General features: G+C 42.8%; 1 protein-coding gene across 15 annotated transcripts; it reads left to right on the top strand.

Moving 5' to 3' along the window:
* Positions 1 to 1236: 1236 nt before the first annotated feature.
* On the top strand, positions 1237 to 91754 carry dysf (dysferlin, limb girdle muscular dystrophy 2B (autosomal recessive)). Of its 15 annotated transcripts, none has more exons than XM_072718616.1 (57): positions 1237 to 2045; positions 11713 to 11768; positions 15641 to 15732; positions 17998 to 18103; positions 20265 to 20379; positions 20859 to 21070; positions 21880 to 22008; positions 22175 to 22237; positions 22890 to 22940; positions 23144 to 23174; positions 24266 to 24381; positions 27748 to 27874; positions 28862 to 28965; positions 29091 to 29159; positions 29237 to 29280; positions 29472 to 29554; positions 31565 to 31597; positions 32759 to 32874; positions 33085 to 33198; positions 33899 to 34076; positions 34737 to 34861; positions 34976 to 35082; positions 35235 to 35433; positions 37450 to 37596; positions 37830 to 37961; positions 38255 to 38421; positions 38560 to 38674; positions 39380 to 39485; positions 40768 to 40910; positions 42694 to 42867; positions 44343 to 44430; positions 45465 to 45542; positions 50431 to 50612; positions 51255 to 51395; positions 52094 to 52123; positions 53780 to 53815; positions 54135 to 54176; positions 57410 to 57511; positions 57877 to 58038; positions 59326 to 59491; positions 60768 to 60841; positions 71453 to 71512; positions 79093 to 79191; positions 79767 to 79895; positions 80003 to 80158; positions 80455 to 80546; positions 81229 to 81399; positions 81523 to 81665; positions 83718 to 83857; positions 84529 to 84617; positions 84721 to 84816; positions 84935 to 85076; positions 85214 to 85313; positions 86638 to 86810; positions 87576 to 87685; positions 87802 to 87949; positions 89423 to 91754. In XM_072718616.1, exons 1-57 carry the CDS (start codon positions 1958 to 1960, stop codon positions 89474 to 89476), a joined length of 6345 nt encoding a protein of 2114 aa, XP_072574717.1. In that variant the 5' UTR covers positions 1237 to 1957; the 3' UTR covers positions 89477 to 91754. The 15 variants fall into 15 exon arrangements, with proteins under 15 accessions (XP_072574717.1, XP_072574725.1, XP_072574727.1 ...); XM_072718624.1 differs by having other exon boundaries at positions 1238 to 2045; positions 35238 to 35433; XM_072718615.1 differs by lacking the exon at positions 1237 to 2045 and adding an exon at positions 5783 to 6047 and having other exon boundaries at positions 32762 to 32874.
* The last annotated feature ends 13129 nt before the right edge of the window (positions 91755 to 104883 follow it).

Here is a 104883-nt window from a genome sequence, read left to right as displayed (position 1 = left end):
CCTTTCCTTCTGTAATCCTGCTTTACAGTTTCTCCTGCTAAACTGCCGATTTTCAGTATCCACTCTAATGAATGTGAGGATCTCCCTGTCATTGTATCATAGGGAACCCGCACTCCCTCCGCTCAGGAAAATCTCTGGGCAGATATGATAGTCAGGAGTAGAGTCTGCTCATCCACTCGTCCGTTCCAGGGTTCCCTGTATACTTTGCTTTTCTATACTCGTCACCACCAGCAGCGAGTTTCACCACACTGGGGATAATGGTTTCAGGTGTTATTTATAGGACTCACTGGAAAACGGCAGCTCCGATTGAAGTGAACCTGCATAGAGACAGATACCCGGCGTGTGACTCAGCAGACACACGTGGTAGATAATTGCTCAGTGGGGTTCTTCAGTCATTAACCCTATCAGTAACTCCATTCTCTCCACAGTTCTTGGCGGTATTTTTTAATCCTTTTTAAAATATCAGCATTTTTCTTTTTAAATATATGTGTAATTTTCTTTATATGTATAAATCCTCCGTTTTCTCATCCAACACCAGTCAGTCATCCAGGTTTAACGTATCACTCTGGTTGCTGCCATATTAAAGGGGGGGGGTATCTACTATCATTTATAAAAAATTTGATGGTAATTTTAAAATCTAAGGCATGCGGCCAAGTATACAGGAAGATACTTTCTCAGTGGTGTTGATATTGGCCAGTGTAGCAGGCACTGTATTTGACCTTGCGTAAACATTTTTGGGCTCATTCCTTCCCCTGGCTGTGTCCCCCCTGCTGCCTGAGAAGTTCAAGACTTTGAACCGTGTTTAGAGAATGGATGTATGTCTTAATTTATAATACCGGTTTCTTTTTTTCCTTTCTACAATGAAAGACCAATATTGTACCTTCTGTGTGATTTGCCTGTCAGAATTATGCACTTGACATGTCTAGAGATCTGATTACCGTTCGCCGTTCACCTCGTAGCATCCTGGGGAGTCACTGCGGCAGTTGGAGTCCCCCCAAGCAGGAATGCTTTCGTTTGTTTCCTATCCGGTCTCTAACGATAGGTGATGAAGTGTGACAGGAGATAAAGGGGAGAGTAAGTGGCGGCTGCTCATTCTGGGGTCTTTGTTATTCAGGAAGGCTCACCGAATGCCAGCAAGCGAAATATATTCATCTAAAATGTATTCGTCTAATTCTAGTTTGATGGTATCAGTGCACAGAATGAAACCAGAACACAAAATGTTGTGTTCTAGTCATAGCTTTTCCTACTGTGTACGAAAGAAAATTACTGTGGATATGGTCTTTTGCATGTTCATTTGCAGTATTAGAAATCAAATACATCCTTAGACTAAAGAAAATGTAACCGTTTACAAAAATGTATGTATATAATTATACCTAAAGCAATATGAAAGGTTTTCAGAACACCTGTGAGCTTACTAGAACCTTCTGGAGATTATACAGCATTATGTACAATGACAATGACTTGTGTAAGACTGTCCAAGCGCTGTGTAAACAATGAATGATTCATCAGCTAATATTTGAAGTAAATCAACTGAATTTGCATTGAAACATGCATACAGTACATTATGGTAATATTAATTTCAATATATTCTTTTTTTGAGTATCTGCCTGACTACGTCAATTGAAGACCCTCCTGAGTAGCTATGGAGGGAACATGCTGCTGGCCCTTTAAGAGCAGCCCTGTCTGATTGAAAGGACAGTGTGTGTGTCTGCATAAGCCAGCCAGTCTGAGCGCAGAGACGGCAGAGGCCCCATACCCCACGCTCATTCTCCAGCAGGACTGCGTGCTCATTCTCTCCCACGGTACTCTGTGAAAAGGGTAGGGGGATAAGTCACACTGAAGTTTTTAAGGGATTTCTATGGGCTTGGGAAGCCCCATCTCCCCACGAGGTCATCCCCTAACACTCAGGAGTGGGAACTAGCTGCAGGAGGTACCGGAGTCTGCCCCAACCATCCCGATGCTGCGGGTCTTCGTCCGGCACGCTCAGTGCGTGTTCACGCCAGATGAGGACGTCAGCGATGCCTACTGCTCCATCACCTTCCAAGGTAGGGGCCTAGATGGGCGCGAGGAACCTGCACGTAGGGGCCCCCAGCCGTCCAGCTTAACGGGGAGACCCCCTCACTGCCTGCCTCCCGCTCACCAGCTGTTCAGACTATTAATGGCTTTCCCAGTCAGCCCCCTATTTCTGCAGTGCTTCCCGTCTTTCCTCCCTGGGGGGCAAGTGGGTGTGGAGGGAGTCCGGTTGCAGTGATTCAGAGGTTACATGCAGCGATTGGGGCATTCCCTAATTAAACATCACACTTTCATGCACTTTCATGTCATAATGAGCTGAAAAGGGCAGATTTTATTGTCTGTGAGTTGTCTGTTATGTTGATGCTGCTACTTGTTATTGATAGGATACATATTGTATCTGGTAAGAATTTCATTAAACTTCAGTTTTCAATAAAGCAGTATTATTGCTTTTTACATACTGTAACAATGATTTTACAAGGATTGTTACAGTACATTTTTTATGTCTTTATGTCTGCCGTATGGTGCCCAAGCTTACATCATTTACAATTTGCGTCGTCATTAAAAAAATGCTAGACCTTTGCTTGTGGTAGTATTTTTACACTATAACTCTCTAAGCATAAATTCATTCTGCGTTAAGCAAGCCAGTTCTGGCTACAGTATAGGTGTATTTTATGAATACATTCATATTAGTAAAAAATGCAATTCATTACGGCAGTAGAATATAACATGTACCTTGGGGCATTTACTGTTAATCAGCACTTTGTTACTTTGAGTTGCTCACATGACATTGTTGCTGTATGCGCTTCGTCACGCTTACGAGCAAATCCTGCGTCCAGTGGGCTTCCGCTAGCCATGATTGCTGTTCCTGTGATGATGCTGCCGGCAGGATAGATTGTGCTCTTCAGAGATTTTGGTAATGACTGCAGTGGGGTGACGTTACCAGGGGTAACACAGGGCCTTTGCGGAGGAAGCTGAATGAAGACCTTTTAAGCTTAGTCACAAGACAGGAGAGGAAGATCAGGTTCAGTAAGTCAGGGCTGTAACCGTAAGCTGGACTGCAGGGAGCGGTCGATTCATCCAGCCCCTGCTGCTGATCCGCTTACATCTCGTCCCAGCATTCCTCAGCAGGAGGCACAGTGCAGCTTCTTATGGGCACATTACGCCTTTTGATCTAAAGATGTCTCTGGTGTGGATCTTGCCCTTATATGGAGGGTTCCTCAGTCATCCGTAGTGTAAGTTTTCACTCTGGAAAGAGAAAGAAAGTCATCTTATTTTCCATTTCACTATTGTGGCACTTTGTTATTGTTTTTACAGTCGTGCAGTAACCATCACGGCATTCCTGGAGTTTCTATTACAGGTGACGGGTCCAGCCTGTAATTATAGACCAATTTTAAGCACAAATAAGTCATGAGGGCTTTTCTGAATTACTAAAACATAACCAGAAAATCTAATATAATATAATAACATTTTTTCAAATTAATTCACAAAAATCAAATATTTGACTCAAAACTATTTGAACTTCTGTCAAAGGCAATCACTGCTTTTAGGTGACTTACAAAGCCAGTCAAAATATAACACATTTTGAGCCTTCGTTACGCCCTAGAGCTAAAAAAATTAAAACACTGCTAGTCATAGCTTTTCCTACTGTGTACGAAAGAAAATTACTGTGGATATGGTCTTTTGCATGTTCATTTGCAGTATTAGAAATCAATTACATCCTTAGACTAAAGAAAATGTAACTGTTTACAAAAATGTATGTATATAATTATATGAAAGGTTTTCAGCATTCAACATTCCAAAAATATTACTGTATACTATAATGATAAAATAGTTCTGAGACTATTAATTTTGGCAGATGAGTGACAGGGTTTGAGAACGTGTACGGTTTTCTGTTTACGGTTTTGAGCAAAGGATGGAAGGTCTAAGGAACTGTGCTTTAGCAATTCAGGAAAACTGTCATACAGAAGCCCAAGGAGCTACACTATAAGGTCAAAAGTGTGTGGACACCCCTATTAATTAATGGAATTGGCTAAGAAAGCCACACCCTTATGCATATAACCAAACAATCCCCTAGCAACAATCAGCAGCTGCAGAATAACTGCTTATACAGAAGAGGTCACTGACTATCCGCTTGGCACCATCATTGATGGTCCAACAAGACGTCCAACAAGTCAGTTCATCATATTCATACTCTGCTAAAGCCACCCTGGTCAGCCGCAAGTCACGTGATAGTGAAGGTCAACGCGACTGGGGGCTGGTTTAACTGAAGTGTTAAGCGGCATACATCCACAGAAAGGGACCTGATCAGCCAACATGAATATCCAACCTGAATGGCAGGAAATCTCACCAGAAATCTTCCAACATCTTATGGACAGCCTTCCTAGAAGAGTGAAGGATATTATAGCAGGAAAGTGTGCCCATCTTCATATCCGTACCTTTGGGTTTGGAATGAGATGTGGTCACCAGCTTCTCCAACATACCTTATATGTAAGTGTGTGTGTGTCTAATTTTCACAAGGGAGGAATCATGATATTTTCAGAAAACCAGGATGTCATTACCTTGAAAATTATTTGCTTATTATTGTTTTTATACAATATATAAAGGCAAATGCAAGTGTTTTAACAAGGAAACCTGCTAACGGTGTTAGATTCTGGCCATCCAGAACTGGGGAATTAGGTGAAGAGCAGCAAGTCTACTAACTGGTGCAGTGATGTTTAATTTCAGCATGAGTGTAATGAAATAAATAAAAAGCTTAGCGGAAACTGCAATCACTTTTCTGGTCAAAAAAGGAAATAATCTTCTATTATGTGCTTTTCTGCAGTTTATTCATTTCTCCTTTTTGACTGATTTGGCTCTAAATAAACACCATCTATGCCTGGCTTGACGGTCCTAAATTTTGGATTATTTTTCACCTTTTACTTGAACTACTTCAATTTCCATTCTTTGTTATTAGATTTCATATGTAGTGATATACTGCAATCATATCAACTAAATAACACTGATCATTATGTTCATGTAATATCCATTCAAAACCCCTTTCCACAGAAAGATGCTACTTAATAAAATATGGCTAAATCCCTGCATTTTAATTTCAATGCCGTTTTCCTTCATTTTGTAACAGTGGGTGGCGCTATTTAACTTGGAAATTTACTATGCCAGTGATTAGCTATAATTAAGGATTATTAAGACATAAAATACTTACCATGCTTAACAATAAGAATTCTATTACTGATCCCGTTGATGTTTCCTCAGACTGAAAAGGCTGTCTAGGTCACGAGGAAGAGTACCGGAGGATTTAAAAATGGAAATAGAGCTACAGTGTTAACCTTAGACTTTGTAACAAATCCAGGTGTTGGTTTTTTTGCATTGCACTCTGCCATAGGCTGTCTCTAACATTACGGTGAGATGTCACTATCCAGTTCTGGGCTGTAAAGCCAAACTCTTGCTGCTCTTCACCTAATTCCCCAGCTCCAGTCCTGGATGGCCAGAATCTAACACCGTTTGCAGGTTTCCTTGTTAGAAACACACCTACTAAACCTGGTAATTAGTTGATTAAGATGTGTTTGAGCAGGACAAAATATGCACTCTAGGACCTGAATTGGGGAACCCTGGGCTAATTCTTAGCTAAATTTAATTCATTTCACTTTGTCAGGAGATATGGTGCAACAAGTCGCTTGAGCACAGCAGCAAAGCATAAGAGCAGGAAATGTCCATACTTCCTCCAGAGGCGTGCCACTTGGCAGTGTGTGTGCTGCCGTCGGCACTGCTCCATGGATCATAGGCTGCTGTGAGCACAGTGAAGGCAGACTGTGGACCTCTTGCTGGTCTGCTGTGCGGGCCGGCTGACACATAGACACACAGCTTTTCCTCCCGGCCATGTGTGGAACGTCTGCGGTGTGATACAGGCACTGAGTGCTTAGTCCCAGGTCCTGAGGGAAAAATGTTGCGTTGTATTCTTCAGCGGGCCAACAACTTGCCCAATCTGGAAAGGGGCGAGCGGCACAGTGACCCGCTGGCCAGCGTTACGTTCCGAGGTAAGGGCTGAGTTTGTTGTGGGTGCTGGGGGGGGTCAGGACTCACAGCCCCATAGCTGCTGCTGGATGTAATACCTTGTTCATAGAGAAGATGGATAGGTGAGGGTTATCTCTAACATGGTTGGAGATAGCTACAGCTGAATGAGCTACCTGTTGTATTGGGTTCTTGTTATTAATAACTTTCTGCCGCTTTTCCTCGTGTTCAGAGATGGACAGTCATTAAAGTGTCCTTTAGTGCATTTATGTTCTGAAATTACACAAACACTATGTACTCCCTGTGATGGTTTTTGTGAAATAACATCAGTACATAAATTGGGTTAAATGATGAAAAGAGGAATATGGTTAACTCTGTATCAAACATCAATCATTAGTCAGATTTCCTATCAGAATAAGTTAAAGCATACCTGTCCAAACTGACTGTGATGATTGATACCCCACATGAAATTAAATGTAGAGATGAATTGATGAGGAAGCTGATATGAAGCTTTATTTGTCATTTGTACTAGAACAGGTTCACTGCCTTGTGTTTTTTCACATATCCAACCTTGATCTCTTTTGTGAAGGCGGGAGGCTTACAAACACACACAGAGGTACAGTTCAGAGACTTGCTTCATGTACCTCATTTATTGGGATCCCGTTTATTATTTTCCTTAGAGTGACGCACAGTTGTCCCTGTTGGAGGAAGGAAGGGGAGCTTGAATGACAATTATGTCTCAGTGGCTAGTGTAAGACATTCTTGTTTTCCATTGTCGCGATGCATGCTGTTCTGGTGAATAAGTGTTCAGCCTCTTCACGGGGTGAGTGACAGTTCCTGCCATTGTCTGCACTTCCTGTTTCATCCCACAGAAACTCAAGACAGATGGCTGTCCATGCTAACTTGCTAGCTTTAAGAAAGATATGCAATACTTCGTCCTTCAGTTTATTAAACATGCATGGAGCCCCTAAGAGGATATGAAGAGAGAAAAATAAAGAAATAAATATATATATATACACACACACAAACACACACACACACACACACATATATATATATATATATATATATATATATATATATATATATATATATATATATATATATATATGAGAGAGAGAGAGAGACTTTCAGATTATGTATTTTTATACGTATTTATTAATAAATTTACCAACAGTCTATTGCTTAAAAGCATGCTTTACTGGACATGTCTGTGTCCCAGGCAACACATAAAAATGCTAGCCCTTCCCTCTGCTGCAAGTTGCTTTGGATAAAAGAGTCAAGTATGATAAAGCAATGATAAAATATATATTTTTCAATGAGAATAAATTCTAAGGTGGCATGGGGAGGTACCTGAACTTAGGATGAACATGCAGATTCTACTCAAACAGCAGGGGGCAGAAATCACATGCCCAGCCCTGCACATGTGAGCAAACACTAGTAGTCATTGCAACACTCTGCTGTCCTTTAAAATAAACCTAAAGAAACACAACTGATAATTAGACCAACATGACGAGACAGCTGGGTAAAAAGTATTACCTCTGTTAATTGTTGGCACATTAACACATTTCTTAAAATCAAAATCATGCAACAACTGCATTGCCTTAAAACCTGAATAACTGCTGATGTATAATGAGAGGACGGAAGCGAGATAATTCTAAGTGGCGGCACCATGGGGCCTGAAAGTCAGTGCAAGATATTCAGATCCAAGGATACTGTAGCATGGAATACTCAGCAGCTCTCTTAGTTCACCTTGGCAAGGCCTCTGTTTCTATAAAAGCAAGACTGTTAACACTATACTTGGTGGGGCACAAATACTTAGCAATAACTCAGTTACCACTGAAGTACAAATCATGAACAAATATAGTCGCTTCTTGACATAAAACATGCATCATGATTTATTAATGATGAACAACTATCAGTATTTAATTTGTGTTATTCATGACTGGTTCCTTCAGTAGTTCACAAAGGTTTATAGAATTAACAGATATACTGTACTAACAAATATAGCTGTTTGAGATAAAGCATGTCACGATCCATTAGTGATGAATTAACACACTACGGTGATTTAAAACATCCTGCTTCAAATGCAACCGATAACGTGTGTCTTATCTGAAAAAATGTTTCATTTTCATCATAGAAGCATTATGTAAATAAAAAAATGTGCATGGTTTAAATTATACTGTGACACAAATTTTAGACCATACTGCCTAGCCCCAAGATGGTGCCTATGCTTCACATTTTATAGTATGCTGTGTTATGTAGACTCAAACATTAGTCTGATTCTGATCTTGACTTGGTCTCACCCTGCCTTGGTCTTGGTCTTGTCTCTGTCTCGCCCTGCCTTGGTCTTGGTCTTGTCTCTGTCTCGCCCTGCCTTGGTCTTGGTCTTGTCTTGGTCTCAATGCTTCTGGTCTTGGTAATGACTTAGTCTCGCTTTAGATGATCTTGACTACATCACTTTCTAATCAAGAATTAGATTAAAAGTTTGATGTGAGGTGATACTGGTTCATTGCAGGGTACATACACACACATGGGTAATTTAGAGACAGAAAAAACTTTTTTGCTGATGGGAAGAAACATACACAAACATATAATCAAGGAATAATATCAGGTTAAAAACAACAAGGAGATAGCTATGTGTTTCATTGTGGTTCCTACCCAGGCCACATGCATATTATGTAAGGGATAAACCACAACATGGTGTGCAGTTACACGAAAATAATCAACGACAACTTGGTGTAATGCAGCAAAGTGTTATAATAATAATAGATACTTTATTGTCCCTGTAGGGGAATTGTTTTTACACCTGCCTCTGCTTGCTTTTTGTGGAGTAAGTTGTCTGCAAAGGGCAGCCACCCATAGTGGCGCCCAGGGAGCTGGGGGTTAAGGGCCTTGCTCAAGGACCTTCAGATGTGCTGAGGCTGGGTTTGAACCGGCGACCTTCTGATTACAGCTACACGCTGCCCCTTGATTATACCACAGTTTAACAAACAAAAAATAATAGAATCAACTTGAACTTATAGTTAATTTTTCATAAATTATTTCAATTAGCATTTAATAATGTTCCAATGTGGTCTTATAAAAGTAGTCCCTATAAGGATAGAGCGCCTGGTCAGGCTACACACTGGAAGCGGCGTGTTACTATAGAAACAGTCAACAGACAGGCACTCGCATTTTGAAAGCCAAGGAAAATTATGCTCATGGGAATGACTGCTTATTTATTTATTGAACATTAAAACACATTAATACAGAAGTGTTATTAGGCTGCTGAACCGCCCGTGTAGTCAACACTCATGTGACATCTCTGAACCAATAAGAAAATAGTATTTACCAAAACCATGGTATAAATTGTAATAATGTATCTTTGCGTTGAAATAATTTTTATTGATTTATTTAAATATACATAAGTGGTGTACTGCATGACATCAAGGGTTTAATAGCCGTATTTTGCCAGTACTGTGGGAATGTTTTCTGTTTTGGTCAGTCTAGGCAGATGTTAGAGAAATTATCCATCCTGCCTCTGTCTTGCTTAGTTCGCTCACTCCCTCTAAGAGTGCAGAGGATGTGTTTACAATATAGCATGTTTGTGTGTGTGTGTGTGTGTGAGAGAGAGAGAGAGAGAGCAGCCCGAGACACTTAAAAGTGGCATTTCCTTTCAACAGAATCAGATTCCATTACCATTTATAGAAATCAGGGCAGCAAACTGCAATGAGGAGTTTAGGGAAAAGAAATGTTTTATGAAAGCAGGGCAGAGGAATGGCTAGAAGCTTGTGTGCTAAGATGACTAAGATCTGTGCTATTTCAATAACCATAATGTGGTACTGGGGTGTTGTTAGGCCTGTTCTAGGGGGGCCTTAAGAAAGATATTGCTTTAGCTCCCCTAAAATGTTTTTTTCCCCTCCAGATAAATGTGTATCTATTGGCTTAAGTCATGAATAGTTTGCAATCCCCCCCCCCCCCAGTAAAGAACCAGCCTCCCTATCCATTCATCCATTCATCCAATCTTTAACCCCCCCCCCCCCCCCGATGTGGTATATTTTACATTTTAGCAGGTATGAAGACTGGGAATAGTACTGAAGTGATGAGAACCCCTTTATAGCCAGTAAAACACACTGGTCCTTCTCACGGCATTCTGCACTTCACAGAATGCTGTTAAAAGTTCCAATGATCGGTGCTTGGAAAACTTTGACTTCTGCCTTTGATTTCTTAATTTAGCTGTGATTGTGAATGCTGCCAACTCAGTGTCTGGCTAAAGCTATACATAGACATCCAACACTTTTCATGGAGATGTCAGCATTATTTTGAGGTTGATAACTTGGTCTATGCTCCTGCTTCTGGTAACTTCTTTTAGGCATTATTAATCAAGCGCTTTATTCTGAGCTGTGATCCTTTCCAGCTCTTTCCTCTTCACTCCTTTGGGAGAAGTTAAAGTTTTGGAAAAGCCTGCTTATTTTTGGCCAGTAAATTTGGGCACAGCTTGTTTGTCCTGTGTTGGAAAAGCTGAAAACAGGAAGATAAACAGCTGCTTCCTTATGCCTGGATTGGGATTGACTGGCAGGGGTGGTGGTATCCAGCAAGTGGGTGTGGCTTTGATATATAATTGTGTTTTCCACCAAAGGGGCACTTTGTATACCTGGAAGTCCATGTCAACGGAAGTGAATCTCATTTTCGGTGAAGGATGTGTTTACCATTGGCTAATTTTCGGTTTTTGTGTCAAGAGAACTTGCTTGCTGAAAATATCGCTTATCTTGCTGTATAGACAGAGACACCCTATCAGTTCCCTATGGACTGCTGTTTGACTTCTTAGGATTCTGCATCAGAAATATACCCGTAAAAAGACATTATGATCTACTCTTCAACCGGTAATTCACAAAGGATTATGTATCTGTCACATAGCAGGAAAGTTTCATGTCACCCACCCTTCAGACTAGCTTCCAGTTCTCACGGGATAAAAATATACTTCTGATAATTGTGTGTGTCTGTGTGTGTGTATAAATATATTTTTACTACTGCCCTGGTGATATTGTGGTGAAGGCCTGTATCTGTGTAATCCGACAGTTCCTGTGAGATTGTGATAGAAGGGGTGGGGGTTAAGCTCAGCTCTATTGTAAAAAATGTTTTATTTTGGTCATTGACTTCCTTTCTGTCATAGACCATATATTTAGACCATATTCCTTTGTAGAGTAACTATACAGCTATTCTATTTTTTTGTCCAAACCATTTTAGTTTTCAGTTGTTCATGAGTCTAGATGTGCTTCTGTATCAGGAAATCATTCCTTTATAAGGTAAATTAAAAATCTATATCTGCAGCTGCACCATTATCCACTGTCTTTTGCACTTGAAAACCCTGTTACTTAGTAACTTTTATATTTGCTTTGACAATATAGTACAATAGTAGCCAAAATTGTGGAAACACTTCCAATTTTTATAGGTTTCAGAACTTTTCAACTCTTGCTCCTCTTATTTATTTAATTGTCCAATTTCACTGGATGATTAAATAAAAATCGGAAGTATTTCCACAATTTTGGCCACTATTGTACTATATTGTAAAAGCAATACACTGTATGTATGAAAAGATGTATAAAAGTTACTAATCTGTAATGTGTTGTGAAGAGCTCATACAGTAATTTAAAAATAGTTATATAGTGTTGCCATGCCATCAAAATATAACTGTGTCTCTTTCTCTAGGGTCTAAAAAGAAGACAAAGGTTATCAAGAATAACTTGAACCCAGTATGGAATGAAGTAAGTTTCAAGTTAAACAGTCTGAAAATGTTTTGACATTTTTATAAAAGAATCCCTAGATGCGTGTTTCAAATAAATGTCAAATTAAAGTTCCTGTACCCTTGTTCTCTGGCTTACAGCTTTGTATTGCTTGCTTGGTTTATTTTCAATCAGGTTCATGCACACAAGCACATTTCAGGGCGGTATGCAGAATGTCATCAAGTGTTTCTCAATAGTAATTGTGCCTTATGACAAGAATTTCTCCTAGAAATTAATCAAGTTTATTGTATATAAAATACAGCAGATGCCCCTGGCTCTTTGTGGAGTTTCAAGTACAATCCACCGCTTTCTAAAGTGTCTCATTTTTTGTTTATATTTTTGAAATACCATTTATTTCATAGAGTTTCCAGTGTGTCAAAAATGATGTGCATCCTGTGTGGAGGGTCTCTCTGTGTTGCCTCATAGAGTACGAGGACATGACCTTAACTGGTGTGTGTGCGTGTGTGTGTGTGTGTGTGTGTGTGCTACATTACACTAGCATCCTGTCCAGGGTGTACCCTGCCCTGTGCTTCCTGGGTTAGGTTCCAGTTTTCCAGTTCTTGGAAAGTAATAAATTAAACATTACTTTTCATGTTTAAATTTTTTCGGGAATCAGTTTTTGCTACTTTTATTGCAACAATTACAACATAACATTTATTTGTTTGTTGTGGTTAATGCAGTCACCTCACACCACTGCATACCACAACTTCACGTGTGTGGAGTTTGCATGTTCTCCCCGTGTTCTTGTGGGGTTTCTCTGGGTACTCCAGTTTCTCTCCACAGTCCAAAAACATGCTGAGGTGAATTGGAGATACCAAATTTTGCATGTGTGTGTGCCCAGTGATGGTGTGTCTTGTCTGAGGTCTGTGTGCCCCGTGATGGTGTGTCTTGTCTGAGGTCTGTGTGCCCAGTGATGGTGTGTCTTGTCTGAGGTGCGTGTGCCCAGTGATGGTGTGTCTTGTCAGTGGTGCGTGTGCCCCGTGATGGTGTGTCTTGTCAGTGGTGCGTGTGCCCCGTGATGGTGTGTCTTGTTAGAGGTCTGTGTGCCCCGTGATGGTGTGTCTTGTCTGAGGTCTGTGTGCCCCGTGATGGTGTGTCTTGTCTGAGGTCTGTGTGCCCCGTGATGGTGTGTCTTGTCAGTGGTGCGTGTGCCCCGTGATGGTGTGTCTTGTCAATGGTGCGTGTGCCCCGTGATGGTGTGTCTTGTCTGAGGTCTGTGTGCCCCGTGATGGTGTGTCTTCACAGAGGTCTGTGTGCCCCGTGATGGTGTGTCTTGTCAATGGTGCGTGTGCCCCGTGATGGTGTGTCTTGTCTGAGGTCTGTGTGCCCCGTGATGGTGTGTCTTGTCTGAGGTCTGTGTGCCCCGTGATGGTGTGTCTTGTCTGAGGTCTGTGTGCCCCGTGATGGTGTGTCTTGTCTGAGGTCTGTGTGCCCCGTGATGGTGTGTCTTGTCAGTGGTGCGTGTGCCCCGTGATGGTGTGTCTTGTCAATGGTGCGTGTGCCCCGTGATGGTGTGTCTTGTTAGAGGTCTGTGTGCCCCGTGATGGTGTGTCTTGTCTGAGGTCTGTGTGCCCCGTGATGGTGTGTCTTGTCTGAGGTCTGTGTGCCCCGTGATGGTGTGTCTTCTCAGAGGTCTGTGTGCCCCGTGATGGTGTGTCTTGTCTGAGGTCTGTGTGCCCAGTGATGGTGTGTCTTGTCAGTGGTGCGTGTGCCCCGTGATGGTGTGTCTTGTCAATGGTGCGTGTGCCCCGTGATGGTGTGTCTTGTCTGAGGTCTGTGTGCCCCGTGATGGTGTGTCTTCACAGAGGTCTGTGTGCCCCGTGATGGTGTGTCTTGTCAATGGTGCGTGTGCCCCGTGATGGTGTGTCTTGTCTGAGGTCTGTGTGCCCCGTGATGGTGTGTCTTGTCTGAGGTCTGTGTGCCCCGTGATGGTGTGTCTTGTCTGAGGTCTGTGTGCCCCGTGATGGTGTGTCTTGTCTGAGGTCTGTGTGCCCCGTGATGGTGTGTCTTGTCAGTGGTGCGTGTGCCCCGTGATGGTGTGTCTTGTCAATGGTGCGTGTGCCCCGTGATGGTGTGTCTTGTTAGAGGTCTGTGTGCCCCGTGATGGTGTGTCTTGTCTGAGGTCTGTGTGCCCCGTGATGGTGTGTCTTGTCTGAGGTCTGTGTGCCCCGTGATGGTGTGTCTTCTCAGAGGTCTGTGTGCCCCGTGATGGTGTGTCTTGTCAATGGTGCGTGTGCCCCGTGATGGTGTGTCTTGTCTGAGGTCTGTGTGCCCCGTGATGGTGTGTCTTCTCAGAGGTCTGTGTGCCCCGTGATGGTGTGTCTTGTCAATGGTGCGTGTGCCCCGTGATGGTGTGTCTTGTCTGAGGTCTGTGTGCCCCGTGATGGTGTGTCTTGTCAATGGTGCGTGTGCCCCGTGATGGTGTGTCTTGTCTGAGGTCTGTGTGCCCCGTGATGGTGTGTCTTCTCAGAGGTCTGTGTGCCCCGTGATGGTGTGTCTTGTCAGTGGTGTGTGTGCACCGTGATGGCGTGTCTTGTCAGAGGTCTGTGTGCCCCGTGATGGTGTGTCTTCTCAGAGGTCTGTGTGCCCCGTGATGGTGTGTCTTGTCAGTGGTGTGTGTGCACCGTGATGGCGTGTCTTGTCAGAGGTCTGTGTGCCCCGTGATGGCGTGTCTTGTCAGAGGTCTGTGTGCCCCGTAATGGTGTGTCTTGTCAGAGGTCTGTGTGCGCCCTGATGGTATGTCTTGTCAGTGGTGCATGTGCCCCGTGATGGTGTGTCTTGTTAGAGGTCTGTGTGCCCCGTGATGGTGTGTCTTGTCAGTGGTGCGTGTGCCCCGTGATGGTGTGTCTTGTCAGTGGTGCGTGTGCCCCGTGATGGTGTGTCTTGTCAGTGGTCTGTGTGTCCCGCGATGGTGTGTCTTGTCAGTGGTGCGTCTGCCCCGTGATGGTGTGTCTTGTCAGTGGTCTGTGTGTCCCGCGATGGTGTGTCTTGTCAGTGGTGCGTCTGCCCCGTGATGGTGTGTCTTGTCAGTGGTCTGTGTGTCCCGCGATGGTGTGTCTTGTCAGTGGTGCGTGTGCCCCGTGATGGTGTGTCTTGTCAGTGGTCTGTGTGCCCCACGATGGTGTGTCTTGTTAGAGGTCTGTGTGCCCCGTGATGGTGTGTCTTGTCAGTGGTGCGTGTGCCCCGTGATGGTGTGTCTTGTCAGTGGTGCGTGTGCCCCGTGATGGTATGTCTTGTCAGTGGTGCATGTGCCCCGTGATGGTGTGTCTTGTCTGAGGTCTGTGTGCCCCGTGATGGTGTGTCTTGTCAGAGGTGCGTGTGCCCCGTGATGGTGTGTCTTGTCTGAGGTCTGTGTGCCCCGTGATGGTGTGTCTTGTCTGAGGTCTGTGTGCCCCGTGATGGTGTGTCTTGTCTGAGGTCTGTGTGCCCCGTGATGGTGTGTCTTGTCTGAGGTCTGTGTGCCCCGTGATGGTGTGTCTTGTCTGAGGTCTGTGTGCCCCGTGATGGTGTGTCTTGTCTGAGGTCTGTGTGCCCCGTGATGGTGTGTCTTGTCTGAGGTCTGTGTGCCCCGTGATGGTGTGTCTTGTCTGAGGTCTGTGTGCCCCGTGATGGTGTGTCTTGTCTGAGGTCTGTGTGCCCCGTGATGGTCTACTATATTTTATATTCTTCTGAAAATGTAATATTCAGACAAAACAAACAAGCAAAACAATGACAATAATTTGTATGTTTCTTGAACCAGTTGAACTGTTTGCAGTTACATTAATTATCATTACATATGCAAATTAATGAAATATAGCACAGTCAATCGAAATAGATTGAAATTGCAGTCTTAACCCCCCTGCTCTGTCTCTCAGGAATTTGAGTGGGACCTCAAGGGCAAACCTTTGGACCCAGGCTCAGAGCTCCATGTGGTGGTCAAGGATCGCGAGAAAATGGGCAGAAACAGGTTTGTCTTACGGGCTTTGGGACATATTCCCATCTGAGTATGTATGGAACACAGGGGGATGTTACTGTTTCAGGAAAGGGGTGAATCGGGGGAACTTTCTCATCTACTCCCATGTTACTCGTTGTATAGAGCATATTTGCCAAGTATGTTTGAGAAGCTCCTGATCTCATGATTTTGGGCTTAAAGAGCAAAATGATTCAGGCTTGTTTTCATGTTACTTTTCACATAAAGCAAACAGTTGGTCAGATTACATGAGGCACATATTAATTTCCCATATATTTTGCTCATTTCACAGGAAGGGTTATGATTTTTCTATGAATGTGTACATATTAATGAAAGTGGATATTAAGAGATGTTAAGAGAATTGGAGGACATATATGTGCCTATTAATGCTCTTCAATGAATTCTGTGCCCTTATTGGGAAAACAGTTGTGGAAAAATGTGGTATGTGGCTTTTGCAGAATGCTGTTGTGGGTTAAGCACTGTGAAATTAAATAAAACATTGTGATTCTTCATTCCGATAAAGTTAATTACTCCAGGAAAGAAGGTAAGAAAGTCTCTGTTGTGGAATGGATACTGAATATAAAAACCAGAATGAATCATGATGCACAGCTGGGAGTTTTTGCTTTTGTTAAAACTATTTTTGAATTCTTCAAAATATTCCAAAATATTCACAATTCTTATAATTTTACAAGGTAATCTAGAAGTGTTGCAGGTACAGGTAATTCCCAGGTAAATGAGATCCGTTCCATAAGTCTGGCTTTAATTAGAATTTGTCGGTAAGTCTCTACATAATAAATAATAATAATAATAATAATAATAATAATAATAATAATAATAATAAAAGCAAAAGTAACTACATACGGTACTGTATTGAACCTTGAGCTGACGACCCCTGAAGCCGCATTTTTATGAGTGTCACAAAGTAGTGCTTGCGTTCGTTATTATGAACATTTGTATCCCCCCCCTCCCCCAAATTTTTAATATGATAAATAATGCCTTTCTGGAGGCAACTTTAGCTTTAAGGACCATAGAAGTAGGGAAACCCATTATCTCATTTGAGCATCACGTAATGGAAAAAATAGGAGCCAGACTAAATATGATCCTGTAATTAAACTTAAATTTAGAATGAGTTATTAGCTTGATGCTAATGCAAGATATGCTTATACAGTAAGTTGGAAATGTTAAGTTTGAAGTGTTTAAAGATATTTATAAGGTACAATCTCATACTTTTCTTGTTATTCTTATCACTGTGCTCTTTACATTAAGCAGCATTTGTTTGTGACCACACCGATTTCTGTATTCTCGTTATAGCTTAACACATTCACCTAAGGTCCACTACAGGCTTAAATCCACCATGCAACAAGCCATGGAGTGCAGTTAGCCTTTGCATTCATTTATTTGCATCTCTCTCTCCTTGGTGGGACTGGCAACAGATCTCAACTTTAAAACCGAATATAAGGCTTATACTCATGCGTGAGGCAGCACTTGCCAGCCTGCATATGAATACTTCCTGCTACTCTGACTGCTAAACAGAACCACAAGAACAACATGATACACAGAGAGGCTCCTTCAGCCTCCATAAATAAAAAACTGGAAGAGGGAGAGTGAGAGAGAAAAACGTGAATGTGCCAGTTTGGAAGACAGACTTCTGCTTCACTATTAATCAATGTTTTATATGTTCCTATGGAGATCTACAATCCAAATGTTGAGCTGGGGGTTACAGCACGGTTAGGAATCCAGGCAAAATGTCACACTGGACAAAGCATCATCTCTTTGTGTTTTGTCCAACTTGGTCTGTCTCACTCTGCGTTAGTCAGCACCTCGTACCTGTTAACTCTCTGAGTTCATCAGTCCTGTTCTGAACTAGCTTGCGCATTTGAAGTGTCTATTGGATGCAGGGGTAATGCTAGGGTTTTTTAGGTGGCGGTATAAGAGGGGGCATAATTCATACATGGGGGGCAACTTTATCATTAGCCAATGATATCTTTTGAATCAGTGCGTGAGAAGGGAGGAGACACTTTGGCAGCCAATCAGCTTTCAGCTGGGTCCAGTTCCTCTGATTCACCTCTCCTATATATGCTCTTGATAGGTTTATGATAATTATACATATCAGGATTATTGTTTTTCTGTGTCTTTGTTTGCATTTGCCTGGGCCTTGTGAGAGGTGCTCTCCTGCAAAGTGAGTGAGCGGTCAGATCTTAGCCCTGCGTCCCTCTACTCCAGTCCTGACCACGTCATGCTCCTGCCTGTTTCCCCAAACAGATTCCTGGGGGAGACCTGGGTGGCTCTGCGGGAAATCCTCAGCTCCCCAAATCTGGCAGACTCCTTTACTGTCTCTTTGCAGGATGCCAAGAGGAACAACACTGGGGTGAGTCCCCGTCTGGGTCACATGACAACTCTGATCATGCTATTGAATTCTAGAAACGGTCACCAAATGAAGTCTTAGTCTAGGCCTATAAGATACACAGTTGATGGCTCTTCCACACTCTGGCCTTAACTAGCTGGGCACACAAACAAAGGCACAATTCACAGATTTTAACCCACGTATAAGGGAACATTCCCAGAACGTTAGCTAACGTTATGTGAAGGTCCTCTCAAAGTAACATTTGTACTGTAATATTAATGGAACATTATTTCCACATGTTATAGTGTAACAAAGGTTCTGTTAGTGTTACCACAATAACATTATTGCCTGAACTTCCTTTTAATGTAATTAATGTAGAAAAAGTTTGTTTATAATAAAATGAATGTTTTATAAAAATGCTGTATATTTGTATACTGTGAAAACACCAGCCAGGCCCTAAACCCATGACCTTAGAGGTACAATGCCACAGTGCTACCTGTTCCTCTATCATGCCCATAATTTGTTTATGTATTATTATTCTAGTAGCAATAGCAGTAGTAGTTGTAGTAGTGTGATTACATTCTGGAAAGATCAGGAAGACTGGACACTTTGAACACTTCTATACCTTCATCGCAACATTCAGTAAACATAAGGGAAATTATAACTTATACACTGCGCTATAGAATCTTCTGGAAATATTTTTTGCGGTGTTCCTGTTTGTGGCTAATAATGCATAATTTTATACAAATTTTGATGGTTTTGCACATTTAAGCCTTATTTGCACAGGCTTCATGCATTGAACATCAATCACAGAGACATCAGGTGATTAACACTGTTTAGTCGATTTGTATGCCAGGGCGTCAGTGGACCAGGGCTCATTTTCGCCTGGTGTGAGATATTTTATGAATATTAAATACTAGTTTGTTTGATAGTTGTTCCATTCAGTAAAACGGCCTCTTCCTGCCAGTGCATGAGAAAACAATCTCTGGCACGCCGTCCCACCACCTTTACGGCTTACACAAGAGCCCTGCTGTAAACACCTCATTCTTCAATGGCAATCGTGGAACTATGAGGCTCTCTTCCTGTTCCTTCTCTGAGAACAAGCCTGTTTTTGGGGCTGTCCCATGGTTTCCTTCAATTGTTCCCCAGACACTGGGTATCAGCTGGGCAGGAGGTGGGTGGGTTAGGTGCCAATGCAATGCTTGTTCCCTCCACCCTCATAGAGCGTGAGGCGAGGGGTAACTCCCAAATGGATATTCTCCATCCTGCCTTCCAGCAGTAGGATGGAGTCTCAGTGTACAGCTATGACTCTGTCACCAGGTGCATCTCATCACCCTGATTCCTGCTACCTTTAGGTGTTACTCCCTGACGTTCAGAATGACATGGACAAATGCCATAGAACAATTTGTGTTAATTCCAGTAATTGACCTCGTGCTCCAGGAACCCTCACCAACACTGGTCCATATAAAAGTCACTACATGCTACTTGCAGAGCTCCTCACATTGGACAACTTTTGCAATTTTTCTACCTTCAGTAAAATGTAGATCTGCCAGAAGGTTCAGATCCGCCTTTGCATCACTCGTACAACGAGCCACGGCATCCACTTAGCCTTCGCAGTCATTGTGGTAACAGGACTCTAAAAGGGAATGTCACTCATCAGTGTCGGAGCACATCCCAGCTGAAACATGAAAGCTTTCTGCTGCTATAAATGCTAAACAGATCCACAAATACAATGTCATACACACAGCCTCCTTCTTCTTTAGCCTCAATAAAGAGAAAATTGGAAGGCGGAGGCAGTGAGAAAAAAATAATGAATGCACCCATTTGGAAGATAGACGTATGTCTCACTATTAATTAACATTTTATGCATTTCCATGGAGATGCACCGTCCAAGTGGATATGGAATGTTGAGAAGTGGGTCGGAGTGGAGTCCATACAAGACGTAACATTGAACAGAGCTCATTTCGTGTTGTTTAGCATCCTCTGTCTCACTCTCTGTAAGTCAGCACCTCAGTGTGTACATGTTAAACGAAGTAGAATCTATTGTAGCTAAACTGTAGTCCCTAAATGCGAAACACGGACCAAGGTAGAAATGTGAATGGGTTAAACCGGAAACTTGATGTTTGTATGACTAATGTACTGTATGTTCCTCTGATTTCTTGAACATCCCCCCCTCCCCCCATAGGCCACACTGTCCCTGCATGTCTCCTATATAGCTCCCCCAGGCATGGCACCTATTTTCCAGCCCCTTCCTCAACCAGAGCCCCAGCATGTTCCTCAGGAGCTGGACACCGTCACAGGTAGGATAGTTGTGTAACCTTTGTCATTCTGAGCTGTACTAGTGGTCATGAAGGGGATTGCAGTGTGATAAAACCACAGCAGTCTGGGCACACAGTGGCATTGTGCAAACAATTACAACATTCAGCGCTGAAGTCTGTGTTTGTGCCAGACACATTCTGTGCATTTTCCGTTGCACTGTGGAATGACACAATAGTCAAACAGTGGTTTGGTACACTGTTTGCTGGTTAAAGTCACACAAATAAATTCTTGTTACATTAGAGATAGAGAATATGTCATTTTAAATATATAGGTAAGACAATAAAGGGCTTTGTTTTCTTCTGAAGGAATCACATCTGCAGTTCTAGACAGTGCTAAAGATGTTTCTGCTTTCTCTGTAGGGTTTCTCTTCTCTGTATGCTCTCCCTCTCTTTGGCGCCCATCTTCGTGGTGTGAGCTCTTCCGCATCCTGTCGCTTCCCTCACCTTTCTCTGCCTTGCAGTGTTTTCCATGGACACCATCGGGGAGGAAGACACAGAGAGCATGATCACCATGGAAACCACTGAGGACCCGGAGCCCGTGACAGGACCCCAGGGACCGGAGGCACCCACTTCCCCACCGAAGAAGACCCCCCCGAATATGTACCAGGGCATGAAAAAGAAGAAGCGTCAGCCAAACAGACCTCTGTTACCTAACAGACCCCAGGACCTACAGGTGTGTATTCATGTCACAGGAATGCATTTTGAACAGAAATTTGGACAAATTCATCTACCTACAAATTACACAAGCTTTAGCACATATTTCCACCAGGGTTTCATATGTGTAGATTTTGCATGTTCTTCCCGTGTCGTCATGCAGTTTCCTCCAGGTTCTCCGGTTTCCCCCCACAGTCCCAAAACATGCTGAGGTTAATTGGAGTTACCAAATTGCCAGTAGGTGTGCATGTGTGAGTGAATGGTGTGTGAGTGTGAGTGAATGGTGTGTGAGTGTGAGTGAATGGTGTGTGTGTGTGAGTGAATGGTGTGTGAGTGTGAGTGAATGGTGTGTGTGTGTGAGTGAATGGTGTGTGAGTGAATGGTGTGTGAGTGTGAGTGAATGGTGTGTGAGCCCTGTGATGGGTTGGCGCCCCAATCTGGGTTGTTCCCTGCCTTGTGCCCGTAGCCCCCGGGATCAGCTCCAGACCCCCTGCAACCCTGAATAGGAGAAGCGGTTACAGAAAATGGATGCACGGATACATTTCGCCTATAATATTTCATACGTGTGGCTGACCTGCAAAGTGATTCTTCAAAATGATTTGATTGTTTCAATGAAGAGAAAAAAATTAACTTCAGCAAAAAATATAATCTGAGTTTGCATGTAAAATGTTATTTAGCACCATCTTGAGGTGATATCATATAAACACAATCATTTCCAGACAATTTATGTTTACATACATGTTGCAGGTTTTATTTTGTATGCATATGACATTTAATATTACTATTGTAACTGGAACTTTTTTCAGAATAAATTTTGAATGATTTCAGGCACGGGTGAGGATCATAGAAGCAAGACAGCTGCCAGGAGTCAACATAAAACCAGTCGTCAAGGTGACTATTGCAGGAAAAACAAAGACAACCCGGATTCAAAAAGGCAACAGTCCCTATTTTGATGAGGTAAACAACAATAGTCGATACACCAGTTGCATTGCATTGAATTACAAGTTTAAGAAATATATGTATTTTACAAATGTACTCACAACCATAGTATTCATGCTGCAGTTTCTGTTTTGCATTCTTGCTGTGCTGCAGTAATTGATGGTGATGCTTTGTGATGTTTCAGACCTTCTTCTTTAACTTCTTTGAGAGTCCCTCAGAGCTTTTTGATGAAACCGTCTTTATCACAGTAAGTCTGTCAGTTCCCCGTCTTTATATATATATAAAGATATATTATATATATATGTGTGTGTGCCAGTTTTTTAAAATGAAATAAACCACTTAACACAAACTTCCTGCTGAGACCCTAACTAAATGTTTTGATATTAGCTTAGAATTCCAGGATAAAGTCATAACCTACACTCTCACGTTGTCTACAAACAGTATAGAATATTATTGTTCTTTATTATAAATATTTCATCATAATATTGTCCCATGTTAGTATAAAATTGATGCACGCATTAATTCGATCGAAGAAATAAAAAGGTGTAATGACTTCAAAATTAATGCAATGCATTAGCGTGATAAATGTCCCAGAACTAATAATCGTTTTTACAGAACTCATAGAAGGACATTTAGAAATTACCACAGAATCAGTCAAACTAGATAGAAAGTAAAGCAAAAAACAGTAGCCTAGCATACACAGACAACAAATGAAAAAAAAGATTATTCGCTGTTTTATTTAAATACTGATCTTGTGCCATGAATAACTTATCAGTTCTATAAGTAGGAACATCATGCTTAGAGTGTGTAGCTTGATGGTTAAGGGAAGGTTCTCCAGAAGCCTGAGAGCTGTGTTCCACACTAGCAGCCTACTGACTGCTTCCCTCCTTTACTCTTAGGTGTTTAACTCCAAGTCCCTTCGCACTGATTCTGTGATTGGAGAATTTAAGGTAACATCGTCCCATTGTGAACTGGAGGTTTGACCAGCATTTGTCTTCCTTTTGTAGTAAAGCTGTCCTCCCAGTCCATATGACGTGCTTATCGTTATGATCCAGAACTTGTGTGGTCATTACCTTTCATGATTAGTACAGGTCTGGTGAAGCATATGTTTTGCATGGAAGGATATTAATCATTTGCTGTTATTCATCTACAGCTTGATGTGGGAACAATATACACAGAAAACAGTAAGCCACTCATTTTTAAAAAAATATATAAAATTAGATCATAAAAACAAACCAACAAGTGATTTTGAGTCTTATTTTGATCAGATACTTTATTGGACTAATTATTATTTTCACAGGCTGCTCAGTATCTTTACAGACTAGGCTAAAATGTTAATGCTGTGTATGTCACGTTTCACAGCATTTCACTGTGAATTGTCTTTCATTGACCTCTGTGGTGGATAATGTATTATTGTTTATTGTCTTTTGCTGGTTTTAAGTTCTAAATAAGCATGTCTGCCACATGAATACAAAAATTGCCATATGAATATGAAAATATTCTATAGTGATATGGAAACACAGCACGTAAATAAGATTAGAAATCTAGCAAAAACTATCATGAATACATGCAAGCAGCATGGTGTTTAGCACTGCTTCACCCTCGTGTAGAGTGATCACCTTCTGTGTGCTTTAGGACATGCTGATCACCTTCTGTGTGCCTTAGGGCACCCTCATGTAGACTGATCACCTTCTGCGTGCCTTAGGACACCCTCATGTAGAGTGATCACCTTCTGTGTGCGTTTGGACATGCTGATCACCTTCTGCGTGCCTTAGGACACCCTCATGTAGATTGATCACCTTCTGTGTGCGTTAGGACATGCTGATCACCTTCTGTGTGCCTTAGGGCACCCTCATGTAGAGTGATCACCTTCTGTGTGCCTTAGAACAACCTCATGTAGAATGATCACCTTCTGTGTGCCTTAGGACATGCTGATCACCTTCTGTGTGCCTTAGGGCACCCTCATGTAGAGTGATCACCTTCTGTGTGCCTTAGGACATGCTGATCACCTTCTGTGTGCCTTAGGGCACCCTCATGTAGACTGATCACCTTCTGCGTGCCTTAGGACACCCTCATGTAGAGTGATCACCTTCTGTGTGCGTTTGGACATGCTGATCACCTTCTGCGTGCCTTAGGACACCCTCATGTAGATTGATCACCTTCTGTGTGCGTTAGGACATGCTGATCACCTTCTGTGTGCCTTAGGGCACCCTCATGTAGAGTGATCACCTTCTGTGTGCCTTAGGACATGCTGATCACCTTCTGTGTGCCTTAGGACATGCTTTCCTCAGGAAGTGGCTGCTGCTTTCTGACCCGGAAGACTTCTCTGCCGGGGCCAAAGGCTACCTGAAGGTCAGCCTGTATGTGCTAGCGGCTGGTGACGAGGCTCCGGTGAGTCTGCCTAGGGCCACACGGGAACTCTAGACAAGTTTGCCATAAAAGAAATGAAAAACATTTTTTCTAAGGGGCCATTATATAATTCAGTGTATTTTTATATAGCACCTTTAATGTGCCATACCTGTATAATATATGTAATGTGCGCATTAAGGTGTAATACAGTCTGACGTCATTTATACACAATAATTTGAAAACTGGGAAAAGGAGAGAGAGAGAGAGAGATGGCAAAGGAAGAGAGGAAGCAGTAACTCCCATGTTGGGATAAAAAAAAAAAAACTCTGGGGGTTCAAGGTCAACTGGCTGTCTAGCCACCCCCCAGGGCAGGCTAACGTTATAGAAAACGTAGGTATAACACAGCCATCAAGGGCAGGCTAACGTTATAGAAAACGTAGGTATAACACAGCCATCAAGGGCAGGCTAACGTTATAGAAAACGTAGATATAACACAGCCATCAAGGACAGGCTAACGTTACAGAAAACGTAGGTATAACACAGCCATCAAGGGCAGGCTAACGTTACAGAAAACGTAGGTATAACACAGCCATCAAGGGCAGGCTAACGTTACAGAAAACGTAGGTATAACACAGCCATCAAGGGCAGGCTAACGTTACAGAAAACGTAGGTATAACACAGCCATCAAGGGCAGGCTAACGTTACAGAAAACGTAGGTATAACACAGCCATCAAGGGCAGACTAACGTTACAGAAAACGTAGGTATAACACAGCCATCAAGGGCAGGCTAACGTTATAGAAAACGTAGGTATAACACAGCCATCAAGGGCAGGCTAACGTTACAGAAAACGTAGGTATAACACAGCCATCAAGGGCAGGCTAACGTTACAGAAAACGTAGGTATAACACAGCCATCAAGGGCAGGCTAACGTTACAGAAAACGTAGGTATAACACAGCCATCAAGGGCAGGCTAACGTTACAGAAAACGTAGGTATAACACAGCCATCAAGGGCAGGCTAACGTTACAGAAAACGTAGATATAACACAGCCATCAAGGACAGGCTAACGTTACAGAAAACGTAGGTATAACACAGCCATCAAGGGCAGGCTAACGTTACAGAAAACGTAGGTATAACACAGCCATCAAGGGCAGGCTAACGTTATAGAAAACGTAGGTATAACACAGCCATCAAGGGCAGGCTAACGTTACAGAAAACGTAGGTATAACACAGCCATCAAGGGCAGGCTAACGTTACAGAAAACGTAGGTATAACACAGCCATCAAGGGCAGGCTAACGTTATAGAAAACGTAGGTATAACACAGCCATCAAGGGCAGGCTAACGTTATAGAAAACGTAGGTATAACACAGCCATCAAGGGCAGGCTAACGTTATAGAAAACGTAGATATAACACAGCCATCAAGGACAGGCTAACGTTATAGAAAACGTAGGTATAACACAGCCATCAAGGGCAGGCTAACGTTATAGAAAACGTAGGTATAACACAGCCATCAAGGGCAGGCTAACGTTATAGAAAACGTAGGTATAACACAGCCATCAAGGGCAGGCTAACGTTACAGAAAACGTAGGTATAACACAGCCATCAAGGGCAGGCTAACGTTACAGAAAACGTAGGTATAACACAGCCATCAAGGGCAGGCTAACGTTACAGAAAACGTAGGTATAACACAGCCATCAAGGGCAGGCTAACGTTATAGAAAACGTAGGTATAACACAGCCATCAAGGGCAGGCTAACGTTATAGAAAACGTAGGTATAACACAGCCATCAAGGGCAGGCTAACGTTATAGAAAACGTAGGTATAACACAGCCATCAAGGGCAGGCTAACGTTATAGAAAACGTAGGTATAACACAGCCATCAAGGGCAGGCTAACGTTATAGAAAACGTAGGTATAACACAGCCATCAAGGGCAGGCTAACGTTATAGAAAACGTAGGTATAACACAGCCATCAAGGGCAGGCTAACGTTATAGAAAACGTAGGTATAACACAGCCATCAAGGACAGGCTAACGTTATAGAAAACGTAGGTATAACACAGCCATCAAGGGCAGGCTAACGTTATAGAAAACGTAGGTATAACACAGCCATCAAGGGCAGGCTAACGTTATAGAAAACGTAGGTATAACACAGCCATCAAGGGCAGGCTAACGTTACAGAAAACGTAGGTATAACACAGCCATCAAGGGCAGGCTAACGTTACAGAAAACGTAGGTATAACACAGCCATCAAGGGCAGGCTAACGTTACAGAAAACGTAGGTATAACACAGCCATCAAGGGCAGGCTAACGTTATAGAAAACGTAGGTATAACACAGCCATCAAGGGCAGGCTAACGTTACAGAAAACGTAGGTATAACACAGCCATCAAGGGCAGGCTAACGTTACAGAAAACGTAGGTATAACACAGCCATCAAGGGCAGGCTAACGTTATAGAAAACGTAGGTATAACACAGCCATCAAGGGCAGGCTAACGTTATAGAAAACGTAGGTATAACACAGCCATCAAGGGCAGGCTAACGTTATAGAAAACGTAGATATAACACAGCCATCAAGGGCAGGCTAACGTTATAGAAAACGTAGGTATAACACAGCCATCAAGGGCAGGCTAACGTTATAGAAAACGTAGGTATAACACAGCCATCAAGGGCAGGCTAACGTTATAGAAAACGTAGATATAACACAGCCATCAAGGACAGGCTAACGTTATAGAAAACGTAGATATAACACAGCCATCAAGGACAGGCTAACGTTATAGAAAACGTAGGTATAACACAGCCATCAAGGGCAGGCTAACGTTATAGAAAACGTAGGTATAACACAGCCATCAAGGACAGGCTAACGTTATAGAAAACGTAGGTATAACACAGCCATCAAGGACAGGCTAACGTTATAGAAAACGTAGATATAACACAGCCATCAAGGACAGGCTAACGTTATAGAAAACGTAGATATAACACAGCCATCAAGGACAGGCTAACGTTATAGAAAACGTAGATATAACACAGCCATCAAGGGCAGGCTAACATTATAGAAAACGTAGATATAACACAGCCATCAAGGACAGGCTAACGTTATAGAAAACGTAGGTATAACACAGCCATCAAGGACAGGCTAACGTTATAGAAAACGTAGGTATAACACAGCCATCAAGGGCAGGCTAACGTTATAGAAAACGTAGATATAACACAGCCATCAAGGGCAGGCTAACGTTATAGAAAACGTAGGTATAACACAGCCATCAAGGGCAGGCTAACGTTACAGAAAACGTAGGTATAACACAGCCATCAAGGGCAGGCTAACGTTATAGAAAACGTAGGTATAACACAGCCATCAAGGACAGGCTATATGGCATGAGGACTTGTGATAATATGATGGTTATATTTCAGGTGGACAAGAAAGAGGGAGCAGAAGAGAAGGAAGACATTGAGGGAAACCTGCTGCGACCTGCAGGGCTTTCCTTGAGGGGGGCCATATTCACCCTGAAGGTCTTCCGGGCAGAGGACCTGCCTCAGAGTGAGTTTGGAGATCCCTCTCAGGTTACGTGATGACTTTTATGTACACAGCTCTAACAGGCTCTGTATATACAATGTGTAAGTTTGAGGACATTTTGTGGAATGCTAGGATTCTGGAATCCTCTCGAGCTGCAAACAATAGTTCTGCAACTTAGCTGTGCCCTGCTGCGTGAAAGAAATTTATAACAGATGAATATTTCATTTCATATGCTACTAACTCACTTGAGCTGTATCTATCCCAGGGACAATGCTAGAATACACCCTAGATGGGATGTCAGTCCTTTGCTGGGCACAAACATGCACATACATGCACAGTCTTCAAATGTTCTTTAAATGTGTTTCAATGTCCCTTGAGGATTGTATTGTTTTCCCCACAGGTGAAGGGAAAAGTATCTAACATTTTATGTGGATATGCAGTACTAGTCAAAAGGTTGGACACACCTACCCAAAAGAAAGGTTTATTTGTAATATTTTATGTATTTTATGCATAATATAATAATTATAAAGTTGTCAAAACTATTAAAAAACATATATGGAATTATGCACTCACCAAAAAGTATTAAACAAACAAAAAAATATTTTGGGGGAAGCATCTCTGTGGGTCAGGACTCAGAAGGTTACTGCTTCAAATCCCTGGGTTGGCAGAGCGATTCCATCATTGCACCCTTGAGCAAGGCCCTTAACCCCAACTGCTCCAGGGATTGGCTGCTCCTACTGTCTCCTCTATTCCACTTTCATGAGGTGGCCTCCTGAGATGCTGTTCCAGCTGTCCTGAAGGAGGTCCCACATATATGCTGAGCACTGATTGGCCGCTTTTCCTTCACTCTCTGGTCAAACTCCCCCAAAACCATCTCTGCTGTGTTTGGTCAGGTGTCCAGGTCATGTGATGTGGCACTATCACTCTCGTTTGTAGGCAGCTTGGCGTGTCCAAATTTTTGACTGGCAGCGTATGCTTTGGTGGCACTATCTCCTCTTTTTCTCTCCATAGTGGATGATGCTTTCATAGATGGTGTGAAGCAGATTCTGGGTTTTGAGAGTAACAAGAAGAATTTGGTGGATCCCCTGGTGGAAGTTACCTTTGCAGGCAAAATGGTATGGATATGAGTCACTGGATTCCATTGCATACACATACGCATCAGCACATGGGGAAGCAAAGAGAGATTCCTGAGTGTGGCGCTGCTGTGGACATGAGTGCTTGTCCATGCTAATCTCTGCAGATCAGCACTAAGATTCTGGAGAAGAATGCTAACCCCCAGTGGAATCAAAGCCTGACTATCCCCATCAGGGTAAGCATGCAATAGATCACAGCCTTGCTCGTGGATCTTCTTCATGCTCTGATGTTGCCACTATTCATTCCCTTTAGTTTCCCTCCATGTGTGAGAAGATGAGAATCCGAGTCATGGACTGGTGAGTCCACATACCCACTATATTGCAATCCGGGTGCCGATTCAGGTTTTATTAAGCCTATCGGTTTAGATTCGGCCACACACCACAGGTAAACCTAAATGCAATTCATCCAAAAAAATACAGTTTGAACTGTGCTGCTAGTGTCTTCGGCTCAGGTAGTGACTCTCCTGAGCGCAATTCCTCTCTCACAGGGACAGAGCCAGTCACAACGATGTCATTGGCACCACTCACCTGTGCATGTCCCGGATCTCTGCCCCTGGCGGGGAGATTGAAGGTAGGGCGATAAGATGGATCGAGAAAAGGCATGACAAAGGAATGTCCTTATAAGCAGAGTGCCGGGTAGGTAGAGGATGAGGCGCTGGGATAAGGAGAGTGATGCTGTGGTACTAGGACAGGGATGGGCAATCTTATCCGCAAAGGGCCGGTGTGTATGCAGGTTTTTGGGATAACCTGTAGGTCAGCTGTTCAAACCCAGGTGCGAGGATTCTTCAGCCAACCAGTCCTCTAATTAGTGACCTAATTAGGGAGTTGCAGCGAAAACCTGCATACACACCGGCCCTTTGCGGATAAGATTGCCCACCCCTGTACTAGGATGACTGATAGAACAAAGGGCTGCGAAGTGAGGTACTGCAAAGTGCTACAGATATATTTGTACTGGGTGTAACAGAATGCAACATATTAATCCGGTTATTAATAGGGGGTGTGTAGAAGAAATTGATATTGATACAGTTAGACAATTTTTTGCATGTTACTTTGTGTTCTGTGTGTGTTTAGTGATTAGGTGTGGGTTTGTATTTGCCAGTGACCTCTTTAAAGGGGACCTGTTATGCTCATTTTCACTGTTCATTATTTTATATTTGCGGTCTTCTACAATAGACTTTTATGCTTCAGTTTTCCAAAAACACATACTTTTTCTCAGTCTGTACATCTCAATTCACCCTCTGTCTGAAACAGTGTCTTATAGTTTTAAGCCCCACCTCCGATGTGCTATGAGGTGACCTCACCATGTCACAGAAGAAGGGCTGCAATTCCAAGGAAGCATTTCAGGCAGATTAGGGAAAAGTGGTTTCTGTGAGTTACTCACATTCCCAGAGTTACTCCCTTTGGCGTGTATTTTGGGCCTTAAGTCTTTGCAGACTTTTTACTTCATGAAGCTATATAACACATTAAAGGAAAGCAAAAACTGTACAAGCATAATAGGAGCCCTTTAAAGAATCTTATGTATCCTGCTGAAATACCAGTGTGCACTGAACTTCTGATTGGCCTCATTACTGGCGTGGGGTTGTGGAAGAAAAATCCATGATTATGCAAATCCAATGCAGATTCAATCAGTAATTAATAATGAGACTTATGATAACACTGTTGATTCAAAGATGATGATTGTAATGATTAATTTTTGCCTTGAAACATTTAATATACTAAACATATAATGCAAGCTTGCTTAAGTAATAGGTTTTCGTTATTGTAGGTAAGAGGAACTGACATATTTTGGTATGGTAGCTTATTCTGCAAAAAAGGGCAAGGTACAGACCTGATCCGGGAAGTACGGCTGCTGCAGAAAACATTTATAAGAAATGTGTGTATTTTATGGGTCAGGATTATGTGGAAAGAGAACTAAGGAACGTATGGGGAAGTGAGATGAACTTGTTTGAGCAGGGTGATGTAATCACAAGAGCCATCATGAAAAACTCAACCCTGCCTTTACCTGATAAAAGGTCCAGTTTAACAGAAGTAGCTGGTGTCTACAGATATCTGACCCCTCCCTGAACTGTCTGTAAACTGTCGCGCTTTTGGCTATAAAAGATGTATGCACAATTTCTTGATATTGATGTTTTATTATTTTTATTGTTTCGTAAATTTCAGGAATACGGCTCTGCATATTACTGACTTAAAATAACAAATCCAAAAACAAAAATCAGCTCAGAGCCTTAAAGTTTTCCTTTTGTTATTTTGGCGTAGTGCATTCAGGTGGCAATATTAAATTCCAGCATCTATTTTTAGAGAAGAGCGCAGCTGTATGACAATGACTGTGTGACTTTGTGTGGCGGTCATGCACTGGGACTGAATAGCACCACTGTGTGGAAGGAATGCGGTGACACTAACAGCTCACTTAAAAGATTGTGCTCTAACCTTGGCTGCTGTCAGAAAAAGAATGGATCCCCACTTCAAAGGCATGGTCTTCTCTTGATAGTGTTCATCGTTAAGCATGGGATTTCGGTCTGGCCATCTTATCAGGCTTCAAACAGTGTTCTAATGAATTTCCATCGTTTCTTCATGCATCCAGATGACTTGCCACCGGGGAGCCACACAGCCAGCTGTACGTTGGGTATCCTGCTTCTCTCCTGAGACATTCAAGTGCACTTTGCGTAGCTTCAATAGTTCAATAGTACAAAAGTGATTGTGCTACTCTGCTGGTATTTTCATTTTTTTAATTTGCATTGTATCTCGGGAACTTTAATATATTTTGTCTGATTGCCTATTACTCCATGGATAATAGTGTAATCGGGTTGGACATCATAGCTTAAGTCCTTCTCCCTCTGTCATTTCCTTTAGCTTATAAAGTTTTTTGTAGGTATCTGCTGATTTTGATATAATTATGCGTTGAATTTCATAGAAAAATCATTACCTTGCTGCTGTTCTTTATTTGTGGGGGATCAGCTGTTTTTTTGGCTGCCCAGTGTCCTGTATGCTACCCTCAGCTCTATTTCTTGCACTTGTCAAATGTGGCAACATCTCGTGATATTTCAGATAGCTCTCTTTATGAAATCTTTGGAAGCAGTGATCCATCTTACTGATTCATACATCCCGATATAATTACTGTCATACAAGAGCAAGACTAACAAACACCCATAATTAGCATCTGTTGGGTCAATGACAGTGCTCAGAGGAACAAGTGGGTTTCCGTCGGAACCTGTGAGTGGGTGTGGATGTCTGTGTTTCACAAGGGGGTGATGGTTACTACAAGCCTACTGCATTGTCAGGATCTCACCAGCAGGTGGCAGTGCTCCCTGATGCTTGGCGTTTCTTGAGTCGTGCATAAATAAGCAAAGCCCTGTTACTAAGCTGCCCATCTGTCACAGACCTGTGACTGTGTCATATTATCAAGGGTTTGGATCAGGTGCTACTGTCTACTCAGGACCATAAAAAAGGCCATAGCTTTCTTTTCCTCTACATCAGAGTTTACAGATATGTTATGTCTAATAGTTTGGTGTCTGTGGAATTCTTTATGCAGTATGTTAGGTGTGGGGTGCAATAATTTATACATAATGTATATAATACACTTTGACAAAAGCCAAGCAGAGATCACAGGAACAGTAAATCATGTGACTTCGCAGACATGGGTAAATCATGTGACATGCTAGACCGGAATAAGATGTTTTTCTGCCACTTCCTCAGTCGAACTTGGTTTTGTCATCCTGACAAAGGTTCATCACCCATCTTTTCCCTTTTCATACCCAACCTCTCCCCTTTCTTGCAGTAGACGATAGCCTCGGCTTTCTCCCTACATTTGGGCCCTGCTTCGTCAACCTCTACGGGAGCCCTAGAGAGTTCAGTTCCTTCTCCGACCCCTATGAGGCCTTGAACCTAGGAAAGGTTTGTGCCTCTGCATAAATAATGTCTTTTATGAGTGGGCTTTTTTCAGGATTTCAACACTGACTGTAGTGTTTCTATGTAATTATGATCCATCATACTTTTAGTCCAATCGTATATATATCAGCTCCAACAAATCGTTAAAAAATACAAACTAAGTTACACCCTAAAATGCAATTGCTTTGCTCTTTATCGGTGACATGGTGTTGGCAGAGTGAGGGGGTATCCTACCGCGGGAGGGTTCTCCTGGAGCTCAACACCAAGCTAGTGGAGCGGGTTGAACAGAAGGTGGAGGATATCCATTCAGATGACCTCCTGGTGGTGGAGGTGAGTCCAGTTGGGTGCTGACGTTGCACATGATGTTGTAAGACGTATTATATCCTAATATGCTTTGGGTTTAGAAGTTTAAGGGGGTCGCATGGTAGATCGTGGGTATAACTCTCTGTGGTTTTCTTATGTTCTTCCCATGTTGTGTGGGTTTTCTCTGGTCTCCACCCACAGTTAAAAGACATGCACTTAGGCAAGTTGATGTTCCTAAATTCTGCATGTGCACCCTGTGATGAACTGGTATCTCATCCAGAGTGTGCTCTGCCTTATGTTCAGCGCTGCCTGGGATTGGCTACAGGTCCACTGTGACCCCGTACAGCAGTGTTTCCCAATCCGGCCCTTGCGGACCCACAGACAGTTCACGATTTCGCTCCTGGCACAGTCTTCTCCAGTGGCTCCATCCGGCAGTGACAGGGAGCAAAAATATGGACTGTCTGACAGGGAGCTTTGAGGGAGCAAAAAAGTAGACCAGCTATGGGTCCCTTAGGACCGGATTGGGAAACATTGCTGTACAGGATATGTTGTTATAATGTTATTTGCTCCTTTTTTAATGACATGCATGCACTTCTTATATCTTCTATCTTAACCTATACTACATAACGTACACAGTACCTATGGGAAAGGTCTGAATCGGTCTGAGTATGACGTATCGTCATCCGAAATGAAGAATGGCAAGTCTGCAATATTCTGTCTTCTGTAGAAATTTATGCGTAAGCGGAAGTACTGCCTGTTCGCGGCCTTCTACTCGGCGACCATGCTGCAGGACGTGGACGATGCCATTCAGTTTGAGGTCAGCATCGGTAACTACGGCAACAAGTTTGACTGTACGTGCCTCCCGCTGGCTTCCACCACGCAGTACAGCCGGGCCGTCTTTGACGGTGAGAGACACGCCAACACCGGCCTCCGCCTTCTGTTATACTCCCAGTACTCTCAAGGTCTAACTGGCGTAAATGTCACTGCATTATTCATCAGTTACGTTTCAAAATATGAGACACTGATTTACCTGAGCAAATTACAACTCAAATTAATCACTTGTTAATATTATTATTAATTTTTATGACATTAAGCATAAGGGTCTTGTGTGACTTTGAAAGTCGGTTAAAATTATGACCCTAATTATCTTATTTTCTTGTATCTGTGTTCCTTTGTTTGCTGTAGTTTTGGTAATAGTTTTGGTGTAGTTTAGTTCTGGGAAAATGTATTTTATTGAATCCCATTGTACATTTTTTTAAATCTTCCTGTTTTACTTTAAGTATGTTATGCTGGACTACATCAATTTCCTGATAGAACTATTCCTCTTAGTTCTACCTCACCCACTGTATACAGTACCCATAATGCCCCGCAGAAAATATGAATGCTATGATGGTTGTGTTCAAAGTCACATGGATGGACAGACAGGAAGTGCAATTCTTTGAGTTAAAGGGTGTGATTGGACATTGTGTATTCCCTTTGAAAGGGATCACTGTTCTGGATCAGCAAAAAATTTGCTACGTCCTTAGTTTCCTTCTGAGGAGGAATGCTTCATCTTGTCGCTCCAGGTTGCCACTACTACTACCTTCCCTGGGGGAGCGTCAAGCCCGTGGTTGTGCTGTCTTCAGAGTGGGAAGAGATCAGTCCCCGCCTGGAGGCCCTGAACATGCTGTTGCGCACCGTGGAGCGCCTGGTCAGCATCACTGTCTTACTGTGTACTGCGACATATGCCACTTTATCACTGCTGTGTTAGTACCTGTTTGCCAGCTGCCTGTCTCTTATTCTGATGCTGGTCTGCTTCTTGCAGGAGGCCAACCTGAAAGAGCTGCAGCTGTCGCTGAAAGCAGGCAGCGACCTGGAGGAGCTGAAAGGCAAGATGGAGGATCTGCTTGATGACGTCATTGCTGACTGCAGGTGTCTGGGTCTTTGGGCCCTTAATTTTCCTTTATTATATTATTACCATCTAGGAAGCCATTTTTTCTGTGGTTTTATGCATTCAAATTGGTTATGGAATGTAAAAGTTCTGTGTCAGGGGGCTGATCTTAATGTCCTGTCCCGCCGTGGAGCAGTCAGGAGCTGCCAGAGCTGAAAGACTGGCCGTGCGCCACGCCTCTGGACCGGGCCATGCGGCACCAGCGCCAGGTCACCCTGCAACAGATCCAGCAGGCTGCCCTAGCGCTGAAGCATAGCGACTCCACTGAGTTGGAGTCTGTTCTGGACCCAGCTGAGGACTGGATTGTACGGCTGCGCTCCCTTTCTGTGGAGGTAAGTAAGAGTTTGTCTCCTGAGCTAGAATCATCCATCCATCCATCCGTCCATCTACCCAGACAACCATTTTCTGACTCCTTCCCCACGACAGGGTCTTGGGCAGGGCTATATCCTATGCTAGACAGCACAGTGCATCAGGCAGGGCAACACATTGGGCAAAAATAGTATCTGTTATTTTTGGGGTAAAAGGATTCCATTACAAACCTTTTCTTTCATTATTAAAACCATATATATGTATATATTTATGTATTTGAACTGTATTTTAGGCACTTTGCTGACAGATGCAAATTATGCCACATAATTATTATCTTTCACAACTGCCGTACAATTGAACTTAATTGCATTTCATACTAGGCAGTGGAGCCGTGTGCTTTCACGACTGTGTGTGCCTTCTGTCATGGGGGAAAGCGGAACCTAAAACAAGGGGGCCTTTTTATCATGCCTGTGTTATTAGGCAACTAAGACCTTACGCTGCAGACTCAGATATTATATCATAGACACCAGATTTCTTGCTTGGTCTTGTACACAATTCTTTTCTTGATGTCCTGTATAGCAGTTATTGTTTTATGTATGTATTGTTTTATGTTATGTATATTTGGGTGTGGGTGTGAGGTTTTATTTGTGTGTGACTAGCTTGTGTTTGAGTGTGCTCATGGATGGAGATTTGCTTGTTTGTCTAGACCAAAATGTATATGCAACCATGCGTTGAGCCTTTGTGTATGTGTCTGTCTGTCTACTGTGGGAAAATGTCTTTAAGCATCTCTGTATATTTCTGACAGTGTTTGAAAGTGTGTTCAGTGTCAGTCTGAGTGTCTCTTTGCCAATACGTGTTTGAGAATGAGTGTTTTTGCTCGTCGATCTGTATTTGCTTGTATTGTTTTTCTTGTTGATGCATTAGGGGTGTAGTGGTACACAAAATTCACGGTTTTGGGCTCACGGTTAAGTGCAATTTCAGTACAGCGGGGAAAACACCTACAATTCTGCAATTAAGAACAGATGTAAACGAAAGGCAATAAGTCTGTCGACGTGTCTGTAAAACAAAACTTGACTGATGCTTATTTGCATATTGTAAACATAAGGTAAGGGGTGCACACTCATTACAGTGCGTTGCCACACTCACCACATGAAAAGCCACCTCAGGGATGAGAACCTGAAGTGCAGCCATGTGGCAGGTGATACCTCAGCACCACGCTAGCCTGAATGGACCAATGTGAGTTTTTCTGGTGGCTGGAGTGCCAATCCTGCCATCAACCCCCAAGTTATTCCCTGTAAATTGGAGGACCTCCTCATAGGGCTGGATGTAGATTAACATCATACTCAGGATGAAGCAATTGCAGGTTAAGGGCCTTACTCAAGGGCCCAACGGAGTAGAATCACTCCAGGCATTCACGGGATTTGAACCAGCAACCTTCCGGTTGTTGGCACAGATCCCTAGCCTCAGAGCCACCACTCCACTTATGTAAACATAAATAAAAAAATCAGAAATCTGTCATCATAACAGTCTACTAAATACCATCTAAATCCTGTGTTCTGTACTGCCGAATATGGTTTGTAACGATAAGCATTCCTGTTAATATCCTGATACAAGTGCCTTAAATGCCATGGGGATTTCTGCAATGCTCCGGTTGTACGGGAACTCATCTCAAATGAGTTAGCATGCTGGCTGAGCTTCCAGCAACATATCTGAGTGTAACTCAGCCAATAGACAGTCTTGGTCTTATCAACTACTCTCTCTCTGATGTTGGTGATATTAACTGGGAAACGAAAATGTTCCCAAACCACCGATTATGACTGTTGTTTACCCATATTAGCCATAACCAACCCACATGTTTTCCATGTTGGACATCTACTTGTGCTCCAGCCGGAATACCCATGGTGCTGTTTCTTTGCTTGTGTTTGTCTCTGAATTTGAATGCATGTCCCTGTGTGTCTCTCAGCCTGTGTCTACGTGGATGTCAGCCTGCCTTTGTTTTTCTCTTCATCTTTCTCATCACCTTTTTCCTCCTCCGACAGCCACAGAACAGCCTCCCAGACATAGTCATCTGGATGCTGCAGGGTGACCGGAGGATCTCCTACTACCGCATCCCTGCCCACGAGGTCCTCTTCTCCCAGGGCCACTGTGGGAAAAACTGCGGCCAGCTGCAAACCATTTTCATGAAGGTGGTATTTCCTCTCCCAGTCCAGTTTGCTTCATACCGTTACTCTAAATGCCCATGTTAATAAATGTGTGTGTAATGAACTTTTCTATGATGACTGTTGATAATTTCACTGGGGCAGTTGTCACAGAGTCATTAGACAGGCTTAATTTTTGAAGAGATCTTTTAGTGATGATTATATTTTATATCTCTGTGTCTTTGAGTCAATAATATCGACGGATATTCCTGCCCTCGCAGTACCCCCAGAATGGCAGTGGGAAGAACAAGATCCCAGCGCAGCTGCGTGTCAAGATCTGGCTTGGGCTGTCAGTAGATGTCAAACACTTCAACCGGTTCTCCGAGGGCAAGCTGTCTGTGTTTGCAGAGACGGTGAGGGGCTGTGCTGCGTGTGCGGTGGGAGCAGGAGCCATGCATATTAGGCCGTAAAATCTGAAAGCCAAAATACAAAATGTGTGCTAGCAGTGTTATACGGTGGTATGTGATGGGTGTGATTTTATTTAGAAAACCATTTATGCCTCAAATCTACTCAAATACATACTCCGGTGCCTAGTAACTGTTGGTGCAATGTACCAAATCTTATGTGTTTATTTTATAATGTCAGAACTGGCTTCTTGTTTTGGCATGATGTATAACTTAAACGATCTTCTGTTTGCCATTCCAAGTATGAGAACCAGACCAGGCTGGGATTGTTAGGGAGCTGGGGCACCACAGGCCTCACCTACCCGAAATTCAGTGACGTCACCGGCAGAGTGAAGCTGCCCAAAGACGGCTTTCGCCCATCCTCAGGCTGGGCCTGGGCCGGGGACTGGTTTGTCAGCCCAGAGAAGACGTAAGTCCCCAATCTCCTGATAGATATGGCATTTCGGCCTCGTCTTTCATGTCTGTTTTCTAGGTGGTTCTATATGATGTTTGTCCCCATCCTATTTATGCAACACAAAAATCCTTTATCGTCCCTTGTGGTCTATAGCATGCTGTATGACGTGGATGCGGGTCACATGACCTTCATGGAGGAGGTGTTTGAGAACCAGATGAGGTTGCCGGGAGGACAGTGGATTGCAATGCCTGAAAGCTACACTGATGTGGTCAGTATGGTTTTAGCCAGTATCTGGAAATAGTATTTAATACCATTTATTAGAATGTGCGCACTGCTTCATTTACTATGTAATTACAGGTTATGACAGGTTATGGGGTAGAGGTCTGCTCTGTGGGAAGATCGTCAGTCAAACCAACTTTATTACAGGAAAAAAAAAATCTGACTCGTCTAGAGGCGAAGCCCCTTTAAGAACAGAAAACTGAAAACAGTGGAAAACTAACCCCTAAGATTCAAAGAAATATAGCAAACGAAAAAAGCAAACCCATGTAAGGGGAGCTGTCTTCCATGCCTCAACCACATCTCCTCCTTCGATCCTCTGCCTGCATCCACACACTCAACCCTGTAATAAACCTAACCGGGCCAAAACCATTCAAACTGTTTGTGCAGATACTGCTGCTTGGTAATAAATAACAAAATTCACTGTTTTGGGGATTTTATACACTTGTATGTTCTCAAGTATGCATACTAACTAGGGCAGGGGTGGGGAACCTGATCCATGGTGTAGGTGCGGTTTTTGGGATGACCTCTCAGTCAACCAATAAGAAAGCAGTTCCAGTCCTGCGGATCGACTGTTATTGGCTGATTGAGAGATCAAGCCAAAACCCCTAAGCCGCATCAGCTGTCCTTGGATCAGGTTCCCCACCCCCGAACTAGAGCTTTAGCAAATCTTGTCAGTGTGTGTGTGCTTTTGCAGAATGGAGAAAAGGCTGTCCCCAAGGACGAGGTGGAGTGCCCCCCAGGCTGGGTGTGGGAGGATGTGGAGTGGAGTGAAGACCTGAACCGAGCTGTGGACGACCAAGGTAGCGCCTCGCACCACACGTCATGCCATTGTCCTTCTGCCCTGGAGAAACACTTCAGCTACTGGTATAAATGTTTTTGGACAGAGGTTACTATTTTGACCTCTCACCAACAAACAAGGCAAAATATTTGTCATAGCTGGGCCTAGTGTTCTGGGCTACCAGCAAGTCTTATTGTGCAGGGTGAGGTTTTTGAATATTTAGATTTTTCTTCCAGGTTGAGCCTCACCAGTTCCATAAAAGCACCACCACAGGCTAGGATGCTTGCACATCTTCAGAGCTGGATTCCTCCAGCCAAGCACTGCTTCATTTTTTGGAGGCAAACAGCTGCGCTCTTTATTCCTTCTGCCTAAAACATGATTTTCTGCTTTCTTTGCACTTATCCTGTCTAGTACTGAAGTCCAAAATGTCTCAAAAATGACAAGGCTTAAGAAAAATTATATTTTATGATAGACCATTGGTAAAATGAGTGGTGATTTCTTGCTAAAAGCTTGAGCTCATTAGTTCTTTGCATGCACGGTAGACCTACCGAATTCCTCAGTGGTATTATTGTAGTGCAAAAAAAAAATATTTAATATGATGAAGATCTGATGTTCAGGTTTTGTTCAATGTCTGGTCAGGGACAGGTCAGAGTCTGTTGGTAACATCTGCACACAGAAGCTTTTAAAACCATGAATGACATGAGTCACCAGACTTATCCCGACAGCATTTCAGCTCACTCCAAGAACAACAGCACACATGAGCTATGTTTATTACCACGGCAGCGTTACCAGGTTACTAAGATCTGCCTGGTTAACCAGGAATGACGCTGCCTGTCCATCAGCTTGACACTGCGCTGGCTTGAGCAGACTCTTCACACTGGATATGCTGAAGGCAGCCACATGAATCACTGACCCAGTGCAGGTTCCATTATGGGAAGGCGGTGGGTTACACACGCATGAAGAAAGCGGGTACATGTATGTTCTCAGAGCCAGAAACCACTTCTGGAGTTCAATATATAGTTTAGTGTATGTTGACAGTGGTGGTTTCTATATATACATCAACATCTGCCTGACCTTTCCAACTATCTTGGTCTTGGCTTATTTTGGCACAAGAGTTTGATGTTATCCTATGACTTACGCAACACAGCAGCACATGTGAGTGTTTTCTGATTTGGTATAATTCTCTGAATGAGAATTGAAAGGATTAGACCACAGGCTGATCTGAGAAATGAGAACCTTCACAAGTTAAAATAGACCCAGATTTAGCATACTAAAAATTCATTTCTAAATCCCCCTACTGTCAGGCTGGGAATACGGCCTCACCATCCCTCCAGACCGTCGACCAAAGTCCTGGGTCCCTTCTGAGAAAATGTATCACACCAATCGTCGCCGGCGCTGGATTCGTCTCCGACGCAGAGACCTGCAGAAGATGGAGGCTCTACGGAAGGTGTGGTACTCGTGGCTCATCTTGCACTGCATCAGATTATTCATTTTTCAGGGTGAATCCTACAAATGTGATAGAAACATGTTATTTTGACGTTTTGCAGAGTTTTTTTGGTCCCCACAAGGGGAAACTGAATTTTATCAAAATCTGCGACTGCAATCAAAACACTAAAAATGCCAAAAGTCTTCTATTTTGTTTGGTTACTGATGGTTAAGGTTTGGCCTGGGTAGGGGTTACAGTCATCATAGTTTGCATAGTGATTTTGCGCATAGAAATGAATGGATGATCTCCACAAAAAAAACATTGAGCTTCAACTTCAGCAGTTTGTCAGCTCAAGGTACAGTACTGTATTTAGTTACTTTTGTTATTACTGTATTATTATTAGTGTTATTACTGTATTATTATTATCTACTGTGTTATTATTAGTCTGACTTACCTACAAATTCGACATAAAGACAGGCTTAGGCAACGGATCTTGTTCGTTGAGTAGAGCTTTTTGAAGAAGTCCTGAGGTTTATTTCCCAAGAAAATGAACCAAACTCTGCTTTCTCAATCCCTCACTTCTCCTCATGGTCTGGGAAGTTCTGGGAAATGCTCCCATGTTACGAGGAGACAGTTCCTGCCATGTCAGACATATCTCTCGTCACTCTCATGGTGGCCCCGGAAAGCATATAATCAATGACACCATCCATGGCTAATCTGAAGTCAAATCTAAGTCCAGTCTCCGGTGTTTCCCTTCGACTTGGCAAGACCTGCATTTCGGCCAGATTCTGCTTCAACCTCAAATATGCCCTCTGTTGTTTTTATTTGATCAAGTGTAAAGAGAAATTGCTCAGAATGTAACGGCACATTTTGAGAATGTATCTATGCACATTAATAAAGATATATGGAAAAGATTAGGGCAACAATTTCTCTGGAAAATATTACATAACTTGGGAGACTGTGAGATACGGAAACGAACAAGCCATGGGCTATCTGTGGTCTCCTCACTTGGCTGCATTTCACATACAAGCCTCAGGGTGGCACTCTTTGCTCACAGAATAACCACAGCAATGATTGAAGAAGAACACAACACATTGAATAAAATGGGAACTTCATCGAGTTTAAGAAAGGGTACCCTCTTATTGATTTTATAATAATAACACTTTATACTTCTATACCTTTATATTTAATTTTCATCTTTATATTTAAAAGTGTATGTGACCAGCTCTGTGGCTAACCCGTGACCTGAGTACTTAATTTCGCTCCACGGCTTGTGCGAACATGTGTGGAATGACAATAAAGTTCTTGAATCTTGAATAATAAAAGATTCACGTCTGCACTGTGTACCTTTTCAACTTATCTGAAAATTTACTCGCAATTCACATGTGTCGTAATCCAACATACTGATATCATCACACACATGTAATATATTTTTCTGCAGACAATTGATCCCTTTCTGTCCTATATGTGTTGTAATCCCAACTAATAAAACAGTATGGTTTAAGGGATTTTTAAACAATAAATGCTCCACGTAGGGGCCGTAGAGGGGCATGGATGCCCTGGCTGGTTCAGGGGGGCCATTTTTTATGCAGAAATTTGGGCAAGAGACTTAAGGTGACATTTTATCAGGGCCCAGAATTTCTACATACATCCTGGCTCTAGGTAACAAATGAAAAGAGCAACACATGCTGTACTATTGAGGAAGTGTGATAGCCTTCCCTATGTGCAGAACAGATATCCTAAATGCTGTCCCACAACTGGGCCTGCATAGACTCAGCTGACGCCTTGGGTCGTCTCCCCACAGCAAAGGCCGGACGAGTCGGAGCGGGAGGGCTGGGAGTATGCTTCTCTGTTTGGCTGGAAGTTCCACCTCAAGCAGCGGAAGACTGACTCCTTCCGCCGCCGCCGCTGGCGCTGCCGGATGGAGCCGCTGGACAAGACTGGGCCGGCAGCCATTTTTGCCCTGGAGTGTTCCCTGGTGAGACGCCCGGGCCTGGGGTGGGTGGTGAGAGGTGACAGACCATCGGGTGGGACGGAGAGGAGATGGTGATATGTGTCAGGATTGCAGAGTTTGGTGGTGATTTGTTTTGTCCAGAAGATGGAGAAAGGAGCAGGAAAATGAGAATGTGAAAGGCACTGGTCTTTGCAGAGTTCCTGGTCTTTGCCAGGATCTCTTGGCATGTTAATTTAGCGCTGGCTTGGCTGTGCGAGTCTTCTGTAGAGAACTTTATCCTGGGTTCAGTACCATTCATTGGTTATACGAGACATGCAGGGGCAAGAGTAAGAACAGTATTTTTTAGTCTGTCCAGAACACCTAGAAAGAGTTGGAGATAAAAAAACATACGAGTTTCCTTTCTTGTGGCATCTGGCAAAAAATCACGAGATGACTGCCTGGAACTTTGTGTTATTTTGAGGTCTGGTCCATGATGCGATGATAGTGAACTAGCCTTTAAAAAAGGGTTCTGGTGGTCACAGTCCCTTAGGTGTAAAATGTGCTCTGGAAAATGTGGTAGTATGTTCATAGTCAGTTTTGAGGAATACATGTTGACGTAGGTGTTATGAGTGCAACACATTGAGTTCCAGAGAATTTTAGATAAGATTAGTGTGCTGTTTGTAGCTTGGCTGCATTGCCTTCCAGGCATGGGCTCCTGTGCTGGCAAGGAGAGCCTGAGACATGACATCACCACTGCCGTGACTGACAGGTGGAGCTCAGCCAATAGGCAGACACTGGGATTCCTGGGGGGCAGGACTTTGAAAGGGAGCGTCTGTACTTCAGTTGGGTGGTTGCATCAAAGGTGCAGGGAGCTGCCAGCATTGCCAGCTGTTAATGGATGGGGCACAGTTTCAACTTTCCATGTTCCATGCAGAGTAAAATGTTTGCTGGATTTGAAATGTTTTTCCCCATTCCTATGGAAGATAGCTTTCTTTGTGAGAACTTGAGTGTATCCTCAAGAGTTTTTTTGTGACAAATGTGTTTTTCCCCTGTTTTTGTGTCCTGTACTGTTCAGAAAGCCACAACGAGTGTTTTTTGTTGATTTATTTCCTCCGACATGATATAAGCTCCTATTTATATTCCACTAGACGAGAAGTTATTCTGTTAATTGTGCTTTAGCTGTCAGACTTGGCAGGCTGTTGTTGCTGCTCCTGATGGAAAGTTCTGGGCTCTTCTTTGGGAGATTTGCAAAAGACAGACAATCGCGTCTTTGTGCTTCGCATTTTCATACACTCTGACTATGTCGTTTCCCGACTTGAAAGGTGACAGTTCTTAGTTTCTTCAGAAATTTTTATCTCACCATAGAAGAAAATGTCTGCTACAGCTATGGCATGAATTGACTTAGGAAGGAAGTAGCATAAAATTCTTACAAATGGACAGAAATCCATCCACTCAAAATGGTCCATTGACACTATGTGTGGGTCTTTACCCCCAAAATATGGATGTGCTTCTTAAAACAGACAAGCGTGACCGAAGACAAGAATGATGACAAGTCTGTAACAACGGCCTTTGGAGTGAACAGGCCCACTATCTCCTGCTTCTTTGAATGTAAGTGAATGGCCCACATTGTATCACAGGCTCATTTTTCCACAAGACAAATAACCTTCTGAAAGGGAAAAAAAGAGGAGCTAGAGGCATCTTTCACAGTGCAGAGTAAACTGGCCAGTGGGACATTCTGGAACACTGCAATATATTCAAATGTTAATTCTAGCCAAGTTGCTAACATCTCTGTCAATTAGTAGCCATCCTTCTCTTGCACGACACTCTTAGTCCCAGTCACTGTCTGGCAAGTGAAGCTGAATATGAACGATAAGGGGTGTGGAGTAGAACAGAGGTGGCAGAAAGAGTGAAGCAGAGGTAAAGGAGATAGAACTGAATAAGAGAAAAGCAGTTGACTTTGTAAAACAATGGTTATGTCAGTTGTTTAGGGTCATAAACCCAAAAGAGTGCACACCGTAGTGTCAGGCCTGAATTAAGAGTATTAAGTGGCCCTGGGCAACAGAAAGAAATGATGATTGGTGGCCTGTGATATTTAGAAATGTCACGTTGATTTCTCAGTGACTGCCTTATTAAAAGAACAATATACACTCATATTAAATATATTAGGTATTAAGTCCCATTAACTTATTAAAAGACATTCATGAATGGGAGGGGGGTGCTCTGTTTGGGGGCCCCCAAGGGTATGATGCCTCAGGGCACCTGCCCAAATGACAGTATCATTAGTCTGGCCCAGCATAATGTTCCTATTGGACGGTTGTGTTGAAGAACTTTTATTTCTTCATACTGAATATCATCATGGCAAACATGGCTTCTCTTTTTAAACCCCTCGACCATGAGCTGGATCCTCACCTGAATTCATTTTTTGGGTCGTGTAACAGTCAGGCTTCTCCATTGGTCCAGCAACCTCCTTCCCAAAGAACCCTTGGGATGAACTGGGAGCCTGCAAAACTTAGTCCGATTGCCTCAAAACACAGCATGCAACACATAGCATAATATAAGTGGTTTTCTGGATAACGTGTTATTATTATTATTATTATTATTATTATTATATGTATTGTTATTATATGTATTATTACTGTTAGGTGGCACTCGCTATCACCTGCGCTGTTACCTGTACCAGGCAAGGGAGCTCATCGCCTTGGATAAAGACAGCTTCTCAGGTGAGGACAGCTGTGGACTTTAACGTAACTTCCTAGATTTCTGTGTGATTTATCCTAACAATCCTGCCAGCATCATTGCCTCAGTTGAGTATTTAATACAACATGTAGTAACCATAACAAGCAACAATAAAGTTTAGTATTAGCATTACAGATACTTTCAATAGACAATAAGCATCCAGTGTTACACTGTAATGCGGAAAAAGCCGGAGAGTGACAGATGAGTGGTAATGAATATGGTAGATAAAGGGCAGAAAGGAAAATCTCCAAGATCCAAGACAATCTGATCATCCAGAACTCTTGGGCTTGCTAACAGTATACAATTTATAAAGAACAGTGTGAGTTTTGTACAAGCAAAATTAGAACTTGTGTAGTGGATGGGATCCCGTGGGTCGAGGCTGGATCTGTAGGCTGGAAAAACTGGGAAAACAGTGGAAACACACATGTAGGTTGCTAGTGCAGTTTAAGGGATGTAGTTGTTAAGCCTGCAGAGGGCAGGGGCGGGCAATCTTATCCAGGAAGGGCCGGGGGGGTGCAGGATTACTAATTAGAGGACTGGTTGGCTGAAGAGTCCTCACACTTGGGTTTGAACAGCTGAGCTAAAGGTTACCCCAAAATCCTGCAAACACACCGGCCCTTTGCGGATCAGATTGCCAACTCTTGCTTTAGATCAGGGGTCACCAACCTTTTTGAAACTGAGAGCTACTTCATGGGTACTGAGCCATACCAAGGGCTACCAGTTTGATACACTCTTCTTAAATCATGCATAACAAACATGTTTTAAATACTTTTTTTCCAAATCTGAAGTCAGGATAGCAACAGGATAAAATGAAATTTTAGACGCTGCTCACTGGTGAGTTGTGCTATTTTTAGAACAGGTCTGCGGGCGACTCAAGTGGTCCATGGGGGCATCCTGGTGCCAGCAGGCACCCTTTTGGTGACCCCTGCTTTAGAGGGACCCCCTTTACCTACCCTGATTGAGGCAGCATATACAGTATGCAGCTGTACAGGATGCGTAACTGCAAGTGCTCTTAATGGCTTTGTCAATAAGCAAACACTGTAGATGATGTAATGTGTTGGAAACACTGTTCATATTTCTTACTCTGCAGGGGCAGAGCAACAAAAAGCAACCTGGGAGTTTGTCACTGGGGGTGGGGGGTTGCTATATTTTGCCACCAGCTGGGGTGTGGGGGGTATATATCATTAAGTATTATCCATCAATTATCTTCTGCGATCGATCTGGAAACACGGCCAGACGGACCGACGGGTTGGGCACCCCTAGAATGCCGGCTATATAAGAAAGACCGGCCCACTGGGAGTACTACCCTCCGTGGGAAGGTGTTCAGACCCAGTTTGTCTGAATGCTTCATGGCATCTCCCTGACGCACAATCATGGCACCTCTGTTTTCTATTCAGCCTCAAGTGTGCTCTTTGACTTAGATTCAAGTTGTTACTGACGCTTACCAAAGCTGTGCAGGCACGTTCCCTGGGTTTCCTCATTCAGCCTGCACTCGGCTTTCTCCCGAGACGCAAAGGAAACTCAATCTGCGCAAATGCAATTGTACGCCATTGGCCGCGTTCCCTCAGAAGTGGCTCAGATGCCTGTCCATACAAGTCTAATTGAATTGGACAGGTACTCAGTTTGTCTGTGACTTAAGTCTCCACCGCTGTTTATGCTCAACTTCATATGAGACCTCTCTTTGAAGTCATACTTCTGGGCGTGGTATTTATAGTTTATATATATATATATATGTATGGTTGGCATTTCAGGTTAGCTACATTTCACTAGGTTCAGTCACCCGTTGCGAACATATGAGCATTGGACCGCCCTCGTGTGGGATTTGAATCCCGGAGATCCTTTCCTACAAGCTCCACATTGCAGACTGCATCCCCTGCCATGGATTTTATCCCTGAATAAAAGCCAAGAAAAGGGCTTCAGCGTCACACGTCCTCTTGGTACCTGTTAACTTTATACAAGTATAGTTTTTTTCCCCACTGCCAGGGTAATTCCTGAAGAGCAGTCAAGGGGTGATTCTAATGGGAACCTGTGAGAAAAGGAGTCGGACACATACTGAAAAAAAAAACTTTATGGTTTTTGAAGAATGTTTTTTTATTAATCACCTGCGGGAAGGTCGGGGCGATGCGATGCAGCGGCTCTTTAAAAACGGGACTTAATGAACGTGCGGCAGTGACGTTAGAGGGTGTAAAATACGAGCCTGGCAGCACGTGGCCAATGCTGAGGGAAAAAACCGCAGGGGCTGCTGGGAGCTCGGGGGGGGGGGGGGTGATTTATGGCCACGGACAGGGAGAAGCCGCAGCAGAGGGGCAAGCGAGCGACCGTACGCCCCGCATCTGAGTCATTTCTCCCAGCCTGGAAAAGGCTGGGTGTGGCCTGTGGCGGCCTCCTTGTTTTGGGGCAAAAAGCAAGCCGCTGGGATCAGGACCGAACGCCGTGTTTCATGCGTGTCGTTTGCGTTCCAGAGGTTGGCCAGTGTGAAGAAGCCTGCTGGGCCATGGTCCGGCCCGGAGAGCTTAAGCTAAGCGCCCTGTCTGGATCACACGGGCAGCGAAGCAAGGATTCGGGATTTCTTGCAGAATGTATCACGTTGTAAGACTTAGGTGTGAACATGTCCTTGGAACGTAATGCCCGCTTAAGCAGTGACTTATTGCATTACATTATTTATTTGCTTAGCATCTTAAATCAGGCAGCTTTCACAGCTAAGTCTAAACATTTACACAGCTGAAAATTCACCGGAGAAAGTCTGATAGCGGGCAGATTCTCATGGGTCCAGCAAGAGCATCCCACAGGGAAAGCTGCTCTCAGGCCTAGATATGAATCATTGGTGCGCCCCCTGCTGACTGCATGGTGCATTTAGGAGAAGCACTGCGGCACTGTATTTTTATAGATGTTGGAGGAGCCACTGTGGAAACACATTAACCGGCAGTTTCCAGTGAAAATGCCCATCCACCATTGAACCCCAAGCCCCAGTCCCCGTGCGTTCAGCCCCATTACAAGCTCAGCCATGTCAGCACAAGGAACCCACTGTCTACTTTGCATCCGAAGCCCAGAGCGTAAGACTTAGGCTGTGTTCCACAATCCGGGGATACTATAGGATGTGACAGAACAAAATCATGGTGTATAAGCATGTATTTGCTGGATGTGTGTTCCAGCTGGACGGACCAGTAGGCTAGCCTGTGGAAATTCTTTTTATTTCTTTTTTTTGTGGGGGGGGGAGGGGTATCGAAGAGACAGAGTATTAAAGAGTAAAGTACAGCTGCAGTGGTTTGCCATTAGAATCTGATTGCAATTCCACAAATGCAGATAAAAGACATAGCAGATCCATAAAAAGCAAGATCCCTTTATAAATCACACAAGGCTATGAAACACACTGATTACAAGTTCTCATTAGGTATCAAACAAGTAAGAAAAATACCATTAAAATTGAACAGTTCTCTCTATAGTGTGATTTGTGGGGTATTAGGTGAGTCTAATATTGCATGTCTTCAGGACTTCATACAAGAACTACATTGAATACCTTTGTTAAAGAGTTTTTTGTTCACTTGATGGCTTAGCCATATATAATGTAAATTAGCTGCCGAAGCCAAAGGTGTAATTCTTCGTATTTAAATACAATTTAATACAATGCAACAATTGTCATATAGCCTGGAGCTGCCCTTATGGGAATTAGTAATTTTCTCAAATTCCGTTTGCCTCTTTAGCGATGCACGATTGTTTTTCACGGGATAAAGAACTTTGCTAAATTTAGAAAATGCAGATTTAAATGTAAGAGTTATTTATATGAAATCCTTCTTATTTTTTGCTTATTGTTATTATTGGTCACTTGGGGCTTCTTGCAGCAGATGCAGCTGAATCAGCTAGGATGGGAACCCCTGACCTTGATGTGGTGTAGGGCAGTGTTTCCCAACCCGGTCCTCGGGGAATCCCTCCCAGCTCCCAGCAAAATGTGGCATGTCTGAGTTGGGAAGCATTGGTATATAGCACCTTACAGCTGCTCTGTCCAGCTGGTTACTCGCAGCCAGGAGGGGATACCGGCCCCCATTCCTCATCCTTCGTCACACCCCCAGTGTCTAACGGTGTCCCTGCCTCCCCTGTCTTGCCTACTTGCAGCAGGAGTGTTGACGTGGCGCTGTCCCATCATATTTATTTACACGTCATGGTTCAGTGAGCTTTACTCCATGTTTATTTCCCCTCTGCTCTTAGCTGACTTCTGCAGAACAGAACCTCCTCGTAGAGGCTTTTGTTTGTTTCTGTGTTTATTTGAAGTAATATATTTTTTCAAAGGAGCGAAGGTCACCCAGAGCTGGGAATAGTGTCTCTCTTGGCTTCCAAACTAAATGTTCCCGTCGAGCCTCTTTAGGTAGCTCGAAATAATAAACTTTGGAGACCGTCCCTCTGATTTTAGGCATTCCTAAGCTGTTGATGTCATTATTCTTTATTCTCCTTTTTTGGTACATATAAGTCTAAAAAACTGTTTCCCATTTCTCTTAAAAAAGAAAAAACTCGTACACTCACGCTAATGTGTGCCAAAAAATTTATGGGAATTTCTGATTTTAGGGATGGAATTGAACATGAGAAGATTAAGATGTGTTCTTTTTGAGAATCCCATTCTGCTTGCACCTCAAAGCAGTATGAAGAAATGTTCTTTCCAGTGTACTTCAATTCATACAATGTGGCACACAGGGACGGTCATGCGGCACATCACAGATCATGTGACTTAGCTTAGGGCTGCAGCTTCCGGGGTGAGCGCTGATGTAGATGTTAGTGGGGCTCACATGCGGTCCTTGCACTGGGGTATGTGCTGATTATGCTAACCAATAGCCCTATCCAGTACAGATATCTAACCAACCGATTTTGTGTGTTCTTCTGCAGACCCCTATGCCATTGTGTCCTTTCTCCATCAGAGTCAGAAGACTGTGACCATTCGCAACACACTCAACCCTACATGGGACCAGACTCTCATATTTTATGAAATTGAAATCTTCGGGGACATACGCGTGACAGAGCGTGACCCCCCAAACATTATGGTGGAACTCTATGACCAAGACACCTACGTAAGTGCCAACTCCTTACGGCATGATGCCAATCCTCTGAGGGCAATATTTTCACTGTCTGATAGTAACAACTTGTTTTGTCTTAATATAAAAATAAAAGAAAACCGATGCTGAACTGGTGCCCAAAGCAATTTATTACCCATTTGTAGAGCAGGTTGTCTTCCTGAACATCCTGTTCATAATAATTCCTTTAGCACCGTTAATGAGGTTCCTAGTGCAGATTGTATATTCCTCATGCCGCTACATCGTGGTTTAAAGTCATATATTAGAGTCAAGCTTAACCCTTGCTGTCCTGTAACAATAGCATCCAAGGTGTAGTTATTTGTAACGCACTGCATTTATTGCATCACACTGCACTTGTCTACTTCACCATATTATCTGCAAGGGTCCTGTGTATTTGGGGCTCCTGTAGTCTTTGTACGAGTTGCAGTTTTGTCTCATTGTAGACTTGCTTTTCAATGGGATAACAATGAATGAATGACTATTGATTTGATACATGCTTTGCCTTCCATTGTGTGCAAAACGAGTACAGTAGGTTGATTCCAAGTCTGCAAAATAAAAATAAAAACAGACATCACCTGATGGGAGATACTCAGACTATGCTGGGTGATCTTGGCTAACCCTGCCAACCATATCTTCTAGGGGGCAGATGAATTTCTGGGCCGCTGTATGTGTCAGCCTTCCATGGCGCCCCCACCACGCCTTGCCTGGTACCCCATCCTGAGGAATGGGAAGCCTGCTGGAGAGCTGCTGGCAGCATTTGAGCTAATCCAGAGAGAGAAGGTAAGAGCAGCGCTGGTTTAACCTCAGAGGAATGCTGGAGATAAACACAGTAGTCGATCAATCAAAGGATGGTCTTAGATTGCAGGAGTGATATTTAGGCAGCTCTATGCCACAGAACTTGGTTCCCGGTTAATTGAATATTATTTAAGTACTATAAGTACTACTTGTATCCTTGATATTCATGACACAGGATTGATGTGGGTAGATGGGTACGCCAATGCTATGTAAGTCTAATAAAGGGTTCCATTCACCTGTGAGAGATGCTTATTGTCAATTATTCATTATTCTTTGATAGTATGGCATTCCCTACTGAGTCATCCTATAGCATCACTCAACTGCATTGATGTTATTGGATTTGTCTGCACAATGATGTACCACGAAATGGGATCTGTAGATGTACCTGGTTACATTTATGGAAACCACTTAGTCTTAAATTTGGATTCATTTGGCGTGAGCGTAGCATGAGTAGGAGGTGAAAGTGTGAGGGCCAAACCACTGGCAGATGAAGCCCATGATGTCCCAGGCGAGCAGGGGTTCCCCGGGGTCTTGCCCTTCGCTTTTTGACGAGTTTGCATTCACATGTGAACAGGCTTCTTTCCCAGAAGTTAGGGGCTAATTTAATAATGTCCTATGATGTCATTCCCTTCATTTGAGACTCATTAACTGCTCTCTCTCTCTCTCTGTCTATTTTCCCACAGCCCGCAATCCATCACATCCCTGGTCAGGAGGTTAGTCCCGTTACGGTGGTTCCAGCCCATCCCATCCCACTCTGTTCCATCCTGTCCTGGGTAGCCCCACCCAGTCCGCTTGTCTGTGACTGTCTTCCCTGTGGACACGGGTCTATACTCCTGTATCAGGCAACCGTGATGGGATAATTGGATCCAATCCCTAAATGTCAACAAATCCATCATACCTGGATCTCACCAATTTGCTGATAAGGCTTGCTATAGAATGTTGACTCTTCTGCTGGGAATAACAAGATGATCTTTGCTAAAGACTCCCAAAGACAGGCCCCTCTCCACAACTGACCCAGCTGGCTTGGGTTAAAGTGGAATAATCATGGGGAAATCCAATTAAACTGCACACTTATTCCCTGGTCTAGCCACCCACAGTGACTTTGCTTAAGGCTGTGGCCGTGCTTCTACCTAGAGATCTCTGGATAAAACCCCATCACCACATGCAACTGGCGCAGGAGTTCATATGCTCACATTCTTGGAGACCCAGTTTCCGCTGATGACTGTTGATGAGGACCCACTATCTAAACAAGCTTATACTTTCTGGGCATGGAACTCCATAAACTTGTAGTGGATGCATTTTATTTTTTCTCTTGTTACTTTACGCTATATAAGTATTTCATCCACCTCACTGAGACATTCAAGCTCTATACCTTGCTACTGGGTACAACGGCATCTCAACTTGCCTTAGCTACCAACCATAACTGGACCAGGCTATGATGCAATGCAGTTCTGTTATTTGGCATTGCAGACTGGTCACTATTGCTTTGATTGTCACACAGATAAAGCTACAATCTGATTATAATTAGACCTTTTTGGTCTATGATCTTATCTTGATTCATGCTAATGTTTCCACTGCTTTGATTACGTAGGGCGTTTTTATGTAGCTCTGTTTCTGGGTTTCAGCCCTACTGGAGCAGACCCAATCATCTCACACCCATTAATATTCCCAGAAGGTCTGGTGCCTGCTGGAGGGACGGAGGGCTAATTGAAAACATGCTGAACCCCAGACCCCAAGTTCACAGGATATCAGGGTGTTTAAAACAAAATGCCATTATTGCGTATTCAAAGGATGTTAGGGTAATGAGAAAAATAATTCGGAGCCACTCCAATTAATAATCTGGCTATATAGGTGGATTATGTAATTTGCGGTTTCCTGTTATTTCAGTTTGACTCCGTGCCATTGGCTTGGTCGGCTTGATGGATGGACTCGTATTGTACATGTTTCCCGTGCCAAAGTTCTTCAGAACGGCCATTTGTGGGGTATTTTCCAAAGTGTGACTCTGCCAGCTGATGCTATGAAAACACTGTGATAACATGTTCATGTTCAAATTTTCTGGTGATTGGATCTTGAAGAAGAAGAGCACAGCAGGCCTTTCGCATTATAATCTCATTAATGAAGAGACATGTCGTGTAGAATATTATTCTCACTCGATCAGAGTTCCTGGCAGGGGCAACGCTAGAGATTTTGGGCCCCATGAAAGCATTTCATATTGGACCCCCAACCCAGACCAATCCTGTTACCCCTAGTTCTTGGAATTGGGATGGATTGTTGGTCACGGAATGAACTAAATGGAAATATAAAGGCTGTGATATTGTTCTTGTTCTGCCTGTTAAGTAACCTGTGTTTTACTCCTTAATTCTCTTCAGGGAGAGCCCCTGCTTACCCCTCACACTCTGGATGAGGTTAGTACCACCAAACAGTGACCTACTAGTTTCATGCTGTTCGTTGAATCATCCAAGATTCAGGGATACATTCTACAAATAGAATTAACTTCCACTATAATCGGCGTAAAGAAGCATGAAATGTGGAATATTTTTTCATGTATTTATTAATCCCATAGACTTAATTTGCATAACTATATATACTTTTCAGTGAAGATGTGCACTTCCTGGTTGTTAGTATTTGCTGGATTTTATGAGTGTTTTTAACCTGCTCTGTACCTCTCTCTCCACTATCCTCTGCTTCTCCATCTGCGCTCTGTCCTGGGGGGGTGTATCCTAGCTCATCTTCCCTGGATTCCTCTCTGAGAATCTGCAGCAATGGGTACAGCACAACCACCCACCCCCCCCCCCCCCCCCCCCCCCTTCGGCATAAAAAAAGAAGAAAGGCATAAATTGCACTGCCTGTGTCGTCTCCATATGCTTGTTATCCCCAAAATACCCACCTGTAACATCATCTAACCGTACTGCTCAGTACCTACCCCATCTGCACCAAGGACACTTAGCTCATGCTGCTCTGCCTGATTCTGTAACTCAGTTTTGGAGCTGACGGGGTACTATAGAGGGGCTGAACCTCTGCATCAGCACAGAGACTAAATGCAGTGTCCAAGCACCATGTATACCTAAGCGCCTACTCAAACCCAAACACATATGCATATGCGACAAAATTTGCATCAACATTCGGTAATTCCTTTGTACAGCCGTGGCCAAAAGTTTTGAGAATGACACAAATATTCATTTTCACAAAGTCTGCTGCTTCAGTTTTTATGATGGCAATTTGCTTATACTCCAGAATGTTATGAAGAGTGATCAGATTTCCAATTAATTGCAAAGTCCCTCTTTGCCACGAAAATCCACTTAACCCCAAAAAAGCCATTTCCACTGCATTTCAGCCCTGCCACAAAATGACATAATTTCAGTGATTCTCTCATTAACACAGATGAGAGTGTTGACGAGGACAAGGCTGGAGATCAGTCTGTCATGCTGATTGAGTCAGAATAGCAGACTGGATGCTTTAGAAGGAGGGTGGTGCTTGAAAATCATTGTTCTTCCTCTGTTACCCATGGTCACGTGCAAGGAAACATGTGCCGTCATCATTGCTTTGCACAAAAAGGGTTTCACAGGTAAGACTATTGCTGCTAGTAAGACTGTACCTAAATCAACCATTTATCAGATCATCAAGAGAGGTTCAAGGAGAGAGGTTCAGTTGTTGCTTCAGGGTGCCCAGGAAAGTCCAGCAAGTGCCAGGACCATCTTCTAAAGCTGACTCAGCTGTGGGACTGGGGCACCACCAGTGCAGAACTTACTCAGGAATGGCAGCAGGCAGGTGTGAGTGCATCTCCACACACAGTGAAGTGAAGAATTTTGGATGATGGCCGGGTGTCAAGAAGGGCAGCAGGGAAGCCACTTCTCTCCAAGAAAAACATCAGGGACAGACTGATATTTTGCAAAAGATACAGGGATCGGACTGCTGAGGACTGGGGTAAAGTAATTTTCTCTGATGAATCCACTTTATGATTGTTTGGGGCATCCGGAAAAAAGATTGTCTGGAGAAGAAAAGGTGAGCGCTACCATCAGTCCTGTGTCATGCCAACAGTAAAGCATCCTGAGACCATTCATGTGTGGGGCTGCTTCTCAGCCATGGGAGTGGGCTCACTCACAATTTTACCTAAGAACACAGCCATGAATAAAGAATGGTACCAAAACATCCTCCAAGAGCAACTTCTCCCAACCATCCAAGGACAGTTTGGTGATGAACAATGCCTTTTCCAGCATGATGGAGCACCGTGCCATAAGGCAAAAGTGATACTGTAACTCAGTGGCTTGGGGAACAAAACATCAACATTTTGGGTCCATGGCCAGGAAACTCCCCAGACCTTAATCTCATTGAGAACTTGTAGTCAATCCTCAAGAGGCAGGTGGATAAACAAAAACCCACAAATTCTGACAAACTCCAAGCATTGATTATGCAAGAATGGGCTGCCATCAGTCAGGATTTGGCCTAGAAGTTGATTGACAGCCTGCCAGGGCGAATTGCAGAGGTGTTGAAAAAGAAGGGTCAACACTGCAAATATTGACTCTTTCCATAAACTTAATGCAATTGTCAATAAAAGCCTTTGACACTTATAAAATGCTTGTAGTTATACTTCAGTATACCATAGAAACATCTGACAAAAAGATCTACACACACTGAAGCAGCAAACTTTGTGAAAACCAGTACTTGTGTCATTCTCAAAACTTTTGGCCACGACTGTACAATCGTGTGTCATATATCGACAGAGATACATTCTGAGAAATGCATGATGATGTAATTTCTTCATTATGTGCACATCATGGAGTATACTTACACACTATATGTAATACGTCATACTGTTATACAGTAAACTTTTTTTTTATAAGTAGAAAGAGTACACTCTAAAATAACGATAAAAAGTATAGTATAGTAAAAACATAAACCAGTAATGTAGTAATCATTAACAAGTATTATAATCTTATAGAACCCCAATTGTATATGCGGTCCATATTAATCAAAACGTTGTTATGCTGTGCATGACCGTAATTAAATCCAAATTAATATATCACAATAGGCCTTTAATTTGTTTATGGAATTGTCTAACACAGCTAGGGTTCCCCAGTTCCTGTCCTGGAGGGCCATTTTGCAACACAGTTTGCAGATTTCCCTCCTCAGGCACACCTACTAAACCTGGCAATTAGCAGAATAAGATGTGTCTGAGCAGGTAAATCTACAAAATGTGTTGGAATCTGGCCAGGACGAGAACTGGGGAATCCATTAAAATGTTTGTTGTTATCCATGTGGCTTAATGATTGGCTTATAAATTCATTTTCAGAGCTTAAATTGCTTCTGCTTTCCAATCTGCATGCACTGTGCAACCTTTTCTAAGTATGCTGCCCCTTGTGGGGAATCATGAGAATGGTCATTCAATGAACTGCTGCCTTTACTGGTTCCTTTCAGCATTCACTGTTGGCACCTTGGCATTTCGTTTCACAACATCTGTCTTGTCTGTAATTAAAAACGTTATCTGTCTGCAGTTGGGCGTTTTAACCATATGCATATTGCCGTAAATTAATTCCAAAACCTAAGTGTAATATTTTTGGTAATTGCATGAATAAATCAAAAACATGCATTATGCAATGTGTTGTGATTTAGGGTTGAAACTAAGCCAGAGTATGGTGTTGATGTATTTAACAAATTAACTGCCCTTGTCCGTGTCATTTTGTGCTTTAAAAAGGGTTACGTACTCACTGAGACAGACATATATGGTGACATTGTGTTTTAACCAAACAAAGAGGAATCTAACTGCTAACAAGATCATTCCTCCTTCTATTAAAGAGTTACACCCTTATTCTTTTAAAATATTTTGGTGTCTTATTTGCATGTTGGTTTAAGTTAGAAATAGCAAAAATATATTAAAGAATAAAATAAATATACCTCAGTGAACTAACTGAGCTCAGGCTAAGGTGCAGATAGCTATGTGGCTTACATGCATTTTCAGGGAGACCTTGTGGTTTTGACCTCCCTGTGTTTTCCTGCCTCAGCCCACGGACTCAGACCTGCCTTACCCACCCCCCCAGCGGGAGCCCAATGTCTACATAGTGCCTCAGGGCATAAAGCCCGTCCTGCAGCGCACAGCTATCGAGGTGAGATGCAGCCACTGGCTGCCCGACAGCGTTCACTTCACTTGGATTCGCTTTCAGCATTGACTGGTCTCCTTCTGCCACTTTTATGTTCTTGGGAATGGAAACAGTAAAACGGAGTCATCCAAATGTAAAACTCTAAAGTTGCTCTCATGATACCTGACTTAATAACCATGTAATTTCCTGTGTTTCACTTGACTGTATACCTCTGGTCACTTGGTACACTGAACCTGTATCCCCTCTCTTCTGGCCTGTACTACAAGTCATCACTGTAATCTTCTACTGCCAACTACGCCCTGCCACTCCCCTCTGTCACCCTCCTCTCTTCCCTTCTCCTTAACCCTCCTTTCGGTGGTTCCCCGCTTCAGATCCTGGCATGGGGAGTCCGAAACCTGAAGAGCTTCCAGCTGGCTAGCGTGACATCTCCCAGCCTTCAGGTGGAGTGTGGAGGCAGCATGGTACAGTCCTGTGTCATCCGTAATGCTAAGAAGAAGCCCAACTTTGATATCAACACACTGTTCCTTGATGTGGTGAGCCAGCATTTCCTCTCTTAACCCTGTCCCCGTTAACCCTGTTAAAGCCATTACAAAGGAAGGATTTAGTCCTTTCCATTCATGATTTTGTTGTGTGAACCAAATAAGCCCAGGTGTCTTTGGGTGTTATCAGGACTACTTCTACTTAATACACAGGGGGTGGACACAATGAGGGGGGTGTGGTGGCGCAGTGGTTAGCGCTGCCGCCTGACAGTGAGAAGGTGCTGGGGTCGGTCCCTGGATCGGGTGTAGGACCTTTCTGTGTGGAGTTCGTCTGTGTTTGTGAGCCCCCACCAGGGGCTCCAGTTTCCTCCCACAGTCCAAAAGTGTGTGCGAATGGTTAATTGGTGACTATAAGATGGCTGTGTGAGTGTGTGCGCTCTGTGGTGTGTTGGCACCTGCCCAGGGTTGGTTCGTACCTGCACCCATTATTCCTGGGGTAGGCTCCGGTGACCCCAGTTGGGATTAAGCAGGTTTGGTGATGGATGGACAAAATGACAGAAGCTCCCAACAACATATTAAGATTATATATCTAATAAAGTGAAAGTCCATAGTTTGCCTTCCGAACAGCTGCACTCTGTCTTGCTATGGCATCATACGAGCCAAGGTTTTGTGTTACTTATAGCAGGTTATGCATTAGCCTTGGATGCAAGTGGTTTTCGAACGGCAGCCCTGCCATAAATTTCAGTTTAGTGAAACTTGCAACGTACAAAGTTTTTGCTGAGGCCGGGATACAAAGGCGCTGATTCAGTTTTGTGGTCGTTTTTGAGGCGGTACTTTTGCGGTGATCAGAGATGCCGTTAAGGATCCATCCGTCCCTTTCTGTAAGCTTCAGCGGTCACTGTTCCTCGTTGCTTATGCAGTTTGCACGTTTGACATACATTCTTATCATTTTTGAAGCTGTGCCTATTGACACATTAATTTTTTTGTAGGTTTTGTAACCAATGTGCCTGCATTTCATGCAATGACTCTCTGCCCCCTTTGGAATTCTGTTAGCTTTGAAAACTCATACGAAACTCGAAAACTCATATGAAAGTAATATCCTAACTGTCTGACCTAATATATTTTTCACATACTGTATGCCACTAATTGGTATTCAGCCTAATAAAACCCACTTTTGTAGGTGTGCTTATGATAATGACTTAAGGAATTTGAAATGAAAGTCCATCTTCATGTGGTGTCCCCCATATTTATCCCACTCCTTGTGTAATTTCCATGCAGAAGACTAATGATGATGCTTTCCTGTATTCCAAACATCGAAATGCTGCTGCTGCACAATGAAAGCACTTGCCACGGGAGGAACTGTACATGCCCCCCATCCTGGTGAAGGTGATTGACAACCGGCAGTTTGGCCGTAAACCTGTGGTGGGACAGTGCACCATTCGCACGCTGGAGGAGTTCCGTTGTGTGCCTCAGGACCTGGATGGAGATGCTGATGAGGAACAACTGGGTAAGCTGGACAAGAATGGTGGAACAGCTAGGTGAAGAAGGGATATAAGCTGAAAATAGTTGCAGTTGAGGAGTTATATGGACCAGATAGGTGATGCAGTGGAGGGAAACGTATATGGAGAAAGAATGATCTAGAACAGAGGTGCCCAACCACTGGGCCGCGGAGCATTTTGTGCCGGGCCGCAGCGAACGGATAACAGAGGCTGTTTTATTTTGGAAAACACTTATATCTGTGGCTCATACTGTAGGTGGCAACAAGGCAACACTCTTGGTGATTACAGTAAAATCCCGTTATAGTGGACTCTGTTATAACGGAATATCGTCTATAACAGACGAGGTCCGCTGGTCCCGGCCGCGCGCCTTTAAGAACATGCAGAAAAAGCATCGGATATAGCGGACTCGCATATAACTGAATTTCGCTTATAACGGACAAACAATTTGGTCCCCAGAGCCGCTTTTAGCTGTAATTCTGTTCGGCTATAACGGACATTCAGGCTCCGCCTACAAGGCACGTGGCGTGCCGATGAAATCCAAGCGCAGATACGGAGTCGGGATTATTAATAGTCACGCATCTAGTCAGGTAAAATTGGATTACTACATGTACAATATAATAATCTATACCACAAGTGTTTCTGTTGGGGTGTAGCATGAGTAAATGATGTCCTGTAGTTGTGTTCTGGGCATACAGCAACTCTGGGTGTAACGGACTGAGGTCCCTTGAAGACCGTTATAACGGAATTTTACTGTAGTTAAATATTGCGCACCTCATTATCTTTGTTACACGTCTCTGCTCCCTCCCCCAACCCGGCTCGTAAGGGGGAAACAAGCTCAGGGCTCCCACTAATTCAGCGGGATGCTGAGTTGTATTTTTACGCACTTTGTTTTTAGTTGTTTCTATTCCGAACCTTGAAAATATTGTTTTACATGAAATTGGTTCATGGCGCAAAAAAGGTTGGGGACCGTTACGCGTCTCCGCACGTATCTTAACACGCCCTCCCCTCCCCCCTGGCCCGCTGAAATGTTAACGGAATAAAACCGGTCCGTGATGGCAAAAAGGTTGGGGAACACTGATCTAGAAGAATAGTGTAGAAAGAAAGAAAGATTTTTGGGCAGTGAACTAAGGAAGAAATGATTATTATTAAATAACACTGCAGGACCTCAATACCAACCTGCAAATTACTGAGGTGCAATATGTAATTGATGCAGCAAGGCTACAGTTTGGAGGGATGATCTGGTGGCAAATGAATAAACTAAAAAAAATATTTTTATATTGCTAGATGACAGCTGCCAAACGCCCCGTGATGAAGTTCTGATTGACATTGATGACAAAGAGCCTCTCATTCCTGGTCAGGTAGGTGCATCTATAACTTTAAGGAGGTTGAGAGTGACTATAGGCCTTTAGTGTACAATAAGAACATCTCCCACTTGTTTGTGCTTCTACTGGTGACATGTGGCAAAGATGTAAGGATACTAGACGAAGGCGCTCCTCTTGACTTGCCAGGTTTCCTTTAGATATGAGGATACGCTTCATAGTGCTTCGGTTCTCATAGTCAAGCTCGATTTAAGTTGACAACAGAGTTGATTCCATAATCCTTCATGGGCCGTTTCTCTACCTTTTCCTAGCGTAGAAAAAGGAGGGATGCTTAGCATGGGGGCAAGGTTAATGCAGTGCAGCACAGCCAAGCTCGGTTCTGAGCCATGGGCTCCTCCGCAGCACGTGTGCCTGATCCTGTTTCTCTGCGTAGCCCGATGCGCAGCCAGGGTACATTCTGTAGCATTTACAATAAGTAAACAAGTGCATACTTTTGCTTAATTCGAAATTATTACCATCTACTGCCAAAAACAGAGAGAGCAATAAACAGGGTCCTCACTACACTTACTCAAAAAAAGCAATTATAGCTGGATGTGCACATATAATGGTTTTGGAATTCAGCGTTGATGGGATAAATTATAAAGTACTCTTCAAGTCAACCCACAGAGGGCAGGACACATGTTTTTTTTTCCCGTAGCCACAGTGGCAATAGCTAATGTTAAGCGTACTTTGAGTATTGAAATGATTGTACATTAATTTGACAAAAGGCTTTAAAAAACTTTATTATGTTTGTCAGAACAATAATACTCATTATGGTTTGGTGGGAACAAAATGCACAGGAAGGTCACTGGAACTCTTGGGTGAACTGTGCTTTGTGCATTCCACGAAGGGATGGCTTCATTCAGCACTCATGGGCACATGGGTAACGTTTATTGGAGGTCACACAGCACAGGGTGTGTGAGTCTCTCGTTTCAAAGAGGCGAGGTTGTGTATGTTATCGTTCGGTTCTCCTCCAAAGCCATGCCCAGTGTGCCTTTACTGAATTACAGTCCCACAATGCCGTCAGTGGAGCTGGGAGGTGACTGTCTATGCTCTTCCAATTTTTGTTCTAGAATAACTTTATTCAGAGGGAATTTTGTGCATTAAATTCCACGCATTTGTATGTGATTTGGATCCATGTTCTTCAATGACATCCCATCCAAGGTGTTACCTAGCCAAAGCTGTATGTTTTCTGAAATCCATCTCTATGTACTCAGAAATGCAAGGGTTATTTAAAAATGAATGACTGCTCAGGTCTGCTCGTTATTACCATAGAGAAGTATGCCAGGTACAAGGCTCGCAATATTAGGCTTTTGGTACTGTAGGTATGCATCGGCTGTTTCTGGGTTGTCCCGGTTACCAAGAGCTCTTAGAACCCCACATTTGGAGTAAACACCTTGAGTGGAAAGTACACCTATCACTTACTTTCTAGTCGTTCATTTGCCCGTTATCTCACACGGATAGACACATACTCTTGGTTTGAATATTCTCAAAGTTCCTTCAAAGTAGAAATACAGAGATTCATTTGCTCAGACCCATACCATGCAGTCTGAGCACAACAGCCCTGTAACAAAAAAAATCAATAATAATAATAATAATCATAATCATAATAATAATAAAACAATGCAGAAAATGGAAACAGAACAAACGTCACCACGAGAGCCCATCAATTCCCTGTCATAGCTACAGTCTAAAAATATCAAAAATAAATAAAAAACAATGTTTTTTTTTTTTTTTTAATGAGGAGATTATGGAAATTGGAAAATTGTTTCCATGTTCCAGCTGTAACCTTTCAGCCTTTATTTGTTTAGTCACAAAATAAAAACAATAATGAGAGGGACCGCAGGCCGCTGTGTTGCCGTGGTGACAGCCACAAAAATGTAGCCCGTGTTGTGGCTGCATTCTGCATTTTTTTGCGTTACTTGACCTTCCATGCTGACCTGCGAAACTCTGTCGTATGTGATCGAAAAGCCTTGTTCTTAAAGTGGAAAGAGCAATATGCATGATTTTCCCTCGTTGGAATTATACTGTTGTTTAAAGAGCCTTTCTATTTAACAAGTTTAATTTGTCTTTTAGCTATTAACTTTTGTTGCGTCTGTCTTTAAAACTAATAGATTTCACCCTTTATTGGAAAGATAAACAAGTATTACTAAACAATTAGTGGTAACTCAGAAATTGGCAAACTTGCTATGGAAACTGGGTACAAGACTGGGTTTTTAGCTAATAACATAGCTCAAATACCTTTATCACTTTTAGCAAATGATTAGCTGTAAGGCAGTTTAACCTCACATTAAACATAAAATGGTTTGGATCGAATAGTTTTTTTTCTTGCATTTGTTCTGTATGGGAGTTAAAGTAGGTGAAGCAGTTGTAGGTTGCATGTGCAATTTTATGCCGTTAACAGCCGCAGAAAAAATGACAATTTTTTGTTTCACTCATTTCTGAATTTAATGGTGTACGTCTGTGAATAATGTGTCTATATATACACTCACCTAAAGGATTATTAGGAACACCTGTTCAATTTCTCATTAATGCAATTATCTAATCAACCAATCACATGGCAGTTGCTTCAATGCGTTTAGGGGTGTGGTCCTGGTCAAGACAATCTCCTGAACTCCAAACTGAATGTCAGAATGGGAAAGAAAGGTGATTTAAGCAATTTTGAGCGTGGCGTGGTTGTTGGTGCCAGACGGGCCGGTCTGAGTATTTCACAATCTGCTCAGTTACTGGGATTTTCACGCACAACCATTTCTATGGTTTACAAAGAATGGTGTGCAAAGGGAAAAACATCCAGTATGCGGCAGTCCTGTGGGCGAAAATGCCTTGTTGATGCTAGAGGTCAGAGGAGAATGGGCCGACTGATTCAAGCTGATAGAAGAGCAACTTTGACTGAAATAACCACTCGTTACAACCGAGGTATGCAGCAAAGCATTTGTGAAGCCACAACACGCACAACCTTGAGGCGGATGGGCTACAACAGCAGAAGACCCCACCGGGTACCACTCATCTCCACTACAAATAGGAAAAAGAGGCTATAATTTGCATGAGCTCACCAAAATTGGACAGTTGAAGACTGGAAAAATGTTGCCTGGTCTGATGAGTCTCGATTTCTGTTGAGACATTCAAATGGTAGAGTCAGAATTTGGTGTAAACAGAATGAGAACATTGATCCATCATGCCTTGTTACCACTGTGCAGGCTGGTGGTGGTGGTGTAAAGGTGTGGGGGATGTTTTCTTGGCACACTTTAGGCCCCTTAGTGCCAATTGGGCATCGTTTAAATGCCACGGCCTACCTGAGCATTGTTTCTGACCATGTCCATCCCTTTATGACCACCATGTACCCATCCTCTGATGGCTGCTTCCAGCAGGATAATGCACCATGTCACAAAGCTCGAATCATTTCAAATTGGTTTCTTGAACATGACAATGAGTTCACTGTACTAAAATGGCCCCCACAGTCACCAGATCTCAACCCAATAGAGCATCTTTGGGATGTGGTGGAACGGGAGCTTCGTGCCCTGGATGTGCATCCCACAAATCTCCATCAACTGCAAGATGCTATCCTATCAATATGGGCCAACATTTCTAAAGAATGCTTTCAGCACCTTGTTGAATCAATGCCACGTAGAATTAAGGCAGTTCTGAAGGCGAAAGGGGGTCAAACACCGTATTAGTATGGTGTTCCTAATAATCCTTTAGGTGAGTGTATATATATATATATATATATATATATATATATATATATATATTTGCAGCCTGGTTCTTCCCTGTTCCTCATTAATGAAGGGCTTCTTCCTTGCTTTACGGGACTTCAGTCCTGCTTCTATGAGCCTGATATGAGCCTGTTGTGAACTGTCCTAGCTGTGCACTTCATACCTGCACTTAATGTTTCCCATTCCTTTGTAAGGTCACTAGATTGCATCCTCCGATTCATGTGAAATTCTCGGATAAGTTAACAGTCGTCTCTGGCATTACAAAGTTGCTTCCTCCCTCTACCTGGCTGGTTTCTGGTCGTTCCCAGTGTCTCCTGCTTCACCTTATTCTTGTGTACTGCTGTCTTAGACATTCTGAACCTGGAAGCATCCTGCTGCTCAGTGTAGCCTTCTATTTATTTAATTGATTAAACCTAGATTTAAAAATGCAGATTTGTTTAAAAATTCAGTTGTCCCTTATTTTTTTCCGTGGCTGTATACATTGTACTATATTAATTAATATATATGTGTATGCTTCTTTGTGTATGTGTGTGTGTATGTGTGTGTGCGCGCATACATGCAATCCATTCACCTGGTTTAAGAAAAGTAAACTCAATAATACAATAATGAAAAATTATCGTACGGATATTTTTTGGAATCTTAGAGTACATTTTAATTACTCTTGAGTATTGACTGCAAAATGTGCTTATAACGGTATCTGTTTGAGGGACCTTTTTGTGTAATTTGTTTTCTGGTACCGTCACACACTGAACACTGCAATTGGGTCGGCGTAAGCAAACGACCACAACCGCAGAAATCCATGTGAAAATTTGCCCTGGGTCTTTGGTTTTGGGGGCGTGCCCCTCGCTCGCCCCCCCTTGGATCTCATGCTGAAATGAGCAGGGAAGAGGCAGCAGACCCCATAAACGTGACAAGATGAATGACCCCTCTGCTGCGAGAGTGGTTTGATCCAGAGTGAAACGTGCCTCTGTGAAACCCCAGACCTTGTGCCGGCTCAGTTTGCTTTAAGTCCCTGCTGCGCAAGTTTAGCACCCCCCGGCGTGGTCACAGGACGTGTCCAAAGCCTCAAATGGTTGGTTTGCTATGTAATGTCCCAGTGAGGCTGGATTCCCTGCCCGGCATGTGGCAAGTCTGTTATTTAAGTTGATGTAGTAGATCCTAAGTGCACATATTTCTCTTAGGTCTAATATCTCATCAATTGATTGGGGGTTGGGGGTGAAACTGTGGATTGGCTGTCGAGCGAGAACAGACTGCACCATTTCGTTTGCGCACATTCCCATCATGCCTGCCTGATTCTGCCTGGGCAGCGAGTGGCAAACCGAGAGGAAAATAGGATTCCGCTGAGATTCCGTCTGAAGGCTTGGAGCAAGCTGTCAGCATTCGCATGCTCTAGCCAAAGATGAGGTTGAGATGGTGTCTTCAGTGCAGCCAGATGTTCTGCTTCTTTTCTTCCTCCAAGCAGTAGCAGCCACTTCATTTAAAGGTCAGTGAGATTTTTCCGTCACGCGGAGATCCCGTGGTCAGTCTTGTTGTTTGCCTTGGTGGAGGAAGACCTGGCATTATACAGTCTTGTGGGATCTAAAGGCTTTGTCCCAGGTTCTAATTCAGGTTTTGTGAGCTTAGAGTCATGACTGAAGCCACTGGGGGTTTGGTGACTCAGGGCTGCGAGCTCAAATTTGCAGGTTGCCCCCTAGTTTATGTGTTTGGTTTCGGCCAGCTTCCTCCCACAGTCCAAATATACTCTGAGATGAACTGATGTCTCCACATTGTCCATAGTGTGTGTTTGAGTTCCATATAGAGTGAACCATGCTTTAGATTGTACCATTTGCCAATCTTCATATCGTAATGACCCTGACTAGGTATGTAGTAATTGAAAATATATGGTGTGTATTTCAGCAGCAGATGCAGCAGAAAGATCATTTTCTGGGCCAATGCCATATTTTCTAATTCCAAATATTTAACAAAGAAGAACTACTGAAAAGTAGCCTATGGTGGATTAGGTGGAGCTGCCCTTTCCATTCCGCACTGTTGTCCTCAACCAGATGCAGCTTCTTGTGTCTCAGCACATGATATATGGACCATGATGGTAGGATTCCCTGTAAAACAGTGTGAACGGCAAAATGATTTGAATTTCTTGATTCTTCCATACAATTCAATAGACAACAGGAGTCACCTTAGACTAAGAGGTCAGAGTTGGACTTAAGTGTAAGTTGAGCATCTTGGCATCTGACAGTCTCTGCGTATTTCTCTCCTAAGTTTCCTTCAGTGGGCAAGCAAAGCTTTAGTGCCCCGGGTGTAATGTGATGCAGCTCTGGTGTAAAAGACAATTGAAACAAAGGCCTGCTCTCAATTAGAGCTCACTGGAGAGGGTGCATTTAAACTAATTTATTTCATGTTGAAGTCTGCATCACTGTGTATGCATAACAGCCTGGCATGACACCATGGCAGGCGCTGAAACCGTCTGGGCCGCTCTCTGATGTGGCGGACCGCCGTAGGCCGAGTGCGCCCAGCCGGCCCACGTTCTCTTCACCACAGGCGCCACATGAGTTTCTTCACTGCTGCCCCCTCTGGTGATTGACCCCCAGGGGTTTATGGGGGTTGGGGGGCGGGGTAAGGGGCCAGGGACTTCCACAGTAGGATGGTAGCAGCCGTGATACACCCAGTGTGTTATCATGCCTGTGTTCAGAGAATCTGGAATTGGGGCAGGTCAGACGTGCTCTTCCTTATTTCATAGCAGGCCTGTGGTTGCACTGTGAGATACCTGACTGAGATCATTTGCTGTGAGAGGTGAGCGCACTTCGCAGGATGACTGCATATGACGTGAACTTATTGTCTCTGTCACTGAGGTCAGAACATGATGGACATGGCAGTCCTGCCCCTTCTTTGGCTTGGAGACTGTTTATCTGGTGTTTGTTAGAGACGAGCCAGACATGAGTCCCTTGATAGATCTTGTGAAACTCTTCACATGCTCTCTATCAACTCTGTATTCCAAGAAGTGCCTCCTTGTCTGGGTTACACTGTAAGAATGGCAGTAGCCTTCAGTAATGGCATGGGGGTTACAATGAAAAACAGCTTTTGTCTAAAACAGCCCATAGGTGCAAGAAGCTGTCCTGTTCCTTTAAGTAAGGTTGTTGACCTGAATATCTTCAACCATCCGACTCCATGCAAGCCGCTTTAGATACGTGTCTGCAAAGCATATATATAGTAATACATTTTGTGGTACCTTTAAGTGGGTGTCTTCCTCCCTGTCTCCCCGCACCCCTTGTCAGCCTTCTGTCATAGTGAATGCTTTCTGTTATTCTGACCATAAAAATGATGTTATGACTAAGAAAGACTGAGACAAGCCAGGTAGAGCCCCAAACGCGTAATGTCACCAACACCCTCAATCTCTTCAAATGGCAGTGACCTTACAGGTTTCTCAAGTGTGACAAAATCTTTATACACAATTTTAACTCATTACTAAGAGTCATATTGGTCCCTGAGGAAATTGCAAGCTGGGATTTTGTTTACCTAATTGGCCGGAATGTAACGGTTATTTTACAGGGCTCCTGTTCATACGAGGCAACTTCCAGAGATTGCATTGGTGTGTTTGCTGAATTCACATTCTAGCATTGATCTGCGTGGGGCCAAGTCTGTAGCTCATTACTGAATATCTTAGCGTGGCAGGAAAGGACAATGGTTGTGTCCTTCTCCAGTGAATCTGGTAAAAAGATTATTATTGGAGACATATTAAAAAACTAATTCTTGAAAAGTATCCAATAAAAATAAAACTTCGGATTTATTCTTTGCTAGGGATTTGAGTTTCATAGGATGGGCCTGCGTGATTTATTGGTCAAAGACCCTGAGGATTATAGCCATGGTTCCCTTACGGAGAACGTTGCGTCCGCACCATGGGAGCAGAGCCACAGCTTTGAGGAAACAGGAGCCCAAACTGGGAGCCTGATTTAAAGCCACCATAATAAAGTTTGGCCTTAATGTTGACCGATAAATTTAGACATTAATGTTTTTTGGCAGCTATGGAATGTTTTTAATGTCTTTCCATGTATGGCGACCTCATAATGTCGTTTAATGAGGTGAAGGACCACTTTGGTAAATTTGTTAAAGACATAATCTGAGACATAACTCTGTGTGGTTCAAGTGAATCGAGACATAAGTGAATTCACCCCAGAACTGACCTATGACTCCCGCAGATCAAATCTGGCATGGTAATTAAGAACTGGTGGTTTTCCTTTGAAATTTATGCATGGATGTGTCTTATACACCGGCGAACTGAAGACAGGTATTTTGACCCATAACCAGGATTGATGGTTATTTAATAAAAGCCAAAAAATAGAAAATACAGAAGGATGGACGTGTAAGCCTAATTTTTAGCCAGACATTTATTTCAGTGTAGTTATCCATAAAAAGTCTTATGAACATTTTAAAGCGCATTATAATGTTACTGTTTTTGTGCTGTGATGGTTGTGCACCTTTAACTGATGTTTTAGAATTTAGAATTATTATACTTGTCACAGCGAATACATTTGTTTAATACGTTACTTAAAGCTGTCCTGTACAATGCATTGTAGGTGCCATCATAATGCATTATAATGGTCAGAATAAGAATTAATAAAGCATTACAGTATCTTGTTTTGACAGACAAAATGCATAATAAACATGTCTTTAATGCCTTTTTATAAATATTCATATCCATGTATGTAATTATGAATGCATCGTAATGTGTTATGAATGTGCTCATAGATTCTTATTGACATGGCTTTCATAGAAAGTCTTGCCTAATATATTTCTTTACAAAATTTCTTCTCAGTATCTTATTCTGAGAGTTACTTTTCTTAAAGAACTGGACTATTCAGATAACCTAATTTGTCTAATCAGCTATTCTTTAGCCACTCTGCTCTCACTCTCCTTCTCCATGTGATTCTTTTGCAATTAATTATAATTACACCTGATAAAATGTGTGAGGAACCTTTTCAGAACACGAGATTTTTGTTCATTGCAATCCATATAATCCTAACAGCAGGGTTCTGAGTCCCACTAACAATCGTGCTGCGTACTGTACCCAGCAATACCATGATTAACAAATCCTCCCCGGGTCCGAACTTGTAGAGAGACAGGAACCTTACTGAAGATAACTGCTGGCCACAGTTCAGAGCTCTGTGGTTAAGCTATGTATTTTATGCTGTGTTGTGGTATCCTGCCTCCATCTATAGGTCTTGAAGGAGAAGCCGGAGTGAGGGTGGGGGAATGTGGGTTTGTGGGAGTAAGGCAGGCTGAAAAAGGATAAAGAGGGAGGGGTGACTGGTTACAGGGGTATAACTCCTTGGGTGGTAGCGTATATTTCTCTCTATAAATGCCTCATGTAGAGAAAGGAAAGACATTGCCCTGTTACAAGCTCAGATAACATTTAACTTCAAATACAGTTCACACATACTCACAACATTACATTTAGTACCCGAAAACAGATTGGCAGAGTATACCAGATTCCTAGACTGTGGGTGTCTGGGGTCAAGTTCCCATCACTAATTATGCATGCAATATCAGCTCAAAAATCGATTCCATCGACAGGATACAAAGAAAGAGTTTCATTCACATTTTCTCGTTGCTTTTACAACAGGAGGACTGAAAACTATACTGCTATTGTTTCCCTTCTTTCAAGATTTGCTCCTTGGTCATACTCAGGGGATGTAAGCATATTTAAATGGTTTGCATTTGTTGATATTATTCTTCAGTGCTTATTAAGTACTTAGTGAATGTTAAGTGTGTACAGGTAACTGCCAAAATAAAGGGACGACTGATATACAGTGTCTTAATGGGTGTTGGGCAGCTACAGGCCATGAGAACAATCTAAATATGCCTTGGTCTGGGTACTGTGTTTGTAAATTTATTGGAGCAAACTAATGTTATTATAGCATGAGAAATTCCATTATTTGGTTTATTGTTGAAGGTGCTGGAAAAGGCTACCTCTGACTCCAAACATCTCCCTCTCTCAGCCAGGTTGAGATCCAGTGACTGGGATGGCATATGGCTCACTGGTTATGCCGCGTGGAAGGGGAATAATGTCATTGTAGAACATCCCACTCCCAGCAGGATAGAAATGCTTCATTATGAAACTGATAATTCGAAATGGGTTTGCGTTCATTGGCATTTGCCCATTGGGATTGAGTGGATGTTAAGCATGGAAAATGCACCCCACACCACAACCGAACCCCTGACCGTCAGTGTGGAAAACAGGCACTTGACTCCGTAGGCTTCTTCTGGCATGTGACATGCTTATACTTGTCCTCTTGTTGAGAACAGGGTAGAAGATGACTCATCTAACCATATAACTTTTTTCCACTGCACAGTCAACCACTGTCTGTGTTCTTTGCACCACTTGACTCACAAAAGCACATTTTTAGGTGTAATTCAAGATTTTTGTGTTAAAACCTTAGTGTCCATCTACATGAGGTTCTTGACAGACTGCGCTTGATGAAACTTCATGCTCAGTCTGATCCAGAGCTGCTGATGCTTTACATCTCGAACCAGTGCATTGTTATCCCACAGTATGAGCTTTGCGCACAAGTTGCCTCTTTCTTGACAATGTCTTTCCCATAGACATGCATGCCAGTCATGTTTCCCTGCAAGAATTCGATCAACCGTTATCACTGAAGCTCATTGCAAACAGGACTGTTCAAGTGTTTTAATACAAAGCCCTTAGCATGATAGGATGTTGGCCTTTTCCTGTGTGTAATTGAGTTTCACAAGCTAGAAGATACATCAAAGTAGTTTCAGCTGCCTTCATCTGAAAAGAGCAAAAATGTCCAACACAAAATATATGCTTCTTCTTTTTCTGGTGTGACTTTAGCAGCTTTGGTCATGTCTAACTTTAACCTGCTAACCCAGTGGTTTTGGTTTGTAGCTTGCAGATGGCACCAGCTCTGCCATAATTAACATCTCATCATCTTACTCCAGTCTCAATGTACGTATGATCTTCTTTTCATTATCTCACCCGTCTTTCTGCAATGTTTAATGCAGGTTGTCTGACAAGACCCTGAAAAAGAACATATGTTGTCTATCCACCAAAGCTGATGCATGATACTCTGTGCCTTCACCGGTCTGTGTATATCTAGTATCCTTATAGAAAATATTTGATCCTTCTGAATATTGCAGCTGGGAAAAATGAGGTTCTAGTTCTTCTGTGACACTGTGTTCATGCTGGCAACCAATCATTAGGTTGTTATGGGGGAGTAGATGAAATTGAACATGACATGCTTCAGAGAGTGTATTAGATTGTCCGTGTTGTTCTCTTGTTATAGGTACTGTGCTTCCTTAAAATCATGTATAGGGTGCACAAGCAACCCACAGCACGTAAAAAAATATTTTTCAGCGTGTGCATCAGCTGGTACAAAAGATTTTGGTGGCAGCAGAGATGACACATTCCCCATTAGTCTTCATCTGTTGGGCTCTGCAAATTCTGTGGCATATTTTGGCTCCATTCTCTGTTTTCGTCTTCCCCAGAAGGGGTATAAATACCTTAAATCTAATTGAAATTGGCATTATAAAAGATGAGAAACACTGTAAGAACACAGACTGCATTTTTTGGTCTATCAACCGCTTTTTGGGGCACTCGAGAAGTTTTCCTTTAAGTGCATTTAGGCTTCTTGAGCCAGGATGATATTCTCAGATTTCATGGCTCCGAAGCGTTTTCCACTGCTTGGCTGCACTGAGCTGGGGGATTTAGTACTTAGGGAATGGGTCTTCATTAAATACTCTCCCGAATGCAGTTGGGACAGTGAGCACAAGACCCAGAATGTTTCTGTCTGGAAACGGGGGGCGTTTCCTTCCCCTCTTGCCCTTTGGATGAGGGACGGACTCTGATTGAAAATGGCCTTGTAACCAAGGCTGCTGTCTGTCGTGCCCTCTGGGACCCCCCCTGGACTAATTAAAGGGCTGATTTCCAGCAGTAAACTTTGAATTTGCTCTCCCATTCATATCCAAGCCTAAACCATCTTCTGTTTTGCTTTAGAATGTTTGCAGAAAAGCTCTTCTGTAAGGCTGGTGAGATGTATGCTGTTTCACATTAAGCTCCTATAAGCCTAATTGAATCAAACATTGCTATGAGATTATTTTTTTATTATTATTCTTGAGGCTGTATTTGAATCCACAGTCAAAAACCCTTCACTTGTGCACATGCACACCCGCGTGTGTGCGTGTGTGTACATATGTGTGTTCTGACTCAAACTCAAGGAGAAGACAAGGGGGGGTTGGACTATAGGAGACCAATCGGTCACATGTGATCTGGTTTGGTAAGTGCCAGTACCACAGAATGGTCGCTGTGAATTGTCCCAGCCCGAAATTCTATTAAGCCCTTTGATATTGATTTGTTTGTATCACGCTCCAAGTGTAGCACTGACTTTGCCTCTCAGGCCAAGATACAGAGGTTTCTTTTCTGCAAACAAAGATATTTATTTTATTAGAAAATATTTAAACCAGATGATCAAAACCAAAATTTTCTCTCTCACTTCAGCCAAAGTAAATAGGACCGACAGAGATTCCTGTCATATGTCCCTAAACCAGACGTCAAAACGCAAAAGAATGGAATGGAAGATTAAAGAAGCGTGTGTTTAATCAGTTTTCCTTTAATTAAATGTTCAATATTCAGACTTTACAAGAGTCAAGGGAAAATGTTCTGGTGCTGGTCTTCTGTACTCAATTTTTTTTTTCGTCTGGTCAATGCAATGCGGAGACATAGGAATGTGCTTTTTGAGGTTTGCAAAAAAAATATCATCTTCAAGAAATCCCTTGTTGCTGGCCGTCTTCCTACAGTAGCCTGTATGCATGTTAAGTCCTTTCTCATCAAAACAAATTCCTGTTAACAAAGAATTCAACTGTATTAGTCATGGCCAGCCAGAGACAAAATCAATCATCAGGGAAGGAGTCCTGAGCCTATCTGGGAAGGTATCCAACGTTACATAGATCGATGAGGTGATGCACCTCTGCCCACACTCATCGCTACCCCTCCTACAGCAACGCCACGTGTGAAACAGTACCCCTAAATATGACAGCCACACCTGACCGCACTTTTGACTCCTAATGAGTCAGTATGCCACAATACTATCTCGTTCTCTAAGAATCAGCATGAAATTACCAGTTAAACACATTACTCATTCTTGTGCATATATGAGCATTTTTCATCAGTGATGTGCTTGGTTGACAGTGTGCATGCAAGTTAATGACCCAAGGCAGCACGGCAATGAGGCGTACGAGGATGAAGGCGAATGCATTTCTCACAAACCCGCAAAAATGTCGAGACCGATGGTGACCCCAAGCTAGTGGCAGAAGCTCGAAGAGTAAAACCTGTAAATGAGTTTTCCCTCCCACTTTTGCTTTTAAACAATATTCAGAACGTCCAGCTGGTTTAAGAAAAGATGAAGCTGAAAATGGGAATCAATCATACCATAGAAGAAGATGTGTCCATTTTGCTTTATTGAGCATTCTCCATGAAGTCCAAGCAAGGTCATAGCATGAAACCACCTGATCCAGCCCCACTGTCCCCAGCCTTAGAGCTCCCTGTCGTCCTGCTCGCGGTGCTCATTGTTGACCCAGCCCGTGGCAGCAGAGAAGCCTGGAAAAACACAGTCCTGTGCATGATGTTATTTGAATTAGCACTTGATTTACACAGACCACAATGCAGTTGGATTCTTCCTTGCATTTGGCTCCCGAACTAACAAAGAAATGCTACGTGCAGGTGCTGGCACTCGACCGCACCACTAAAAGTCACTTCACCCACAGGAACCCACAGGGAAACGAGGCAACTGGGTGCGCGATTCTGCCTGGACTTCAACCTGCATACATTTCCAGATTTATACATAATATCTGAGTTACAAGTTCTCAGTGTTTTATTTGGAATAGTTTATTACGTTATTTAATTAATAACAGACTGAAATATTAAATTTAACATTGAGCCTGCCAGCTCTGCACCCTCCGCTTTGAGTTTTTCAACTATTTTTGGTGTTTTAAAAAACAATTTTACTAAACATTTTCAGGTGTTCCTAGTCAGGGATGAAAAATAGATGAATAAAAAAAATATCGGATACTTCTTGTGCGACAAGTCATTCATCTTTTTTGAAATACAAAAACACTATGGTCTCATTGAGGTATGTAATGGAGAGTGGATACTTTTAATTATGTTAATGGCTCTCCTTCACTTCTTCATCCCCAGTTTTGTCTATGAACTTTTGCTATATCATGGTTTTGTTTGACAAATGTGGTAATAGGCAGTAAATACTTTCAGAGTTACCTGATATGCTTCAGTAAATGTCCAAGGTCTTAATGTGGATAAAAGTTCAAATCTAAGGCAGCTAAACAGAAGCAGGTCTTGGATAAAAGCTTCCGACGACCAATTAAATAATGAAAATGTTCAGATCTCTGTTTATATGAATACATAAATGAATAGCAATGGCAAATTTATATTCCACAGACGTTCTTCAGTAACCAGCAGAGACTGCCCAGACAGTTTTATTTCTGGATTGATCTCCTTGGCTGACTGGGCACAGTCCTCTGCTGGTACCATTGCCTACTCTGCCTCCTAAGAGCCCAACACTGGCAGTGCCATCTCCTGCCCCCTGTGTTCTCTCTGTGCCATCATGGTGCACCACTTTGGCGTTCCTATCTCCACAAACCTCTCCTCTGGTTACTGACCCGCAATCCCCCCCTTACAGCACCCCTGGGGAGGGATTCCTAGCACATCAATGGGGCTTAACGACGGATCTGTCTTTCCTCATATACACAAGTATCTCTTTAACTCTCCATCCCCACATCTTTCCTGCACATTACTTCTTCACATTGTTCTTTCATTCTCTGCCCTCGTGCACTCTCAGCACCCCAGGATTATGCGCGGTCGTTTCTGGAAGGGTGTGGCCGCTTGTCCGAGACTTGTTGACGAGTGGTGAATTGCCGCATTGAGTGCGACTTCGACTGTAGGGCCAGGCAGACTGGTGCCAGGCTTCATGGCTGAGTGAAGATTTTTAGTCTGAGCCCTAACAGGTTTAATGGGAGCCACCCAGCCACTGCCAGTCAAATCTCCCTCGACAGATTTCGGGTGGCTCCAGCCTCCTGCCGTTCCCCTGCCAAAGCATGTGGTGATCTACCCCCTTCCTTACATGTCTCCAAACTCCTGACCTTTTCCTACCCACTCTCACAATTTAGCTGAAAACCCTTTTTTAAGATTGTCCAGCATCAACAGGGGCCGTAGATGTGGGAACGCGCGAGATCCCCGAACTGGCTCCGCTCCTCGGCAACGCACACAAACGTCCCGTCTCGCTCCTTCCGTGCCGCAGACCTTTCTTCTGCTCCTGGGGTAACAGCCCTCATTGCGTCATGGCTGCTTTTTAAGCACCCTTCCTTCGGGGCCCGAAGGTCACCGGCTGGGGTAATTGTGGAACAGGGGGCTGCGGTTGGGCGATGTGTCCCTCGCTGTTTGCTCAGGGGCCTCCGCGACTTTCCTGCCTTCTTGGCGGCTTCCATGCCGCGCCTGGCGGCCGGCGCTAGCTGCTCTTTTGTGTTTTGTCTGTGAGAAGTGCAGCGCTTGCCAAGGAGCCGTACTCGCCGCACGCGGAGCGCCGCGCCGCCTTTCCCGTAAGCGCTCCATGGAAACGGCGCCCGCGAGCCCATTACGAGGCTTACATGCCAGTGCTCCGTTAACAATGCGCAGTTTGTGTGTAAAAAAGGGCCCCGTTCACTTTTTGTTTTAGTACAACACTCCTCTGAGGTGATGTAATGGATTTTTAGGACACCGCCCCTCATAGGGCGGGAGACGGATGGCTCTCCCCCACAGTGAGGCTTGTTTAGCCGGCTCGGGACGAGCCCGTCCGCGTCCCTCCAGGTCCTGGCTGCCAGCGCGTGCCAGTGGCGCGGTGTGCGCAGCGTTTCCTTCTTGGCACAGCGAGTCACAGCGTCTGGCCTGGCGAAGGGGTTGGAGCGTGACTCGCCCGGCGGGGAGCGCGGAGTTACCCCGCTGTTTCGTCAGGCTAATCAGCGGACTGACAGACTGAACAGAAACACGGCTTGTCCGGAGCGGCGTAAGCGGGCGCCGCGATAGAGCGCGAGCGTGAATCTGGCCACAGGCCGCGTGAGCACACTGCTCGTCAGGTGAACCTGTAACTGCCATGCCTGTAGTGCTTGAGGTGTACAAGTCCCAGGCCAGTTGGGTTTGTTCGTCCTTCTCTTCCCAGGATAGGCTGGATCACAGTAGCCTTCTTTGGGTAAATATCCCAGAATGGTTTCCCGTGATAAGCATAAGTACTTACATAATGGTTTAGACCTGACTGCAGGCCTGATACCTCAAATGCCCCAGTGAAGTAATTATTTGTATAATATATCATTTCGGACAATGCCAGTGACATGATGATTAAAATGTATCCCTTGAGGACTATGGTTATATCCCAGGTTTTCACTGCGGTTTCAACTGTGGTTTTGGTACATAGCTGTGATTTCTCACAGTTTTTTTTTTCTCTATTTCCACTCTAATATCCTCTAAAAGCAATTTTGCCAGTGTGAACACACAATTGTTTACTTTGAGGTCACTGAGATTGAAGTGTACAGTGTATCTTGAACGTCTCTTACCTAATACACTGCTTGCGTATTCCTTGGAGGCTAGTGCCTGCTTCTCTGGTTCCTCCAAGGTTCCTTTACTTTAATTTAGTTGAAAATTGTAAAATCATATTCTGATTTAGCATGAGATGCCAGGAATGTATGCGTATAATAATTTAGACACATCCAAAGTTTCTGTTTTTGCTTGTTTGGACGTCTTGGGGCAATCCACAATGCATGTGCATGGTACGTTCACTTTGTGCATATGTGTTTTTTTTAATTTAATTTTATCTACTTCTAAGAAAAACATTGTTAAGAGTCATTTAACCGTTTCCTATCTCGTCCACCCTTATTCTGCTTGACAAAGATGATGAAGTGGGTAAGTTGAATTGGACAGAAAATCATAAAAATTGCATTGTTATATTCCTTGGTTGCAAGTGATTATAATTAATATTTTATAGTTGAAATTTCATGTTTTACTTTTTATAACTTCTATAAATTGAGTGTGGCCCTGCAAAACATCTGTAACTTTTTCTGTGTAGTATCTAGATAATTCCTTGCTTAGAATGTTGTTAATACTTTTCAGATTAATTAGCTATATATTGGCTGACTATCCGCACATAAATGAATACGGCAGCATTGAAAATTTGAGCAGTCTAAAGAAAGATGTTAAGGAAAAAAATATAGGGTAAAATTAAATGTGTGTGAAAGCATAGACAGTCTATCCAATCATCCATCCATTTTCTGTAACCCCTTTTTGAACTGGCTGAGGATAACATTTTATGTCAGCGATTCATTCACATATATTATATCCATATTCAGATGTAGCCACTGTGATGGTATACCTTTTTGATGGCTAAATTTCAAATTCAAAAGTAATTGAGTACATTGTATAATTTCTTTTTGAACTGTTCAAATGGTGATTCCTGTTTAATTAAACTTTGCTTAAATGGCTTGCTAGTTCAGGTAAGAAAGATAACCTGTCAAGACGTGTGGATGCCTATTCACATCAATGAGCCAGTTGTGAATTTAATTAACTGATGGCAATTCAGTGTGCATATATAATTAACATGTATTTAGTTAAATTAATGCTGTTGTTGACAGTATAAATGTATGTCGTCTAATATAGGCAAGAAAAAAGACGTCTGAGTGTCAAAACGTGAATTGTTGTGATTGAACAGACAAATAACGTGACTTAAGTTCATTGCATAATTTTCCAAATGATAGTATGTGGACAGCAGAGGGATTGAGCAGGCAGTCCTGCTGCCTCATGCCTTGATGTTTGGGAGTTTGACACCTGCCTCCCCTCTGCGTGTGTGGGGGGGGGGGTTGTTCTCACATTCTTCTCAGGTTTTCAGGTTTCTTTGCGCTCTTTAGGGTCCCCCCTGCACTTCGACTACCTGCATTTAGCCTAACTTGTATCTATAAATTGCCTATAGTGTGCTACTTACATAATTTGTTCTTCGCTTTGGACGAAAGCGTCTGCTAAGTAAAATAAATGTAAATAATTGCATGTGCCTTTTGATGGACTGGCACTCCGTGACGTAGCTCTGTCACCTGCCCTGTAGTGCCTGGGATCGCCTCTAGGGCCTCCTGCAGCTCTGCCCCAGATAGGCTGCTAGGAGCTGGATGGATGGTGCATATTTCTTATAGTTCACATAAATATAGTGATTCCATTTGAAACATAGATCTTTCCATTTAAATTTACATAATTATATTCCAGAACTTTTGTTGGACCACATTCAATTGTTGATAATTGTTCAAAATATTTTTGATTTTCACTTCTTGAAAGAGTATAAAGTCATGATCTGATGTATCATGTTTTCAGTAAGAACAGAGAAACTCGCACCAGGCAGGAGTAATTCTGCTGAGTTGTGGTTGGAATTTCGTATCTAATTTGATGGTATCATGACTCAGCAAAGCCACTTGGATTTTACAGTAGCATTTCACCAGTTTCTCTGTTTGCAGGAAGAAGAGTTCATTGACTGGTGGAGCAAATTCTATGCCTCAACAGGAGAGATGAAAAAATGTGGAACATATCTTGAGAAGGGATTTGACATGCTGCAGGTAGCAAAATCATCCCTAACACTGCATGACTTCAGATTCATGATTACTCTCTTCGAGCTGAACTTTGCCTTCCAAGGCAACATGCGAGGTCTGGCTGTATGAGACCCCAAAACCCTTTGTCACCCGGTGTCACACATGGGAAGCCGGTGGCAGCAAATTCCCTGATGAATCAAGTTGTAATTCAACAGTAGTCTAGACAGACAAATGCAATGACATCATCAACCAGCCAGCCCAACAATGGTTTCCAAGCCTATCCATTGTCTCAGGATCTAATAATTCCAGTGATATATATTGGAGGTTTTCTTTGTCTGTTTCTGGTACAAAACGCAATTTGATCACATGTTTAGATCTGTGAATGGATATTTCAGCATAAATTAGGTTGCTGATGTCAACAATCATCTTTAAAGTCTGAACCAGTGGAAAATGTTTTTTTTTTTCTTCTATTTCCTCTGAAATTGTCGGATACATTTTCTTACTGTATTGTCATGCTATCCTATAACTCACAATCTGTGACGAGTGTATTCAATCACACCACCCCCCCTCTGTCCCTATCGGAATCTCACCTCCCCCTACAGGTGTATGACTGCGAATTGGAAAACGTGGATGGGTTTGATGGACTGGCGGACTTCTGCCAAACTTTCAAGCTGTACAGGGGAAAGACCCAGGATGAGAGTGAGGACCCTTCTGTCATTGGAGAGTTTAAAGTAAGTCACGTAATATCATAATAATATTGCTCTAAATACTCCAATCCTAAATTACCGAAGCATGCAATCCCGGTTGTGTTTTCTCAGACACTTTCTCTTTCTTCTAGGGAATGTTTAAGATCTACCCCCTACCTGATGACCCCTCCCTGCCCCTGCCACCACGGCAATTTGCTCAGCTTCCCGCAAATGGCACTGAGGAGTGCCTGCTTCGCATCTACATTATCCAGGCCATGGGACTTCAGCCCAAAGATTCCAACGGCAAGGTGGGCTCTCCAGCAGCTTGCAATGCTGTAATATTGGATCCATTCATGAACAGGTCAAAATAAATATAGACCCGCTTTTCAATGCTATCATAGTTGGCCTCTTGGTAAAACAGTGAAGCAACAAGAGAGGAACGTTCTGTCAGGTTGTTGTTGACTTCCGTGGGATCTCTTTCCACAATTTTGCTCACATGATTTAATGCTAGAAACTACAGGAAATCGATAAAAAGAACCAAGGCAAATTGCCATCAAGGTCCTTGTTCCATGGTCCTTGTTCTTCCATGTGTTTCTGTGTGCAGTGTGACCCATATGTCAAGATCATCTTAGGCAAAAAGTCCATCAGCGACCATGACAACTACATCCCTTGCACACTGGATCCCATCTTTGGAAAGTATGTCTTCCCTCCTCACTGCTTGCCTTAAAAAAGAAGCTGACTGTAATCTCCTGTGTCCTGACGACTAGCAGTACAAAAACATTGCAGGATGTCAGTAACCAGCAGGGGTCAGGATATTCTCAGAAATAGGGAAGAGGCCAAGAAATAACTTGACAGAGGAAAACGAGAAAGTGCACCATTACTTAAAGGACCATGGATAAAGCCAATTTCTTGCTTTGACTGATTTTTTTTCCATTTTTCCATTGCTCCTTGAAAAGTAAGGTTATACATCAGTCCTACAGTGAAGTCCTGTGGATGTAGATTTACGTTAATCTGCTGAAGCAAGTTTAAATAATCTCCTGTAGTCTAGGTAATTATAAGCACAGGATTTTGTGTACAATTCTTCCATTGGATATCCCTTTGTGAAGATGTGGATATTATTATTTTTTATTTAGTTTTAATCTAACAGAGCAGAGTGTACATGATGAATCAGTCTCATCTCAGCCAGTATCTGAGTATTTGTAAGCATAGGCTGGTAGCTTGAAAGCTGCTCGTTCAGACCTTAGGTGTGGCTGGGTGGTAATACGCTTACTAACCGAATCATCCTAGTAACGTATCCAGCTATATAAATGATGAAAAAAAGCGTGTTGGATAAACACTCATTTCAAAACAGTGATATTATGTACTTTCTAAATCCTAGGATGTTTGAGTTGACCTGTGCCTTACCTCTGGAGAAGGATCTAAAGATCATGCTGTATGATTATGACATGCTGTCTAAGGATGAGAAGATTGGGGAGACAGTGATTGACCTGGAGAACCGCTACCTATCCTGCTATGGAGCTCGCTGTGGGCTCCCCCAGTCTTATTGTCTGTGAGTGATATGTAGAATCATTGACATTCAGAACAGCCCAGTGGACCTCTAAAAGCAAACCCTCTTTGAAATAAATACTGGGTCACACCACTCCTGTGCTCATTCACTGAATTCTCCTTCCAGGTCAGGGGTAAACAGGTGGCGGGATCAGCTGAAGCCCTCACAGCTCCTGAGGAAACTCTGTGAGCAGCGGAGCTATAGGCAGCCTGTTTACAAGCCGGATCGAATGATCTTCAGGGGCAACGAGTACACAGCCACTGATCTGGGTGAGGTGATGCTGTACCTGCTTAGTGCAGACAGGGACACAAAAAAAGGCGATGAAGGGAGATGGAAAGACAGAAATCCATGTTGATTATGCCTTGGGGGTGGAAAATGTTTAAGCTTTAAGGCAGTGTTTCCCAATCCAGTCCTCGAGGACCCATAGTCGGTCCACATTTTTGCTCCCTCCCAGCTCCCGGCAAAAGCGGGGACAGTCTGTGGGTCCTGGACGACTGTATTGGGAAACACTGCTTTTAGGCGAAAGTCAGAAAAATGTCTGTCTGCTCTTTTGGATCCTCTCATTGTGTCCATATTTAACATGAAATGATGCTTTATTTGCCATTTGAGCAAGTACATTGAAATAGTTAAAGTTTTGAACATCCCATTATTCTTTCCATTGAGACCTACACACATTTATGGGCAAAGATTTGGGTCTGACATTTTGGCCCTAGATAATTATTTTAAGGGTGTTTAAGGTCTTTGCTCATGGGCCTAATGCACTATTCTACCAAAGATGGGATTTAAACCAATGACCTTCTAATTTGAGGCACTGATGCTTAATCCATTGAGTCACACCCCACCCACCATTTCTGAATCCCTCATAGGGTGAGCTTCTGTCTAGAAGACACAGACAGGTCTCAGATAACAGACATTGTGTCCAGCCATTTAGCACTGGACTGTAGGATCCACTAAATAGCTCACTGCAGTGCATATCTTCAGCACGCATCTCCAGCGCGTGCTCAGCTTAAAAAGCTGATGGGAGGCATTTTAGCTATTCCTCCTTGGACGATAAAGAACGGCTCACATCTGAAGAATAACAGCAGGTAATTTAAAGGAGAGAAAGGCTACGTAAATGTACAACGGCGTGCACACATTCCGTAAATTTGTGGCAAATATATCACTCGTCACGCCACTGCTCTGCATTTCTCAGCAACCCTGGAGGTGTATCGGCGTTTGCCGCAATATTCCCCCAGCCGACCGTGCACTCCCACTTTGTCTTGCCCTGAAATGGAGATAAATAACGAGAACTCCCCTTAAGTCACAGTCCTGCCACACACCGACTTGGGCTTCTGAGTGCAATAACAGTGATATTCCCCCCACATTGAAGTGGCACGCTCGGCGAGATCCCCGTGATTTATTGCACGCTGTTGCAAAGACCCAAGCCAACGTCAATACTGCGGCGGACCGCGACCGTGTTTTACTGGACTGGAATACTGCTGCTCTTTGTTTCTCGGAAAACCGCGGCTATGCTCGCACGATTGTCAACAGAGGCGTGGATCGTCCGAATCCAACTGCGTTCCTGGAATCCATCGTCTTCCTCTTCTTCCTCGCTCCCAGATGTCCTCTTTGTGTAAATTCCAGTAGACTAGGTGGTGCCATGCCTTGTTCGAAATAACAAACTCATTAGGATTCTTTAATTTGATTTTTTATTTTTTTTTGGGGGGTGGGGGTCCCCAGAACAATTTTCCTTTAAGAGCAACAATACTTGAATGAATGGACTGTTTGAAGAGCTAGAAATAGTTTCAAGTACTGGAAATAAAATACTTAAAAGTTTATTTTACAGTCTTTCCTATCCCATTGATGACTTCATCCATTGAAAAGCCAACTGGACTGGATCGGATTATGAAAATGAAACCCGGAGTGTTCGATTGTAATGTCTGATTGCTTATGGTTTTCTCTGGAGGTATTGGAGCCCGATTATCTGTAAGAGTTGATGCAGAGCTGAGAACATTTGTCACTGATTAGAAAAGAAGATGATCTTACAATGTTTCTTTTTGGGTGAAAATATGTATTTCTATCCACCTCTTGTGTACTTGTGTCGCTATAAAATACTCTGCAAAAGTGAGTAATGCTGTCAAATTTCTGTTGTCTCTTTGAATGTTCCTTCCGGCCATTGAACACCCAAGTAGATGTGTGCAAACATATATGCATATATTGCATGTTGGGCAGAAGGGTATAGACTGTGTATGTGTGTATAACACTGCCCTCTGGTGGTGGTCTGTCTGTGTGCTTGCCTCTTTCCATGCCTGAGCCTGCTGACTCTGTTCTGTGCCACATAGATGAGGCCAAGCCACCCAACCCACACCTGGGACCACTGGAGGAGCGCTTGGCACTTTTGATCCTGCGCAGACAAGACCTTGTGCCCGAGCATGTTGAGACACGCCCACTTTACAGCCCCCTTCAGCCGGAGATCGAGCAGGCATGGCATCCCTCGGGAACTGCTTAGAGAAAGGACACTCTTGGAATTGTTGTTGCTAATTCCTGTGTACTCATGTACAGTCATTCTCTAATGAAGGGTTGCAAATTCATCTGCATATGGAAACCCAGGCAGCCAACTTCCAAACATTTGTCCTGGTTATGGATAACACTAAGGAACACTTACAGGGCACATATAGTCTACCATACGATCTAGGGACACCAATTAGCTGCAGGAACAACCCACACAACAAGGAGAGAATAGGCAAACTTCACATGCTTAGAAAAATGGTAGGATCTCAACCACCAGCCCTGGAGGTTCCAGGAAGTAGTGATACCCACTGAACCATCATCCCAACCCTAACCACTAGCCAATGAATGTAAAATATGGTTTGTGAGTAGAATAATTTAAACGAAAATTTCTTCTTTTCATTTGTGTTAGTACAATAAAAATGTAACTGTACTTGCAATGTCTAATTACAGTCACTGGTCAAATGACTAAAGCAAGCATTTATTGCCTTATTATTCATGACATCTGCATAAACGTATCAAACATCTGCATATATATGACAAGCCACCATCTTTGGGATAATTTTAGCTCCTCTGTGTTCAGCTGTCTCTCTTTGCTTTGGTTCTTTCTCTCACTGGTAGTTTTGTGCGTTTTTTCCTTTTCAGGGACGTCTGCAGCTGTGGGTAGACCTATTCCCCAAATCCCTAGGACCACCAGGGCCACCTTTCAACATCTCTCCACGCAAGGCCAAAAAGTAAGCAACGGTCTGGCATGAGCATGCAAACATCAACCTCCAGCTCTGGTTTTCATTTCTCCCCATCCAGACGTGTCCTCACCATCCCTCCATTTCTGGACAGGTTCTTCCTCCGGTGCATTGTATGGAATACCAATGATGTCATCCTGGATGACACCAGTGTCACGGGGGAGAAGATGAGTGACATATACGTCAAAGGGTAAGCGGAGACTTTGGCTAATTGTCAATTATTAGTTATTCCTGAGTTATATCTATGAGTATCAAAAATGTAATTGCTAGAGGCACTCCTTGACTGAATAATTATCTGTGGTTCGCAGCTGGTTGCAGGGACACGAGGACAACAAACAGAAGACCGATGTGCACTATCGTTCCCTGGGGGGAGAGGGGAATTTCAACTGGCGCTTCCTCTTCCCATTCCATTACCTCCCTGCTGAGCAGCTCTGCACTTTCAACAAGAAGGTTGGCAATAACAGCGACACGTGTGAATACGCCACTCTCTCCCAGAACGGTTTTTCAACTGGGCATGTCAACATTTCCAAATCATCGTTTTGTGAATGAATGTGGTCAAGCATTGGCCTGCATCCTACTGTACCCAGGAGCACTTCTGGAGCCTGGACAAAACTGAGACGAAGCTGCCACCAAGGCTTACCATCCAGATCTGGGATAATGACAAGTTCTCCTTCGATGACTACCTCGGTAATGACCCTTCGCAGACACTGTCCACCCATTACAGCCTTGCGGTCTCCATGCCAGCAGGCCCTACTCACCAATCCGACCAAATCAGGCCATTAGACCAAGGCCTAAGGTTTGGTTTCAGCATTGGTAGGGGCCAAATCAGCCCCCCGCCCCCTAAACCCACACAGTACTCCCAAAATATTGCTAGGGTCATGTCTCTACTGTCCATACCCAAATCTATGCCATTGCATTTGATCATATGCTACCAGCCACAATAATTCCAGAAATGCTAGTATATGTGTAATGCTTGCCCCCCACGGAGTAACCACCCCCCGTTCCCCTCCGCCAGCCACTCTCCATGCCCATGGCCAGGTTGCTGGAGATGATCATTTTACACACAAGTTCCCAGACCCTGTTGCTCACCTTTGCTTCTCTCAAACCCCGAGGCCCTACCGTTCACCCCGTTAACCCCGCCCCAAAACCGCCAACCCCCGCCGCTCACCCTCCAGCCACCCCCGCAAAACCTGCATGCTATTTTTATTCCTCCTTTCTCAGCCTTGACATGTCACATGTAGAAACAATAAAAAATATTCCGTGGATCGCACTGATGGGATCCTGATGTTTGAACGGATGGGGAGTGAAGCAGAGGGGCTAATCGCAGGCCTCTGAGCTGCAGCCTGACGCTGCTGCAGTAAAGCCACACACAGAGCCGTGTAACCACGCAGTCAGCGTATTCCAGAGCCCCGTAGCCTGTCTTAAAACACATCAGTCACTCCGGGTGACTTAACACACATTGTTTTTCAGGATATAAGCAAATCTTTGAGGTTAACAGTTTAGATTCCATGTGTACTTCATGTATGTGTGTGTGGTACAGTATGCATAAACTCAAAGAACTGCCTGGTTGGTCTTCAACTAGTCAAACTCTCAGGTCATATACTGTGTGAGCGGTATTTATGATAACCAGCACAAGTGACAAGGCCAAGCGCATTGATTTTAGTAACCTGTCTTAGGCTGGGCAGGCATGTATGTACTGTACAGTACCTATAACATAGCAATCCACAGCATTGCATTTCTCTCTGTAAAATGGCATTCTAGTGCATGAACTCTACTGTAACTGACAGGCTAAAGTCTAGCACTAAGGTCCACTAAGCTTATGCTGGTTTTAACTGGTATTAACCGAACTAAGTTGGTCTAAGATGGACATGTCTCAGCTCTTGCTGCTCTTTGATGGTTTAGCTGGATGGGTCACCAGTTGGTCTTGCTGGTACGAGCTGGTTAAGCAGGGCTGACAGTGACAGCTCCGTCTTCTCATGCTGTTGTTCTGCGTATCTCTTGTTTGACGCAGGATGTCTGGAGCTGGACCTGAATCACATGCTTCGCCCAGCCAAGACGGCAGAGAAATGCGGCCTGGACCTCTTGAGTCAGCCTCCAGAGAAGCTGGTCTCCCTGTTTGAGCAGAAGACTGTGAAGGGCTGGTGGCCTTGCGTGTGCGAGAGCGGCGGGGAGAGGATCCTTGCTGTGGGTCCACCACACCAACCTCCTCACCCTTAATCTTCTCCCTATCTTACTATCCCTGCTCATCCTCTCCCTGCCCTTTTTTTGCCATTGCTCTGCTGTTTCTTTTTACCACAGTCTGTCATCAGTTTTCTCTCTTCTCGATTTATTTCTGTTTCACCACTTGTGTTACTAATATATGTGAATATATTTTTTATATATTTATGTTATATATTACCATTTTCCATGTTTCACAGCTGGTTTCTTTGTAATTTTTATGCGTATCTCTTTATGATGTCTTTCTGTTCCTTGTACAATTGCATGCAGATGGGGTTAAGAGGTTCAGTCACTGTTCAACAAAGCGCTAAAATAACTAAGATGCTTGATCTAGGCAATTTTGACTGGGGAATAAATGTGCTGGACGTGATAGTTCCAGCGTTTCAGGGACAACTACCTTCCTGGGATTTTCACATAGTGCAGTGTTTTAGTTCACAAAGTATTGTGTGATGAACAAAAATCATCCAGTTAATTGCATGCATCTTGCTAACTAAAGATCAGAATGGCCAGCCTCATTAAAGCTAACAGGAAGTTTAGTACAACAGGCCTGTACAAAAAGGATTCCTCACATACCATTGAAGTGGCTCTGGATGCAAAAGTGGATGCTGCCCAGGACTAACTAGGTGTATCTAATGAAGTGGCCGTTGAGTGTATAGCATATCATCTTTGGAATTTTTTGCTATTTTGAAAAGTATTGATGTATTTATTTCTTACTGTCATTCTCCCTCAAAGGGGAAAGTAGAGATGTCCCTAGAGGTTGCATCAGAGCAGGAGCAAGAGGAGAGACCTGCTGGCCTGGGGAGGGAAGAGCCCAACATGAATCCCCACCTGGAGCCACCTCAGTACGTGCCGAATACAACCAATGAAAAATTCTCTTATGACCAGAGTAGGAAATCCCTGAGATTCTCTGACTCGACTGAAGCAGTTTAATGTAAAATTTCTCTACTTCACCTCACAGACGTCCTGAGACATCTTTCCTCTGGTTCTCCTCACCTTTCAAGACCTTCAAGTTCATCTTGTGGAGAAGGTTCAAGTGGGTCTTCCTCGGCCTCTTCTTCCTATTCCTATTGCTTCTCTTCCTCGGTGTCTTCCTCTACTCCTTTCCGGTAAGTCTTATTTTCCTTGCTGCTGTATGGCTTGATATGAATGACAAGCAACGTGGGATTTGATGGAGGAAATTGCAGAGAGTAACATAGACTCTGGATTGTAATGCTCTCATTCTGCTACAGTACAGTTTCCCTGGACCTATCAATGCAGTAGTAATTTCTGTTTAAATTTTGTTGAATGGGTGAATTCAAAGTTAAAATTTCATTGTTTTGTTGATTACATCATCTCTATCTACCAAAAGTCTTCAAATTAATATTTGTCTGTCCAAATATGTTGAATAAGACAACATTTCATAGTGTACTTGCTTTCTTTAATAACTCTATCTCTTTTCAGATATAAAATACATACTGTGATATCTTTGTTAAAGCCAGGATGGTTTTTAGGGTTGAGCGGATTGCATTTGAAATATACCTGTTAAAAAAATGTAGTCAGTAACTTAATCCAAAAATCCCAGTATTTAAGAAACGTAACCTTATTATTTCGGGTTACCTCCATGCCAAATGTGCACACAAACATGAGAGAAAAGATATATCAATAAGATGACTTTTACTTCTGTAAGTATTCTGTAAATCAACCAAATAATGTACAGTAAGATGCAGAATGCACACATCAAATCTCTTTCAGTACATGGTTTAAGAGTACCCTTAATGTTTTCTTAACAGATAATATACAGAACATTCACAGTCTTTTCATTGCCTAAATCTATCTTATTCCATGGGATTTTGATGACTACTACACTGCTGTCAATATTAAATATCAAATCAACGTGCAAAGAAAAAAATACAGACTCTCCTCTACTTACGAACGAGATACGTCCCGAAAGGCCGTTCATAACTTGAAATGTTCGTAAATCGTTATTCAACATCACTTTACGGGTATACGCAAGTACAAAGTACTAGGATGCTGGGAGTTCGCACGCTATGCTGCTGCGCGGCGGGAGTAGCGGCCTGAAGTCATACTAGGCGGAATTGGTGCGCAGAAAAAAAAATTATGTTGTGGACAGGAAACGGGAGCCCAATGAACACAATTTGAACTTACAGTCCTCTTTGTTCATATGTCTGAAAGTTTGTAAGTTGAAAATTCGTAAGTAGAAGAGCGTCTGTATTCTAAAAATAGACATGAGATAGCTGATGTCTTGAGAGAGGTGTTGTCTGACCATGTGCTGTATGTGCAGAATATCATTCTTTGCTTTAAAATTTATTGTAAGAGTAATCCTGGTAATAATCCCCATTTTTTCTAAATGTAGCATTAATCTGATTTCGATTAATCTGATTAATCTGAACAAAATTCAGTTCTGTTTTTTTTTTTTTGTATTCTGAAAACATAAAGGCATTCCAGGTATTCCATTACTCCTCAAGCCTGATGATTTTACTTTGAACTTATGTTGTATTAGTATCTCCTGTAATGTGTAAAATCTATTGCACCATCTTGACGGACATCCTCTCTCCTGCCTTTCTTTGTCTGTCTTGTAGAACTATGTTGCAATGAAGCTGGTGTCTCCCTTTGGCCGTCGTGATCAGTCGTAATCGCCTGTGGAGGAGGTCCTTTCCGGACTGTGCCCCAGTCCCCTGATAACCTCATCAGACTATACAGTGCATGATGACACCAACCCTGTGCCCAACCTGACACTGCGCCACAGCTCTACAGTGCTTTAAACCCAAACGCTCAGCTAGTTGACCTGAATAATCTTGCATAGTGCTCTTCAGAGTCACTGCACTTAAAAGGCTGAGTTCCACTAGCTCTAGCAGAGGAAAATTGTTGGGCCTACACTGCAGCTCCGCATTTCTACTGAACTGCTGCCCTGACAATGAACCGCCAGTGAACCTGTTCTCTATTCTGTTTGATTTGCAGCTTGTCTTTAATCTCTCCTTGGTTTAATCCCTTTTCATGTCTCCTGTAAAAGCTGCAGTGTTTTCTTCACAGTAAGATGCGCCCTCCTTCTTCCTGGGCGCAGCAGGCGCGATAGCGCAGTGTCTCATCGCTCGCTCAGGTGCCCCCTCAGCTTCCTACCTGCAGTTTTGTGCCGTCATCACATGTCTTGGGCGACGCGTGTATATTGGGCGAGACTTTGTCATCAGCAAGAAGTACATGCCAGTGGATGGGGGCAAGGATTATTCATCTACCGTGTCCTTTTGGTTTAAAAGAAATCCCTCGGGGGGTGGGGGGGGGGGGGGGGGGATAGCGTAGGTATCAGGAATTTCTGCATGAGAATGCGTGACAGAAAAAATAGAATATAAGAAAAGGTAAACTGCAGGTGAACCCTGTAATCCAGTCTGCTGTTGAGTTCCAGCACATTAGCGGAACAAGGAGTCAGGTGTATCCTGGATCATGGCCGGGTCACTGCAAGGTCACGCCGGGGACCGTAGCTAGCGTGTCGCGTGCCACGGGTGGCTTCTCATGCAGGCGTGCTTTGCGTGTGCAGCAGTGCCGCTGTGTTTGTCTGGCCCTCCGGCTGTTCGCCACCCCTTCTAAGACTGGGAAAGGTCATCTGTCTGGCTAATCCTTTCAGATCCCCCTGGATTTCCTGGAGTTTGTACATTTTTTAGGAAAAAGAAAAAAGGAAAGCGAATCCCTTTGATCTTTAAACTGTCCCCATTGGCATAACTGCAGAGTACAGACTAGAGTCCCATTGATGGGAACTGGGAGCTAGCTTGTTAGCATGTTATATTTACAGCAAGAGCTTCATCCACGTAACCAAAAGCTCACAGGGCAAGATGAAAGACAGACACATTGAATCAAAGTAACAAAGTACTACGCATGTTTGTTTTTTTCCTCTTTTTTGAAGCCATGTATGCAGTAGAAAGACAACAATATCTACATTAAGTGAAGACAATATGCCTTAGCTGTGTAGGTTTGTGAACAAATGTGTTTTGGGAATGGAGGCAAATTCCCAAACTTCCAGTCGTGAGGTGGAGAGCTTTGTTCCTTTATGGTTGTGTTTATGTGCCATTTTCTTATATTTTATTGCTCTGACCTCAGCCCCTGTCAACCACAGAATCAGATGTCGGCAATTAACTCAAAGGTTTAAGGCCAGTGAAAGTCAGGATTCCTTTACTAAATAACAGAGAACCAAATGAATATATTTAAATGACATTCGCCGGATCTGAGGGTGGTGCATTCGGCACAGGGAAAACATACGGTTTGACACACCTTATGTCCAAGGGTGTTAAGTTTGCCTGGAGAAAGGGAGGCGATTTCCGCTGTCAGCATGTGGTGAATCGCACCAAACACATTTTGGCTGCTTTTTGGAGAGCCGATGTGCAGTGGTTTGATGTCAAACAGGGCAGTGGGGGACACTGGATGTCAAGGCACAGGACTGACAGCTGGATGCGTGACGCTGCTCACTGGAACGCATTAGCAACAACATGATGCAGTTTGACATAATTATGAGGAAATTCCTTTTGCTAGTTTTATTATTTTTATTATTGTTCTTATTTTTTATATGTATTTTTAATAAAGCAGATGTACATCTCAGCTAAAAATGTAAAACCAAAGTCACCAGGATGCCTTCTTTATGGCCTATAAAAGTTCACTTGTGCTTTCCGCTGTTATATTCTGTGCACTTACTTTATATATGTGAATAACGATCATGAATATGTATGATGTATTTTCCTGCTGATAAATTTTTATCATGCCTTAGAATAATTGTCTGCTATTTTATTCAGGTTCTCTTTGCATTCTTTCTTGAAAAGGAGCCGTAATTGAATATAATTGCATGCTATCTTCCTGCACTGATTGTCAGCAGGGGTGAACGCTTGATGAAGGATAACCAGGTGCAGAATAAACTGGATTTGACGATGCCGATTTGATGGCAAGTGTGGTATTTGCGTCATTCTTCGTTTGGATCCAAGATGATGCACTTGCAGAGTGAGAGCGTTTGCTTTTGGAAATCCAGCGAGAGATTGACCCCACCCATTTGCATCTGTCACGTCTCACCATTTTCACGGATATTAAGTTCGTTCGGTCCTTAGTAACCTGCCACCAGCACAGAAACAAAAACATACAGTGGGGAAAATAAGTATTTGATACACTGCCGATTTATCAAGTTTTCCCACCTACAAAGAATGGAGAGATCTGTAATTTTCATCATTCACAGGTGCAATTAATACAGGTAGTAAGTGGAGGATAGGAGGGCTTCTTAAAGATGAACTAACAGGTCTGTGAGAGCCAGAATTGTTTGGTAGGTGAAATACTTATGTCATGCAATAAAATGCAAATTAATTATTTAAAAATCATACAGTGTGATTTTCTGAATTTTTGTTTTTTAGATTCTGTCTCTGTGTACCAATGATAAAAATTACAGATCTTTCCATTCTTTGTAAGTGGGAAAAATCGGAAGTGTATCAAATACTTATTTTCCCCATTGTACATAAATCAAATATAGATAAATCTGCTCCTTGAGACCACAGAGGAAGGTGAGTGACTGGCTGGATGCTGAATCTGGGTATGAGATTAATCATTTTGACTGGGCTATATACATTTTCAATTATTCCAAATGTAATTTCTTCAGGTAAGAAAAATTATGCTGTATGCATGATATTTTGTATGTAGTGACGTTTTGATCTGCAGATTGACCAGTCAGTCTTCTGAGTTAACAATGACCCCTTTCTTGTTTTGACGCTGCGGTTTTGAAGCTAAATAAAAGATTTATGATTGGTTGACCCTACCGGGTGATCTCACGCTCCTCGATATGTGGCCATGGAATAAAGCGTTAGAAAAGGGCACCATTCTCTTAATAAAATAAATTGTTATGTCCCACTACGGGGTGCACGTAGAACGGCATGTTCTGTTATGGGTACTGTGCTCGGGCCGGGCCGGGCCGGGATCTGACTCTCAGCGTCTGGCCTGGGTTCCTCTGAAGATTCGGCATGAAAACGTCAGTTGCTCTGGCAGGCGTTTAAGTGCAGAAGTTTTTTAATTGAGCGTGAATCATGATTCAATAAAGTGGGAAATGAAAGAAATGTCAGCTTTTAATTAATATCCTGGTTCCCGGGGAACCATCGGTCACTATGGGACGAGGGGGTCTGTCCCGGCACACGCACAGTTACCTTCCATTTTCCTCTGCAAAGGGACTGATGTCAGGAAATGATGGGAATGGCTGAGAGACAGAGGGGCTCCACGTGGTCTCACTCCTACGTGGTCTCACTCCCGCGAGGCCACTCTTTACCTTTCCTCCCCTTTTTGGCTGCAGTCCGGGTTTCCCCCCCGCTCTTCTGCCTCCACCTCCTTCCCTGTTTATTTCACTGGAGTCCAACAGGAAACCCTGGACCATTCAATCCTATTTTTTTTTCCCCAGAAGGTGAACTGAAGCACTGTAGAAAGAAAAACACACACCGAGGAAAACACAAAAAAAAAGAAGAAGAAGAAAAGAGACACGGTAAAGTCAACCTCTACTCCTCCATCACACACTAGCATGTATTAATAGAAGAGCCATGCAGGAGAGATGGGGGATGGGGGGGGGAATAGAGGGAATTCAGAGGGAATTCAGTCAGATTTTCCTTAAATAAAAGAATCCAACAGCACGTAACGTGACGCCTGGCCGGTAATTACGGCTTTGGGATCTGCCAGGTCAAGAGCGGCTTGTTAACCTTGTCATTTTGACGGGCTGCAGAGAGGGCAGGCTGGCAAGGGGTTCTAGGCGGGCCCAGTCGCTCAGGACTAACCTCTGGGCCCTCATCACAGCGTGGAGTGTATGGGCTGGGACATCTCAACCCTGAGAATGCGAGTTCTGCTCTTGCTTTTTTGGCTTCTCTCATTAATCGATTATTACTACATGATCTTTATTAATTTAGCAGATGCTTCTATGCACAACAGTCCAGTGTTTTCTCTCATTTGTACCGCAGACTGTCTCCTCAATCACGGTTCAATGGTGCAAAAATGGTATCCATCCTAGAATGTGACCTCCTGGTCGTGTGTCCAAATGTTTAATGACCGTCCCAGCGGCTTCCCCTTAAATTTTCAATAAAGATCACATTCTCAAACTGAATAAATGGCACTAAGTGAGGACTGGCATCGATCGCATTCCCCTTCATGCCTGGCCCCGCTCTGCAAAAGACATGGCAGCCAGTGTGGTATTTGTGGCGTAATTATCTTGTAATTGGCCCATAATTACTTTGTAATCCCAATGAGCTTAGACCATTCTCTTCTGAAGTGGCGATACATTTCTTCTGACGTGAGGCTTGTTAATTTTGCCTCTAACTGGAAAGGGGCGGAAATGTTCCATGTTACTACGTCATAAATCATGGGAGTGTTTATCATAAAACCAGAGTGACTTAATGCAGATGGGCGCTCCTTTTCCGCCTGTTTCCCTGCAGTTTCTTATAACAGCGGGGGGAATTAAGGCCAAGGTAACAATCAACACCTCGGGCTGATGAAGGTCTGGTGATATCCAAATGAAAACTAGAATGTGGCGATGAGCAAAAAAAAACTCATATAATATTCCGCTGCTGCAAGATGGCGGAGAAGTCAGGTTTTACAAAAATGCTACCTTGAAATCTGAAAATGAATTTCTTCCATCTGAAGAATTTATGTACAAAAGTTCATATAATTAAACAAGTAAATATAATTCGTAAATAAAATAGTGATCCTTCAGTTCTTTCAAGTAAGAGATAAATTGTTTGCACAAACTTGTGTGCTGCAGTGTAGCTGTGTATAAGGGCTTTGTGGTCAGGGTGAAGCCTTCATTCTATGGTTCTTCCTTCATGCTGGGCCTTACTGGTTCACTGGTGTTCCGTGGTTGATCCCCCCCCCCCCCCCCCACTCCCCAGCACAGAACACAGTGATTTTGGCTCATTTAGCCCAATGACCTGACCCAGCTTCCCCGACAAGAGACCTTTGGGTCCGCGAGCCACGTCGGAACCTGTCCAGCGGGCCGACACCTGAGCCGTGTTTCCAGTTTCACTGCTGGCCTGCTCCTGTCTGCCCCTCCCCTCGCTTAGCGCTCAGCGTGGGTGGGAAGGCAGCTCGGGGATGTGGGGACCCTCACTTGCTGTTATTCCAGACTGGATCAACTTCCCCTGACCCCCGCAGCCCCCCCGCGCCGCGTGGGTGGCGGGCTGGGGCTGCGGCCGTGGCTCGCGGTGCGTTCCGCTCCGCTGCGCCTCGCCCACCAGGTGGCCTTCGCACCCACTGTCTATGAAGCGCGTAAGGCAAACATTCGCGGCGCGTGCGAGCAGCGCCCTTTTTCCAGGGACGTGGGGGTGACTGGGAGGCTCGGTCTGCGGTTGGCGGAGGGGGGGCAGCTTACACACTCTATTACAATGAGAGAAACAAGGCTTCAAAACCACACTAAGCACAATTTACTTAACAAACACTACCTGCTTTAATCCTTTGATGATGTACCTAATGAGGAATGGCCAATGAGAAGCAAGAACACATTTGACGGTTATTCCATCCATTGCAGATATCAGAGACTTGTTTCTCCCATTACTAAGTTTCTGAAGGGTGACATCCTTCATTTAAACCATACAATGCAACTGTGGTACAAAATGACACAGAGGAGGTTGGTACTTGTCAATGATTGTCAAAGTGAATATAAAATAATTGGTAATGATTACTCATTTGTTCATAAAACATATTTACGTTCCCCATTCTGCTTTTATCCCTGAAGGTTGTGGACACGCCTAATGATGACTCAGCTTTTTAAATTTAGATTGCTTAAGCACTGCTGCTCGCAATCAGTTTTTCTTGTCATGTATTCATTTCATGATGGTAGCTTTCACACAGAAAGCTGTGCGTCAGCATTATAAATTCATTATTCAATAATTTTTTAGGGGTCAGTTTAGGGGGGGTAACAATGCAGTGCTGAATCTCCTGTCTTGACACATAAATTACATTACATTATGAATCGCAGATTTCCAAATCCAATATTCCAAAACAGAACATGGGAAGAACACCAAGATACTCTATGAACCACCAGGAATCAGACAGTCATGAGTCTCCTTCAGCACAAGACTGACCTTAAAATTAACAACTTTAACAACATTCTTTAATATATTTTGCACATTGTTCTTGCTGTTTTTCAGTGAACCAGTGAGAAAAATTAACAAATAAAAAAATAAATATATAAATGTTAGTGCAGTTGCTGCCATTCTAGTTCTGTAAAGTTATTCTTTAATTAAAATGTGTTTTAGGACTTCTCTCCAAGTAAAGAGATAATTATCCATCTAAGGTTCTGCTCTTGTGCGTGCTTAGTTCCTGACTTTATGATGGCAAACTACATAATAACAGACTTAAATAGCCTCTTAAAGCCTTTTTGCAGGCTTATACATATGTATTAACTCATTTTACACATAATTATCAAAAAATAAACAAGATGGAATTTTGAATAGCGAAATGGAAAAAGCTATATAATTTAACGAGTGCAATCATTACATTTTTGATGCATTGAGTCACCTTTATTTGCTCTCTCTTGTTTTGACAGTATTGCTGCCACATTGCTTAGCCTCCTCAGCAGCAGAGCTGGGTGGGATGCTCTGATTGGTTCATTGCCACCTCTTCTCTTTCCTGATTGGAAGTACATGCAGGTGACTAAACTTTTCTGGCCATCTGTGCTGACATCATGGCTGTATTTTAAAGACACTGACGAGATCAGTCGCCTGTTCTATGGACAAGCTCTAGTCTAAGGCAGTGGTTCTCAGCCCAGTTTTCGGGAACCCCCAGAGAGTCCAGCACACCTGAACCAGACGCTCAAGAATACTGAATACCTGGTACAGGTGTGTTGGGACTGGGCTAAGAAACACTGGTTTAAAGTAGGGTTAGATATCCAGTTAGGAACTGGGGCAGGAAGTGTGCAATGTATGAACCGGAAAAAAATGAATTTATATGGTTTGATGGAGAGAAGGAGAGGCTATTAATAGGGGATGAAAATCTGGTATGTTCAGTTTAGCCTGTCCTGCCCCTATTCTGTCATTTTTTTTTTGTTTGTTTTAGATTTTCAGTTTTTTTTATGACATCTAACAATGATTTTCATGTTCTTTTAAAAAGAATGTGAGAGCCACTTTTTCAAAGCCTTCTCCTGGTTCTTGTATTCAGTGCTGTATTTCCTGTGGTTGCTGTCTGCATTCGCTGTGTCACTCCTGCCAAGAATCCAGCAGAAGTGTAGAACCCAACACTCCCAAGATCTACAAGATTTTATTATTAGATTCTCCCCTTTTTTTATCCTGTGGGTACAGAAGTTTTACAGCAGTGGAGGCTTCGCATCACAATAACAATCGTGACTGTTTCATGTTTCATTCAAACATATTCCTTCTCCTTAAATTCCAAATGAAACACAGGATAAATTTGCGGCCTCAGTCATTCTACTCAACTTTCATAACAGGAAAAAAAAAACGGCAGTAACTAAATAGGATTCACAAGTCAAATGGATGAACCTGTGACTCAGCGCCATCCACAGCCATGACATGCCAGCATGATTACTGGAAGGAAACCATGGGCCTCACATGATGCCTGTGTCTCACTTCCATGTAGGTCTTTAGCCCAGACTTTGCTGCTGAATCCTGTTCAGCTATGCTTCTGCTCTGCATGGGTAACTTCCTGTTCAAAATGCTGAAGAGCTTTATCCAAATTCACATATTTTCCTTGGCATTTCCAACACACACAAATGAAACTTATTGATCTTAAACAGAAAAATATTACTGTAGATCCTCTTACTTTTATGCTGAAGTCCAGTGAAGTCCAAAATGAGAATTTGAGAGGGGAATTTTTAAACACTACACTAAATCTAAGGCTATGAACCACGTTTGCCTCAGATCCCCTGTTAGCATCCTTCTACTTCAGCTATTGCCTCCTTTTTCACCCGTTTTAATGTCTTTTGGGGGAATTTGGCCATAAACCCAAGGACAACTGACAGGTTCTCCTGAGACCCCAACTTAAGAAGTATGGCATGGTGAGCACAGACAATCAGTCCCAACCACAAATGCAAAAAAAAAAAAAAAAAAACACATGGCCTTTGAAATGGGCAATAATTGATAGACAACTGCTGCTTCACAGTCCTGAAAGATACATGAGCCTGTTTACCATTTTGGCTCCATTATGATCCCAGCATTGATTAAATGATTCTTTATAGAAAAGCCATTGTTTTTTTTTGTAACACAATGTTTACTGTAACAGTTATCACTAGCTGACAAAGTTAAGGGCTCGGTAGATTAATATAACAAAACTCCAACTCAAACGGTAATTTTGCACAAGCTGGGCCACTGTAATACATTCCACAGCTGAAACATCTCTCACCACCACTGAAAATGTAGTGCCTTTTTCACTAGTGCAGTCAGGGATGAGAGAAGCTACTACATATACTTTTCAGAAATAATGTCTAATTAGTAATTGTTTTCTAAGTTGTATGAGACCTTTTCCAAGGCAATGAAGTTAGATACATCTATTTTTGTCCAGTAATAATGTGGTTTTCTTCCTACCTTTCAATGTAACCTTGTGAGCCACTGGAACATAGTCTGGATTCATACAGACTTAAAAATATTTTCTCTAGTTTGCCAATAATTTTTTTCCTCCTTCTGCCATCTTTTAACTAAATTTAATTTTATATTCTCAGTTTATCGTGTCCTCCCCATAAAAAAAGAACATGGCTTAAAATAAATGTTTTAAAACATGATTTGAAAAAAATAAAATCAAACTGCCACAATCCTTTGCATTTTGTGATTTAACATCCTCGGTCATTTGAAGTCCTATTGAACTTTTTTCATTTTTGTATCCATTCCACTAATGAGGCTCAATATCTAAGAAAGAAAAAGAAAAAAACACAATATCCTTTATTTCACCTCTATAAAAAACAAAACCAGAAGGAATACATTGAAGAAATGTCAAAAATAATATTGTTCATCTTTATGGCCATGATTAATGTATTTCATAAAACAAATTCGTTTACATGGGTGTATTAAAGAAAGGCTTCAGTCTTCCTCTCACTGTTTTACTCATTTCATTACTAACCTGGTTTCCTTTCATTATTTCCATAATGCAGTTTTGTGACCTTATAAACTCTACGTTTTTTGACTGTTATTTTCTTAAAAGAACATATTTCTAATGTTTCAGACCATAGATAATTTCCAGACTTCAGGGTAGGTTTGCAAGTTATGTGAATTATGGTCGCTTAAACATTTTCAAGGAATACACAGTAACAATATCATTAACTTTTACATTTTATACCTCAAATCACACCCTGTTTTCATAAAATCCTTCATTTACAATTGTTCATTGATTGAGATTTGTTTTTCATTTTAATGATAATAGGACTGAACGAAAGTTTGAAGGATGAATATCAGCAGTTATTTTTGATGACCATGATTTGAAAAAAAGAAAATATGTGCAGTACCAGCCAAAAATTTGGACACGCCACGCTGCCTACAAAGGTGAGTGATCGTGCCACATCACATGATCTGGACACCTGACCAAACGCAGCAGAAATGGTTTTGGAGGAGTTTGACCAGAGAGTGAAGGAAAAGCGGCCAATCAGTGCTCAGCATATATGTGGGACCTCCTTCAGGAGAGCTGGAAAAGCATCTCAGGAGGCACCTCATGAAAGTGGCATAGAGGAGACAGTAGGGGCAGACAGTCCCATGACTAATTGGGGTTAATGGCCTTGTACAAGGGCCCAGTGGTGGCATCACTGTGGCAAATGCGTGATTTGAACCGACTACCCGCATTTTGTCAACCACAGTTTTTTTTTTTTGTTTGTTTGTTTAATACTTTTTTGATCAGTACATAATTCCGTATATGGTGTTTTATAGTTATTCTGGAATGTAGAGAGTAGTACAAATAAACTTTTTTGCTTGTAAATGTGCTCAACCTTTTGACTTGTACTGTAATTCCAATGGACTCATAATCTCTTGGCATTCTAATATACGCGTAAATAGACTGTGTTATGATGCATACTGTAACCATAAAGTTAAGCTAGCAGGTGCAGATTTGACGTTTGATGGTACCCAAGATCAGTGAGGTGGACTCACAGCAGGGTCTCTGTTAGGCCAACCACTATGATTAGGGCTTATGTTGATTCCAAAGACTTTCCTAAGTCTTTCATCTAATGCCCCATGCGGGCACAAAGCCATGGAGGTCTATTGGTCTGCCTAGATACAGATGTAAACAAAACACAGTGATTGTTTGAAAAACCTCATGGCAAAGCTGAATTATATTATGGTATAATTATATATGATGCATTTTTATTTGAATTTTATATGATTTATCATGTTTAATCTTGTGCCATACGATGATGACATTTGTATCATTTGTAACTCTCATGGGTCTTATACTCATCTAAAACTCTGTCTTTTCTAAGTTTCCTCCCCTTTAATGTCCCATTGCAGAATTATTCCTGTTCTGGTCACCAGTAAACAGACACCAAAGAGCAACTCACGCCCTGACAGCTCCAGCCTCTCACCAAGTTGCCTTGGTAGCCATGATTCCCTTTAGAACAGTCCTGAGTTTCTTTCACAGTTCAGAGAACTCTCTGAATCATACAGTACCTCCTTTTCTAACTGGAAGGAAACGTAATTAGTGAGAACTGGGACATCAGAAACTTTTCAAAGCTGATTGCTCACAATGAGTCAGACTATCGTATATTTCATACCTGGGCGTATTAGTCTTATTGCAATCCATTTTTATACTTAGTGATTCAACCAAGAGGTTTGTGGTGACATTTCCAGTAAAACTTATTACAAGTATTAGAACTACTGAGGTTACAGCCATGTAGCACAAATAAGCGGCAGGAGTGCAGTGTGATTGTGAATTAAGCTGAGAAAGTCTTTGTGATGTATTTTCGAAAATGTTCATAACAACAAGCTACTCAAATATTAGCCAAAAGTATGAATAGTTTTCATTTTAAAAAATCATTTGCAGTTGGTAATGTCATCAAAATGTCTATTTAATGGGTTATTGGGGTTTGAGAACAGTACTGTGAACACGAGTTTTATAAATTTTTACATGTCAAAACAATTAAGTTAAAGGCTCTTAAACCCACAGTGTTTAATGTGGCACTGGAATTCAGAAACCGTGGCCTTGGTTTTTTGATCACTGCACCTACACACGTAACACTCTCTCTTTCATTCCACACACATACACACACACACACACACATGTGTGGGCGGGTTTACCTATCCTTATGGGGACATAATGTCCCCATAACGTGATAAATATCCATTTTTTTTCACTTATGGGGAAACTCTATTTTATAAAAATCGGTGACTGCAATGAAAAAACTAAAAATGCAAAAACTCTTGTATTTTGTTAGGTTACTCATGGTTATGGTTAGGACAGGGTAGGGGTTAAGGTTGTCATAGTTACTGTTAGCATTTTTCCCATTTAAATGAATGAGTGGTCCCCATAAGGATATGTATACCCTACATGTGTGTGTGTGCGTGTGAATATACTGTATATATATATATATATATATATATATATATATATATATATATATATATATATATATATATATATGCTGTGCTAGACAGGTCTGACCAGTGTACGGATTTCACTCTTAGTCGGGTATATGAGTACCGTCTCCAGCACAAAAACCTCCCAGACAAACCTACCTGTATTTTTAATGACTTGAGGGAAAAAGTGTTTTTGTGCCAGGAATTCAACAATACTGAGCTCCTGAACTGAGGAATAGAAATTAGGCACAGTCTGAAGGAAAAAGAAAATTAACCTAAATAACAGCAGTAAAAGGTTTTTGCTGCCATATTCCACAGAGATCCTTTATGGCTGCCTTTGTAGGCCCAGCCGATGAAGCCTTGCCCGGTTTAGCCCTTCCTTCTCCCTCGTTCCTGGTGGCCTTTTTCAGCCTGCCTCCCCTCAGACGGTGATAAATGTCAGCATTATTTAAGGACCGTGGCCCTTGCGCGCTGGGAGATCGCCAGGGAAAGCCAAAGAGTGGTACCAGGTCTGTGCTATAGCCCCCAAAAATTGTCCTTACATCATTGGTTTGCTGGGTGGTAAAGTTTTGTGGTTCGCAACTAGCAATCTTTTAATTAGGTTGCTATGCGGGCATGGCTCTCCGCCAAGATCTGAATCCGTCGATCCTTTATTAAGGCCATCGTTACAGCAAGGTACTGTTTTATTGCCGTGTCATAATGCTTGTGTTATGAGGTAGACATATAAAGATTACCATGGCTATTAAAGACAAAGCAGATATTTTTTGTTTTACATAGGATTTGGTCCTGATTAGCTCAATGATCAAAACAGATTTAGACATAAATGTTGGACCAAACTCCGCTATGCATTTTTCTGTTCTGCTTAATGGAGCTGGTTATTCTGTCAAGCTCCTGCTGATCTACTGCACTGGGAAGGACCCCGGTTTATTGCCTGACACTCATGCATTCAACGTAAGGGCTATCACCAATTCATCAGCCCCACTTGGCTTTAGACGGTTCACAAAAATTCAGGGAATGGTAACGTGCAGAGAACATGCAGAGAGAGGATGTAGGCCTGCTGTTCCGTGCAGACACCTCTGGAACACGGTTCCCTAATTCCGGTCCTGGAGGGTAAGTTTACAACACAGTTTGCAAATTTCCCTGCTCAGGCACATCCACTAAAGCTGGTAATTAGATGTGTTTGAGGAGGGAAATCTGCAATCTGTGTTTGATTCTGGTCCTCCTGAACCAGAACTGGGCAACTTGGCTGTAGAACAATCCAAACCTGAAGCTATAGTTTCTGTGTTTGCAAAAAATGCACATATATGTCCTGAGCAGAACCCAGGAAATGTTCTGCTTGGTGCTGGATGCACTGACCACATGGGACATTAGGAAACAATCTCATTGCAGCTACACAGCCCTCGGGTTGATGCTTATCTTTCTATGCCTCAGCTCACAGCTTCCATTTGCATCCCGCTGAGCTTTGCTGCTCTAATCTACCAGCCAGATGAAATGCAGGAAGGTCCAACATCACAACTCTTTTGGATAGTTCAAAACATAATTAAACTAGTCAGTGCTTTGCCTTGGGATGGCTTAAATGTGCTATACAGGTACAGCAATCAGAAAGCCCTGGTATGTTTTTATATTTAGTAGCATTTAGAGCATTTAGAAAAACTCATTTCAAGGTCACCTGGAAGGTCAGGGAAAACTCTCTGGCCTGTGAGAGTGCTGTTTACTTTGGTAGGCCTGTTGTTCCTCATTAATACAAACTGGCCCCACTGGATTTCTGCAGTTTCCACAATCTTGAAGAAAACTCTGACCTCATCACTTGACAGACAGCACCCCCTCTGCCGACCTCCCACCTTGCCATCACCCCCACAATCCATCCTACTTTCCTGTTCCTCTCAGGCGGCTGCAGACGCCCCACACACTGATTTTGGATAACCCCCGACAAGCTGTATGTGTTGTGGCTTTGGAGATCAGCTTCTGTGTAATTTCAGCTGTAAATATTCTGAGCAGCCAACCTTCAAATTTTAAATGTCCTTTCAATCCCTATGATAAAATAAATTCCACATTTACGGAGCCTGTTGATCTGGCTAGGCTGTAATTTAGTGGACAATCCTCGATGTATTTTTGTTGGTGAGCTTTTGAACTCTTTTGGTTTGAAAAATTAATTGATTTTTCCATAGATGTATTTAAGAACAAAAACAAAACCCCAAATTTTCCATTTTTCTAACATCCATCTTCTTATCCCTTTCTGACCATACTAAATCCAGTCCTGCTAACAAAACTGACTTTTTTTTTTTTTTAAATGTGCAAACCTTACCTTCATTAATGACACTTTAATAAAAACAAAGATTTATAGTGAAATAATGTTAAAGGAAATACACTTTGAACAACTGATGTGATTTCATTAACCTCCTGAGACCCTACGTCCTCATATAAGGACATATTTTTTTGTTTAAAACTATTAATTGTTCAAAAAAATAATGTTTGGTTTTTATGGTTATGAGGTCCTACTAAATCCAAATAGCTAAAGGAAATAAAACATGCACAACGAACAAAAGCCCGGGACTCAGGAGGATAAACAAACGAAAAAAAAACACATAAAAACACAAACATACGCATACGCAAGAAAACAGTAGCTGGAAATTCAACAAATTATTTGACCTGGACTCTTTAAACAAGGACCAAAACAAACAGAGAGAAACAGAAAAAGGAAAAAGAATGGAATTGTCGGCAAGGGATTTGTGTTATCATCAAAAATGACATTAAATAAAATATAATAAACTGCAGGAGAGGAAATCATCACCTTACGGGCATGGATTTTTAATTTTTTTGACGAAGAGTATGAAACGTTAAGGAGATTTTTGTGACTTTAAAATATACCACTTGAATTTCAGGATATATACTTATATATTCATACAGTATACAGTGGTACCTCAAAACTAGAACTTAATCTGTTCAGAACTCGGGTTCGAATCATAAAAAGTTCGAGTTCTGATCGAATTCTCCCCATAAGAAATAATGGAAAACCAATTAATTGGTTCTCGGCCCCCAAATATTTTAAACACAAAATGCACAGGGTAAAACAAGAAGAGCATATACTGTACTAAACACATCTAAGCACATTTATCAAAACAATAATTTGTAAAGTAACAAAATAAATGTATGCAAACAATGTTTAAAGTAAAAAAAAAAAAGTGTCCTGCCCCGATCATCCGCCCCTTCCGTGTGCCACGCCCCCTCGTTAACCTCGTGTGGAATCCCCGTGTGATCAGCTGTTTCTGGTTGTTGTCATTAGTCCTCTGTATTTAGTCCGCGTTTCAGTTTGTTTCTCCAGTCCAGTCATTGTATTGTCCGTCTGCGTTTTTCCTGCCTTATCTGTAATTAAGCCCCGTATTCCCCGATACCCTGACGTCTGCGCCTTTGTCTACGTTCCGTCCCCGCTCGGCTCGACAGTATTATTAAAATTAAATGTATTAATTGTTTATTATTAATATTAAAATAATTAATAAGAAATCTTTATTTTTAAATGTATTTTATTATATACAGTAATAATAATTACTGTTACT

Source organism: Paramormyrops kingsleyae, chromosome 12 (genome assembly GCF_048594095.1).
Source record: "Paramormyrops kingsleyae isolate MSU_618 chromosome 12, PKINGS_0.4, whole genome shotgun sequence".
Taxonomy (NCBI): domain Eukaryota; kingdom Metazoa; phylum Chordata; class Actinopteri; order Osteoglossiformes; family Mormyridae; genus Paramormyrops; species Paramormyrops kingsleyae.
This window is presented reverse-complemented; position numbering and strand designations above follow the sequence as displayed.

What these genes read in the sequence shown, in the direction of transcription:
- dysf (XM_072718613.1), top strand. Translation starts at nt 5,954, where the DNA reads ATGTTGCGTTGTATTCTTCAGCGGGCCAACAACTTGCCCAATCTGGAA. An exon ending in GGCCAGCGTTACGTTCCGAG is followed by an intron (nt 6,048 to 11,712) that starts GTAAGGGCTGAG and finishes CTCTTTCTCTAG; the next exon opens with GGTCTAAAAAGAAGACAAAG. An exon ending in ACAGACCCCAGGACCTACAG is followed by an intron (nt 21,071 to 21,879) that starts GTGTGTATTCAT and finishes GAATGATTTCAG; the next exon opens with GCACGGGTGAGGATCATAGA.